Below are 144,179 nucleotides of genomic sequence, written 5' to 3' on the forward strand. Positions count from 1 at the left end.
GAGAGGACTGTGAAACTCAGGCCATAGCCCCAAGGATGGGATGGTTAGAGATCTCTGAAACATGTAGGTCTTTTAATGTGATGGAGCAAACTTGGAGCTTCAGGAGCATGAGGATTTGAGGCCTCGATAGCATTGCAACTTGCTTCCCTAAGTAGGGTAACCTTGAAACGCATGCCCAGGAAGGTGGGGAGTAGGGTACATCGGGTGACGTATTTTCTAAATGTGCACAGTATACCCGAGTGACAAAAAACTCAGTAACCAAAGCAGGCAATATATTTTTAAGTGTTGGGTTTTTCTGTTTTGTTTTGCTTTGTTTACTTTTTTAAAAAAGTTTATTTATTTCGAGAGGGAGAATGCAAGCAGAGAGAGAGGGAGACAGAGAATCCCAAGCAGGCTCCACACTGTTGGCACGGAGCCCCACGTGGAGCGGATCCCACGAACTGTGAGATCATAACCTGAGCCGAAGAGTCAGGCACTTAACCAACTGAGCCACACAGGTGCCCCAGCAGGTGACATTTTAATGCAATACTTAAGACATCAAACCTAATGCCAAAAAGCCACAGTGAACAAAATATCAAAGTTTTAAGTGAAGTCAGGATCTAATTATACATGCATGAGTCACCTTTCTTACCTCACCCCAATTTATCATGTAGATCCTGCTTCTATTCAATAATTTTGACATTTTGTTCATCATGGATTTTTTTATAATAATTTTGAGCTTTGAAAATATTAGATTGCCCAGGAAACACTGTACAGAATTTAAAGCTGGCAAAAAGAAGCTTCCACAGTCTCTTGTCTTTTACGAAGCTACAAAAAGTATGCTTGCCACGTCAGTACAGAATGCAGTTACGACCCATGAGCACAGATATCTGTTTTGCTGTCATTCCACTAGAATTGTTCGACATCTTATAGGGAAAACACACTAAACGTGTCTGCCCGAGTTTAACGCCAGGCTATTTATTTCTGAAAATTATAAAATGTTTGATTGTCAACGTCTCTTTCACGAAGAGCCGTGCTTATATCTGTCCATTGCCTTGAAATAATTCATGCTGAGGGAAAACCAATACTATACTTAGTGTAGTTGATTACAGACCTTGTCATAAGCTCCAACACCTTGTCTGTTAAGAGGCTGAGTACTCCTCGAAACACCCACTGAGGCTTGAATACAAGAGTTGATGTATATCACTTCCAGCAAAGCTTATTACCTCTTCAGCAAAAATAGAGCTTTTAAAATACCATAAGCCTAATTTTTCCTTAGAATCTTCAAATATACACTCAAAATTGGCACTTATACTCCATCCTCTCCTTGACAATAGAAATCTCATTTGCTTATCAGAATGTTCTATACAAGTGGTTGGTCGTCAGCTGAGAAATTCCTAAAGAATATTCATTCTGATCTTGCTTCTAAAGAGTCATCAAGAATAAATCATTAAGGTTGTGCACATCCAGGCTGCCCTCCCCCCTTTAACTTGCCATTGGCCAAGTATCTCTACCATTGCTGGACCCTTAGCCTGAACCAAAACAGTGGTCTGAAATAGCAAGGCAATCTTCTTCCCATATCAATTGTTGACAGCCAGAAACCTCTCTTTGATGTCCCTAGATGAAGAAGGAGAAAGAAGGCGTAATTAGTTGGTGTTTCAATGTGTGTGATATTTCCACTTTCTCTAATTCTTTTTGAGCTAAGTTCGAATTGTTGAGTCAAAGAACGCTTTGGCAGGAGAAGTGATTATATGTTTCAGAGGTCAGAGGCCTGACCCTTTGCTGTGAAAATGCCTGAAGGTGAAATTGAGCCACGTTCAAAGGGAAATCTAATTGACTGCTCTTGGTCTAGTTTCCTTGAGAACTGCTACCCTTGAATTACCAAGCTGCTGCCTTAGGGTATCCAGGGTGGTCCTCAAGAGATGGTCTTAAGAATGCCACAAGATGGTACCACTCTTTTGGCTCAGGATGGCTTCTAGAGGCCCTCTTGCGCCCAGCTCACTCACTCATCCAACAACAAATATTTACTTGGCACTTACTTACTGTGTGGCAGATACCGTTCTTCCATGGGAGTTGTGTTCAGATTCTTTATTTAGGGGATGAAAGCTACCTAACATTAAAAGAAGCTGTTTATTCCTTTCACCATGTCAATGCCATCCACAGAATTTGACTTTGCAGGAATAATGGCTGACCATTTATATAAGTCATTATTAGGACCCCACCAACTGACAGAGTCCTTCCTTTCTTTTACTCCCATTAGATTACTCCCATCCCTACAATTGCTAAAATTTCCCTCCTTTCTTTTCTCCTCTCCCTCTGCTTATGTTTTTGTGTTGAACCTTCTGTCCTGTTTCCTCCTTTTTGAGGGTTGGGCTCTTTCCACAGTGTCACAGAACAGATCTCAAGAGAGCATATGCAAGGTTCACTTGCTCTTCCCTTGGAAAACTCCTAAAAGCGGTCCAAGGAAAGCCACCAAGTGCTGAGACCCATGTTTTTCATTCTATTTCAACATTTTTCTCCCATCGAGTAGATGGTCCCAGACATGGACAAAACAAACTTGGTTAGGCTTAGCCTACTTGACTAATAAAGATGAAGTGTTATAACTACAAGATGGAAAGCCGTGCCGGTAGGATCCCGTTCCATGTCTCAGATACGCATGCATGCAAACTTCCCAAAGTGGGGGGAGGAGCTGGCTCACCACACTGGTTGTTACTATTGTTTTGCTTTCAAACGACTCCAAAAATTATTCTCCATAAGGCCTATGGAGCCTCTGGGTAGACACTGGCAAGGTCAATTGCAGTCAACTTACCCCTTGAGATAACTATATGGACTATTTGGCTACCAACGTACGGAACTGTCGCCATTGAACTCTACCTTTTCTTTGCTCCTGATCTCCATACCCAGGCTGTCCTTTCCATGATTGATGAGATTATCTTCCTGAAACACACACCAGGTAAGGGCTACCCTCCTCCCAACTTCAAAAGCCTTCAGCAGCTTTCCATGCCACACTGATGAGGTTCATAGTCATTAGCATAGCAGGCAAACCCTCCACTATGTGTCTGTACATGTGGGCATGTGGCACAAAGAGACGTGGGCTTTGGGACCACAAGACTGGGACTCAAATCTCAGTTCTGCCATTTACTGACTTTCCCTCTTTGAGACAAGCCTCAGTTTCTTTGAGTGAAACTTCCTTTTTCCTGCATGCTAACTTGAGTCCCCTGATATCTTGTGAATAGAAAGTGGCACTTAAAGCCTCTGTCCTATTTTTAATTATCTACTTCTGACTTACTCCACTAAGTTGCGGGTTCTCAGAGGGTAGGGATTCTACCTTTTGTATCTCCATGTTCTCCCAAGGCACTGATAAAGCAGCATCAGTCAGCTCTTATCAGGTCATGCCGGAGTAACAAATAGCCTGAGAGTCTCAGGAGCTACCACAACAAAGGTTGACTTTTGCTCACACGTGTTTAATTGCAGGTCAATACCAACACCCCTTTTGCCACCAGACTGGAATCCAGACTGAATGCGTGGTCCCTTTCTGACACTTGAACTTCTCAAGACACAGGGAGGAGAGTGACAACAGAACCATACAACCAGTCTCGGACCTCCACTAGGAAGTGGCATAAATCATTCTCACTGTTATTTTATTGGCCGAAGCATTATCGTGTGATGCAACTGGTTATCGATGGTATTGGGCAGCGTGCGTGCTCATGGGATGGGTGGGCATTGCACAGGAAAGGACAGTATATATTTAAGCACGTTGTTGGAGTTGACCACACTTGGACATCAAAGGTGTTCAGGGGATGCTATCTAAATGAGGGGCTCATATCATTTTTAAATAATCCTCTAAAACCTGTAATGTGATCGTGGTCAGGGTATTATTAAAGGCATTGTTCACTCAATTACAAGGTATACGTTTTATGAAGAACTATCAGTGTGGTTTCTCTTAGCAATAATTCCAAAAGTAAATATTCTTCCACTCCACCCTTTCCCATAGGGACACTGTCCCTTGTTCCACTGGCTACTAGGAAGCTCAAGAATAAATGACAGCCCTCGTCCTTCGTGAATTATTCAGAAATTTATGGCAACTTTTTCCAGAACTGACCGCATGCCTCGCATCGTTTTATTTTACTTTCGTCCTTATTTACTCAATTGAAATTTTATCATGCTGTAGTTTCCACAAGCTATTTTAAAAATATGGATTGCAAATAGATGAGCTTATCTCAGATATACCCTTTGAGACTGTTTGAAGATGGTCTGTCCACTAGACTTTATTGTATTCTTGCTTAATGTTTTAGCTCTGCCTTTAAGGAATAAGTGAAAACACATGTGCAAGACAAATCATTCCTTGTCCTTCCAAATATGCCATGAACTGCCTGATCAAAGGGAAATGAGAAAAGCCACTTTTCAGACAGGGCCCCAGGGGTCCCTGAACCAAACCAGTCTCTCTGGGGCTGGAAAAGACAGATCCCCCCAGTCTGCTCTGGTTCCCCAAAGCACCTGCCGGACCCGGCACCTTTACCCTCATCGAAGCATAGATACAATCTTTTCTGCCTGTTAGGACTGTGGGAAATAATATCACAGACAAACCCTGAACCCCCAGGAGGCACCTCCTTCCGGTAACAAGGAAGCAGATAAACTGGAAATACCTGGCAAGTGAATCTCTAAGACAAACCCGTTTGAATCTGTGGATGCATGGCTGGTCTGCCTTCCATATTAGGATCAGAGCAATTGGATTCCTCGTCTTTGGGTCCCAAAGCCATCGTACGATAATGCGAGGCTGACCATTTCATGTACCTTTATGAGCCCCACGTGTGGCTCCTTACTGTGTTTAGGTCTAAAGATGAATTGCTAAGCTTGGTCTATGAGTCTCCATGAGCTGGTTCGTGCCTGCTTCTCATTCTTTTTTTCTGCTCTTCCCCACCATGCCCACTGCCAACCGACATCGTCAAAGTACTTTGGGTTCCGAAATTTTGAATGCTCTTGTTGAAGCTCATGCATTTTCAGTTCACGTTTCCTTGGCTAGGCATGCGTTTCCTCTTCCTTTAAGAGGATGATGATGATGACGATGATGATGGTGGCGATGAAGATGGTAAGCCCTAGTTAAGTCCTATGCTTTCTTCATGCCCATCCCAACACATCACTGGGGAGCTTTCCCTTTTAGTCCTCAGGATGTCTTAGGTGCCCCCTGCCCCTGTGGTGATCTCCAATGACACCGCCACCTTTTACAATATTGTGTTTGTGAGTCTCTTTTCTCAATTAGCTTCTGGTTCCTTGAGGCCAAATGTCCTATCAAGCTTACCCTTTCATCCCCAGCCATTATTAGCTCAGTAGCTGGTATTTATGAGATGCAGAATAAGTGTTTGCCAAATAATGAGTGGGTAAGTTAATCAGGCCCCCAGCCAGTTCTAATGGTTAAGTGAGTCACAAAGAACAAAACAGCATGGACACAGTCAGAGGAATCTGGCGGAGGAAACTACTCTTTGAACTGATGAGTGTTTATCCCACCTCAGGTCCAAGGTGGTGGAGACTTATTTCACTTAGCACAATGCCTTCCAGATCCTTCTGTATTGTTGCACATGGAAGAATTTCCTTCTTTTTAAGGCTGAATGGCGTTCCATTGTATGTGTGCACCTTGTTTTCTTTATCCATTTATCTGTCGATGGACATGTAAGTTGCTTCCATTTCTTGGCTATTGTGAATAACGCTGCAATGAGTATAGGAGTTCAGGTATCCTTCTGAGATCCTGATTTTAATTTATTTGGCTATATAACCAGAAGTGGGATTGGTGTATCACAGGGAAGTTCTAGTTTTAGGTTATTTTGAGGAAATACTATACTGGTTTCCATAAAAAACAAATATGACATATACGATGAATCTAAAATTGTCAAACTCTTAGAATCAGACAGTGAAATGGTGGTTGCCAGGAGCTGCAGGAGGAAGAAACAGGAAGGCATTGGCCAAAGGGTACGGCGTTTCAGTTATGCAAGATGAATAAGTCCTAGAGATCTATTGTACTGCCTGGTGTTTATAGTTAACAGTACTCCATTGTATGCTTAAAAACCTGCTGGGGGCAGATCTTACGTTGGCTGTTCTCATCTTAAATGATAGTCATAATAGTAATAAATAAGAGGGCAGGAGGAAACCTGTGGTGGTGATGGATAGGTTTATGACATAGATTGCGGTCATGGTTTCATAGGGGAACACTTATCTCCAAGCTCATCCATTGTATGCGATAATTATGTACAACTTTTTAGATGTTTGAAAAATGGTGAAGGAGAAAGGCAGGGCATTTCCTTCCACAGAAGGATCGGAGGGGGTGCAGTGGGTCTGGCTTCAGCCTTTCCCCTGGCTGAGTTTGGCCTTGAGATGACCACTCACCCGGGAGAACGTTGAGTCTGCCCCCCGGAGTGGCAGGCAGTGGGGACGGCCTGACGGAGTGAGCAGAGACATGTTGGAACAAGAAGCTGCAGGGATGTATTTTGTAAGGAAGAGAGCAGCAGAGAATGTAGGGTTTCACCAATGGCCTCATAGTCATTATGCAGAATATTGGTACTATCACAACAGGATTCGGGGCAGGAGTAACCCTAGGCAGTGAGGACAATGGCAGAAGGAAAAGGAGGCATGAGACATTTTTCCTGATAATAAAGCAAAGAGAGAGAGAAGAAAAGATGAGCTACAGCAGTGCTATCTGATAAAAAACATACTGAGGGACCCACACGTAATTTAAAATTTTCTGATCACTGCCTATTAAAAGAACGTATAAAACCTACAAAAAGCGACAAGTGAATTGTCTAATGATGTATTTTTTTTTCACCCCGTGTAACCAAACTATTATTTCAATTCTCAAATCATATGGAATTATTAAAGAGAGATTTTCCCTTCTCTTGTCTGTGTGCTCGGTACCCAAACTTTCATACTTACAACACATTTCCATTCAGACTGGCCGCATCGCCGATGCCCCGCGGCCTCCTGTGGTTGGCGACCACAGGGCTGGACAGTACAGGATTCAGAGGCACTGTTTTGTGTGGTCCCGTGTCTGGTGTGTAATTGACTTTGAGGAAATTGGGAAAGGGACAGACACAGACCTTAGAGGGGAGGGGTTTCTGTTCTGGCGGCCCAGGGCCCAGCAAGCAGCTCCACGAGATCTCAGGTGAGCCCTTCCCCAACGGCCCTTGGTGCAGGGCTTGAATCAGCGTCTGCAAAGGTTTAGACCGATCCACGGTCTCCTAAAAGCACAACCCTGCATTACCTCCCGTAACCCCGACAACCAGCCTAGGTTGGACTCAGGGGTCTTCACGTATAGATGGAGGCCTTCAGGCTCAGGTATGTCATATACGACATCAAGGACCACACTGGTAGCAGGCCCCAGAGGCAAGGGGTGAGGCCAGGTCTGTGACCAAGCTCACTGGTTTGCGAGAGACGGTTAAGGGCCCTTCTCTTGTGACTCTATGGAAGGGTACCGGAAGGCTGAAGTGTTTCTATACAGAACAGATTTCATTGGCTGCATTGCCACAAACGACTCTATTACCAAGTAGATAACTTCTGTTCCGTGCTCCTTCCTGGCTTCTTGATGAAAACCCATACAGGCTGCCTTTCATCCTATTAGATTAGAACAAAAATGCATTTCAAACATGGCTCCTTCCCTCCGCCTCTCTCTTTCACTCAGGCTGATCTGGGCTCTCGGGCATTCACAGAGAAGGCTCCCTGTCATTTTCTCTACATTTTCTGAGTAGAGGAAAGGGGGGGAAATATGAAAACCCCAGCAGGTTGCTGCTGCAGCATCAGAAATCTCAACAGGAGCTTGGTTAAATCCTGTCTCTACCGGGAAGCAGGAGCTCACCTCTAATGCATCCAGAAGCGTCCCAGACTTTCAGCAGGTCCTCCGTGTCTCTGCTCCCCCTGCCCCCAGGCATCCCATAACCACCTCTCTTGCCACCCTTGGGCCGCCGATGTTGGGAGAGCCATTGCACCAGGGCCCTGTGCCAAAGAGGGACCTAGGAGAAGAGCCTAACAGAATGGATGTTCCTCTTACCGTGACCTGGGTTCGAGTCCCAGTTTCCCACCCACTTAGCATGTGACTTGGGAACCATCTTTTATTCCGTATCATCCCATCTTTCTCACGTAAGAGGCGCATTCGTCGTACTTCTCCCCGGGGGCTGTGGTGGGGACTAACTAGTGGGTACTTCCCACTGCAAGGGAAGTGCCCGGGAGGCACCACAGGTAAAGATGGCCGACAAAAGCTGAGCCACTATGGCCATCGAGGTGAGAGTAATGCAGATGTGATGGGTGTCCCAAGTTAGACCTTAAAGCCATGTGCAAAAGCTTGTCATCCTCCCCAGAAGGGCCAGCATACATTAAAAAGAAATGGCTCTTTCACTGAAAATGTTATGAGGAGACTTTTACAGAGATGCCCCTCTTTAAATGCCATGTGCCAAAATGCCATAAACCCCTGCTTTGGACCTTCTGTCCTCCCCCCAGGTCTCCTCCCCTGGTGCCAGCTTCTCTTTGCCACTCTCTTCCCTTTCACGGCCTCTGAGGGTGCCATGTGTACTCCATCAGCTTGCTCTCCATTCGGGGTGACAGAATGCCAGCCAGGGTCACTCCTCCTGAAAAGCTGCCGGGCACTACTCAGAAGACCACTCAGGGCTCCTCAAACATAGCACACGTCACTGCTTGTTATAATGATTAATACATGGTCCTTGACCTCAAGGAGTTGCGAATCTAAAGGGGAAGACAAATGTGTAAAGAGATCAGCGCCCAGGAGTCGGGAAAGGATTGTGTGAATCATGCAGAAAGCCCACATAAGGCACGGGCTTCGGAGCCTGAAGATGTCAAAGAGAGCTTGTTGGGGTAGGTTGATGTCCGAGCCACCAAATGATAGATGTGAAGGAATTTCCCCAACGGAGAAGAAGGAGAATTCTAAACCGAACAAGAAATCCCGGGGCATAGGCTCGTGGAAACGTGTGAAACGTTTGAGAAAACCCAAATCTCTTCATACTGTTTATGAGCAGCACGTCCTTGCTGAGAGAGGAGGAGCAGAGATGGCGGGGTGAGGGATCAAGCTTCAGGGAAGGCTTGGTGGGGCACCTTGATGAATTGGAGCTTGATCTGGGAGGTAACGGAAAGCTATGGAAGGATTTGAGGCCGGGCGTTGGCGTCATGATCTCTAGTTACACGAGCCGGATCCGGCTGCTATGTTCGGGAAGCGACAGTGAGATCAGAGGACGAGACACAAGTCATGAGCTATTTAGGTCATACAGGCAAGAGACTGATGAAATGCCACTCATCTCAGGAGCCCAGCAATTTCGGTAAGTGACCTTGAGCAACGGGAAGTCAATACCTACACTTCGCCTGTGAACAACGAGACCAAGTTCGGCCAAAGAGGTTTCCTTCCCGCTACCACAGCCGTGAGACAGCAAGTGCATTCCCAAACGCTGTGGCAAGATGTCACTCAACAGACAAGGGATTCTGCGATGGCTTCAATGTAGTCACCCATGGGAGACTGCCAAGCGACATCCCGGGCTTCCTTTTAGACAACGAAGTCGTCATTCTCTCCCACGTAACCCTGAGTCTCGGTTAAGGCTCAGCATTTCCAGTGCAGCTTCGCGACACCGGCTGTCACCCTTCCTCAGGTTGTTATTCCCTTTCTCCTGTTCCCTCTCGTCTCTCCAGCAAGGGGAGGGGAGATGCTTAACCTGACTTCTTTTGTGATTAGCAGCACCGGGTTCAAATTTATTAGTCCCAGGAGCAGAAGGCTAATGAGTTAAATGCCCTGATTTAATTAAGCCACCTAATGGTTTCGGCTTACATAAATTCTCACCTGATCAGGCCAGCATCTCGTCGACGTGCCATCCCTGGCACTCTGCAGGAAGACAGAGAACTCGATTCCTAAAGCCCAAGCAGATCCGGGTCCCCCAAGCACTAAGCTCTGAGAGAGGAGGGAAAAAAAAAATCTATCCAGTCTCAATACTGGAGTCTTTGATCGTTGCAGATGTGGCAGTCTGCCAAAGATAATCAATGTCCCGAGAAGCGAACTGCCTTCTGGGGTTGGCAGAGTTATACCTCGATGATCCATTACTCTGCTCTCAGCAAACCTGTCTTATTCCCAGAGAGAAAGTCCAGGGCGGTGAACTGATTCATGGTTTGGGTGTCAGAAACGTGGGATTGAGTCGCTGGCTAGTTACGTGATCTCAACAAGCCACTTAACCTCCTGAGTTCCGGTGCACTTATCTGCAAACCTCACCGCATTGTGGTGGAGGTTAAAGAAGGTAATGGACATGAACTACACAGCTTCAGTAACTCACTCCTAATGTGTTATTATCCAGCAGAAGATGAGCCTGGGCATCCAAGACAGCTGTTGCCAGACGCACAGGGGAGGCAAAACCCCGTATACCCCAGCAGCAGCGGCATTTCGGCCGCTGGGCTAGAGCATTGTAAGCAGCGGGGCTAATCTCTCCAATGAGCTAAAAGGTGGGTTTGGTTCATTTCCCCATTTAAAGGGAGGACAATGGGGGCCAGAGGGTTGTAGGGGCCTTTCCAGCCACGTAACCAACTGGTCTCCAACTGAAGAATTCCAACCCTGGTCCACGGATACCTTTTTGACAATACACAGGATTCTTCCCTTTTTGATTTTCTCACTCCCAAGCCCAGAAGGCGGGGAAGAAACACACACACACACAAAAGACAAATAGAAAAGATATTATGGGTAGACCAGCAGGTGGGAATGTTGATGGTCACAAGGCATGCCAGGAAGTGGAAAAGGCAAAAAAAAAAATTATGAAAAGCAGATTTAAAAAGGAGGCAGGTGGTCCTGTTCAGTAAACAGGCTAAACGCAGGTCCCAAGAGATTTTACCGTGTTCCTCAGGCTATTCCTGAATCACGAGTGAAAGTGGAATGGTGTTCAGGACACTCACTTTCAAAAGCAGAAGACAGGGAGGGATATGGTTCATTCTAGAAAGTTGTTGATCGCATCAAAAGTGATGATGTGACAGGCTTGTGGTTTCAGGGGAGAAAGCTCTGCGGCACAGCACGTGGCAAATGGTAGGCACACAAAAGAGAGAGAGTTGATTGGTTCGGTGAAAAATGGAAAATGAGTAATGTTATAGCCCAAACCCAAGAATTCTAGAGAAAGGGGTTCTGAGTAATTTTGACTCTGGAAGCCGTTTATTTGCCACTGACGTGTGGGCGACTATCAGACCAGGCCCCCCAGGCTTGTGCTGAGTTTGACATCGTTGGTTTTCTCAAAGCCGCAAGGTCCAAGGGCATGCTTGCTCTGCGTGACGGGTTAGGAGAGAGGGCACGGATGAGGAGGAATCCTCTGACTCACTGACTAGCTCACAAATGTTCTGGAGATGGTGCTGTGTCTGGAGACATTTAAACTATCTCTCAGGGATCTCCCGGGAAGACGTGGAAGACTTTTCCAGGAACGTGTCAGTGAGGAATGGAGACCCTCGGTGCAAGCCGACACTCTTGGCAATTCAGATGCCCATCAATGGGGTATTTCTGGAAGTCTGTGGACGGACTTCAAAGGCCGTTCAAGTTGTACTCAACAAGTATATACCAAGAATTTAACATGTTCTAGGCACAGAGCTGGCACTTAAGGAACCAGAGCCAGGACCACCGCCGTCAAGATGCCCCAAGGGCTGTTGAGAGTCAGAAAAATGAGCTGGCGATGGGCTGAGAAGCTCCAAGGCAGGCACCGTCCACCCTGCTGCTTTAATACTCAAATACCCTGAAGGTGTAGGTCATGATCCCAACTTTACAGAGGAGGAAACGGAGGCTGGGACAAGTCACATAACCTTGTCCTGTGTCCAAGCAGCTAGCGAGTGACTGACAATGATAGAAATGATAATAATGGGAAAAGCAAATCGATCTAGCTCTACATCCGTGTCTGTCTATCAGCAACGCCATTTGCAAAGAGACTTCGAGTCTTTATCTCCCTGAAAGAAAGGCCAAGGGCACGATGAGCATTTATACTCAGTTAGGATTTTCTCATCTCTGCTACTGAGCTCTATACTATAACTCCTTTCTGAAAATGAGATTCTGCTGAAGACAAAAAAATATACGCATGTCCCTTCAAATCTGAGTCCATTCTCCAAGCCAGACCATTTTTGAAGGCTGGGAAACCCCTCCCCCCACTTCCTAGAAGGTTAAAACACGTTCCCCTGTCCAGGTTCCCAGACACCCCACAGGCAAATTCCCTATCAAACTCTGACGCTTAAAGCCCTAGTAGATTTTTTTTTTTTCCTCCGGATACCATCTGTTCGTTAAAGTCAACATTACATCTCTCTGTCCCAGAGAGCCCCAGGCAATCCTCAAATTTTCCTGGACTGGAGAAAAAGCGGCCATAAATTTAAAGACCAAAGAGAGTTCATCTTCTAGAAAGGAATAAAAGGAGATAGGGTGGTAAAGAAAGGGGTGCAGGAAGGAAGGTGGAAAGGGAAGAAAGAAGGAAGGGAGGGAGGGAGGGAGGGAGGAAGGAAGGCAGGCAGGCAGGGAAGAAGGGGGAAGGAAGGAAGGAAGGAAGGAAGGGGGGAGGGAAGAAGGGAAGAGGGAAGGAAGGAAGAAAGGAAGGAAAGGAGGGAGGGAGCAATGGAGGGAAGAAGGGAAGAGGGAAGGAAGGAAGGAAGGAAGGAAGGAAGGAAGGAAGGAAGGAAGGAAGAAGGGAGGGAGGAAGGAAGGAAGGAAGGAAGGGGGGAGGGAAGAAGGGAAGAGGGAAGGAAGGAAGGGAGGGAGGGAGCAATGGAGGGAAGAAGGGAAGAGGAAAGGAAGGAAGGAAGGAAGGAAGGAAGGAAGGAAGGAAGGAAGGAAGGGGGAGGGAGGGAGGAAGGAAGGAAGGAAGGATAAAAATGCCAAAGCAGGAGGTCTCTCAGGTGCACATTACTAAACTTCAGATTCGGGATTGATTTTATAGAAGCTCTGCCCTGTGTTTGCTATCTTGCGTGTGTCCTTATTAGGGGTAGGTTACCCATTTCTGTACCCTGCTAGGACAGTCTCCATTATGGGGCTGTAGAAGAGGTTGTAATGATGTCTGGTATCACTCTTGTCTTTTCTTCTACTTTCTCTCAATTTTGGGAGTTAACATTCAGAAATAGAACATTGGCTTCTTTCAGCATCTCAACATATATTTTCCTAGAGTAGCTTTATTTAGTTGGGGAGAAGTGAGTAATGCATTTTTATCCTTTGTAGAGGAAAGTTAGGCTCGGGGAATCACAGATAAACACACATATTTAGTTACTGCTAAAATCTGTGGGCTTCATAACGTCTTCCCTCTTCCCTCCCTCCCTGCATTGATGTATACAAACTACCAACCTCCAAGAGAAACACCACTGGTCCCCTCACCGATTTCAGGGACTGTTTTCCTACTAGGGGAATTGACATGCCTAAGGGACCCAAGGTGGGGGAACCTCGCTCCATGGAGAATGAGGAGTGAGGATGCTTGGGGTATTAATCATTATTGAGTCAAGTTGTCATCTAAGTGACATGATTATTGTTTTTCACGTTCACCACATGCTTTCCTAGAAGGAGATAAGAACAAAACTTAAATAGCAAGGTAAGAAAATGGCAAGAGCAGATTTTTTTTTTTTTAATCTAGGTGACATTTCAATAATGACAGAGTGTACATACTCAGGATATTAAAGTCTTATTTCCCAGGCAAATCAGAGCACTGTGACTCATCCACAGAAATCCAAGCCTTGGGGTAAAGCTATGAATCCATTCCAGGTCAAAAGGAGGCTGCCATTAGATACCCAACTCCTTTCAAAGTGATGTTCCTGGGGCCTCGATGGCTCAGTCGGTTAAGCGTCCGACTCTTGGTTCCAGCTCAGGTCATGATCTCATGTTTTGTGAGTTCGAGCCCCACGTTGGGCTCTGCACTGACAGCATGGAGCCCGCTTGTGATTCTTTCTCTCCTTCTCACTCTCCCTCTCTCTCTGCCCCTCCCCTGCTCATGCTCTCTCTTTCTCTCAAAAATAAGTAAACATTTTTTTTTAAAAAGTGATGTTAAAAATCCATGCAATTCCGGGGTGTATGGCTCTTCTAATTTTTCAAGATATTTTCAACGTAGGCTCCTCTAAACGCCAAAAACAATATTTTGGAGGTCAACCAAAATGTTTTGTGTGAGCCCAGCAGGCACTCCTGGCCGGCCCTTCGGGGATCTCCGCTCAGATAATGAGAGCCATCATTATCAATGAATATGGAGAGTCAGCCACTTTTTAATAAGTTACTTTGTCTCTTACTCATCTCTGGAGGTGCCACAGTGGTGTTGAGACAAGAGTGTTGCAGGCACTGAGTTGAAGGCCTTTACAAACCAAGCAGTGACCTTTACTTAATCTCTCTGTACGTACATCTTCGCTATGGAAAATTGAGGACATCACCTATTTTATGAGGTTTCCTTAGGTGCTGGGGGCTACAGGTTATGACGTCTGCAAAATGGTAGACAGAGGATGGCCGACCATACGTACACTGCCTAGATGTTAGCCATTTTCCTGCTATGTTTTCATTGCGGTGGCTACTTGGATGCGAAGGAGGGATTACTCGATTTACCTTGTAGGAAACCGAGACTGAGACGTGGCTATCACCTTCATGGACTACTGTTATAATTGAAGCCAATAATAGGATCTAACTTCTCTCATAGTCATGATTGCAAAGCACTCACTCACACGCACACGCACACACGCACACACACACACACACACATCAGCGCTGTCACACTTTTTGGAAATTGTTTCTAATGCATTCGGAACTCAATTGAGTGTGGTTTTTATATTACCATGTGATTATTTCCACTGTCTTTTTAATTCAGATAAATCAAAATAATAATATTTTGGAATGAAAAATTCTCCCATAGTTACCACCTTGTTAGCACTTGCTATGAAATGGTCATGAATATCAGCATTTTTTTTTAATGGAAGGGATTTTGTATTGTTTCGCCCAGTCTCTTATTCTTACAAACAGGACAACTCAGATCAAGAAAGACCACCATTCCTAAAGGAAATAGTTACATTAAATTCCTTCTAATATTAGCGGATATTTTAATTCTAATTTCCCTATTCTTAAATACCATCTGAAGATTTTTCAATCACCTATAATAATGGAATTATTGAGATCGCCGGATTCCTGTCACGACATCCTAGCCTACTTGCTTTGTGTCTAAGAGGAAGTGCATTCATCTCTGTTTCTCATCCAGAAATTCAGAGTTGTAGTCGAAATCTTCCAGCTCTAAAACACCTTGGATTTCACCACCATCATCTGTATTTTTATAGTAATCTGTGGGCTACAAATCCTTTGACCACTATGCCCCAAATGATTTCTTCTATTGGCTTGCACTTCAAACCGTTGTCCAAGTTCATTGCCCAGATAAGGAGCACAGAGGTATTTTCACCTCATAAAGCCATCTTTTTTCTTTTTCTTTTCCTTTTCCTTTCTTTTTCTTTTCCACTTCTTTTTCCTTTTTTCCTTTTCCTTTTCCTTTTCCTTTTTTCTTTTCCTTTTCCTTTTCTTTTTTCTTTTCCTTTTCCTTTTTCGTTTCCTTTTCCTTTTTTTCTTTTTTTCTTTTCCTTTTTCTTTTCCTTTTTCTTTCTTTTTCTTTTTTACTTCCTTTTCCTTTTTTTCTTTTTCTTCTTTCTTTTTCTTTTTCACTTCCTTTTCCTTTTTTCCTTTTTCTTTTACCTTTTTTCTTTTCCTTTTCCTTTTTCTTCCAACCTTGCTCATCTTTGTAGCTCTTTTACCTGAATTATTTCCTATCTGTCAAAGAAGATGAAGGGCATCTAGAATGTTTGGAAAAGCTCCAGAAAGACACTGTGTAGTGTGATTTAAAAAAAGCTTAAAAACCAGGAATGGTGCTGTCTATGGAGAGAGCCAAATATCTGTCCAGTTTAGGTAATGAAGGACACAGTCACCCACGTATACCAATCGCCCATGCTTGCATTGACCAGCACACGCGTGGGTACACACACACCCTTCCCAATCTGCCGTCTCTCAAAGCCCAGCTCGGAGACAGATGCCCTCTCTTCCTGCTGATGCAACCAGAAGCCATTTCTCCTGCCCCTGCCCTGTGCCCCCCAGACTTCCTTAGGTATTTGCTTTTGTCTTCCCCATAGAGTAATCTCTAACTCGGTCTGTAATTCACCAAAAGGAAGCCTGGTATAACGGGATGACTATGGACGTCGCATCACACCAGTTTAAACCATGGTTTTGCCACTTAACCTGACACTGGACACTTAGGCGAATCTAAGTAAACTTGGTGTTCTCATCAGAGAAATGGTCATGATAGTATCTGTCTTTTAGAGGTCTCCTAAAGACTAAAAGTTGAAAGTGCCTCACACATCGTAGACTTCAAATAATTCTTTTACATCCATATTCTCCTTTTACATATGTTTTATCACCCCCACCAAAGTACAGGCTCTTCAGTGAAGTCAAGGTCAAATTCATGTCTAATCCCTACAATGCTGTGTTGGGGGTAACAAGAGGAATATTCCATTCCATAAATGTTTGTCAAATGAATGGATAGCTATATTGCTGTTCGTTTCTAATTTCATGTTCGCTACCGTTAGAATCAAATTGATTCTTTCGAGGTTCTTTCCACCACTCTCTGTGATGTGGATAGTAAAATAAATTGAATGTAAAAATATGGGAAAATTAGGCAGGAGTCCTTATGTTACTTGGGAACGAAATGAATCATATCAAATTTTCAAGACTCTATCCATGAATTATCTGTGATGTGGGCAGTAAAATAAATTGAACGTTAAATTATGGGAAAATTAGGAAAAGGATCTCATATAGCTTAGTAATGAAAATGGATCCTTTTTTTTTTCACATGAACATATAAACGATGGTTATACCTGAGTAATGTGTGTTGTTTGCTTTTTCAGTGGTGCTGTTCTTGACCTCTCTCCCAGCATTTTATTGGATTCTTGAAAGTCATTCTTTGCACATTTACACTATTTCAAAACATCTGCTGCTTTGGGGTTCAAGCTGTGCATTAGGGTTCCAATAATTTGCAGAGAAATTTCAAAGCAGATCTCCTGTCTGAATAACTCCGTAGGAAATGCAGTAGAAGCCTGCTCTTTTATGAGAGTGCTTATAGCCGTCTTGAAGTGTTTGAAACCCAATTCCTTTACAATTGCCTTATCTTGCTATTTCCTACCAAACTATACTCTTGCTATTTACATCTCTTTAAGGGACACTATGGTCCAGCTCCGCCAAAGGACCTAGATGTAGCCAGTTCATGTCTCTGAATTTTAAGCTCGGATGCGTTTACTTTTTCCTAGCTGTGGACCACCCGCTGTGGAGGCTGAATCCTCACCACCGCCATCCCCAGGCCATATCCCATCACACTTGGGGACAGGAATGGATGTAACCTCCTGACTCATGACCCTGAGCCCCTTCCTTGGCCCAGTCAAGTCCACACAGCACGGAGTGTGCCCATTCGGCTTTGGTCTTTGTGCACTTCCTGATTACAAGTATCTTGATAAACCTCAAGGCCACTTGAACTTCTCCCCTTGTCTCCAGTGCAAATCCACTGTCAATTTATAGCCTGCCTCCTTCTGACCTGGAAAGTCTCATTCTCTGCTCCCCGGGGCAACATTCTAGCTCCATCCAGAGCCTCTCAACCTTGCCCTCTTGACTCATTGTGAGTCCTGATGGCATGACAGAGAGAAATTAAGAGCTTCCCGTAAATAGTTTTACTACGGGTGTGTGTAAAATAACATAGCTTGGATGAGAATGAATCTCAGGGCTGATCTGGAACATTTTATGTGGCATTAGTCAGTGCTAAACCTTGGGGGAATCTCCTTCCTTCCATATAAAGTTATATCACTTAGTCAAACACAGACAGAGATGCAAGGCAACGTGGCTTTCTGGAAAAAAGCACAAACAAACAAACAAACAAATCACAGCGACCAAGTAAGGGCACGGTCTGTAATTCTAACAGCAGCCTTTTCACTAAGCAATTTCAGGCAATACCTAATATTGAGAAGTGTTCAGCCATGACAGGTGGTTAGTCCATTCTTATCCCTCTTCTCAACTAAATCCCCACTAAGGCACACGGATTTTTAATTTTTTTAATGTTTTTATTTATATTTGAGAGAGAGAGAGAGAGAGAGAGAGAGAGAGCCGGGGAGGGGCAGAGAGAGATGGAGACACAGAATCCGAAGCAGGCTCCAGGCTCTGAGCCGTCAGCACAGAGCCCGACATGGGGCTCGTACTCGTGAACCTCGAGATCATGACCTGAGTCGAAGTCAGACACTCTACGCACTGAGCCACCCGGGCGCCCCATGGTCATAGCGAATTTTAAGTGTGACCCTGTTTAATAACATTTGCATGTGAAAGCAAAACTCTGAGACCAAGGAGCCATCAAAGGCTCAAAAGAGAGGGGTGCTACTGGTGGAAACAGCCAGTGTTGGGTGGCAGAAAGCCATCAGATAACACGCAGCTGCTCTCTGCAACTGGGGCGTCAGGGGCACCTTCTACAGCAAGAATCCCTCCGTGCTGCAGTTTCTAATCTAGCTCCTCTCTAGCCCAACAATCCCAGTTGTCCAGTGAAGTTGGTGAATCACTGTTAATCACAACCAATGTACATTCTCTGCCCTCCTCCCTACATTCCGTCAAACAGATAATGAGCAAAAGACGGGAAGAGACACACGGAGTGTCCAGTTGTCACACGGAGTGTCCAGGCCGATCTCTGCTCCTCCCACTGCACACGAGCATCAGACCAAATGCGCCCCACATTCTCTCCCAGCTGTGAACGACTCAATCCTGTAGTCTTGCAATGCTGTGTGGAACCGATTCCCCAACCCAAACCGGGATCCTCACTGCCTAGCTGGCAGAAAGTTGTGCGAGTGCAATAAACATTAAGGGTTCCCCCCCCCCTTTCCTTTCCTTTTCTTTTTTTTCTTTCCAAGAAGTAGAGAAACTTTTGAAAGTCTTTTGCAGATACCTCTGGCAGGTGCTGCCTATGCCTCCGTGTTCGTCAAAACCAGGAGGAAAAGTCGCTCTATTGAAATGCTAATGGGGAACAAAGTGTATAATAAGATTGCAGGCCCCTTTGGGTCCACATATAATTTACACATAAAATAAAATTGCACATGGCCTTGTTTCATAGCATATTTGTTTAATTATCCACTTTTGAGAATGCTTTTTTCTTCAATTAATTTTCAATATTTAAAAGAGGAATAAAAATGTCAGTTTATCTGCACACCTGATAATTAAATATAGTGTGGGGAATAATTACATTATCCAATAGCGGAAATTTGTCCGGTTCTAATAACTAACATTTAGCAAGGATTCTGCTCACTTCCTATTCTGCTAGCGATGGTCTTTGAATTTCTCTCTTCCCTTTTCTCTCTAAGTAAAGAGGGTTAGGTTTGGAGAACGTCAAATGCCACCTCCACTTTCTTCCCCCCCACTTAGGGACCAAGTTTCACCATGAGAGAGTGCGACCGTCTCTGCTAGGTAAACAGCTCAGTTTCCAACTTCTGCTTGGATTCACATTTTTGTCTCTACCCTGAGTGGTTGGCTAAGGTAACAACGAAAATCACCTGCAAGTCATTGAGTTTTACCCTTGTCTTTTTTTTTAAGTTTATTTATTTTCGAGCAGGGGGCAGAGAGAGAGAGAGGTAGAGAATCTCAAGCATGCGCCTCACCGCCAGCCCAGAGACCAAGGGGCTTGATCTCACGAACCCTGGGATCGTGACCTGAGCAGAGATCAAGCGTCAGATGCGGAACTGATCAGGAACTGACTAGGCCCCCCCAGGCACCCCTTCGCCCCTGTATTTTGAAAGCTAGTCACTTGTTCCCGGTAAGCTATTAAACCATAATCAACATCTATGGAGTCTTCAGTTATTAATAATAGCGATCATAAGAACAAACAAGAACTGAGTCCTCATTCCACACAACACGCAAGGCGCTGAAACGCTGTCTTCTCGGGGTTTGTCATTTCTTTCGTGATTTCAAAGCCTTGAGCACAACACCACACTCTCAGGCAGAAAATATTGTTCGTCTCCTCCTGCCGTCTCACACGGGAGGCCTAGGTGAAGCCAGTGTGTTTAAGTGCTGGTTTCAGGTAGAAAGGAAAAAAACAACCTCCTTTATAACGAAAGTAACCAAGGAGAAGATTTAAAATCAGGATAAAAAAATATTTGCTAAATGCAATCCCTGTTTGTTATTTAGATACTAGAGTGTTTGGGTTTCTTTTTGTTTGGTTTGGTTTTGTTTCCTTTGTGTCTTTCTGTTTTTTATTGTCTTTTTGTTTTTGTTTTGTTTTGTTTTTGTTTTTTGTTTGTTTCTTTTAGATACTTTTGTGTTTTTAACTTCGATACACACACACACACACACACACACACTGATATCCTCTTCCTCTCATTTTTCTGGATGCAAATCAACTAAATCTGCACTGTTATGAGCCATTCTGTACTGTTGTTATATTCTGAAATATTAACAACTCCTTGTATGTAGACAGTGTTTTTACAGTTCCGTCATTTCAATTATACAGAAGTCACGGGATATAGACTTTTGGGCAAATATAATATACATTAAAAGATTTCTCTGGGAAGCCGGTAGGTTTTTTGTCAATACCATCCTACACTTTTGGCCCCTCTTGATAGAGCCATGGTTAAGCAGATGATGAAAGGCTCCCATCTTTTTTTAATTCTTTTTGTCACAGTAATTGTTATGAACATCGACATTTATAAATTAGGCTTATAAAGATTTTTTCCTCACGTACTCAATTGAGTTCTCAGAGAGATTCTATGATGTAGGTACCATTTTCCTTCCTTTAAAAATAATGGAGGCCCCTGGGTGGCTCAGTCGGTTGAGCATCCAACTCTTGGTTTCGGCTCAGGTCATGATCTCACAGTTCGTGAGTTCAACCCCGTATCCGGCTCTGCATTGACAGTGCGGATCCTGCCTGGGATTCTCTCTCTCCCTCTCTCTCTCTGCTTCTCCCTTGCCCACTCTCTCTCTCTCTCAAAATAGGTAAAGAAACATTTAATAAAAATAATCAAATTATTTTGGAAATTACTTCAGTTTGGAACTGAAGCTAATGTTAAATATAACCAAACAGGCGTTTTTTTCTTGCCCATTTCAAAGATGGTGAACGCAAGGCTCCGAGAAACCCACAGTGCCCTCCCTTAGCCCCCAGCCTCACTCTGCTTCTATCTCTTCACATTCCCTCCATCTCGGAGTTGCCAGTGGTGGTCCGTCTCGATTTCCCCATTTCACTTAGCAGTAAGTCAAACCAGAGAAGTCTTGTCCCCCTAAATATGACAGCTAAGAAACGCCAAGAGCTGAATTGAAATGTCAGCTGTATCAGTTCCCTTTGGGTGGGGGTGGGGGCAGGCAGAGGATATTTTCCAGTATCAAAGGAAAAAGCAATGGTGTCCATTTCTGGACTTGTCTTGCTCAGCACGGGCTGAACAAGCCAGTGGCCAGAAGGCTATAGTTTCCCTGGCAGGTACTGTGAGAACCTGCCTGTCACCACCAGCTTGGCTGTCCTTCCCTACCTTGCTTTACAACCCAGGAAGCCAGGGGCGCACTGGCCTGTCCACATTTCCACATCGCTTTTTAGACTCTGCACGCTACCTGACAGGGGAAGAAAGAGGGTCAAGGAAAAATTAGCATCAACGACAGAGAGAGCTCGAGCTAATAGAAGCTTATTCATCAGGGCTTTATTTTTCTCTTATAACAAGAATTTCTCGTCTAACAAGAAATCTGAATGTAGGCAGTTTCAGGGCTGATCTGAAAGGTCAGGACTTTCAGGGCTGTTTATCAAGGTCATCGAGTACACTGGCTTTTCTCACCTTTCTCCTCTGCCATTCACAGCACATAAGACAGATGTCTCCTGGGGCGCCTGGGTGGCTCAGTCGGTTGAGCGTCCAACTTCGGTTCAGGTCACGATCTCGCGGTCCGTGAGTTCAAGCCCCGCGTCGGGCTCTGGGCTGATGGCTCAGAGCCCGGAGCCTGCTTCCGATTCTGTGTCTCCCTCTCTCTCTGACCCTCCCTGTTCATGCTCTGTCTCTCTCTGTCTCAAAAATAAATAAATGTTAAAAAAAATTTTTTTAATAAAAAAATTAAAAAAATTTAAAAAGACAGATGTCTCCTTATGCTCTCAAAGTGGCTGCAGCAGCTCTAAGTATCACATCCTCTTATAAGATGCAGAAGTAGCAAGAAACAAGTTCGTTCTCTCTCTCTCTCTCTCTCTCTCTCTCTCTCTCCTTCCCCTACCCTCATGCATCTCCTTTTATGTGGGAAAAACATCTTCTCTAGGAAATTCTACTAGACATTCCATATTCATCATTGCCCAGAAAAGAGTCACATGGATGCCCGCAACCCCCAACTGCAGGATCTGGGAAGATAAGAGCCTAATATTTGTACCCTATTTCACGAGACACAGTCTTTGTCAGTCTTTGTCAGGAGGTCAGAATCAGAAGGGGGATGCATTTGGAATAGGCATCTACCATTATCTGTTATGATATTTTTTTTTAATTTAATGTTTTATTTATTTTTTGAGAGTGAGAGACAGTGTGAGTGGGGAAGGGGCAGAGAGAGCGGGAGACACAGAATTCGAAGCAGGGTCAAGGCTCCGAGCTGTCAGCGCAGAACCTGACGTGGGGCTCGAACCCACAAACTGTGAGATCATGACCTGAGCCGAAGTCTGACGCCCAGCCGACAATCCACCCAGGCGCCCCTCTGTTATCATGGTTTGATCAACCTATCTCGTCTCTGGGCCCAATGGACCTCAGCCAAGCCAATCAGTGCCCCGTCCTGGGTATTTCAAATAAAAAATAAAAAGGAAAAAAAAAAGAATATTGTGCTGATGAAGCTGTAAAGCTGGGAGCCAAAGCTGCCAACATCCCTGGTTCCAGCCTCCGGGAGAAAACCCGTCTAATAGAACAGAATCTGAAATACAGAGAGAAGTAGGTGTGCGTAATGGAAAAGACCCAGCTGCCTCTGACATCCAGGTTCTGTGGATCTCGTTCTTTCCTCTGTTTGGTTACACGAGCCAACAGATTTCCCTCTTCGCCGAGGCTTAATTTCACTTGGATTTCCATCATTTATAACAAAAGACAGGCATCATCATGGACGTGTGTTCAATTGGAGGAGAGAGGCTGTATGATTTGCCTCAGTTTGCACCACGGGTGAGTAGCGGGCATGTCAGTCAACCATGAACTTTCTACATGGAAAGCCCATGCTCTTCTTGTGATGTTGTCCAGGGGCGGAGAGAAAGGTAACGGTACATGGAAGGAAGGACCACAATGGTGGGTAAGAGATACAAAGTCAAGAGTGCATCCCAACACTCACTGGCTATAAAGTCCATGAAGATTGATTCCTAGCCTCCACTGTGTCCTCTCTTGAATGGTGATGTTAACATCTTACTTGCTTGGAAGTAGAGAAGTAGAGATAACAGGCATGGGTTGGACACTGGAGTGGAGACCTTTCTGCAGGTTCCTTCTGTTCCATCACAGATGATCTCATGAATCTCTTGACACAATCATTGTGATCGCTCACTGTTTCTGTTCTAACCATCTTAACCATCGCACAGTTTGTTTCTCATTTGGGCACCCAAACTTCACTATTTATTCACTCATTCATTTGCCTAGAGAGAGCTTTTTTATTTTCATGCTACCTGGTCAATTCCTATAAATATCAACTCAAACTCCAGCCCTTTATATTTGTGTCCATTACCCTGTTGGTGAATATGCGGAGCAATTAAACTATACATTTAGAATTTTGGTACCTGGTTGTTTTCCATGTTTGTTAATCGCTCAACCTTGTTAATCAACAAAAGCGTACCTTGTTAAAAAAGAAATCTCATCTTTGCTGAAGGAGACTAAAAAACTCTATCAAGACCTCAAGTGGGTAGAGAAATAGGAGATTCTTCTTAGACAATGCAAATCAATACCAAATCAACACTATAGAATCATAGAGCATTTTAGTGAATTTATAGAATTGTATTGCCTTCATGTATTCCTTATAACTCCCCGGAGATAGGTATTTTTTCCATTTTTGACAATGTGGCTCAGAAACTCAGAAAGTTAAGTGACCAATATCAAATCCCATAGTTGGTAAGTGAGATGCATTGAGGGATTAAGTTAGTAGTAGAATCCTGAGAGGAAAAGCTGTTAAAAATTAGAAAGAGGCACAGAGAAATTTTTCTCTCTTTTTCTTTTTCTTTCTTTCTTTCTTTCTTTCTTTCGTTCTTTCGTTCTTTCGTTCTTTCGTTCTTTCATTCTTTCATCCTTCCTTCCTTCCTTCCTTTTTTCTTTCTTTCTTTCTTTCTTTCTTTCTTTCTTTCTTTCTTTCCTTCTCTTTCTTTCAAATATGTTACAGACATTAATCTAGGCACGTTGTCCATCATTCCTTCTGTTCTGACCACCTGCCAGTCAAGGGTTTGTTCTTTCTTTGCAGATGAAAAACAGAATATCTGAATCTCAGATGCACAGCAGAGCTTGATTTTAAACCTTACAGCTGTCGATCATTCAGCTTGTTCTCTTCCACTATGCATTTTGTCTGCAGAAAAGATAAACGAATATCCCCGCCCATGCACCTATCTGTCTATCCTCTCAAGGACCCGCTTCTACTAGGCTCTGAATAAGACCATCGGGATCAGCAATGACTCAGCCACGTTTCCTTCTGCTTCCCTGAGCCTCACGTTCATCTGGGGAAGAAGCACATGGGAAGAGATCACCAATTTTGTGTGTGACGGGTACTATAAAATGTGTATTTCCACTGAATGCCAGGAAGCCAAAAGGGAGAGTGCTGGTTCTCTGAGATCCAAAACAGTGTCACTAAGGTGGTGATCCCTTCCCTGAGCAGGGTGGTTTATTGCTCTAGTATTGAACGGCACTACCCTTTGTTCAAATCCAATATTAAGCCTGGTTTTGAGCAAGCTTTGAATTTCCTCACGGGTGTCGAAAGCTAAGCTTCAAGTCATTACACCACTCTCTCATCACAAACTACAGAGAGGGCTTTGCCACTTTCAACCCACCTTACTTTCGGAGACATTGTTCTCTGAGTCATAAACTCTCTTTCCAAAGGCACACTTTAAAGGGAAAGGTGATGCTTTGAGTCAGAAGAATTAAATGTCCCCTTCTTACCTTTGAGGAGAGGAGGGCAGAATGTGCCATCCAAAACCTGTGGATGTTGCTTATCTAGGAACAAAGAGGCACCCAGGATTCCCTATCTGAAGTTGGATGGGGACTCAGTTTTCAGGGAGAGGCGTTTGGAGAAAGTCTTCCATGAAACCAGGTTCAGGTTCATGGCTGTTCCGTTGTGTGACACACAGGTGCGCCAATTTCATTCTCCGGGGGATAAGTACTTCTTCTAGACTGCCGCCTACAAATTAATATTAAAGAATGAATTCTTAAATGCCTACTTCCAGTTGGTTCGGTCTTAGCAACCCGTCAGGGAAAATTGCATTTTAATTTTGACTTTTCTTAACAATAAATAGGAATGTTTTTACCTCTTCAGACTCCCCCATTAAAAGTCCATCTAAATGCAATCAGCCTTATTAGCTAACATGAACATTAAATTTCTTCCAAAGGTGAGTTACCATTGTATAACTCCATGATCTAGCATTTGCTTTAGATTCAAGATGGCTAAAAGGTTCAGTTTAGCCATATTTTCTCGATAGTTCTAAGGCTGATTCTGAGCTCTATTTTTTTTTTCCTGAACAAATGTCTTCTAGCATAGAACTTCATTCATTATTATGTCAATTCCTTAATTCATTTACTGATTTATTTTTGGCATTCATCTATTAGGCTGACATCAGCTTAATCTGTGCCACCCATAGTAGAGCACACAGTTGAATAAAAATGTGCCCAGCCCACCTGTAGTTCACAGACTGTTTGCAACAGACTGGTCATTATCACAGAGTGGAACAAGTGATAGAGAAGAAAGCATTCCATCTTGGGCTCAGGGAATTCTTCCTTGAGGACATGAGCTATAATTTGAAATAACAGATCAGAGGAGTCGGTGACTAGGGCATTCTGGACAGACAGTCAGTATATGAAAAAGAAACACAATGTTAGTTTACGCTTCAAAATGTTCAATTAACCTTTAGAATTTTATAATCGAAGGGCCGTATATGTCCACCAAAAACCAAAAGGTAAGGAATGGTAGAGAATGAATAGAATGTGGAGGGAAATTATCTGGGATTGGTAGAAAGCTTCTATGACTTCAGGTAATTCAGATGAGATCTCTTTCAGGGCCACGTATTCTTGCCCTGAAACATTCAAGACTGACTTGGATCGGGCAATCTCTAAAGCATTTAGAAGCATCTATGCCTGTCGATGTAGTGTTGACCACATCTGTCACTGCCCTAGAGGCCAAAGCACAGATGGGAACTCGTCTGAGCTGGGGCCACCAAAACGGAATTCGTTATTTCAAATCCCAGCTCATTTTTGTTTTACGTGTTTGTGTATTTAAGCTTCTCTTCTCTTAACCCAACTATACCGTCGACCAGTAAATGATTTAAATTCCTCTACCCCTGACCCCAGGAGAGATGGAAAACAGGCTGGAGGAGAGGTCCAGTCCATGAGCAATGTCAGAATGCAGAAGGAGGGGCCGTATTCTTCATGCTTCCAAAGCACCCCGTGCTGCCTGTTGGCTTAGCCCTCCTGTTGTCCAGCGGTCCTTTGTCAGTGTGACCAGCTAAAGACAAAGGTCATGTGGGTTGTCTCTGAGCCTAGTGCCCGACTCACTCAGGGATTCATAGGTTTCATATGGGCATGAATTGAAACAATCAATTTAAAGATTGGTACCATTTCCATAAGAACTCAGTCAAGTGTTCTTTTTAGATTTCTCATGCCCATAAATGGGATGTGCATTTAAAAAAATTTTTTTAATGTTTATTTTTGACAGAGAGAGAGAGAGAGAGCATGAGCAGGGGAGGGACAGAGAGAGAGAGAGAGAGAGAGAGGGAGACACATAATCCCAAGCAGCCTCCAGGCTCCGAGCCGTCAGCACAGAGTCCAACGCGGGGCTCGAACCCACGAGCCGTGAGATTATGACCTGAGCGAAGTTGGACACTCAACAGCGGAGCCTCCCAGGCGCCCCGGGATGTACATTTTTTTTAAGTGGAAGAGCAATTGGAAGAGGTGAAGAAAGGAAAAGAAGAAGATCAAATAGCCATCACTGGAGAAGGAAGAAAGTGGACAGAGGATGCGAAGGAGAAGCGGGGGGTGGGAAGGGAGGAAAAGGGAGGAACTGCCAAAAGGCAGTGCTGCAGGGAGGGGGGCCCCCAGAGTTTTACATCATTTACATGGATTGGGATCACTGGGATTAAGAACGTGCCTAGCAGCGCTGTGAGGAGGGAAATGAGCGCACCAGGAAAGGGAAACTAGAAAGTGGCAAAACCTCAGAGAGACGGGCATTCAAGGCGGATCAGTCAAGGCGTTTGCTAACACATCCATCCCCGTGCCTTGCGATAAAGAAGAGAAACGGTATTAAAATAAGAAGAAGCTCTCTTCCAATATAAAAGCAACACTTGCATCTCAGAGGAGAGATCGAGATAGGATAGTCTTTATTTTTTTATTTTTTTATTTATTTTTGGGACAGAGAGAGACAGAGCATGAACGGGGGAGGGGCAGAGAGAGAGGGAGACACAGAATCGGAAACAGGCTCCTGGCTCCAAGCCATCAGCCCAGAGCCTGATGCGGGGCTCGAACTCACGGACCGCGAGATCGTGACCTGGCTGAAGTCGGACGCCCAACCGACTGCGCCACCCAGGCGCCCCAAGGATAGTCTTTAAAAAAGATTTCTCCACCGAAAATACTTCCTGCTTAAGTATTAGCTGTAGTCACCACTCGACGAGCGATCATCGTGTGCCGTGGAAAAAGAAAAGTCCTTAACATTGATTTTGTCTTTACCTAAAACTGTCTAAAGAAACTTCCCACTTTTTGTCAGCGTGGGCTATCACTTACTCTTTACGATCGCTCTCGGTTTTTCCACTCCGTTTGCTCTGTGTAAGATAAATAAGGCTTCGTTAATCATCACTAATCACTCATCATCAGGGCAATGCGAGTCGAAACTGTACTGAGATGTCACCCCCTCACCCTTGTCAGAATGACCAGTATCTAAGAGACAAGAAAGAACACAACACGTGTCAGCGAGGATGTGGAGAAAAGGGGCTGTTGCACGGTTGGTGGGAACGTAAACTGGTGCGGCCACCATGGAAAACAATATGGGGGCTCCTCAAAAAATTAAAAATAGAACTACCCTATGCTTCAGACATTCCACTTTTGGGTATATATTCAAAGAACAGAAACGCAAATTTGAAGAGACGTATGTACCCAGGGTTCACTGCAGCATTATTTCCAGTACCCAAGATATGGAAGCAATCCAAGCATCCACTGATTGACAAATGGATAAAGAAGATGTGGCGCGCGCGCGCACACACACACACACGTGCACACCATGGAATATTACTCAGTCACCAAAAAGAATAAACTCGTGTTATTCAAGACAACATGGATGGACCTATGGGGTATGATGCTGAATGAAATAAGTCAGACAGAAGGAGACAAATGCCCTATGATTTCACTCCTATATGGAATCCAGAAAACAAAACAAATGAACAAACAAAACCGAAACAGATGCGCGGATATAGGAAACAAACTGTAGGTTACCGGAGAGGGAAGGGCTTGGTGCAAGGGAGAGTTAGTGAAGGCATCGAGAGGTACAAAACTCCAGCTATAACATAAGTCATGTAATGCACAGCGTAGGAAACCTAGTCCATAATATTGTAATCCCTTTGCATGGTGACAGATGGTGACTGGACTTAACCATGGGGACCGTTCAGTGATGTATAAAGATATGGAATCACTGTGATATACACCTGAGACAGGTAGGTCGTTGTATGTCAATCACACTTTGAGGAAAGCACGGAAGTAAACAAGCAAACAAACAAAAAGGCTTAGACAGGTGCAATCCCCGAAAGTCTCTTTCAATTTGTTAAGGAGGGGAGCCATTGCCGGACTCCAGATCTGATGCTGACTCCCCAGCTCCTTCCATTTTATGGCAAGCGCTCCTGCTTCTCACCACGGCTCACGTTGGAATCACCTGGGAAGCTGTAAAAATATGTGTGTTGGTCACACTCTCAGATTTTGTTTTAATCGATCCAGACTGAGGCTGGGGAGATGCATATTTAGAAAACTCCCCTGTGGTCGGTATGCAATTTAAATTGTGAAAACTCATTTGCCATGTGTGTGACCACCTGCCTGATAGAAACCAATGCTTGCCGAGCTGTGACGCTCTGCTGTGCCACCCAGATGGTCCCCACGGAACCGAAGAACTCACTCACCCAGCGTCTGCAAAGGTGCTCAGTTGACGGTCCTTCCTGGGCAGCTCCGTCGGGGAATGGCCTCCTTCGGAGGGCAGCCCCAAGCAGGAACTCGTCAACGTGTGACATATAAATGGCCACTCCCATCCCCTCCCCCAGCCTGGGCATTTGGATGGGTCACTCCAGCTTCCAAATTCTCCACAAGTCACCCGAGCCCCCATTGTGAAGCCCTGGCCTCATACCTCCCTCTGTCCAGTTCTGCGCCCTGTCCTCCCTCTGCCAGTGTTGATCCTGGGAGACCCCTGGTGAACTTCCAGCACGTTCCTGCCTCAGGGACCACTCACTGGGACTTCTGGCATTTGTTCCTCGTGCTCGAGCTCCCCTCCACCAGCCACGGTGCCCCAAGTGTCACCGTGAGGAGTCCTTTCTCCTAACAGATTTTTCTCGAGGCCCCCGTGAGATTGCACATCTGCAGTAGAGCTGGTAGGGGGAGGCAAAGCCCTCCTGAGGTTGTTGGCACATGTCCGGGCACACCTGCAAATGTATGCCCTACTCACAGAGGGCCTGGTTCCATCGCTATCGCTTCTGAGTCCCAGAGATGTTCCAAAGACCGGTAGGTGGAATTCTCAACCAAGTTCAACTTTAAGTCCTCTTAGGGCATCTCAGACCACGCTTTCCTTGCACAGTTGGGGTGTTGATGCCCATGGCAGGACAGGGAGGGCTTACCTGAGGTCAGGGCCAGGGCCAGGTTCGGGACCAGGGTCGCTGACTCCCATCCCACCCGCCCGGGCATGTCCTCCTTCCCACCCGCCCAAATCCACCCAGGCTCCCCTCAGTCGGCACCTTTCCTCGCACAGTTTTGGTGAACCACTGTTTTGTTCCCTGCTTCCACTTTTTGGCTCATCCAGCTTTGAGGTGGCTACGAAGAGTTTCATCTAGTTTCATATGGATTCGGTAAGTAACGTCCGTTTAACCTTTTCCCTGCTCTTGAAATTCCAACAAGTCATTGTGTTACGTCGAAGAGAGGGAAGCCCAGCAGACCCAGGGGCCTGAGATTCTTCGCAAATAGGCGGGAGGGCCCCGCACACACGGCTGGTCCCAGCCTGGCTTGCTGCGGTTCAGCCTGCTTGCAGAAACAGACGAGCAAACAGAAGCTGAAAGTCACTTTGCAGCAGGAACCGGCTGTGGCTGCAGATCACCCAGACTCGCCTTTTATCCAGGAAGCTACCCTCTACGAGGGACTGAAAATTTATAGGTGGATGGGCAGCCTTGGCCCTCGGCCGCGTCTCGGTGATGCTAAATGTTCCGGGAGTGACTGGTGCTCTAACTCTGAGAGCAGCCTGTTCCCCCCGGATCCTCCTCTCCCTCTCCTGGAGTCCAGGAGGAGACTGGGAGAGTACCCTGGGCTGTGATCTCCTCATTTTTAACGGCAGGATTTCTGTCTGGGGCTCAGCATCGGGGCATTTCTCCAAAGCCTTATGTACTTACAAGTCTTTCTTCCCCTCTTAATTTGCCTGGAGCCAGGCTTTCATCTCGACTTTTAGCCAAGAGGCACCTGCTGAAATATTCATCAGCAGAAATTGTGTTATGGGTGCTTTTTCCTATTTGTCCAGTTGTATGTCATTAGAAGGAGGGTGAGGCAAGGGGAAATGGAGTCTGACACAAGGGACTGGAATTCACTCAGAACTCCAGGTAATAGGCAATTAACCCTTTTAAGCACAAGAAGCTAAGTACCAGGAACAGATCCTTGCAGACGTCATTTACTCCTCCGTGGACCAGTTATTCCTGGCATCTGTTCGTTGTTTCAGTACACTTTCTTGAGTGTCTACTGTGTGTGAACTCCAATGCTGAACCCCGGGCGTGTTCGGCCTTATATGATTTAGTCCCTGCTCACCAGATCTCACGAATGAATGGGGACAGCAGACGAGGATGCAGAGAAGTGCGAGACAGGGCACGTGCAGCTGTGAAGTTGTGGACAAAAGAGCTTAGAGCACACCTCAGATTTAGGAAGAGGAAGGAGTGAGGGACACAGTTGTCTAGAAGCTGGTCCTTGAAGGCTATTGAGAAAGTGGGTGGCACAGTGGAAGTTGGGGGGGGTGCTGAAAGGAGGAAAGGACCCTCCAGATGGAATCAACAGCAGAAGCAGAGACGCCAACAAGGGAGGGCATTGTGGGCGTGACCAGGACCAGTCCCAGGCTGATGGCGAGTAACATGTTATTAGAGGGAAGAGATCTAGCAGGAGAGGTGGCCAGGGTAAGGTCAGTGTGTGTTTGCATGTTCGGGAGCTTGAACGCTGTGCTTTATGGGGTGGGGGGGGCAGGGATGAGGAGTTGTGAACATAGAAGATGGTTAGGTTTATGCTTTGGAGACATTCAAGCTTCGGTGGGAGCATACATTGTTCAGATGATCCATCAAGAGGCCATTAACATAAACAGGAGATGACAAGATTCTGGACGATGGTGGAGGCGGCGGGCATAGACTGGAGGACAGAAATGCAAGAACACTTGGAACTTTCTCAGTTCAGTGCACCAGCCACTTACTGAGCACCTACTTTTAGCCAGATAGTCTAGGAAGAGTGGGGAGCACCAAATCACTGTCAGAGTCCATTTTCTTTCGCACCGTTTTACTTCCGAAGTGGACTCAGTGACCTTCCCTAGCTTTGCCGTAGGCTCAGGTGATCATCGCTGGGTTCAAAAATATTTCAGAGGAACAATATTGATGGCGATGGGGTTAGGGAGCGGAAGACAGACCTTCTGAGGTCACGGAGTGGGGCCCAGGTTTCCGAAAGTGGATTCATGTGCACCTGCACCCCACCCTCGCGTGACATTTCTGGTTTGGCTTCTGCTGGTCAGAATAGCCCAGGCTCTTCAAGTCTCCAGGGATAGGGACGGGGCTGAATCAACTCAGACCGCAGCAAAGCCTCCACGGATCTGAGGCAGAGCTGGTTGTCTGTTTCCTATTCATGGCCCCCATTGAAGAGTGCCAGCTGACATCCAGGCAGCATTTTAACAAAGCAAATCGCTAGTTGCTCTCAGCTCCACAATGTTGGTATTTATAGAGGAGTAATGATTTTTTTAACGTTTTGTCTCTAAAGTGGAATGATATAGGGCCTGATTGCCAGCGTGCCCCATAGGCAGCCTCCGTTTTTGTCCTTGTGCCCACGTAGATATAAAAGCACATCTGAATTTTACTTGGAGTTAAATCATGGTGACTGTTCCCGGCTGGATGCAGGAGGGTAGGAATATTGTACTGGGAAAAGCTGGCGTGGGGAGCAAGATTTTGGTAGTTACTGCTGCAGAGTCGAACTGCGTGTGTGTGTACGTGCATGTGTGCATATGTCTGTGTGCATACCATCCCCGGGTAGACACATGGGTCCCCAAGAAGGGAAAGCGAGGCACTTGCATTGTGATGCAAGTTTTGCTTCCATTGATGTTATTAATTCACAGCATTCACATCTCTATGACCCAGTTTCCTCATCTGTAAAATGAGGATAATTATGTTTATGAATAAAACACTAGGAGCTCTTTGTATGAAAGGGAATGCATGATTGGGAGGAAGTAATTTTATGACAAACCACAAAAACTGTGCAATCGTTAGGCACCCAGGCACACACTCTTTCTGGAGCCAGACTATGGCAATGGTAGCTGATGGACGAAAAATACTGACAGACGCTCCAAGGTACGACTGAAATGCAAGGTGAAGTTGCTGGTTGTGTAAAGGATAGGTTTTGTAGGTGCACTGACATGGCTGTTTCCTTGTGGCGTTCTTACCAGCCCAATCGCCGTCAGACATCCCAAGACAGAGCAATTGTTCTTGAACTGAGCCACTTGTGTAAAACCTTCCAGTTTCTGACGTCTGGTGGAGATTGGTAAGTGTCTGACGTAGTCTGATGTCCTACCCACCATTTCCTCCTCCAAAATGGAGCCTACAGAGCTTCTGTAAAAAGTTTTTGTTGGGGGGGGGGTCTGGGGGGAGGAGGGTCTGTTGTCCAGGCATCTGTACGGTCTCTTCTCTGTGTCTTCAGCGTCTATCCCCTTGCTGCATTCATCATCTATTGCTATGTAACAAATCGTCACAATCATAACGGCCTAACACAACGCAAACATATTATTTCACCCTTTCCACGGGTGAGGAGTCGGGATACGGCTTAGCTGGGCCCTCTGCTCGCTCAGTAAGTGGAAGTCAAGATGTTAACCCACAGTAGAATCTCTGTCTTCAGTCTTATCAGCATAACCTAATCGAGGGAGTGACTGTGCCACCATCTTCAAAGGAAGGGGATTATGGAGTCTCTACCCAGGAGAGAGGGATGTTGGGGGCCATATTGGAACTCCCCTATCTGTCATCCCTCACGTCTCCTCTGGGCACATCAAAAGATGATAGCTAGTCCCCATCTGCCAGGTCAGGGGTCTGGACACATTTTAGAATGACGACTTTAATCCGGGTTTTGAAGGGTGAGTAGTAGTTAGAGTTGAAAAAGAAAAGAGCATGTGGGGCACAGTGCAGTGAGAAGATACAATCCAAGTTAAATAGCAAAGGCTCCTGCTGTTCCATGATCTGGTCCAATTCCTCTTGCTGGGGGTTTATGAAGTGGTTATGACACTCTTCAGTTTTCATATATCATGGGTGTGGGACTCACTTCTCTAGAAAACCTGAATCGTACAATGTAGATAGAAAGGGGCAACCAAAAGAAAGATAACCTCTCCTCTGACACAATGAGAATAAACATGTGTTTAGAACTGCATTTCCTGTGCTTTAAGGTGTATGCAAATGACCCAATATTCTTGAAAACAACTCCAGAGTCTTGAGTCCTACCTTCAGAAATACCGATTTAGTAGAGCAGAGAGAGCCAGGAATCTGGATTTTTTAACAAGTCTCAGGGGGCAATTCCAGTGCAGGTGGCCCAAGGGCCAAGGTTTGAGAAACATTAGTTTGGTTTTACCAAACCTTTTCACCGACCTGTTAACTTTGCCCCTCAATGGTCTACTCAAGGCAACACGATGATCATTTTACAGATGGGGCAGCTGAGGCTTGGGACTTCATTTGCCCAAATCCCTAAACCAATAAATATATGATAAGAACTGAAGACAAATTCAGATGTTCTCATTCAAAGCTCAAGATTTTTTTTTTTTTTTTTTGCTTTGCTGTCTCTTAAGACATAATTTATAGATGTGGGTATTGATTCATTTGATCTACTTCCTCCTGGTGTTTGGGCCTCTTTTTTGTTACTCTGTCTCCTTAATATTTATGCAACCTGGACCAAAAGGTCTGCCTGTGCTTCGATTCCTATAAAAAGCCCTGCGGAATTCACATTAGCACTTCCATAAAAGTCATAAAGGCTCGGCAAACTACTCAGAGTTTAAATATGGAAGTCGAAACCCTAATCACAATTTAATATAACTAAATATGTACATACTTTATGGTCAATCATCCAGACCATTTACAGGGTCTCTTGGCTTTGAAATTACTAACTCTCAAATGGTGCCGTAGATGAGCCTTGCTTGACATGACATATATTGAAACAGACTGTCGAGCGATCACTTAGGGATGAAAACCTCGCTTCAGTCTTAGTGAACCAAAGCTAAGAGGCAAATTATTCAATTACAGTAAATTTACAGTAGCTTAATATTTGATAAAAGTGGTTCTTCCATCATCAGAGCATCTTATTGAAAACCCTCGAGCAGCAAAATAGCGCCGGAAACTCTTAAGATGTTTTAACCACTTATTAAGAAAATTCATCTAGCTTGATCTTTTATGAGCAGTCGGGTTTGGTAATTGTCAGGTACTTTGTGCACGCGCTGGTGGCCTCAAAATTAACCTGCTAATTGTTCTACCGCAAGCAGGGGCGGGGGGGTGGGTGGGGCATACAAGTGCCACCCACTGGAGCCAAGGCTGAGGGGGGCTGTTGACCGCCTTGCCTGGTGAGAGGGGTACCGTGTCCTTCGGACCCTGAGTGCTGGCCCTACCAAGATGCGAGATGTGCCTGTAAGGGGTCAGGCCACTCTAGCAAATGGTTAAGCTGTGTGTCATGCCACGAGTTCAAGGGGAAGCCCGTTGTCCGCTCAAGAAAGCTCCAATGCAGGATTTCTCCAATTTTAATGGAGACAATCACCTAGGGGTGTCGTTGAAACTCAGGTTCTGCCTGAGATCCTGCATTTCTAACAGGCTCCCGAGTGATAGATGCCCCTGTCCCTGGCCTGCACATCAGTCTGTGAGCCCCAGACAGATGGAGCACACGCCTGACCCCACCTGAATCCAGCACGTCGATAACAGCGAGTCTCCCCGATGGGTCACCGGAACTGCAGGCCATCAGGTTAGAGCGGACACGGCCCTGGTGGGGTTTGAACGCGACTCATCAATTTCTAGCTGTGTTGCTTGGGATTCGCTAACTCACTTGAGAAGATTCTTTGGCAGTGAATTTGAGGTGAACAGAGGGACAGGAGTCCCTCTGGGCTAGCTCTCTGGGGGGGGGGGGCTTCCTTCCGGTGCTCAGGTAGGGCTCCGGTGGGTGCATTTCAATACAAATGTCTGTGCCACAGCCTTGGAGTCAGCACCATACAAATAAATATTCCCTCTGCCCAAACCTCTTCCTTGTCAAGCGACACCCGCTGGGAATGTTGATTTTTGTAACTTCCAGAACCTGAGCTCACTTCTTAATCTGGGTTTAGTTAAACTTCCCCTACTGCTCAGGCTCTGTCCTCAAATATAAAAGAGGCAAGAGTTGGGATGGAAATGCTAATGAGGCCCTGTCACACTTCCAGCTACTGTTGTGGGAATTCACAGTATGCAAATCAGATTAAATCTACCCTAAGCTGCTGGGGCTGCAAGGGCACGGGGGCGGGCGGGGGGTTTGGATTGACAATCTCGGGGTGAAAAGGTGGAACGCCATCGCCAGCCTCCTTCCTGGCCCCCGTCTTCCCCTCCGCTCAGCAGCGCCCAAGCTGAGGGCTGCCCACGGGGCAAAGCACGGTCAGATGGCGTGTGTGTGTGTGTGTGTGTGTGTGTGTGTGTGTTTAAATAACACACTTTCTGCTCCCCAATGTTGCAGCTGCATTCAGAGTAAAAGTGAGCTAAATGGCTTTAAACACACGTGCACGCGCGCACACACACACACACACACACACAGCCACCATTCAGCTCGGTATAAATGTCACAGCGTCAAACACCAAATACAGAGAATTATTAACGTAAGTGGCCTCCTATAATAAAGCTCATTATTAATAGGCCTATTAGCTCAGCATTCATTTGAACTGACAGCAACTTCTTTCTACGGCAGCTGCTTGCTGCCTTTTTACATCCAAGACCCTTTCTGACATCTCAATGTATATTAAGAGGCAGAGAATGGGGTGAGAGGCTGCCAGGGAGACAGTGACGGAAGTAATGCAGAGTATTTTCAAAAGGGGAGGGGAGACCGGGAGTTATTATTTACCGAGCACACATTATAAATAACGGGGAATATTCCCGAGCAGGTCGCGGGCAAGGGTGTCCCGTGCATTCTTTTATCTCCTTTGCGAAAAATACAGGACACCAGTTAAATGTGAATTTCAGATAAAGGACATGTGTTTTTGGTGTATGTCCTGAATATTGCATGAGACATACTTGTATTAAAAACCATATGCTGTTGGGGCTCCCGGGCGGTTCAGTTGGTTGAGCATCCGACTCTCGATTTTCAGCTCAGGTCATTCCAGGGTCGTGGGATCCAGCCCCGCATCGGCCTCCGTGCTGTGGGTGGAGCCCGCTTAAGGTTCTCTCTCTCTTCCTCTGCCCCTGTCCTTTGCTCCATGAAACCAACAAATAGGAAAAATTAAAAATAAAATAAAACCGATTTGTTCTTTACATGAAATTCACATTTAACTGGGGGTCTGGGTCTTTGACATATGTAGAGCAAGTTCTGTTACTAATCACATTTTACCCCTTTAAAGGGGTAAAGTCCAAGGTGAAATCCCTAAAAGCTGACTTTCAAGGTGATCTATTCCAGAACTCACTCCCTCAGCAGTACTCACATGAGACTCTCTACCCATGTACTGGTCATGAGGCACACAGCTCGCCCACATGCCCTCTCATTCATTCTCCAGAGTTTCCTGTAGTCGCTTTAATCGTACCCATTTTGCAGAAGAACGTGAAGATCCAAGCAACTCGGCAACAACAGAGAGCCATTTCGGTCTTTTATTGAGCATTTACTCCACAGCAGTTACTCTATTGGACACTGGGGATATAAAATTCAGACACAAGCTCAGTCTCCAAACTCTATGGATATAGTAAATGGAATAAGGTAAGTACACAAGTCAGATAAGTGAAATGCACAATGGGACAAAAGATGTAGTTACTCCTCAGCTAAGTCAGGACATCAGTTTTCTTTTGGAAGAGGTTTCACCTAGTGAAGACCCTGTAGGGGACAGATATCACAGCCTGATTATTGAATACAATCTTAAAAGAAACCCTAGATTGCCATCTGAGAAAACAATGTCATATATTCGGCTTAAAAATATTACAAAAGTCCTGGGGGAATTAATCTTAAGTGAAAATATGAGAAATTTAATAAATGGGAATTTGCAGAGACCAGTTTAATATCACACAGAAAATGACACAAAAATACGGTCGTCCCTTCATTCGTCGGTCTCAGCATAGGATCCAATAACGGAGATCAGATTTATGACATTTGTTTCATCAATATTTATTAAATACCTAGTATGTGCCAAGCACTAGGAAAAAAAAGACATGTATCTGTTCTCAGGGAATTTACAGTGGATATACACTCTCAGGCCCTCATTTTTCTCATCTATAAAATGGGAATAGTAGTATATTTGCATCATGGGATGGTTGTAGATACAAAATGAGTGAATACACGTAAGTTGCTAAAATAGGAACTGGTACATAGTAGGCACTCAACTAACATTAGCTCTTTGGACTATTTGTTGAGGGTCAGGAGAATCACATGGGGACGTAATGACACTATAGTGTAATAAAGGAGTGTTTGGGCCAGGTGCATGGAAACGTGAGACCACTGAAGTCACCCTTCCAACGAGGCCCTAGAGTCACAAATGAGGCTTCACATTCAAGAAGATGGACCTTTTCCCAAAAGGCTGGAGGAAAGGGTGTTCCAGGCTGAAGATGAGTTAACAATTATTGAGGTAGGTACCACTTCCCCATATGGATGAAGAAACGGACGATATGTGGCAGATCTAGGATAAGAACCAGACACTGTGGTCTTTTCTCCTGATCAGTCTCTCTTGACTAGAATGGCAGGTGGTCTTGGGCAGCTGGTGGCCAAAGAGAGTGGGAGGGAGGGGGCATGTGGGGGAGGGACCAGACCAGGAATTGAATCAGAACCCACGGTAGATGCTGAGTGTGCCCTATGGACGTTGAAGGACCGCTGAAGAGTATATAGCACAAGCACAGGGAATGTCTTGATCGGAGTTGCGTTGTACAAAAATGGCTAAGCTGGAAATTACAGAAATGATTCGGAGAGAGTCGGATAGAGATAGATATTGAGAAAGAGAGATGAGGGAGGGAGACGGAGAGAATCGAGATGTAGTTTTCAAACTGAATCTTCTTTGCACAGCTTTGAACTCCAACATTTTGCCAGAGATCTCTAAATCCCACTAACCAAACACAGTGGGTTTATGGTTCCAATGCAGACAGAGTTTCAAACGGTTTCTCTGTCTTCCAAAAATGGTTGCAATTCTATCAACCATCTCTTTTTATTCAATTGTTGATGTTCTCTACTTTCTATCACTACATTAAATATGCAATAGCTTCTCCCTCGCCCCCCCCCCCCCGCCCCAACAAGATCCTTTGTGGAGATGAAGAGTCTTGGAGCAATAAGTCAAAAATCCTATGCTTACTCATTCATTAGTCATTTCTTTCTTATTCATCCATTAAATCAGCATTCCATCCATTGATCTTTCCATTGTCCTGTCTATGCAATCATTCACCACTCTGCCTCCCCTTTTTCCCATCCATCCATCCATCCATCCATCCAACCAACCATTTCATTTCATTTCATTTCATTTCATTTCATTTCATTTCCTCAATGTTCACTGAGCATCAGTTATGTGCAAGCATATATTAGGATCGACTAAGCACAGTCCATTTCCTACAGGGATTCCGCAGTTCACTAGCAGAAACAAACAAGTAGGCAGCGATGTTAGAGTATCTTAAGGGGATTCAGCCAAGAAGGCACTTCCAAAGTCCAGAGTCAGAACCAGCCAAAGAGGGTCAACTCTGGACCACAAAGGAGACTCTTGCCTTTTTTAGGAAGTGACCCCACTGCCTGACAAACTTCAGAACGCTATCAGCACATAAAAAAATGGCTGGAGGGATGTCTGTTTAACTTGGCACCCACGTCTGAGTTCAGATTTCAGATATTTCCAGAGGGCAATGCTTCAGTCCACAAAACTACTACAGAGTTACCAATACAGCAGGTTCTTATGAAAAACAGTCATTTCACCCACTCTTCCTGCTCTGTCACGTTTTTAAAGAAAACAATGTATTTTCCTTCAGATCTCTACTTCCGATTCCCCTCCCCGTTCAGCACGGAGGTGCTGAAGAAACAGTTGACGTACAATTTTTCCTCGGACATGGAGGAGGAGGAGGCCAGGGAAAGAAGATGGAGAGCAGGGGCTCTGCCTAACTGGCTCCGCACAGGTGATCTATTATCTGGGTCAGCGCGTACAAAACGGAATTAAGGGGGCATTTTATCCAGCTTGAGGGTGAAAAATTCAGATGATAACTGCAAACTCGGGGCTTGGGGCTGTAGCCAAAATGGCTCGAAATTACCGCAGCTGAGAACAGGAAAACCTTGTCAGTATCTAGAACGAACCCTCTTTTTCATTCAGCTACTTTTCTTCTAGTGCGTTTCATGAATTAACACAGCTTGGCAAATGGAGGGACCCGGGAAGTTTGGCTTTTGGAGGCAGCAAATGCACTGGATCCCTGGATGTTTCACATGCTTAAAAATGACACTGAGACTGCTCCTGCCCTCTAGTTTTTTGCTCCTATAGAATGGGGAGCATCTCGGGTTTTCTGGGCCAGGAGAGAAATGTGTGTGCCATCAGGCCATCTCCATAATGTATTTGTGTAGTGATTTGTGCATCGTATTCCATTCCAGTGATTAAAGAGCTAATTTTCTAAATAGACGGTGGCCATGGGTGCACTTGCTTATGAATGTGGATGCTGTGAATTTATTTGGGGACCTGCTGGATGTCAGCCTTCCTGTGCGGGGATATGCAGAGCAGTTCAAATCAAGTGTGGAGGTAAATACAGAGCGGAAAAGAAGGGGAGGGGAGGAGGAAAGGAGCAGGAAGTGAAACACTGGAATCTTCTCACACCTTCCCTAAGTGGCTGTCCCTCTGCCGTCATGGCCAGACTGTCCCCAGGCCACACTGCCTGGCCCCAGATGCGTATTCTCTGAGCCCCCGTCCACCCATGTTCTTAGAACCACGCGTTCTTTAAGGAAAACAATAATACTTTCACTATGTCTGGATTCCCAGCACTCAACAGCACCTGGGACAGAGTAGGCATTTCACACATGTTTGTTGTGTGAATAAAAGATAAATGGGAAGATGCCAAGTGACCTGATGATGTTGCAGAGATCAAAATTACAGAAACAGCACAGAGGAGAAAAGTGAAGGTGGATGTGTGTGATTCGGTGACGTTTGAGAATTAACCACGAAACGTAGCATCCAAACTACGTATCACCTTCTCAAAGTGGACTGGCGTCATCGGCATCTTGATCCTGAGAAATTTTTGGAAATGCAAATTCTCAGCGTCCACCCTGTGTCCGCTGAGTCAGAATTTATGGGCTCAGAAGCCTTCACTCTAACAACCTCCCTAAGGGGGTCCAATGTACTCTCAAGTTGGAAAAGGACTGGAGTGAACTACATTGTCTTTGTCAGTGAATTATTCAGTTAAGTGACTTAATCTAATATGTAAACACCAGAATGTAGGTCAAATGCCTTTTCTCCCAGTCTTGCAGAATTGGAGCTGTCCACAGCTTTCCTGATCGATGTTTGGCAGATTTCAAAAAGAAAACTAGGGAAAATGGAGAAGATTACAAGGGGGGGCGGGGAGGGTCCTTATGTGAATTTGCTAGTATACGGGATATCTGCTGTGATGCTCACTTGCCATATGTCAGGGTTGAAACTTACATGGAAGCTTCCCCAGCTCTGAATTCCACAGACGGGAGCTTTTATGAACCAGAGGATCTGGACGATTTTATCTTTGATTGTGGCATAGATCTAGGATATTAACCAGAGTAACTAATGCTACTGCCACAACAGACCAGAGCCGACATCTCAGTGGCTTACCACAGCAAGAGTTTTTATTCTTACTCATGTTAAAAGTTCAACAGCAGTTGTGGGAGGTCAGAGGTAGAGAGGATTGTTCCAGACAGCTGCTCACGTATCCAGGTTGATCAGTTCATCATGGCATCATTGACCCATCTGAACCTGTGACTAGGTAGTCAGCTTGGTTAGGGGAGAGAGGATGTGGTCAACAGGCTTTAGCCAGACAGTGCCCGTGTCACCTTCTCTCACAGTGAATTGGTTCTCTCGTGGTGAGTTGGACAGAACTTGGCACAATGATTCCCCATATTGGTGCCCTCCCCATATTGGCACCCTGGTATTCATCTCTGTCCCCAGTGCTGCTTGGCATGGCAACCTCTGGTTTGCCATGGGAGCAGATCTCTGAGAGCAGCTCACAGCCGGTGATAGAGGCGAGGTAATGCGTAAGTACCCCAGCTTTCTCATTTCTCTTTCAGCGGGATCCTGAGGCTCCTTCTACACCGATGGCCAAAGTTTTTCGGTAACGTTAAGCTCCGTTGACCACAACCTATATTGCCTTCATTTCTGCCCCCTTATCTTCTCAAGATACTACCAGCCTATTAAAAGCCTTGTCTTGGGATCTGTTTCTAGAGGAACCACATCCAACTACAAACGAGGTGGGAACTAGAGAGGAGCACATGGAGTATTTGGGACCCGCTGTCTCTACCACAACAAGCCCGTCCTACGAATCCTAAACACAGGGAGAGATGCCTGCTTACTGGCAATCTATTTCTAAGTTTCCAGTGTTGAAAAGTCTGTGGTTTCAAAGAATTGGTTCTTAGCGTTTCACATCTGAATCATCCACATAATGAGGTTTTTCAATCCCACCCACCCTCTTCGCACTAATGCTAGGCTTTGATTAATGAAGCGATACCCATTGTATGGATAGGAAAAATGATTCAGGGCTAGTCACTTCCACTCAATTGAACGCAGTTAGTGTGATACTTGATATATACGTTCCAACAATTACCTATTCAGAGTCCAGTCCTTTTTTTTTCTCTCCTTGTCTCTTCATATTACAACTAAGTCCAAAGTTATCCATCCCGGTATTAGACCCTTAATTCCTGTCTACGCATAAAAGAACAGGGAGAGCCACACTGCTCAAGGATTTAAGCTGTTACTTAACCTTGAATCTTCTTGGCTCTTGATTTAAAGCCTTTCAAACCCTTTTTAAGAGAGAAGACATTTCTCATTCTAAGATTAATATCCTCACTCGCCATTCCCACCTGAAGGAAGTAATGTGAGGCTTAGAGCATGTGTATAAGCCAGAATCACCAAGAAAGAACTCAGATTCATCCATCTACCCATTTATTTATTTATCACACATTTGTTGCGCTTCGGCCATGTGCTAGACGCTGTGATGCTAGTGATAATTCTCTTACCCTTGGGGATTATGCAGCCTAGTAGAGGTGATATCAAATGTACCCATATAGCTCATACTAAAGAAAGAGTAAATTACTGAAAAAGAGAACAGTTATAACAGTTCAGAGGAAAGAAAGATCCCAGCTCAGTTGGGGGTGCAAGTGTGTATGGAATCCAACAAGTGTTCATTCATGCATTCATTCATCCATGTAAAACAATGTTGGTCATTCACCACGGGCAGGGAAGGGATGGAATGAATGGATAAAAACAACCCAGTCCCTGCCCCACTGTGATGCCTACAGTTTTGTGAAAAGGAAGGGTGGGTCATATTTGGATATGTTGAAACAGATAAGATGACTGAGGTGTGGGGAGGTGAGAGTTTTCCAGGCGAGAGGAACGATGTGTTTTCCATGCAGAGATAACAAGTCACGGAGTAGAGTAAAGAAGACAGTCAGTTTGGTGGGAGAGAACGCTCTGGGATCAAGAGGACGTCAGGCTAAAATCAAGCCTTTTGGGCAGATCTTGGACAGAGTTCACCATATATATATACATATCGAAAGAAAACAAAGCAAAAACACCTTCCCACAGGTGAGCCAGGTTCCCATTTGCCAGCATATAAGGACAATGTCAAGAACTAAGGTGTGAGCAGAATCACAGGGCAGAAGGAGACGGGGTCCCGCACACTTGCCGAGAGAGGGGTCCACAGACTTTCAGACTACCACCCCAGTGAATGGGCATGGCTGTATTCCAAGAAAACTTTATTTATGGAAACAAGTGACAGCCTGGCTGAGTCCGTGGGTTGTGGGTTGTAGTTCGCCAAAGTCTGGCCCAGAGCGAAGTGCTCCCCCCACCCACCCCCGCAATGACCTCATGGACAATGATAAAGAGAGACGAGATGCTCGTTTTTATCTGTTGAACTTTGGAGGACTGGGGGTCATTTGTTAGCATAGTCAGCTTCTGGCTTGTGCAGGAAAGAGAGGGGAAAAAAGGCCACAAAACCTTCCCGTATCCCTCTGAAAATGTAAGAACGTGTAGGAGACCAGATGTGAAATGCCACCTCGGGTTTTTAACAATCCATTAAAAATGGGTGTGACTGGAAATGTGGGGGGGGGGGCGGGGAAAGACCCTCAAAGTCCTGGGACATTTCGGGGAGATTCAGGCTGTGGATAGTGCGAGGATCTGGCATTTCATTGCTTGAAGGTGGAGTGACCTGGTGGCTATGGCCCCTTCGTGTGACACAGCGTGATAATTGGGGTTTAGACACATTCGTTTACTGCTGGAAAAGTCTGCTGTCTGCATTCCAGAATTCAAAAGTAAGGAGGGAGAAAGCAGCCTTGGATTTACGCCAAGTGGAGGAGAACAGACGAAGTCTGTCAGCAAGCCCTCAGGTAACAATATCATCATTTAATTTTTTTTCTAACAATGGAGGAGTAATTAATGATCCAGCTTTCTCTTTCCCTGTTTCCATTTCAGCCCAGCAGAATTCACAGCGTATCTGGTGTGGTGTGTCTGGGTGTGTGTGTGTGTGTGTGTGTGTGTGTGCACTCAGAGTCATGAAAGACGGGAACAGGAGTTTGTCCCCATGGGTTTGACAAAGTGGATCTATCTATTTAAGAGCCCCAATAAATAGGGTCCCCATTTTTGCCTCTGTAGAAACTTACAGGTTCCTCAAAGTGTTTTATTCTATTTACTTTCTTTATTTTATTTATTTAATATAATTTTTTGTCAGGTTAGCTAACATACAGTGTATACGGCGTGCTCTTGGTTTCGGGGGTAGTAGATTCCCGTGATTCATCGCTTACATACGACACCCAGTGCTCATCCCAGCAAGTGCCCTCCTCAAGGTGTTTTAATCAGCCCGGGAGCTGTGAGACAGACTGACAGACCACTCAAACCATTCACTGAGGCATTCTGGTGGGGCAAATGTGAAGCTCTTCCTGATATATTTGCATTTGAAGGCAAAGAAGACAAAGGTACCATTCTTGGGTGCTAGGCCCTTGCCTTCTCTGAGAGAATCTCCCCCTCTTGTGCCTAAGTGACAAAGGGATTTCAAGTCTCCCTGAATGCCCAGTGGTGAACATTTCAGGACAGGTTGCCTGAAATGGCTTACTTTCTTTCTGAGACACCCTGAGTTTCTATCTGAGGCATCCGAAGATCTGTAAATTCATGCACCGAGTGAATTTATACTAATGTATTTTTGATCCAAAATATTTAGATCTAAATGTATTTTTGAGGAGCGTGTGGGTGACTCAGTTGGTTAAACATCCGACTCTTGATGACAAGTCAGGTCATGATCTCAGGGTCCAGAGATCGAGCTTCCTGTCGGGCTCCGTGCTGGGCGTGGGGTCTGCTTGAGATTCTCTCTCCCTCTCTCTCCTCCCTTCTCCACCCTCAAAAAATAATAAAATAAAAAAAATAATAATAAAATAAAATAAAATTATTTTGCAAGGGACCAATTTTCAGATTGCTTGGGCCAACGTCCAGAGCCACAGCTAAACTTGTCAGTATCACTTGTGACAAGTGACATCTCTTCTCTGGTCTGGGGTTTCCTCCTGCAGATGTAGATATTGGGGGTTGATTCCCATGTTTTCCAAAATGTGCTTGCTCCAAAGGACGTTAATAGTAAGTTATGCCAAAAAAGATTTCAGTGACTAATTTAATCTGAATGTATGTTTCAGTACTAATAAAAGAGGCCAGAAAGGACAGTAGCTTAAACAAGATGGAAATTTATTTTTCGTTTGAGCAAATGTCATCCAGAGGTGAGCAGCCCTGGGGTGATATGAGAAGGAGCCCAGATCCTTCCATCTTTCTTCCCAGCATCCTTTGCAATGGCTTCCATTTTCAAAATCATTTAGTAGTTCAATATGGTTGCTAGCGCTCCAGCCATTACATCTGCATTCCAAGTAACAGGAATGAGGGAATAGGAAGCATGGTGGATTTGCATGGTGCTTCTCCCAGATACATCACTCCTTTTAAATAGCTTTCCTGAAATCTTTCATGACACTCCTGTTTTTATCTCATGGACCAGAATGTAGTCACGCAACCGTACCCAGCTGTAAGAGATGCTGGGGAATGTAATGTTTCAGTCAAGGGTATTGCCGATGTGGATAACATCAGAGGGCTACGACCAAGGAAGCTGGAGAGAATGTGTAATCCACGACAACTCATCGCCCCCTGCCATAATTCCTGAGGAAGCGTGCAAATTACCAGATTACAGTTGAGAGTTCTTTTCTGTACATTTCAGAGATTCCATATGCAAATGTACATTGTGACACTTCCTCTATGAGCTGTGTCCCATAATTATTTGATTATAGATTCCTTTTGTTTCCGAACATCGTGTGCAATGACTAGTGTGAGAAATAACTTGCGGGAACCCTGCATGCAATGATCTTGTGTCCGAGGTTGTTGACAGAGTGTGGATTACCCAGATCAGAGGTTCCTCTCTTCCTCACCAGGTGCCTTGAGGGTAACCCCTATTCCCATTAACTTTTTCCTCCTGCCAACCGTCTGGGCACCCCTGCCAATCACAAGCACGCTTCTGGAGCGCCCCACGGGCACTGCCCTGCCTGTACTGAAGGGGACACGTGAGGATCAGTCCTCCTTCATTGTCATACTTAGTCACGATTTGGTGGGTTTTTACTGAGATGAGATCATGGGGGTGTTAGGCAGCAAAGTCTTGATTTGATTCACATCAAGTGAGGATGTAATTGGAAGCAATCAGAATGAAGTGTCCCATTTTAGGAAAAGCCCTTTATGCAGCAAAACTTAGCGATGGCACCGTGGCGACTTAAAGGGCCAGTCGCGGATTTAAAAAACAAACAGAAGGAAAGTACAGAAAATAAGAAAATGACTCTGCCACGTGTCCCCCTCGCGCGAGGCTCTGCATGTGTTCCAGTAACAACACAGTGATGCGTGATGATGTCAACATACAATTCTGAGCCTCAAAGTTTGCAAGGCCACGGCTACCCCATTCATAAAACGTTACTTGAGTCCTCACTATGGCTGAAGGTGTTGTCTTTCTCCTTCAAAAGCTCATAGTCGAGGCAGAAGAGAGGAATGTGAAACAATAAGGTCAGAAAAGAGTCCTGAAGACCTTCCTAAGTGGTAGGTGGAGACAGAGAGAGATGTCTGGTGGTGAGGGAGGGGGGCTCAGGAATAAGACGTGCGTGTCACTGAGCCTTCCCAATACCGGTGTTTGGACTTTGTAAAGCTTACTTCCCTGTGCCTCAGTTTCCTAGCCTGCCAGATGAAATAAAGGAGAATTTCCATCCCTAGGAGACTTTTCCCTATTAAATGAAAACATGCAATTAGTCTTTCACCTTCCTGGCATGTGAGCGTCCGGCAATGGGTTTCCTGCTGTTATCGCTGTGGTTAGGATTGATATTATTTACTCCCCTTTTTACTTGCATGGCAATATAGCCATGGGAATCCCCAAAGGAGAAAAGGATAGTTCTATCTTGGGGAGAGAGGATTTCTATTGCAGTAGCGCTGGACTGCCTTGCAGAAGAAAGAAAGAATGTTCTAGGAGGTGGGAGATCCATCAGGGGTCATTTGATGACCCACCTGTCAAACGAAACATCGCGCCTCATTTATGGTTTGGTCCATGCGGTGGTTTCCAAATTCCCTGCATGTACAGCCAAGTCCAGCCAGTTTCAACCAGCACACGTGTTGCTTTGGCCAGAACGGTGGACATATTTAAATCTGAATGATTCTTTTCCAGTCCCCAGAGGATCTTTACCTGGCATGCTTATGTGCTCAATGCCTGGCCCTCTTCTAGGGAAAGACACTGCTTATAAGAGAGACCGTGGCCAGACCTTACAGAAGGAAGGAGCCCTAGACCAAAACACCCACCAGGAGGTCAGAAGCTGGGAAGGTGAAGAATAGGATAGACGGTGGGGGAGGTGGGCAGACTAGGGTGTATGGGACTAGTGTTTGGCTGCAGAGTGTTGGCTCCACAGATCCATTTGAAACTGACCACAACTTTCCCGAACCACTGGTGACCTTGGGGGCGGGTGGCACCCTCACCCCAGCAGCCTCTGATTTCCACATTTTCAAAATGATGTGGGATAATGACGTCACTCTCATCACATCCAGAGTTCTGATCCCAATTACACAGTTCTCTAGAGGCAGCAGAGGAGGACTTTGTTAGAAGCATGAGTATTCCTTTACCCATAGAACCACATATGCTATCCAGAAGCTTCTGGGGTTCTTGGATTCTCTTGTGAGAAGTCCCACTACCCAAAGAATAATTTCCCAACACCACAGTTTCCTTTAATAAACAGTGATATCATCTTTTGAGACACTACCACCCACAGCCTCAACACAGATGGGGTTTTGTGTGTGTGTGTGTGAAACTGAAGGCTTTGGATGTCAAGGTCACTCAGAGTGATAGGGCATATTCACATTAGGACAGGGCCTCCTCCTGGGAGCCCAGGAGCAGGGTAAGACGTGCTTTCAGCTGTGACAAGAGATGCCTCCAAACTCCTCGGTTTCTTCTCTGTGTTCCCTGAAATAGGGCCCAGCAATGTTCACAAAATGTGTAAGAGCCACAATTAAAGTAGAGCTTTCCTGATGAACATTAGCATGTGTTTTCGTTTTTATTCTTGTTTTTAATTTTTGAGGCTTCACGAGGATCTTACACTGGTTTTTCCTAAGTCCCGTGCCTTGTTTTTCCCATGTGTGGATGGGAGTAGGAATCAGGAGCATTTTGCCCTGAGTGGTCATTAGGGAAAAGAACGAGGGGGCATCCAGACTGTGTGGCAGCAACAAAGTTACACACTCACCGGAGGCACAGAAGGTACAAAGTCATACGGTGGGAGGCATCTTCTTCAAGGTGGCCTGTTCAAAGGCTCGTAAGCAAATGTCACCTGTGTCATTGCCTTTTCATGCAGGAGCCACCACACTGGCTGGGAAGGGTTTTGTGGCATTGGCCAGCCTCCTAGAGCCACAGTCGTGGCCATATAACAGAGCCAGTCTGGATTAAATTCAAAATCTGTAATTTGAGGATTATCATGTTTTTTATGGGATTGCTACGTGGATTAAATAGAACAGTAGTTTCCTGTCACATAGTAAGAACCAAAAAAAAAAAAAAAAAAAAAGAAAGGAAAAAGAAAAACCTGTTGATGTCTTTATTCCTTCACTCATATTCACAGAATGGGTTCATTCATTCAGGTCTTTCCCAAGATGTAGTTAGTTTATTTGCTTGGGACCTGGAAAACCTAATGCGAGTAGATGAACTGAATTTTTTAATTAACAAATCTGTATCAAACATCTATTAAGTTTATGAAACTGTGCTATGTACCATGGGAAATATGGAGCTGGTCCCTTATTCTAAAGGAGCTTAATTGGAACGGCAAAGCACAAACACATGCATAATCGACTATAAATGTCTGAAATGGGATCTTAGGAAGGGTGCTTTATGATTGGGATTCATGGATCAATAGTAGAATGACTGGCATGACCGTGAGCTCCTCAAGGCAGGCACCTTTACTTCTTTATCTCTGTGCCTCCATGTCCATGCCTATGGCACACAATGGGGTATCAATGAATGTGTCTTATGTGGATGCATGGATGGATGGATGGATGCATGGATGGATGGATGGTTGGATGGATGCATGGATGGATGAATGGTTGGATGGATGTATGGTTGGATGGTTGGATGGATGGATGGATGGATGGATGGTTGGATGTATGGATGGGTGGATGGATGCATGGATGGATGGATGGATGGATGGATGATGGATGGATGGGTGGATGGTTGGATGGTTGGATGGATAGATGGATGGATGGTTGGATGGATGGATGGATGCTTGGATGGATGGATGGATGCATGGATGGATGGATGATGGATGGATGGTGGATGGATGGGTGGATGGGTGGATGGATGGAAGGATGGATGGTGGACGGATGGATGGGTGGATGGGTGGATGGATGGATGGGTGGATGGGTGGATGGATGGATGGATGGTTGGATGGATGGGTGGATGGATGGATGGATGGATGCTTGGATGGATGCATGGATGCATGGATGGATGGATGGTTGGATGGCTGGATGGTTGGATGGTTGGATGGATGGATGGATGCTTGGATGGATGGATGGATGCATGGATGGATGGATGATGGATGGATGGTGGATGGATGGGTGGATGGGTGGATGGATGGAAGGATGGATGGTGGACGGATGGATGGGTGGATGGGTGGATGGATGGATGGGTGGATGGGTAGATGGATGGATGGATGGTTGGATGGATGCATGGATGCATGGATGGATGTATGGTTGGATGGCTGGATGGCTGGATGGTTGGATGGGTGGATGGATGGATGGATGGATGCTTGGATGGATGCATGGATGCATGGATGGATGGATGGTTGGATGGCTGGATGGTTGGATGGTTGGATGGATGGATGGATGCTTGGATGGATGGATGGATGGATGCATGGATGGATGGATGATGGATGGATGGTGGATGGATGGGTGGATGGGTGGATGGATGGAAGGATGGATGGTGGATGGATGGATGGGTGGATGGGTGGATGGATGGAAGGATGAATGGTGGATGGATGGATGGGTGGATGGGTGGATGGATGGATAGGTGGATGGGTGGATAGGTGGATGGGTGGATGGATGCTTGGATGGATGCATGGATGCATGGATGGATGGATGGTTGGATGGCTGGATGGTTGGATGTTTGGATGGATGGATGGATGGGTGGATGGATGGATGGGTGGATGGGTGGATGGGTGGATGGATGGTTGGATGGATGGATGGATGGATGGATGGATGGTAGATGGATGGATGGGTGGATGGGTGGATGGATGGATGGTTGGATGGATGCATGGATGCATGGATGGATGTATGGTTGGATAGATGGATGGATGGATGGATGACTGGATGGATGCATGGATGCATGGATGGATGGTTGGATGGATGGTTGGATGGATAAGTATGTAGATGGATGAAGTGTGTTCTATTTTTTATTGCTGTGACCAGTATTAGGCTCACAGATTCTGTGGGTCAGCCATACAAATAAGGGAAAGTGGGGATAGTGGTGTCCATTCCAAGATGTCTGAGGCCTCTTCAGCTGGAAAATTTGAGTCAAGAGTGAGTGGTTCAATGGCTAGAACCATCTGAAAGCCCATTCATGCACACGTGTGGTGCTCGATATTGGCGATAGGCTGTTAATAATGAGGACACCTACATGCCACCTTTTCATGTGGCCTGGGCTTCCTCCCAACATGGAGGTTCTAAGGGTGTTATCTTAAGAAAGAGAGCCAGGCAAGGACTATGTCCCCTTTATTCACCTAGTGCAGATTTATGCAGTATCACCTCCGATTCCTGTTAGCCAGGGCAACAGTCACAAATGCGACCCACTTTCCAGGAGAGGGGACAAAGATCACCTCTTGGTGGGGAGGGACAAGGTTTTGAAAGAGCATATGGGACTACAAGTAGTGTGACCATTTTTGGAAAGTCCTCCACAAATAGAACAAACACAATGGATGGAGGAATGAATGCATCTGAGCTCAGACTCCCTCAAGTTTGTGCAGAGGTGAGGTGAGTGGCAGAATTTTTATGCAGAGTTAGGGTAAGGAGGCCAGGGGCATACGATCTGATCAGGATGTTGGAGAATGAGAGTGGTAAAGTTTGGAAAATGAAGGGTAAAGGGTTTCTCGGGGACTTATGATTGAAAGAAATGATTCAGGAGAGCACAAGGCCAAACAAGTTAAACTGGAGACCTGGAACCACAAGAAAAAAATGGAGAGAGACCAGCCTGGAGGAAGCCTCACAGCCGGTGGCCCTGGCCTTGGAGGTCCATCCAAAGCTCACCTGGTCACTTCCCATCTACGTGCCTGGAAGACAGTGGATGGGTGGACACGTGGGCTTTGTTTCAGTGAATCAGCAAAATACACTTGAGCAAGGAAGAGAGAAAAGGAACAGTCACAGGGGCTGAGTCTTATGACTCAGGGGGACAAGGGAGAATGTACAAAAAAGACAATTACTCAACTGCTTTCATTTAAACCGACACTTAAACCTTTTCTTTTCCGAAGGAAACAGAAAAGGGCAAGAATTAATATATCCACTTTCTTTTACATTGAAGGCCAACACAGAGATAGAAAGTGCTCTCTGAGGGAAGCAATGTAAGGTCACTGTGTTTACCCAGCTCTGTCCCCGGAGCTGGGGAAGCAGGCTGGCATGTGAGGGACTTCTATTTTTCCCCACGATGCTAATTGAATGTGCAGATAGAGAGGTACCCAAGTGACCACGTTAAAATGAAATATGTCCCCTGAGTACCTGCTTCCATCGCTCTCTTGCCCACTGCCCTTCACCCCAGCAGAACGAGAACTTTTTCTGGCCAACAAAGCCCATCTACAGTTATTATTTGTATTTGTCTTTTTTCCTATCTCCTAATGGAAACATTCCAGTAGCTGCTGGCTAGAAAATTAGCCATCTGAACTCTGATTCTCTCTCTCTTTCTCTTGTTTTCTTTTTTTCCATGTCTCTCTCTTCTCATCAGATTAGTGAGAAAATTCAGCATTGAATCTCTTTCAAGCTCTCCGCTCTGCACAGCCTGGTTAACACATGGAAGGGGCTAAGATTAAACCTTAATTTAACTCTGTCTCTCACCCAAACGTCACCAGACTCCTGGCCGAGTTTAACTTTCAATCACTCTCTAAAAAGTCTGGAGGAGTGCGGCTCCACACTGCCCGAGTCTCCAACGTGACCTTCTTTGCCTGGTCAAACGCCTTGTGGTGAAATCCAAGATGGCATTAGGAAGGAGGAGAGTGAGAAGAAATGAATATTTATTGAATGTCTGGCATATGCCAGGCACTTTAAATGCATTATTCCTTTTGATAGAACAGCCCTACAAAATAGATATGTGCTTCTCTGTCTTTGTTTTTTTCAGAGAGAAACTGAGGCTTATTGGGGGGGTCACTATCCTGTCTAAGCTCACCTCAATAGTGAGCAATGGTGTCATGAGTTTCTAGCAATGACTTCTGTACCAGTCGTCTCAGAGGCTGGATAAGTGCCAGTGACCAGCACAAGCCCCAGGATCAGAAGTCCCCATATCTACTGTAGGTGCTGGTTTTGGGCAGGAAACTGAAGGTCATAGAAGTTCAAGACTTCCTCCTCCTCCACACATTTAGGAGGTGGGAGAATTGACCCTGGAATTCAGCTCTGCTGTAGCTCAAATCTAGTAACTGGGCATATCTGCACCGTGGCCAAGCCCCCGAGAACGGACTTGGTTCATGTTTTCCCCATTCTACTTTAGGCTTCTTAGAGTAGCTGACATTTCCATTCGAAACCGAAGTAAAGAAAACGGGAGGACCAAAGTGTCTTGCAAAGTCATCCTGATAAAACAGAAAGAGTCTGTTGTGGGTTTTTGTTTGTTTCTGCTTGTGAAAAACAGAGGATAGTCATATTAACTCTGATAATATCTGGCAAGCAGAAATGGAACAGGAGCCTTCTTTGGGAGGAAGAACATGGTACCCAAAGAGATTAGGAGCCAGGTCACAAGCCAAGCAAGAAGCAGTTACCCAGCAGTGATGAATTTCAGAAAACCAGAAGGGCAGAATCCAGAGCTAGAGCATATGACATTCAGAAACCTAAGGGAGAGACGCGAACTCAACATTAGGCAAGTCCATTGGTGAGTCCTAGTTTTATGCGTGAAGTGTTCACTTATGGTGCTGTTATTTATTATTAGCCATCTATATCTATATCATCTATATCATCTATATCATCTATATCATCTATATCATCTATATCTATATCTATATCTATATCTATCTATACCCACGCACATGGAGAATATATGTATATAAAGAATCTCCCATGCAAGAATCATTGAATACATACGTATACCGTCTGACAAAGGACTATTATGCAGCCACTGTAAGTTGTTGAAATAAAATGTATGACAAAGGAAAAGGCTCTTTAGCTCATTACCCTGCTCCCCTATAAACGATAAATGAGAGGATACACAACTGTTCTCTCTCTGAATAAATTCATCCGTGTAAAAACACGTAGAATGAACCTGGAGGAAATTGTGTCAAAACGTTCCATAGCACAAGACTTCAGACATAGAATTTGAAGGGCATTTTCTTGCTTTTTATTTACACTTTTTTTTCCATTTTGTCCATAATAAATATCTATTTTCAAAAAAGGGTATATTCCCAGATGAGAGACCTGGGCAGGAACTTGGAGCAGGGCAAGCTACAGGTGGGGGTTGGGGGACTAGGCCACTTGCACTTGGTGGGTTTGGACACAGGGAGGCTGGCCAGGTAGGAAGGACAATCAAGAGGCAAGAGGAGGAACCAACAGGCATTAATGGGTCCTCCGTTCAACACCTACAACACCTGTCATCTCACTCCATCTTGTCAGTGGCCTTGCTGAGTACATATGATTATTCCCATTTCACAGATGTGGACTTGGAAGTTCATAAAGGCCAAAGAGCACATCCGGATTCAATCAGCTCAAACCATAACAATAGGTAATAATGATTTCACACCCTTGTGCACCAACAGACGCTGAGATCTTTTCACTCAGGTAATCGAGGTTGGCCCTTGCCACAAACCTATGCAACAGGTGCTGTGACTTCCTCTGCCCTACAGGTGGAGAGCGTGGAGCACATATGAACTTGGGTCCCGCAGGTAATGGAGGTGAAGTGGGTGTTGGGCTGTCCAGTCCAGAGTGTGCCTGAAGCTACTTCAGGACACAACCCGTGACACGTAGAGCTGAGCACACATGGGTAGGCTGAAGAGTAGGGCGTCTGACTCAAAAGACTGTGCTCTTTCCAATATAGGTCAGCAGCTCCAACCAAGTGCACACAGAAAATGAAACAAGCAGCCAGCCAACAGACAAGCCTATTTCATTTCAGCTCCATTGCTGATGTATCGTGGTACCCGTTAGTCCTGGCTGGGATTCCACTTAATTTCCTGCACGGTACAGGTGGGCATCGTTGAAAACCTTGAAGTTTCTTCCAAGTGCAACCTCTTAGGCAACCCATCTCTGGACCGCACTCTGCACTGACACTTGACCACCCTCATGTCTTAGCGTCGTTTTTTACAGTTGCGTGATTTTTTTTTCAGTATTTTCAACATTTTTACTTTGAAATAGTCTTAGGATCACAAGTAGTTGCAAAAATGGGGCAGAGAGTCCCTGTGTGCCTGTAACACTGCCTCCCCCATTGATCACCCGGAAATTAACCCTGACGCTATTAACGAACTTGTTCTGACTTCACCCGTTCGCATGCACTCATCTTTTGGGCATCCTTTGAAGTCCTTCACGATGTGGAAACCCCCAAGCTGCCCATCTTTCCTTCCATCAACAGCACCCACCTCACATTTTACTCTTTAGCAAACTGGGTCTTCTTATGGGTCCCCAGCACACCACACTCTGCCCTGGATCCCAGATAGTCACCCTCGACATTACTGTCCACCATTGCCTCGGATCAAAGGCTGCCTTCATGGTGCATCCTTCCCAAGCCCCACTGCCATTTCTCATCCCTTCTTCGTAACTGTTTATTCTGGGACCACCTCCCTTTGGGAATATGTCCTATGTGGGCAGAGACTCATTTTTACTTCCTGGTAATTTCTGTGCTTAACATGGTGCCTGAGACTTACTAGGGGGTAACACGTGCTTGTGGACAGAACAAACGAATGCAACCAGGGATCTTAAGATCTCTGCTCTTCACATCTTGAAATCTCTCTTTTTTTTTATTATTTTTTTAACGTTTATTTATTTTTGAGACAGAGAGAGACACAGCATGAACGGGGGAGGGGCAGAGAGAGAGGGAGACACAGAATTGGAAGCAGGCTCCAGGCTCTGAGCCATCAGCCCAGAGCCGGACGGGGGGCTCGAACTCGCGGACCGCGAGATCGTGACCTGAGCTGAAGTCGGACGCTTAACCGACTGAGCCACCCAGGCGCCCCTTGAAATATCTCTTGAAAGAGAACCTTCTTGGGGCAACTGGGTGGCTCAATCGGGTAAGCATACTACTTGGGTTCAGGGCATGATCTGCTGGTTTATGAGTTTGAGCCCTGCACCAGGCTCTGGGCTGGTAGCTCAGAGCCTGGAGCCTGCTTTGGATTCTGTGTCTCCCTCTCTCTCTCTGCACCTACCCCACTCACAGCCTCTCTCTCTCTCTCTCTCTCAAAAATAAACATTAAAACAATAAACATTAAAAAAAAAATAGAACCTCCTTCACCTTAAAAAATATTCCACTAGGGGCGCCTGGGTGTCTCAGTGGGTTAAGCCTCTAACCTTGGCTCAGGTCTGATCTCACTGTTTGTGAGTTCGAGCCCTGCATTGGGCTCTGTGCTGATAGCTCAGAGCCTGAATCCAGCTTCAGGTTCTGTGTATGTGTGTGTGTGTGTGTGTGTGTGTGTGTGTCTGACCCTCTCCCTCTCACACTCTATCTCTGTGTCTCTCTCTCAAAAATAAACATTAAAAAAATTCAAAACAAATTCCACTAAGGATAATTAATTTGTAAATAAAAGTATATGAAGGATGCAGTGCAAAAAAAAAAAAAAAGGAGAAGGAAGGTACGTATACTCAATCACCACATTCAAGCCTTTATAGAACCGTTTTGCTACTTAAGAGAAAGACAAAACTACTGTGCATATAATTGAATTTCAATGGTGAAAATAATATTACTTCTCACTGTGCATTAGAGACACTATTTTAAAATTATTTCTAATATAAACACTTTCTCTCCAGCCTTCGTTTTGTCCCCCCTCTTTGCTCCTGCTCTCAGCACAAATTACTCTGAAGTTGGGCTGAATTATAAATGAAACAGTCAGTGTCATTAATGACAAAGTGTAATATTGAGATGATGAGGCCTCTTGTTTGCAAAGCTTTTTTTCTTTGCTTTCTCCACAACCCCCCCCCCAAACATTCCTCCGCGAGGATCACTGGCAAAGTGATTTATATTCAACTGAGTATCTAATTGAAAGACTATGAACCCGTGGAAATGCAGACTAGCAGGTGTGATATCCTAAGGAAAAAATAAATAAATAAATAAGGAAAACAACTTTCTCTTCGGATAATCGCACTTACTGGTGTATGGCAGTTTCTTATTTGGAAAAAAAAAAAAAAGAGCTTCCATTTTATGGCTTATTCAGGTCTCACAAAGATAAGCTCTCAGCTTATTAGCATCCGGTGCTGCATTCGGGAAGGGTTTACTTGAGCAGGGGCTAATTTTGCCCTCTTACAATTGCTGAAGTGCAGCGTGTCCTGACATCAATTTGCTGTCAGACACATGTTCGTTGAGATGTGAGGTTCATGTGTATGAACATCGTCCTGGAAAGGACCATCCGTTTTCCCAGGTTGAGATGGTCTGCGAGCAGTAAGCAGGGCGGGATGGATCCAGGGTCTGAAGATCGGGCTGTCACTGAGGTCTGGAAGGCTGCAGAGTCCCTGTGCTCGACTCCCACCTGTAGTATTTCCTAGCTTTACTCCACTTCCCGCCAAGGCAGATACCATCACCTCCCTCGGTGCTGAACTTTGATAGACGATAAATGTGAAACTCGCAATGGCTGTATAATCTCTAAAGTAGTTCCTAGAACAGCGCACTCAGAAGTTAAAGCTTAGCGGCGCCTGGGTGGCTCAGTCGGTTTAACGTCCCACCCTGGATTTGGGTTCAGGTCATGATCTCATAGTTGGTGAGTTCAAGCCCCACGTCGGGCTCTGCACTGACAGCACAGAGCCTGCTTTGGATCTTCTGTCCCTTCCCTACTCTCTCTCGGCCCCTCCTCCATTTGTGTGCCCCCCCCCCCGTTTTGCTCTCTCCCAAAATAAATAAATAAACTTTATTAAAAAAAAGAAGGTATGTATAGATGGAACTAAAACTTGTGTGTTCATTCTAGACTTTGGGCAACTTCTGCCATGACTTTGCAAGACCAAAGACCACAGGAAGGACGTTTAAATATCTGCCTGAAGAATGATGGTCAAAATTCAAATTGACTACGTAATGGGTCTGGGTCTTCTCTATCACGCACTGTGTTAAGCTCTTCAGATGCACTGGCTTCATTAAAAACATCACAGCCACTCAGTAAAGAAGATATGCCTCTTCCCAATCTGGGGGTTGCCAGAATGGAGCCTCAGAGAGGCCACCTTCTTCGGAGGGATATCTAGGAACTGGCAGATCAGGGACTTGAACTCAGGCCGGTCTGACTCGCATCCATTGTACTGGGCACGTCCATCATTTTTGCCTTTTCTGAGTCGCAACACAATCAAATATCTCCAAGAAATATTTCTTGGACGTGTAAATGTGCGTCCCCTCCTGTCCCAGGACATAGCAGTTGTCGTGGGAATAATAAATGAATATATCTCATCATCTTTCTCTTTTTACCTTTGCTACTGCAAATCTCCAGCCTCCATCTGCTTGACCACGATAATTTCATCGGCCCTCAACAGAAATGTGCTCTCCTATTCTTCTAAGTGGATTTTTAAATTTCTGGTTCTCTTTCCCACTGTCTTGAAGCCTGTTTCATTTTAAGTCCTGCTGGATCACTTCCGAGGCGTTCCGTGCAGCTAGAAAGCACTTTTAGATCAATGCACCTTCTCTTCCTGCCGGGTGAGACCATTTCATGGATCAGGAGTCAAAGGAAGTTAAGGGACTTGCCCCAAATAAAGGGGCTGGCAAATTCTGGAACCGACATTTGCTAACGATCCCTATTCTGTGTCCAGTGATAATTCCATTATATCACGCTGCCTTGTGCATGTGGGGAACAGGTATTATTTAAAACATTAAATTTCCAGGCAGATGGTTCTAAAAAAAAAAAAAAAAAGCAGTCATTTATCCAGTGTGCTATATGCCGTGCTCTGCCCTAAAAGTTTTATTTATTTATTTTTATTTAAAAATTTTTTTTCGGGGTGCCTGGGTGGTGCAGTCGGTTAAGCGTCCAACTTCAGCCAGGTCACGATCTCGCGGTCCGTGAGTTCGAGCCCCGCGTCAGGCTCTGGGCAGATGGCTCAGAGCCTGGAGCCTGTTTCCGATTCTGTGTCTCCCTCTCTCTCTGCTCCTCCCCCGTTCATGCTCTGTCTCTCTCTGTCCCAAAAATAAATTAAAAAATGTTGAAAAAAAAATTAAAAATTTTTTCAAGGTTTATTTATTTTTGAGAAACAGAGAGAGACAGAGCATGAGTGGTGAAGGGGCAGAGAGAGAGGGAGACACAGAATCCAAAGCAGCTCCAGGCTCCAAGCTGTCAGCACAGAGCCCGACGCGGGGCTCGAACCCGTGTACAGCGAGATCATGACCTGAGCTGAAGTCAGATGCGTAACCGACTGAACCACCCAGGCGCCCCCGCCCTAAAAAGTTTTATTTATACCACTTTAATGTTGTCCTTCCAGCATCAATGAATTTGTAGTCGTTTTCTGTCACTGTGTGCTGTGGTGGGAATCATGCTCCTGCGTCAGCCTGGCTGGACCCCGGTGCCCTATTATTTAATCACACGCGGATCTAAGTGTTGCTGCAAGTGACTTTGTGAACACCTATAATCAGCTAATTTTAAGTAACAGAGATTACCCTTGATCACGGGGGTGGGCCTCGTCCAAGCAGTTGAAAGGGCTTAATCACTAAAACTAAGGTTTCCTGGAGAAGAAGAAACCTAGCTTCGAGACTCCCGAGTTTGCATTCTGGCCAGTCTGTGCATTTGGACTGGCCAGCCCATAGTCCCACGAGCAAATCTCTTAAGCAAATCTGTACATATTTCTTATATATAATTAACCAGTTATCATTTTTCTGTTTCTCTGGAGAACGCTGACTCGTGTACCGTGGAACAAATCACCACACACACCGAGGAGCTTAAACGACACACGTTCGTTACCTCCCGCTTCCTGTGGGCCAGGAGTCCAGCATAGTTTGGCTACAGGTCTCTGGCTCAGGGTCTCATGGGGCCAATTCAAGTTGTCACCTGCTACGTGCTCCTTTGGAGGTTCAGCTAGGGAGGGATCTGTTCCCATGTGCCCTCAGGTTGTTGACAAGAGTCTGCCTCCTTGTCGCTGGAGGAACTCAGCCCTCGTCATCTTGCTAACTGCTGGCTGACTCTCAGCTCCTAGAGGCTCCCTCCGGTCCTCATCCCATGACCCCCTCCGGAGGCCCTCTCACACTTTGAACCTCTTCCTTCAAGAAGGCCTCACTCTCATTGACAGGCTCACCTGATGAGGTCAGGCCCACCCAGGATCATCTGCTTTTCGCTTCACTCAAAGTCAAGTGATGAGGGATTTGATTACACTTCCATAATCCCTGCTGCCATATAATCATCATGGGAGTGATGGCCCATCATCACAAATCCTGTTCAAGCTGAAGGGGAGGGGACTGTGTGTCCCCCAAGGGGCAGTACATGTGTGGGTCCCCTTAAAATTCCGCATACATCACAGGCACCCAGGTGGCTCAGTCAGTTAACCATCTGGCTCTTGATTTTGGCTCATCATGGTCTCATGGGTTGTGAGATCAAGCCCTGGGTCAGGGTCTGTGCTTGTGGTGTGGAGCCTGCTTGGGATTCTCTGTCCCCCCTCTCTCTTCCTCTCTCTCTCTCTCTCTCTCTCTCTCTCTCTCTCAAAATAAATAAATAAGCATTAAAAATTCTGCATACATCAATATTGCCTAGGAATTTTTGTATTAATCCATGCCACCTACATGTGATGAGCTCCTTCTAGGTGCCAAAGATAGTTCTGACAGTTGGAGATGCGGAAAACACTTTCTCTGACCCTATCGAGAAAGATAGTCACACACAAACTTCACATAACCGCTTATAATTAAAATGTTATTCGTAAAGGAATTCAGGAGTTGTCAAAAGGCAAAGCCTTGAGCTCCTAGACGACCAAGGGAATGATTCCTCCAGCTGGATGCTGGGAGGCTTTATAAAGACAGAACGCTGGGGGGCGCCTGGGTGGCTCAGTAGGTTAAGCGTCCGACTTCAGCCAGGTCACGATCTCGCGGTCCGGGAGTTCGAGCCCCGCGTCAGGCTCTGGGCTGATGGCTCGGAGCCTGGAGCCTGTTTCCGATTCTGTGTCTCCCTCTCTCTCTGCCCCTCCCCCGTTCATGCTCTGTCTCTCTCTGTCCCCCAAAAAATAAATAAACGTTGAAAAAAAAATTAAAAAAAAAAAAAAAAAGAACGCTGGAACCAGACTTCTCATGTTGAGGAATTTTCCAGAAGCAGCTAAGGAAAAGCACTGAAGAGGCAGTCACTGAGGAGAAGGGTTAAAAGATCCTTCCCACTAAGAAAAGAGGGAAGCATTTGCTAGTACTATTCCAAGAACTTGCTGCTATGGGAGGCTGGTCATAGAGGACAGTTCTAGGAATTTGGGAAATGTCCTAACACCGTATTTCCCACCACAGGGGTGATACGGTGGGAGGGTAGATAGAGGCTTCATCAGTTCAGAAGGATTTGAGAAAATCACATTCTAATTACTTTGACACATTATCCTTTCTTATTTCTAGAAAGCATAAATTAAAACAAAAAAAAGTCTATTTTATTTTTCATAGAAGAAAATAACACGTAGATTTTCTGTTTGGAAAATCCAGGCCATACTAAAAAATATAAACACAAAAAGAGTAAGAACTACATCTGGGCTGGACCCTTACAGAAACTCCGTAAAGTTCTGCTGTAAATGCTTTTGTATAAGTAATGTACAGATTCATATGAAGATAAATGCTTATGGAGAGAGAATTCAACAATAAGGTTCATAATCTTTTTCTAAGTCTAACTAGAATGTTTTCCTGTATCCCTGAATATTCATTTATGGCATTATGTTTAAGTCTTCTGTAGTATCGGTGTATAACAATTTATTTAGCCAGTGCCTTCTTATTAGCCATGAAATCTGCCCTTTATTCAACATTATCCATCTAATCGGCGTAGCCACGCTTCGAAAGTTTGGAAAGTGAATCCAAAAACGGGGTCACAGGCCATCAATATCCAAACTGTGAAACCTGTCAGGCTCGCCCTACGGGTAGAGGATCCAGGTACCCCTCAAAGTGCCTGTGATGTTTGGCTTTTTCAGAGTCTCCAGGCGTCCGTGCTGGGTGCCCACAGGAGAAGGCGGTATCTGTGTATTTGTGTAATGCGGCCTCCTCAAGAAGCCACCCTCCCGGGCTTCCAGCCTGAGTCCCTCGATGATTAGTGACCCCGGGACAGGTGTCATCCACGGCTGTGCTGGCTTGGCAATTCGGCCCGTCCCCAAACCTGCTCTCGTGCATTCCTCCTCCCGCTGTCCGCGTCCAGACCCTTCCAAGCGCGTTTCTCCTCTGCCTCCAGCTCCCCAGCAGATTCTGCTGTGAAAGGATGCTGCAGGGTCTGCAGGGAGATGAGGGACAGAGAACCTGCTCCTGCCCCTTCTCTTTGCTGTTGCTGTAGCGGTCATGTGCCGCCCCAGCAATGGCTCCACGCCCCGGCCGCAGAAATGGGTTCCTACAGCCCAGACTCTGTTCCCCCCGATGCTTCCAGACCTGCTGCTTCCTCCGTGATGCCAGCACCAGCCAGGAAGCTCTCTTGCCCAGAGCCCGGGCCCCTGGGTCCTCTTCTGAGTCCAGAAGCACCATGAGCAGACTGATGTTCCTCTTCCCAGATAGCTGGGTCCCGGTTCCACAGGGCCCCTCCCCCAGCGCTGAGGCTCAAAAATCCAATTTCTTCCTGTTCTTTTCTTGGATCTGGGAATAGTAGGTGCTTCCTGTAGTGACTATGCCTGTGTTACCTTCGTATCCCCTCTTTTCTCCAGTGCATCAATTTCGGTTTCACTAATTACTTATAACATACACTCTCAAAATAAGGGGGCTTGGATTGATAGGCCTAAATATTCACATTCAAGTGTGCAATCGTCCCACTTCCTCATTTTATAGAGAGTGGAAAATCTTCCAACTTTGACAAAACTTTATAGAGATTCAGTGAGGAGAGGAAAAGACATATAGAAGAAAGTCTAACTTGTACCCAGTCTTAAAACAGAGGGGGTGTTAAGACTCCCTCTATCCCAGGATGTGCTATGAGCGCCTTCACACCCCTTCACTCAGATAAATCTCCCCACATTGGCCTCATTTCCTCTGTTTTTTTTTTTAATTTTTTAAATGATGATTTATTTTGAGAGGGAGAGCACGAGTGGGGAAGGGGGGAAAAAAAGAGAGAGAGAGAGAGAGGGGGAATCCCAAGCAGTCTCCATGATGCCAGTGCAAAGCAGGATATGAGGTTTGAACTCACAAACTGTGAGATCATGACTTGAGCCAAAATCAAGAGTCTGAAGCTTAACTGACTGAGCCACCCAGGCACCCCACATGACTACATTTCATATCCTATGATCAGTCTCTTTATAAGATGGTTGCCTATAGACTTCATAGGAAAGTTTCATACTTCAGGGGAAAGTCCACTCCACCCCCAAAGTGTGTGCACATGTGTGTGCCTCTGTGTGTGTGTGTGTGTGTTTATTTGTGTGTCTGGGTCGGGGGTGCTAGTATCACTGTTAGAACTTAATTGTAGATTTATACTCAAATGGCAACAGCACAGCGATCATTACGAACGTCAACTGGTACCAGACCAGCCGATCCCACCACAGAAACCATAAAACTGGGCACTGATTTGATTACAGACATTGAACAACAGGCAGCATGGGGTTGTGATTTCTGGATGAAAGGAAATAAGAAACGAGACCCAATACTTCCCCAAATTTCTCCTTGATGTCATATTTGGACAACACGGTGGTGGCGGAGGGGGGGAATACCATGAAACAAAACAGGGCACAGTGATTTTGTGAGTTAAGGAAACTGACATCAGTGTTCATGGCTAGACTTTGAGATGCAAAATAACTGAGGGGAAGCAGCTTGGCAGAGAATAAGAGAATTATTATTAATTATATTGAATAAATATGCAGGGGGCATCCCGGAGTCCGGGGACAAACACTGGACAGTACACGCACAAACAAGCTGGTGTGCAATTGGAGGAAGAGTGGAGGGTTATAGGGAGAACAGGTGTTCTAGAATTCACACGGAACCGAGAGATGTGGAGGCCTGGTGTGCCACAGTGGAAGGCGCTCACTCCATGCCTGAGTATTCAGCTGGGATTCCAGAAAGACCACACCTTAGGAGTGCATATACCCTAGGCATTTGATGATCTCTGAAGACATCTTTGACAGTCATAACCAGGTGTTACCCTCTAGTGGGCAGAGGCCAAGAATGATACTATACACACTAAAGTGCAAAAGATTGCCCCTCTACAAGGAAGAATTGGAGCATATTTTTTTTTTGAAAAATATAGTTGACATTTTTTTCAAATCTGAAAAATATATCAACACATAGGCCCAAGAATCTTAACAAAACCCAAGTAAGATAATCATAAAGAAATCTACACATAGGCCCACCATAATAACATCAGAAAAGCAAAACCTGAAGTAAAAATTTCAAAACAGGCAAAAACATCCAGAGAAAAAGGAATATTGTACATAAGGAAAAATTCTAAAAATTACTGCTGACTTCTCACCCAAAAGAATTGCAGTCAGGAGACAATTGCCTCATGTCTGTAAAGTAGTGAAAAAATGTTTTAATCCCTATCGACCTAGAAATGTACATCCAACTAAAAGATGTCTCAGATATGAAGGTAAAATGAAACCATTTCAGACAGTCAGCAAGAGTATAGAAGATTTGAATGATCTTATAAACCAAATTGACCCACAGGACATTTAGAGTACACAACCGAATCTTCACCACCCCAGACTATAATCTAGTTACACACGAAGCCTCAATAATTTTGAAAACAGAAATTAGAAAGCAATAACCAAAGAGATACCTGGAGAATTTCCAAGTTGACCCACATATTTTAAATAGCTTATGCATCAAGGAAAAAAAAATCAGAAAAGACATTAAAAGGAAAAGATGAAATGTTGTTAATGACACATTTCAAGATGTGGATAAATCACCATGCAGAGGGAAATTTGCCACTCGACGTGATTAAAATTTAAAATGGAGAAATATTTTAAGGTCATTGGTCTATGTTTACACATTAAGAAACTAGGAAAAGTAGAGGAAATTTGATTCAAAGTTGGCAGAAAAACAGAAGTAACGTGAAAAGTGAAAAACAGTGATATAGAAGATGAAAGAAAGAGGGGCGCCTGGGTGGCTCAGTCAGTTAAGCATCCGGCTTTGGCTCAGGTCATGGTCTCATGGTTTGTGAGTTCGAGCCCTATGTTGGGCTCTGTGTTGACAGCTCAGAGCCTGGAGACTGTTTCAGATTCTGTGTCTCCCTTTCTCTCTGCTCCTCCCCCGTTCGTGCTCTGTCTCTCTCTCTCTCTCCAAAAATAAATAAACATTAAAATTTTTTTTTTAAAGAAAGGAAGGAAGGAAGGAAGGAAGGAAGGAAGGAAGGAAGAAATTCTGCCAAACCAAAAGTTGATTCTTTGAAAGGATAAATGTAACATTAAAGCTCTTATTAAATTGACCAACAAAGGAAGATAGAAACCATAAATCACTCATATCAGGAAAAAAAGTGGGGGGGGACACTACAAATGAACATTGTGGATTAAAGAGGCATCTCTTGGGAAGATTGAAAGGTTCATGAAAGAATATAAGAACAACAAAAAAATTATCATGTCAATGAACCTGAAAATTTAAATGGACAAGCTCTTTGAAGGACACATATTATCAAAAGTGACATATATCACAGATTGGAATTATGTATAGACCTACATTTATCAAGAAAATTTAGTTTTTACTCAAAAGCTTTTCTTCAAAAAAAGCTCTATGTCTGATGGCATTACTGGTGAAATCTATCAAATGTTTAAAAAAATAATAGTAACCGTCTTATTCAAACCCTTTCCGAAAGTATGGGAGAAGGCAGCACTCTCTAATTCCATTTTGGGAGGTTGGAATTCTTATAAAACCAAAACAGGAAAAGGTAATACAAGAAAAGCAAAAATGACAGTTAATATCTCTCATCGCCATATATGGAAATACTATTAACAGAAACTTGGCAAATCAAATCCAGCCATGCATAAGAATGTTAACTTATCATAACCAAGAATGTTTATCCCAGGAATGCTAGGATACACTAACATCTAGTTAGCTTGACATTTTAAAAACCAATATATTTCACCACCTTAACAGAACAACAAAAAATTAAAATCCTACGATTAGCTCAATACATGAAGAAAACGCACTCACCAAAATTTAATACTTAGTCATCCTACACGTCTCAGCAAAGCCAGGACAGAATATAACTTTATCAATCACAGAATGGCTTCATGAGAAGCCACAGCTGATGTTACGTTTTACGCTGAAATACTAGCTTGCCTTTGTGTTTGGGATCAAGGCAAGGATGCTTACTTGTAACGCTATTTAACATCATTTCAGAGGCTGCAACTAGACCAATACGACACAGAAAATAAAAAGACAATGACTGGAAAGGAAGAAACAAAATAGTCTCACTTGCAGATGGCAGTTATGCACATAAAAACTTCCCCTTATGTGGTTGTCACACTTTTTTTTTTTAAGACACCATTTCCATTAGAGCGTTATCAAGCGGGCACTCTTTTTCTTCCACATCATGATGTCTATCTTGAAATCTGTACGCTGGAGAAGTGTGTTCTTTGCTTCTCAAAGCCGCTTCCAAACCATCTTATTTTCTTCTTTTCACAATAAAAATCTTTGAAGTCCATACCATCAGATTTTCTATAATCATCCTTGGTGCCACCATTTGTCAATAAACTATTGCCCCCAGGAATCATGAACTAGTTTAGCCACTGGCTCCAGTCATCATTCCTTTTTTTTTGATGTTTGTTTGTTTATTGATTGATTGATTGATTTTAGAGGGGAGGAGGGGCAGAGAAAGACGGAGACACAGAATCCGAAGCAGGCTCCAGGCTCTGAGCCTGAAGTGGCTCTCGAACTCACGGACTGTGACATCATGACCCGAGCCAAAGTCGGATGCTTAACTGACTGAGCCCCCCAAGCGCCTCTCCACTCATCATTCTTAAAAACTTCACTATCCATGGTAGTGACCTATCTAACACCAAGGCCTCTTGTTCCTCACGTATCCATAGCTCTAAGGTGAAGGTCATGGGAAGTTCCTGGGAACCTGTCAGGAATGCAAATCATCAGGCTCTACCTTAGGCCTGAACCAGAAATTCTTCGGAGGTGGTTCCCACAATCTGTATACGAACAAGCCCTTCATGAAGTCCTGATGCTCTCCAAGGTCTGAGAAAGACTACTGCATGGGTCTTACTCTATACCCTTCCTCGGGTGTCCACCAGTTTGAAGGTGTCCTCCCTTCAAACTGTCATCTCTGATGGCCTCCCCATCTCTGAGACTGAGCTTCAGCCACTCACCACACTCTGACTAGCCTCCAGGCTTCCAGATCACTCTACTCCTCTGAGTCTAGAATTTCTGCAGCTTCCCTGGGACCTCCAGCCCATCGATCCTACCACTTTGTCAGTATCTGCTGTCCTTGCTCGTCATTAAAACTCCTTCAAGTTTCTGATATTCTTCTTTCCCAACCATGCCAGAACAGCTCCTTCGCCACCTCCTGAAATTGGGTGAGGCCTTGTGATTTGCTTTGGCAAATTAAATCTGCGCAGAAGTGACGTGTGGATTTTAGTCACAAGTGCGAGTCCTTGAGAGACTCCTTCCTGTCGCTGTCATTCTGGGAGCCAGTGCCAAGAGGGAACCTTCATCAGCCCAGTCCCTCGAAGGGTCACAACAAACAGAGGCCATGTCTATCCTGCATGAGAAATACATTTTTGCTGTGATATAGGCCATTGAGATTTTGGGCTTGTTTCTGATTTCCAGGGTAACTTAGCCCCTTCTGATTGGATACAGTCTCCCGCCAGGTACAACTTCCCTGACCACAACCATGACCGTCCCCTAGAAAACAGATTTCATTCCATTGAGCATTCTCCATTCATCCATCTTTCCTAGTAACCCCACCCATCTCCCTAAACCTGGTGTCTTAGACAGGATTTTCCAGAGAAACAGAACAAACAGGATGTGTACATAGAATTATTTTAAAAAACTTGGCTTTTGTGACTCTGGAGTCAGTCAAGTTCAAAATCTCCATGGTTAGAACCCTCCAGGGTAGAAATCGCCAGGCTGGATGCTCAGAGAAGAGTGGCATTTTGAGTCCAAAGGTGGTCTCTTGGCAACATTTCTTTTTCTTCCAAGGAGGTCAGTCTTCAGTTCTTTCACTAATTTCATGAGGCCCACTAACATTATGGAGGACTATCTGCTTTATTGAAGGTCTACTGATTTAAATTTGATCTCATCCAAAAAATACTTTCGCTGGGGCACCTGGGTGGCTCAGTCAGTTAAGCGTCTAACTCTTGGTTTCAGCTCAGGTCATACATAATCTCATGGTCCTGAGAGCCAGCCCCGTCTCCGTCTCCGTGTTGGGCATGAAGCCTGCTTGGGATTCTCATCTCTCTCTCTACCTCTCCCCCGCTCTCTGTCTCTTTCTGCCTCTGTCTCTCTCTCTCTAACAATTAACAATAAAAATAAATAAAAATCACCTTCGCCGAAACATCTAGAATGACGTTTGATCAAATATCTGGGTATTGTGGCCTAGCCAGGATGACCTAAAATTAATCATCACACCTGATTATACCCACTGCCCACTTATTCTGCATTTGCTCTCAAGATGCCGATTGTGGCTGTGGACTATTACAAAACAGGGCTGAGGGGACGCGTGTCAAGGAGTGACCGCACATCTGAAACAGGCATGAATCTGACTAGACAATCCTTCTGCCTTTTCCAAGTTAATTTACCTTTCCAGCCCCACAGATGATGGTTTAACAACTTCTCTCTCCTCAAATACCCACCCCCCCCAGCATACTTTCTACTGGTGGGTGACCTCACCTTACATTTCTTGCTTGTTTGTTTTAAATTTTTTAAGTTTATTTATTTATTTTGAAAGAGACAGAGACAGCGTGAGCAGGGGAGGCACAGAGAGAGAGAGAGAGAGAGAGAGAGAGAGAGAGAATCTTAACCAGGCTCTGCGTGGCCAACGCAGAGTCAGACTCGGAGTTCGAACTCATGAAATGGCGAGTTCATGAGCTGAGCTGAGACCGAGAGTCAGACTGAGCCACCCAGGTGCCCCCTCCCCGTGCATTTCAAAGATGGATCAAACTCTCCATCTTCGTGTGCCCAGTGTCGCGGGCTGCCTGTGTCAGCACCCACCGTCACGGGTTGGCTCCCTCACTGGATGGAATGAGCACCCATCTCGTCCCTAAGACAGACTCTTCTTCTTGTCCTCCCTGCCCTCTGAGCTCCCGCCTTCTCAAGGACTGTTTATTCTAGTCTCCCGCATTCTATTCTGTACCATCGGGCTCTTCTTCTCTCCTCCATCATCTTCATAAGCCGGTAAATCTGCCTTCAGCTACACATGCAAGATAAAACCTCCCAGGCACCCACCCGTCCCCCAGCTACACGCCCTCTGTCCGTAGATGCTCACAGCGACACCTGCTCTGAGGTTCCCGTGGTCTAGCTACAACTGTCCCTCCTCCCTCATTCACCTGTTCCCGCCTCAGCTGGGCCCCCGGGACCCAGGCTGTCCTAGCGGAGTGTCTTAGTCCCCACACTGCCTATTGTTTACTGTACGTTTCCTCTTCGGGGAACTTATAATGTAAACACGGTTCTATTTACTCTCTTCCTCTTGGGTCTGCTTATCATCTCTCAGCCCTCTAGAACATAAACGAATTGAGGGCAGGTCCTCCGGCCATATTCCTGGCCTCCGCCTGCCTCTCACCCTCTGAACATCACACAGTTTAGTGGCCACTCTTTCGAAGCCAACTGCAACCTGCTGGAATCGCTACCTAGAAGGGAAATGGGGTTCTTTATATACATACACATATAAAGCAGCAAAGGGAGCCTGCAGAAATGCAGTTCTGGCTCAAAAGGGCACGTAACGATTTACATAACAAAGCAGGGCACCTAACTTCTGAGTCTAACACACCTGCATTCTCAGATTTGCCTGGGAATACCGGGGAGGGTATTTGCTCAATATTCCTCCCCACCTAGGGGATTGCTTCCAAGCCCGAGGACCCCCTCCACCGGAAGCCACCTCCTCCAGTCTCCAGCTGCCTGTGGCTTTGAAAAGAGATCCCTTTTTTGCTCTGTCTTTGTCCCCCTGCGGTTGGTTTGGGTTTTGTTTTTGGCTGCCCCTACCGCATCCAGTTTGCAGAAAATAAATAAACAGATAAAAGCAGAGAGGAAACACAAAAATCCATCCTGAGTCTAGGCATGGTAACCTAAAGCTAAATATTCCACACGTTTATGCTGTTTCCTTGGGATAATATTCCAGATGCAGGGCTGCAGCGTCCAAGGGCATGCACACTTTTAGAGGTTTTGGTTAGGAGCGCCAAATTGCCCTCCAGAAAGGCAGGGACCCAGATGCCTAGCACCCCATGGCCTGGCCGGCGGGGCCCATTACTCTTCTAGCGCTTTCCCGGTTTGCTCACCAGGGCACTCTGCCCGCCGCAGGGGAGGGGCAGAGCTGGCTCCTGCGGGCTCCCCCATTTCCACAGGTGTTAAAACCCTTCCTCACACCCTGATCTCGCCACTGGCGTGCCTTGGGAGGAAGGCGGCCCGAATCGTCTGTTGCCCTGCCCCGCCCGGGCTCTGGGTGCCTCGCGACGCCAACCCGAGCGCCCTTCTTGGAACGGAAGAGGTTGGAAGGCGAGCTCTGCGCCCGGAGGGGTCCCCGATCCGCCACCCTCCCCGCTCTTCACACCGTGTCCCCCCAGCCGCCCCCGCAATAATGGACACGTTCTCAGCGTTCTCGGGTCGGGCAACGTACCAAAGAGAACTCGAGGGTCTCATGCCGAGCTGCAAGTGAATCTTGGCCGCTTACCGCAAAGTGCATCATGCAGGGACTTGTGTTCCATTTTCATGGATTATGGCCTCTGTCAGACCCTGGGAAACGAAGCTGCTATCCAGTGCATATGCCGGGCTCTGCCGAGCTGTGGATACTTTCCGTGGCAAACGTTTTCTTTATTTCCCTCCCAATTTTATGTCTATTTTGAAGAAGTCGATGGAATGCACGGTGCGTCGGGGCCAGCATTTCCCGGGCTAAGTAATGTAGCCCCATTAGCTGTCGGGGGAAGAGAAGGTTGAGCCATGATGTTGATGTGGATGGGACTGACCGCGTTGCCATCAGGGGGTTAGGGGGCACTGGCTCCGTGCCCAGGCGTGCACCTGTGGGGCACAGGGCACACCAGACCCTCGGCTGGGGCTGCTCCAGGCATCGGTGGGTAGAACCCTCAGCGGCATCGTTAAACACACATCGGCACCCACACTGCAGATGGAGACACGGAGACCCAAAAGACAAGACCCAGGAGGGTCTAAATCCATGCCCTTCATGGTGGAATCCAAGGGTCACCAGCTGGGGAGTTTGTGGGGACCGCAGAGCCCCGGACCGAGAATCAGAATCCAGCTTGGAGGCGGGATCCCAGGGGGGGGGTTCATGAGCACAGTGAGAGTTTGCAGAACAATATTCAGCCACACAGCTACGCAGGCAGGCACCTGGAATTCGGACCCCGGTCGTAGGAACGCGCAGAGCCCGGCTTTCTTTCTATTACAGAGGGCTGTGTTTCCTGTCGTCGGGAAACAGAGAAAGATTCTCTAGCTTCTAGCAGGGAGCTGTTATTGTGTGACTGTGTGACCGCTATCTCGCTGGCGTGTGTGCATGTGTGTGAATTGTTTATTCCCTGTCTCTCGGTGTACGAATTCAGCTACCGACGTAGCGAGATCTCTGCTGTAATGGGGTACAAAAATAAAGGTGTTTTCACGAACAGAGAATGCCCGTCACATGCTCATCTGTGACACTAAAGGATTATTTACCTATCATCAAGATAGGAACGGTTTTTCTGGTACTGTTTTGCGTGTAGCAGCAGTTGTATGAAACGTGCAAATTATTGCGCCGGCCATCCACCGAGTTGCGTTCCAATCGTATGTAATAGAAGACAAAGGATGGAAAAACCACATCCAAGGCGATTTGTCACGCAACCTCCTAACCTCACTCCCCTGTGCTTTACTCAGTTTTGGTGGAAGTTGCTGAATCCAGAAAGCCGTGTACCGCTTGGGTCTCGTTCAGGGCCTGTGGCCAGCTCATGTGGTTATTGTAGCACAAGGTTAGGGGGACTGTTCGGAAAACCTTTATTGTTTATAAAAAAACAACCTTCTCTGTAATGGCATGCTCACCCGTGTTTTCTGCAAGGCATCCTGGACACTGAGTCATTTCGCCTCTCCCTGGATAATCGCGTCCTTCACCTTCCAAACATCTCCCAGCCCCCGTCTTTCTTCTTCTGCATGGCCACGCTCCCGTTTTGCAAGGTTTAACAGAGATATTTCCACTATGAATTCTGCCCTGTCTTTTTGTCTGCCTGTTTTATTTATTTTCGACTTTTAATGCATTAGTGTTCACTTACAGAAACACCAGAAAGCAATCTCTCTTCTTTAATAATGAATACACTCAGCAAGACAATGGGGGAACCTTATTCTCCATATAGTCTACTAACTAAAAAAGAAGGCAGGGGATAAATTCCCTTTTATTGAACACTTACTAGGTACCTTAGTAGTATATACACACACACACACACACACACACCTCACACACATACACATGAACATGCACATATGCACACATATACACACATTATAGACATACACACACACATATAGACAAACGTCTCACACACACGCTCATATAGTGTTACCGTGCCCAGAAACAACACTGTGATGCGGGTATTAAGAGACTCATGCTGGGGGCGCCTGGGTGGTTCAGTCAGGTAAGCATCTGACTCTTGGTTTCAGCTCAAGTCATGATCTGGCAGTTTCATGAGTTCGAGCCCCACATCGGGCTCTGCACTGACAGCACGGGAGCCTGCTTGGGATTCTCTCTCTCCCTCTCTCTCTATCCCTCCCCAACTTGTGCTATGTCTGTCTCCCTCCAAATAAGTAAACCTAAAAGAAAAGAGACGTGTTGTAGTTAAGAAACTGATGCTTACATTTTACTAGTAAACCACAAGTTAAAATCTTCTGGTATGATTTCTTTTATGTTTCCATCAATAGCCCTCAGGAAATTTGTATTCCTCTCCCAGTACCGAGAGGGAATGAATGTTCCCTACCGAAGCCAATCCTTATGTGTATTTATTTATTTGTTTGTTTGTTTTGGCCAGCCTCACTCCTGTGGCGGTTGAATTTTTTTTTTCATGAGGATTTCTACCCTTTACGAATACAAATGGTCTCTTCGAGACTTTTCAGGTGCTCATATTAAAAAAACAAAAAAAAAAAAACAAACAAAAAAAAACAAAACATAGAAGAAGGTGGGGGTGTGCGATTACATCCAGAGCATACCATTTTGAATTTGACTTATTGTTAACGGTCCTCTCGCCAGTACAATTTCTTATTGATTATGAAATTCTTGAGTGCTTTCGGCTACTAGAGAGTTTTAAGCAAGCAGGAATGATGAGAAGCACTTGAACAGACAAACTCTCCCTGCGAGCAGGTGGAGACAAGTGTGTACATGATGAACTCTTGGGATATGAAGAACAGGGTTCTCATCCTACACCAGGAGGAAAATCGATGGGCGATTAACAGCAGGAGGCAGGCTATGTGCAGCTACCTACTTGAAGGAAGGAAATGTCACTCGTGGACCAGAATTTCTAAGAATCCTAGCTGGTGCAACATTGGGAACAGCGGCGTGGTAGGAAACGTTTGGCGACTCAGGCTCTCAAGGAAAGAAACAGTCTTGATTTGTAGAGTATGCTCATCCCTGTAGTGTAAACGCTTCCGCCGTGGCCAATGTCACGCCATTGGTGGGATGCCACCGATGCAGTTTTGGGACGAGGCGTGCCCAAGGGACCCCCACGAGTGGCTGTCTGGCCCTCACCACTGGTTTGGGGCGTCTTTCCTGCACTTTGCTGGGTAGCACCTTGTGTTAGTTTGAGAGTCTTCCGGGAAGCAGACCCCGACACTGAGTCTGAAGTGGAAGAGACTGAACAGGGCACATGGCTGTGAATGACAAAGACGGGGAGGAGCAGGACCGGGAGAGCGGGTCCTTCAGACTGAGAGGTGGGTCGGGCACCCAGGGAAGGAAGGAGGGTGGGTTTGGAAAAGCCTCAGACTGTAGACAGTCTTTTTTAAGCACACGGCAACAACCCGTTTGGTAGTCAGATCTTGTCTTATAAACCTGGAAGGAGAAGTTACTTTGTTAAATGTTTACTGATTTATTTTGAGAGAGAGAGAGAGAGAGAGAGAGAGAGAGAGAGAGAGCACACACAGGGGAGGAGCAGAGAGAGAGGGGGAGAGAGACCCCCAAACAGGCTCCACACCGTCAGCGCAGAGCCCGATGCTGGGCTCAAACTCTCGAAACTGCAAGTTCATGACCTGAGCCGGAACCGAGAGTCAGACGCTTCACCGACTGAGCCACCCAGGTGCCCCAGGGGAAGTTACTCTACGTCCCTGATTTCCATTTCTTCACGGACAAAGTGGATGTAATAGTGAAGAGATGACTGGGATTTGGGTTTTGATTCTAACGACTCTGATTCTTCTGACAATAACTAGATGACGGGGGTAGTTGTGTGCTAGTCGATCACGGTCTGCGCCCACAAAATCATGCCATATAATCTTCTGTTCTCTGGAGGCACTCGGTTCGTCCGGATTAAGCAACGGATCCCTAAAACCCACCTGTTGTTCCTGGACCTTCTTGGCTTGAGACCTCACAATCGCACCAAGAATAAAACAGACGTAAAGTTCAGAAGGATTGGCCGCGAAGTTAATACAGACATAGTGGAAAGGTCAGGCTCCTTGAAGCCAGACTCAGCCAGCTACTGAAACTTCCTGAGGCTTAGTGCTCCTCTCTGTCAAATTGCCACACTGCCTCTGAACGGGTTCCTTGGGAGGAATGAGAAGCAATCACGGTGTAGGAAGACAGGGGTGTCTTTTGCATGTGCTAATCCCACTGCACAGGTTCTCTGCCGAGGACACAATGCAGACAGAACGCAGGCATGCTTTAAAAGCAAGATGTTCTTTGCAGGATTATGTGTCATTGGTGGGGGGGAAAAAGCACCTGGGGAGACGTAAGCTGTTTAATAATAAAAGAAGCGTAATTAATTTATCAATGGTTTCTCAATAGTGGTCGCCTGTCAGAGTCCTGTAGGAACTTAAAAATTACCAAGGACCTCGGGTCGCCTGGGTGGCTCAGTCGGTTCAGCGCCAGACTTCGGCTCAGCTCAGGATCTCACGGTTCGTGAGTTCGAGCCCCGCGTCGGGCTCTGTGCTGACAGCTGGGAGCCTGGAGCCTGCTTCGGATTCTGTGTCTCCCTCCCTGTCTGCCCCTCCCCCACTGGCACTCTATTTCTCTCTCTCAAAAATAAATAAAACATGGGGCAGCTGGGTGGCTCAGTCCGCTAAGCGCTGTACTTCGGCTCAGGTCATGATCTCGCAGTTCATGAGTTCAAGGCCTGCGTCGGGCTCTGTGCTGACAGCTCGGAGCCTGGAACCTGCTTCGGATTCTGTGTCTCCCTCTCTCTCTGCCCCTCCCCTGCTCTCTCTCTCTCTCTCTCTCAAAATATAAATAAACATTAAAAAGTTAAAAAATAAAATAAAATCATAAAAAGAAGGTTGCTGAGCATTTAAAATAACATAACATATGAAACACTTATATGTAGTAAAGACAGTTAAGGAACACCAATAATGCGAAAATGTATGCATAGGTAAAAAGATAGGTATTTTGTTGTTTCTGAGTGGCAAGGTTGTTTTTTTCTTTTTTCTCTTTCCACGAGAAAAGTTAGTTTTATTTAAATTGTTTTATTTGAATATGGTTGACACATTCTTTTTCCACACGTTTTCTTGAGTCAACTCTCCCCTCAACATGGGGCTCGAACTCACGACCCTGAGATCAAGGGTCTCATGCTCTACTAACTCAGCCCGCCGGGTGCCCCTCATTGACACGTGCTTGATGTTTTCTTTTTCTACTTATTTTTTCAGAACTTTGAAAACTTCCTCCCACGGGCATGCATGACCCTAACAATGATTGTAAAGGGAAAAGTGTGTCCAGAGTATACGGACGACCCCACTCCATACTAAAATGATCCGGCCACTAGCCACTTGCCCGCATCTGACAGGGACTCCAGAATAGAGAGCCTGCCTTTTCTTTTCTTTTCTCTCCTTTTTTCTTTTCCTTTCTTTTCTTTTCTCTTCTTTTTTCTTTCTTTCTTTCTTTCTTTCTTTCTTTCTTTCTTTCTTTCTTTCTTTCTTGTCATTAAATCTCCCACTCCTAGTACAGACTGTGGCACCTTAAAACTGTTTGCTACATGAATAAAACAATCCTTGCCTGGCACTTAGATGGTATTTAAGCTGGCGTGCCATCATTTCATAACTGAGAGATAGCAAAAACACTCCAGACCTTATTTTGCGGGGCTGAGGGCTCGTAGCAGCGGGATTGTGATACGCGGTGCCTGCTTCCTCATTCTATTGGTTCGAGCGTGATTTTCAATGTGTCCATAAAGAGAGGGTTTCAAGTTCAATTGCAGCATCATCTCCTTCACACACACCCTTATGTCTGACCGCACTCGCCTCCTGGTGGCACAGCCGGGTTTTTATGACCCTTCCACACATAATAAAGCATCCAAACAACTTTTTCACATCATCTTCAATGAATTCAGAGAATGCAACAGTTTGCACCGTCTTCTGTGCACAGTTTATGGCTTCTGCGCTCACTCTACAAGGCTGGAGCGAGTCAGGCGATAAATATGTGTCTTGTGATGCTGAGTGTGATAAACTGGCTCCTTCCAAGACCCACTCGCCCCTCATAACTTACTCGGCCCGGAGAGAGAGCACTCCAGAACGTCTCGGTTTTATCTTTCTCCTTAATTCTACCAAACTCCCCAACGCCGAGATCTCCTCCTGTCACCCCACCGCGTCCACGCCTTGTGTGGTTAAAACTTCCAGTAAGAGCCCACACACCTCTTGTCGTAGAACGCTTGTCGAAAATGGCTGCATTCCCTGATTAATCCCCGCTTGAAGGAAGGCGATCGGATTAAAACAGGTGGAACAGAATATAGACTTAACCCAAATGGAGAGGCGTCCTTAAAGAAGATGCGGGATCCGGTTCCTAAAGCTAAGAGTGCCGCTCAAAAGGTTGTGCCTCCAAGTCTCAGAACTTTCCCGTATTTGATAGTTCCATCTCGTCTCCTGTCCCCAGGGGGAAGCGTCTAGATAGATGTTTTCACCTTCAGCTTTAAGTCACTCTTCAAGCCACGAATGGCACAGGGCCAGCCACTTTATTCACTCGCTATTTAGCCAGAGTGCATCAGGTGCACCCCAGGCAGTGGACACTGGAGTAGCATCACCCCAAGACCCAGACCCCCGGGGGCTCAGCGTCAGGCCTTGTGCTTGAGGGGGTCCTCCTGAGCCTCCCTTCGGCCTCAACCATCCCTTCACGATGAGGGCTGCCTCAGGTCCAAGAGAGGAGTCCATCCAGAGCTCACTTGCCTCCTCCCCAGCCAAGGTCCCAGGACTTCTTGCTTAAAGCCCCAGGCCTACTTCAGGCCCAAGCAGGCCTCTTCCGTGACTGCAGCCTCCTGGGAAGATGGCGCCTCCCCTGGGCAAGGATCAACCTTCTACTGTGTGCTCTCCAGTCATGCAACAGGCTCACGGGCAAGGGAGAGTCAGGGCGAGCTTTGTTTCCCGTTCCACTCTGCTTCTTCCCCCCTGTACATCAGCGTGGCCCCGACTGAGGGGGCAGTGTTCTTGAGACAAAGTCCCCCCCCCCCCCCCCCGCTCTAATGAGCTACACGTTCCCACAGGAAAGGGACAGCGCTATTGACTATATAGATTAAAACACACCACACGAGGCTGGCTAATGACAAGGGTAAAAGAGTTGATTTAGGTCACATAAAGGAGTTGGAATGACTGTACTGTCACTAAATTTTCCTTTATACACACACACACTCACACACACACACACACGTGCACATGCTTCATTATTAAGGCGTTTTTCCTGAGTTAAAGAAAAGCATGTCCCTCAGGGCCAATCCCAAAGAGCTGGGAAGACAAAAATTGAAGAGACATCATCCCATCACACTCAGATGTATCCACTCTTGGCATACGTACTTTGATGATGCTGACTTTTTTAAAGCTTATTTATTTATTTTGAGAAAGATGGAGACAGCGGGAGCAGGGGAAGGCCTTGGCAGACAGACAGGAAGAGACAGAAAATCCGAGGCGGGCTCTACACTATCAGTGCAGAGCCCACCCCGGGGCTCAAACTCACCAAAACCGTGAGATCATGACCTGAGCCGAAACCAAGAGTCAGACACTCAACTGATTGAGCCACCCAGGCGCCCCGGTTACGATGCCATTTTTTTATTTTACCATATTTACCAACTCTCAGTGCACGTGACCACACGGGGCGCAACGCGGTGTATTTCCACATTCTCAGGCAGGACTCTTAGCCCCATTCTGCAGATGAGCTGGCTGAGGCTCAGGGAGGGCACTTAGGCTGCCTGAGCTCACTCACCTGCTCGGTGGCAGAACTGGGACCTAAACCCACATCTTTGGAATCCAGCTATGGGTTTACCCGCCGCACGGATTTTCAGGACTGACCTCACCTCCGCATAAAATAGCTGTTTACGGGCATACGTGTCGATATAGATACGGATGTGGGTACGATACAGACGGAACTGGCTTCTCACGACACCGAGTAAATAGAGGAAACTATTACCGAGCAGATTCCGCGGAATTTCTCCAAATCCAGATTTACCCGGAACAGGTGGTGCTATGGCTGTATCCAGATAAAGGTACCTTCAAATAAATCCGTAACATACGGGCATGGACAGGTAAAAACAGCTTCGTGTCCCTTTCCTTTTCTCTCCTGGGGGGTGGGCTTCCTGCAGGCGGGGAAGGGTCTGTGATTCACATTCCGGAGTCTCAGGACACGGTGGGCTAGAGACGCGCTGGCTGGGCAGGGGCCTCGACTTCACGACAGCACCCCAAGCTGGTGAGGCTGGATGGGACCCCGGCCCCTCCGTGGGCTCCTTCCTGGGGCAGCCAGACGTCGCCTAACGGGGGACCGCATCGCCACCGTCTGCTTCTCCCCTTTTGTATGCAACGCTTCGAAGGAAAGGAGGAAAGTTCAGTAAAACTCGCAAATGGGAAGACCATCCAGCGTCAACAACACAGGGCGGCAGAGCTCGAGAGGGCGGAGTTGTGTGCTGTGTGCCGTGTTGTGGTGGCTGCAGAAACGGAACCTGATGTCTCTGCTGTGCCGGAGAAGTGGGAAAGCAGGTGCCAAGGTCTCAGCCAGGGTCTTGACTTCCCGGTTCTGGCCGCCTCGTTGGAAGTGCCGGGCGGCGTCAACCTTTTGCGTCACTGAGGTGCCACATGGGCCCTCGTACACAATCTGGTGTTCATCCCACAGATCGCCTCCCTGAACGAGGGTGGCACCTTTCCACACGCCTTCCGTGTTCGCGGAAGGAAATTAAAGTCACTAAGCACCAGTTGCCAACCGGCATTTACAATTCCCAACGCTCTCAGTTGCCACCCACCCGGAAGGCGGTTCAAAGGTGGTTCAAAGACAATTGAATAAAATATTGATCGACGTGTATTTATATCTCTACTTATGTAACACTTTCACGGATCAGAAACCAACTGGAGTGTTTCAAAAAGCACTCAAATTAAGGTCTTATTTTGCATATCATGTGCAAGACAGGGAGAAACGGCTCTTAACAACCCTTCTTTCCTTTTGGGGGGGTGGGCTCCCTGCAGACAGGGAGGGGTCCTTCATTCCAACCCTAGAGTTCAAGAACAAGGCAGGCACTGCTTCTAAACATGGGTATCTGTATGGAAGAAGGAAATGGCGTCCTGTTTCCAGAAGCTATGTCTCTCCTCCGGTCTACATCCACTCGTGCATGGAGTCCGTCACCACTGAGGTCTGAAGCTCTCTCCCCTAAGCGAGCTTATCGTCTACACTAGCATGATTCACGCTTCTGTTGCCTTGATTAACACGACTTCACTGTGCCAGAAAGTCTTCTGCAGGCAAATGGCTTGATGTCTGACTGTTCGCTGCAGAGGTCCCTGAAATAACCATCGACTTTTCTGCAAGGTCAAACGGCCACAGACAGTTTGTGTCCTAACGTTATTCTAATTTCTTGGTTCAGAAATTCTCATTTCGCTTTTTCCATCCCTTCGGGACCGTTGTCTTGTGATGCGTACCCTAACCCCCACCAAACCCCCTCCACACTGGAACACCTGTTTAACCCGAATTGCCCGTCCTGAATAAATTGCAACTTTGCCTCTTCCCCCCTATCCCACCCCCCCACCCGGAGACACTGTTAAAGTTCTTCCCAGGTTCCCCAGTGCTTTAGTAAGCAATACTCTTAGCGTGTTCTTCTAACAGGTCGTATTGGTGATATTTGGGGACCAGCAATCAATAGGATAAAGGTCTCAAATTACAGAGTTGATGTGTATGTGGCAGTGGATGTGCAAGACATTTCAGGCTTTTGGGGCACATAGGTGACTCCATCGGTTAAGTGTCTGACTTTGGCTCAGGTCATGATCTCGCAGTTTGTGAGTTCGAGCCCCGTGTCGGGCTCTGTGCTGACAGCTCAGTGCCTGGAACCTGCTTCGGAACCTGTGTCTCCCTCTGTCTCTGCCCCTCCCCAACTTGCGCTGTCTCTCTCTTTCTCAAGCTCACTCAAAAATAAATAAACATTAAAAAAAAAAGATCTTTCAAGCTTTCAACACAGAGAAACAGTGTCGTTGTTCTCTGGAGCATGGTCTCAGAGGAGTGGGATGGTGGTAGAAAGGGAGGTGGTCCTTTATTTGTAGCTTCTTTATTTAAATATTGATCTAAAATCCATGCATTTCATGTCGGAAATTAATATGGATCTAAGTTGCAAGCAAGTTACACGAACGGTTCTCATCTCTTCTATTTTGGTTAATTTACTTTGTTGTAGAATCAAAACGAATGTGCCTCCCTTCCCCAGAGACGTTTCCATTTAGAAAGTTGCTTCTCTTAGCCCTAGGTCCTTGAACCATTGTACGTAATAAACTCTTAATTTTACAATTTAGTTTTACAAATTACAGAAGCTACAGAGATTTATGTTTTATAGTTTAACATGAATTTTTAGACAAAAAAAAAAGAAGTCATGGAGTAAGCCACAGGAGAATTGAGCTCTTTAGTGGAAACGATCATTTATGTATGAAAAATCATCGAATCATAGCTTTAGGAAATGATGATTTATTTACTCATGTTCATTCACGTAATTTTTCTAAACATCTATCTTGTGCCAAGGCCTTTCCTCAGAGCCTGGGAAACACAAAAAACAGAGACACCTGGGTGGCTCCGTGAGTTGAGCGTCTGACTTTGGCTCAGGTCATGATCGCACGGTTCGTGGGTTCGAGCCCCGTGTGGGGCTCTGTGCTGAGAGCTCAGAGTCTGGAGCCTGCTGTGGATTTGGTGTCTCCCTGTCTCTCTACCCCTCCCCTGTTCGTGCTCTGTCTCTCTCTCTCTTAAAAATGAATAAACATTAAAAAGATTAGAAAATTGGGAGAAAAAAAAAAAAGAATCAGGGAGAATAAAGTATAGGAAAACGGCCATGGACAGGGCAATAGGAGAGGAGTTTCCTGAGAGTTTTAGGTTTAAAACCAAGGACATTCAAAGCTGAAGGAGGTCATTCCTAACTCCCTTTTGTGGGAAGAAGGTGAAGGAACAAGAGGGAGGCATTCTATTCAACAAGACTTCCTGGAGAAGGTGGCATTTCTCTTCCTTGAAGTATGGGCCCAACGGAATCAGGCAAACTTGGACGTAGAAGGACGTCGCGGGGGCTTGAGGCCCTGCGTGAACAGAGGCAAGGAAGAGGGAGGCGAGACCTGGCTGGATGTGTGTGGGCAGAGCAGGAGGTGTCAGCAGGGCAAGAGCTGGAAAGAGACGGGTGCCGTCCCCCACGTAGACCTTGAAGTCAGGTCAGTGGGGTGTCGAGGCACCACGTTCCACGCATTCATTTTCCCAACGTATCTTGGTGCTCCCTGTGGGTCAGTCCTGTTCAAAGTGTGGGGGTTCGGGGCGCCTGGGTGGCTCAGCCGGTTGAGTGTTCCATTCTCGCTTTTGGCTCAGGTCATGATCTCTCAGTTTGCGAGTTCGAGCCCCAAGTCAGGCTCTGCGCTGACAGCATTCAGCCTGCTTGGGATTCTCACTCTCTCCTTCTCTCTCTGCCCCTCCCCTGCTCTCTCTCTCTCTTTCTCTCTTTCTCTCAAAATAAACAAACTTAAACAAAAATTTAAAAAAGCAGAGAGTGGATGTTCAAGTGGCATAAGAGATAAACATAATCCTTACTCTTGGGAAGCTCCCAGTCTAATAGGGGAAACCTCCTCTAAACAAATAAGTGTGCAAGTAATTGGTTAGGGTTTTTAAAGTGAAGAGCACAGTGAGAGGGCATAAGAGAGGTTCAAGGGAGACAGAGTATCTTGAGCGAGCGGTGTGGTCCAATGGAACATTCCGCGAAGATAGAAATCTTCTGTCTGCGGGGTGTGATACAATAACCACCAGCTATATGGCTATTGGGCTCTTGAAATGTAGCCAGTAAGACTGAGCATCTGTATTTTTAATTTTATTTCATTTTAACTAATTTGAATTTAAGTAGCCACGTGTAGCTCCTGGCTATCGTATTTTCCACTAATTCCATGTGCGTGGAATAAATGCCAAACCCACTGACAGCCGAAATTCTTTGCAGTCCTTAGCCAGGCCTCCACTACACACCAATCATGCAGACGTGAGTGCCTTACACAAATATTCTTGTAAGGTTTGGGGTGACAAGTGTCCTGGGCGGGGCTGAAAGCAGACTGCGGGTGAGTTACAGCCAGTGGGGAGACCACGAGTGCACAGTCAATGTTCCCGGAGTGAATGAACAGAGGGGAGAGTGCACTAGGTTCCCGACAGGATAGAGGGTCACACTGGGTGGAGGAAGCAGGGTGGGCATCGAGGTGGGAGAACGGGGTGGGCAGGGATGAGGCGGTTGCTGAGGATGCTGAGGTAGGGGAGGTGGAGGCGGCCTCCAGGGAGCCGTCCACAGGCCTCTCCGCCATCCACACTGGAGCTTCTCAGAGTCTTGCGTTAGAGGGAACTTCAGCAGACCCCCACCCAACCTTTCCAGATCCGCGCCGGTGGCCTGGGCAATCCAGATAATGGAGAACAAGGTGGGTCTCCATTCTCGAGTCTCAAAGCAAAGCTGAGTCGTCATTTCCCTGCCACCCCCAGGGTAACTTCCCCAACTCTAGAAGGAGAGCAGGGTCACTCATAAACAAATCGCTGTTTACAGGTCACGGTTGAGAGTCAAGTGCTTTGTTAACTCTGTCACAATAGGCCTCCCGACAGCACTGGGAAGCAAATATCCTCTTTGAACAGATCGGGAAAGTCTCCAGCCGTTCATGAGACTGGCCTAAGGGTCCCCGACTGGTGAACTGGAACCTGGTGCTCGCTTTCAGCAGTGTCTGACCCCAGACCTCACGCCTGCCCTACGACACGCTGCCGTCCGTCCAGCCTGCTACGTCTCGGGTGGATGCCGGCCGATGGAGAGCAGCTGAGGTTGCTTATCAGCTGTCCAAACGACCACAGCTTATGGGTGGGGAAACTGAGGCTGAAGAAGGGGCGACAAAGCTGAGATTCCAGGTTGGTTTTGGCCAGCCACAGAGCCTACGGCGCCTTCGACCTTCGGGCTCTGCCTCCTACAGCAGCAGGGGCCTCGGAAGCCCGTCTTCTTTGAAGCCTTCTATTTTACCAAACCTGGTGTGGCTTGAGACTGGTGCTCGCATATTCTAGACTTGGAGAAAAATGGGAGGGGATTCCAGCTCTAGGGCAAACTCAGTACATGGCAATCATAGTAATAATAACGTAATATAATATAATATAATATAATATAATATAATAAGTATCGGATTTGCCATTGAATATTGTATCATATTATTTTTATATATAATTATGTAATACTATATAATATTACATTATTATATGCATGATTATATATATCATATGTACAATATATGTGTCCACATTTATTAGTATGTATGATGTAATATAATATAGTTATGGTATATTAGTATATGATAGAGCATAACATAACATAGCAAAATAATATAGTTACATCATATGAATCAAGATACAGCATAGGATGATGTAGTTCTACTGTATTAAATTATGTAATGCCATTATAATGACACATAATACACACGTAAGGACATATGACATAATATGTTGTATTGTGTTAGCGTTATACTATATTTGTATATTAATGTATGATATACTATAATCTGATGATAATGATGAACACTGGTAAATGAGCTCCCGGAAGCCCAGGCACATTGCCTAGCATCAGTTCTTGAGGAGGGTCAGGGTCGGTATCAGAACCATTCTCAGCGCTCAGTCCCAGCACCCCCAGCTGGCCCCGGTGCTGTGAGCCCTGCCCCTCCCCAGCCACGGCCCCCCATGTAATCACATGGGGAGTTCAGTCGAGATCACACTGGCCACTTGTGCCCCCCACGTTGCTGGTGCTCACCAGTGTTCCCAAGTGGCGGTCATCCCTGAGTGCTGTGGTTGTTGAGGGGGGGCGCCCTCAGACTCCTGTTCTGTATGAGGACAAGGGACATTTCCCTGCCAGGAGACCTCCCGTCCCCTTCCAGGGCTGGGCAGGCCTGGAAGTCTCCGGTGAGACGGATGGGATTTCAGAAAACAAAAATAGAACTAAGGCTCAAAAAAGCGACCTGAGGGTTTGGATCCAGTTTCTGCACAAATGGTGATTAACTACATGCTTTCAATGGAATGTGGGCTTGGCAAGAGGTGAAAGACACATGAATGAATTTGTCTGCATACTTGGGAAGTGCTTTTAACTCTCATTTTTGCTTAATTTTTTTTTCTAGCCACTTCCGCGTATTTGCTCCCCTCTCTCTATTCATCCTGGTTGACAGGGAGATCGGGTGAGAGGGACAGGGTCAGACTGTCACTTGGTGCTCTTAGGTAAGCTACTTTAACTCCCTGAAGCTTGGTTTCTAATCCAGTAGGTCTGGGCGGGGCACAAGACCTTGGGTGTCCCCCAAATTCCAGGGTGAGGCCCATGCTCCGGCTCTGTGATCACACTGTGAGTGCATCTGGACAGGGAGAGAGAAATGATTTCCTTGAGGCCCCGCAGCAAGCTAAGATGGGGCAGAGATGAAACCCAAGAGAGGTAAATAAAATTATTATTTGAAGTTCTTCATGATCTTCTGGTACTTGAATGATGCTTTCATGTCTTTGGCTGGCTGTGTGACGTTTCAAAACCAGCTAGCAAGTGATATTTCCCTGCCCCACCGAAATTTAGCTTGCCCCTGTGATTTGCTGGGGCCAGTGGAGTATGGTGGAAGGAGAGTGAGCTGGTTTTGAGCCAGGACTGCCAGAGACATCACCTGCTTTTGTTGGCATTCCTGAATTCCTGCCATTACTGATGAGCACAGTATGCCCAACGTGGCGCCAGCCCAAAAAGAAGGAAGAAACACATGCTGTATGTAAGTGGACTCTGGGTCTCAGTCCAGCTGACCAGTGTCCAGAATTAGAGCCTTGCAGCCAAGACCAGCCTAGTTCAGCCAAACTGCAGATGACCTGTGGCCCCATCAGTCAGATGTTTGTTGTCAGCCACCGAACTCAGGGGTCTTTTGTTACACAGAATTGATGCAGCACTTGCTGACTAATGCACGTGTATGTGTTAGCATTATGTTGGGATCATCCTTCAGTCCGGAAAGGTAAAGAAATGTATCATGCAGTAAGCGTCTACCACGGACCAGGACTGTGTTTGTAACCTCGTGTCTAGGAATGGCTTTGCTTCCGCTATTTTACTATGTGTCTCTCTAAACTCAGCACCCTTTAAAAAACCGGTTCCAGTAATTGGAGCTTTTGTTCCTATAGGCGCCACTCTTTACGGACTTCCACTGATCTTCTCCTTGACGTGTCTTGGAAAGCTCCCTGGGGTCTGTCTGGCATGTGTCTCTGCTGTTAAGTTTAATTATTCTGGCTCAGGGGTCACCAAACGCTCTGCATACAGTCTCTCTAACTACTTGCTATCCATCATGGCATTGCTTCAGCCCCACACATACTTGAAGAAAAAAAACAGAGAGAAAAAAGAAAACATAAAATCTGAACTTTAGGATGTGGGAGATAGGCAACTTGTTTTGTTGTGTCTCATTTTAGGCAGGAGGCAAGGGGGTGTCTTTTCTTCTTATGAATAGGCTGGATTGACATAAAAAAGTACTTTGAGAGCTGAACTCTCCCACTGAACACAAATGCAGAGAAATTCTGTATATCTTTAAATGTTTTATATGTCCCAGTCATATATAATTTATTATGTTGTGAAGCTGAGTCCTTCTTTGAATGAAAATTTTACTGTCAGAGCCTGGGGTACTTTAGTTTGATGATTTAAAACTCCCAATGCACTCGTAGCAAATAGCACGTTTTTATGACAGTGTGTTTGTCCAAGAGGTCAGCTTTCAGCACAGTGGGAAATTTCCCCCAGTAAAATTATTTCAAAGAGAAATATGTCTCCCAGCCTAATTCTTCTTGCAGAAAATGCAGGTGCAATCCAGATAGCACTGGATGTCCATCTTTCAAGAAGGCACCGGGCAGTGGGGCTGTTCATCCATCTTATGATTTGGGACCGGGGCTGCAGAGATGTTTGAATCTTGTCTTTGCCCTTGGTTGGCTGAACTTCACGGTTTGCAGCCATAATATGAGGTTAATGATATCAACTTTCAGAGGTTTATTTTTGAGGATGAAATGAGATGGTAGTTCGTCACAATGGCCAGTCCACAATTATTGTTATACTACATTATTCTGCAGACCCCGTTTTGAAGCGAGAGCAGCCCCGCAGTGAGATGTGACAACACACGCTACAAAGAATGGGTCCAGCCAGCTATCAGGCAAAGAGTTACGAAAACCCAGCCAGTACTGTAAGGATTCGACAGCCTGTGGCATGGACAGCAAGGGGACAAATAAGGAGATTTTAGTTATGAAGACTTGGTGAGGGGAGAGGTATGCATTGAGAAAGTACACTCTTGTGCCTTAACCCCAACCCTTTCCCTATCTTCTGCACTGCTGAAAGCTCCAGACAAGGAAAAGTCATAGGTTTTCATCTATCCATTCATCCAGCCAGCCAGCTATCCACTTAACGAGCCACCCATCAGTCCATCCATCCATCTGTCCGTCCATCCATCCATTTGCCCATCCAGGCGGTTATCTATCTACTTAATCTTTCCATTAGTCAATTTACAATCACGGGAAGAAATTCAAGACAGATACTAAGCTAAGTTCTGCATACACCAAGCTGTAAGTCTGAATTGTGCCCTGCCGGTATTTAGAGATTAGCAGAGAGGAAAATAAGGTAAAACCGTATTTTCTAGGCGGTGAACTTCACGTTGCAAGAGAGGAGACATGAGATGCTAAGTAAGCCGTGAGCAGGGACACCCTTCCAAGCGAGGCAAGTCCAGGAGGGCGTCCCAGGCAGCTGAGCTGAGGATCGTTTGATCACCAAGTGGGTGACATGAGGAAGACATTCCTAAGAGAGCACAAGAGACACGAAGGCTCAGAGCACAAGGATCCTTCAGCGAATAGCACCTTAGTTTGGCCTGCTGGTGACAGAGTGCCACAGGCTGGGGCATTTAAACAAAATACACTGACTCCCTCACAGTTCTGGAGGGTGGAAGCCCAAGGTGCCAGCAGTGCTGGTTCCTGGTGACAGTTCTCTTCCTGGATCGGAGACAGTCCCCTTCTCTCTGTGTCCTCAGGTGGTGTTTTCTCCGTGACCTTGCAGAGAGAGGGTTCTGGTATGTCTTTCTCTACTTAGAAGGACACCTGTTCTCTTACGGATTTTGGAGGGGCACAATTCAGCCCGGAACAAACGGTGACTGGGGGAAGTGTGTGGGCAGGCTGGAGAGAGAAGCAAGGACGCGCTGTGCTCAGATGGGGCCGGGGTCCCCAGTGCACACAGGTGCAGGTGGGTGCCCACCTCTGGCCAAAGAAAATCAGTGAGACGACTGCAACCTCTCTGGCATCGGTCTTCCGTTCAGACCCCACCCCCCGCCCCGAGGGAGCGCAACTGGGGGTCTGGAAGCCCCTCCTAGGAAGGTTTCAAAGTTTTGCCTCCCACGGCTTTCTCCCTGAACTGGAGCCTCGCGACTTCAGAAGCCTGTGGATTTGACTGGGGAGGGACTGTCTCAAAATCCAGATGTACCCGGATGGGTGTTGATTTCGGATTCCATTCCCTTGGAGATGACCCTTTGGAAGATCTGCAGAAACGGATGAAAACCGTGTGCCTGGTCCCTGCGAAATTTGCAAGAAGGGGCACCGAGGCCCCCAGTTACACATCTGTGTGATCAGCGTCCCCTGCCTCCCAAGGATGTAGAGCGGGTGCCCTTTTGCCACCGGAACCGCCCCCGCCACCAGCGGCTCTTAACTCTCTGCTGAACTTATTAAGTGGGTACCAAGTCAACGTGTCCCTTCTTGATAGTACACAATTTCCCCGAGTGCTGCAGAATTCCGCGTCTGTCCTCTTACCTGTCACTTCAGCCGCCTTTTAGTGATGTTAAAAGAAATCTTTACTGTCACTCATATCAGCCTTTCACTTTGTTCCCCGGCAGTGACACTCTTGTTGTGTTCCTCCCGCGGCCACCACCGACTCCTGTGAATTAGCATTCGCCAAATTTATATGTGCTCATTAGTCTGAATAAATTTAAAAGCTGCTGCTCCTGAGTCTTAAAAATGTAACCGGGCTTTTCCTTGGATATAATTGAGGCATCTTTAGAAAAGTAAATTACTGTCTGACTCCCAAGTAGACGTTTTATGAGTTGAGAGTCAAGCGGTCTCTTTGGGGCATTATTTGAGCTATAAATATCTGGGGGGCTGGGAGGGATAAACTAATAACACCCCCTGCCCAACCAATTCCGCCTCCCCTTCTCTCTCACACGTGGAAAATATCACAGTGGGTGACCCGCATCGAGTGCAGACCCGGGTTGTACTCTCTCCAGCTCTTTCCATAGAGGAGCAGCAGGGAGGAGTCTGGGTTTCTTCAACGCGCATCCATGAGCCAAACGCACTAGAACCATTGCGGGGTGCTTGTGTGAAAATATGCTTCCTTGTGCCTCCCCTCAGCCCTCCAGCATCAGAAGCTTATGGCTGGGGAGTCTCCATGCATGGCAAGCATCACATCGGATTCTGATGGTTAATAAATTTGAGGGACCCCTGAGCGTCCGGCTCTTGATTTCGGGTCAGGTCAGGATCTCAGGGTCTTGGGATCAAGCCCCGTGTCGGGGTCTGTGCTGAGCCTGGAGCCTGCTGGGGATTCTCTCTCTCTCCCTCTCTCTGCCCTCCTCCTCCCTTCAAACTAAATGAATAGACATGGCAAAGTAAATCTGAAGCTTCCTTCGAAATGCGCGCAACACAGGCTTTGGGGCCGTTTTAGCCGAGGAGATGATCCAAACTCCACTATGCTCCCCCATGACGATGCAAGGCAAGCTGTGGGCCCCCTCAGAAGGGGACAATACTTATCACGGAGTGCTTTTGATGTGAAGAGATAGTTAAGTATATGTATTTTTAGGTATCGCCATGCTAGGAAGCATGGCCGCTATACTAATAACTGAGTCAGGTCAGTGTTCTGTTCGCCGGAGTCCATTGGGTCATTAGTTATTGAAATCTCCTGCATGTGTGGGTTCCTTGCCAAGAACACTTGCCAGCCGGTGGTCTTCCTGCAAGGGCTCCTGTTTTACTGCCTCCTAGGTGAAAGCCAGAGTTGGAGATGCCGGGAATGTGGTACCGGAGGCCCTCTGATACGTACATCAGATAATAAACTAAGTCATCTAACAAAAATACACGACGAAATGACAATACTTTGCCTTTTGGATGGTGATAATCCTTGGGAGAACAATAGAACGAGGCAGAGAGTGCCAGGTGGGGGACTGGGGTTTCTCAGGGGGGCTTCGTTGAGAGGGGGCACTGTGCAAAGACCCGAAGGAGGAGAGGGCACCAGTCAGAACTATCTAGAAGGAGCACATGGCCCTCCCAATGGCAGGGGAGGGCCGGAAGGCACGAGCGGTGGGTCAGAAAGCTGCTTCTCCAGCAGGAAGACCCAAGGGGGCAGAGTCCCAGAAACATGTGCCGAGTTCCCTGTGCCCCCAAATAAGCTCACTGGGCAACCAGAATGTGGGATCTGTGTCTGGAACTGCAGCACAAAGTGGGATGTGGACCAGGCTTCATAGAAGTGGTCCCTTCATCAGGATAAGGATGGGCCAGAATCAAGGAGCATTTATTTTTTTAAATTTTTTTTATGTTTTATTTATTTTTGAGAGAGAGAGAGAGAGAGAGAGAGCCAGCTGGGGAGGGGCAGAGAGAGAGAGAGACACAGAATCTGAAGAAGGCTCTAGGCTCTGAGCTGTCAGCACAGAGCCCGATGCGAGGCTCAGACTCACGAACTGCAAGATCATGACCTGAGCTGAAGTCGGATGCTTAACCAACCGAGCCACCCAGGCACCCCTCAAGGAGCATTTAATACTTTAAAGCCCTAGGAATGTTTGAAGCCTCCACGAAGAAAGTCCATTGGAGACGAAGAATGAGGGGCATAGTTACATCCCCATCAGGGAGACATCTGCATGATAATAATAATAACAGCCAGTATTTATCAAACACCTACTGTGCTGCGTGGAACATACGAGGCATATATCACACGTGCTAATCCTTGCGAAATAGGTACCTTACATTACGAAGGCGAAAGCAAGGGCAGAGGTGCAGAGAGAAGCATATGTTCGCAAGCCAGGAAGGGTAGGGGCGGTTTCCAGGCTCCATCGGTTGACTCCAGAAACCACCCCTCCAGCCCCTAGCATGCCCCCCTGTGCCCCCAACTCAGACAGTTTTGCAAAACAAAGGCTACCGAACGCCACAGGATACCATGCTATTAAAAATAAAAAGCTCACAACCATCCAGAGTGAATTTTCCTTCTGGGACGGAGACAAGTTTAACGCAGATGCATCTATGCGTCCAAGGCCCCCCAAAGGCCCAGGCACCTTCGTTTGGACATCCCCGCGGCCACGAAGGCATCGTTGGACAGTAGGGTCCAGTGGGGGAAGAGCCCTGGAGCTTCAGACTGGATGCCTGGCACTGAATCCGGCTGGGCCACGGGGAGATCAGGAGCGAGGTGTTCATCTCTCTGTGCCTCAGTTTTCTCATCTGTAAAAAGGGGACAGTAATGGTCACAACTTGCTAAGAATGTCCCCGGGGGATTTTCCATGCATCATGTTCAGCACGAGGCCTGGCGCTTGACACACACACACACACTCACTCCTGTTCTGATGCCCACGGGGACAGGCTGGCCCATGTTCCTTCTCCGTTCCATGCCCCACCCCGCCTTGCACTATGGCAAGGACAACTCTTACTTGCTGTCTGGTGCAGAGGGCATATGGCAGGCTTCCTTCCAGGTGGGCTTCCTTCAACATCTGGCTCAGTGAAGTGTCCCTTCGCCCTTTGCGCTTAACTCCTGCCCCTCCACCAGGTCTCCCCGCGGCACTTTCTGAACTCCGGCACAACTCCACCTTTCTCCCGCGTCTTCACTCCGAGACTCAGAATTCCTTGAGATGTTATTTTATTAAAATTCGCTCCGCAAAGCTTAGGACACCACCACGAATATCGCTGGCCCTTGGCAAATGCTCCTTGGATGAAGTCATTGATTTGAAAGTCGGACTTGACTCAGGAGAGGCTTGTCCCAAGTGAACCCCAGACCTCCTAAAATCCCATCATCCTAAGGAGGAGGATTTTAAAACTGGAAAGTCCCATAGGGTGCCTGGGTGACTTGGTCGGTTAAGCGTCCGACTTCAGCTCAGGTCACGATCTCACAGTCCGTGAGTTCGAGCCCCGCGTCAGGCTCTGGGCTGATGGCTCGGAGCCTGGAGCCTGCTTCCGATTCTGTGTCTCTCTCTGCCCCTCCCCAGTTCATGCTCTGTCTCTCTCTGTCCCCAAAATAAAATAAACGTTAAAAAAAAAAACAAAACTGGAAAGTCCCTGGAGTAGTAGTCGTTGTGAATCGCATCGAGACCACCCCTTTTCACCCTGCTACTGCCCCCTTCATCACCTTCATCCTTGTCACAGCATCACCACCTCCGATGTCTTTGTGCCACGGATGCCATCCTTCCTCAAGTTCCTAGGGGCTTCTGGACTTTGTACACAGCCAACGAGCACATCACAGTTTCTTTTTGACCAGGCCTTCCAAAGTGGTTTAGGTTTTACTGATTCGGGGGGATCCTTACTTTTATCCGGTCCACTGGGATGCAGAACTTCTGTCCTGTGGGTGAATTGAATCATCTCTCTTCTATTTATTAATTGTAGCATAAAAGGAGCTGGAGGTTGTCTTTGAGTTTTGTGTGTTTCGGCCTTTGTCCTGGGCAGGAAGGACTTCAGAGACCTCTCACCCCTATGTCTGCACCTGCCTGATTTCCCCCCCAGAATCTATCCCCTGTCCTGAGACTCTTGCCACATTAATTTTTATGGTGGTTTAAATTCTGGGCAGACAGAGTCAGGTCAGTGCTCCCCACGTGGAGCTTAAGCCCCTCTGTGCATTTCAGTTTTGGGGTCATGAGTAGCCATAGCTTGTGCTTTGGGTCCTCTGGGGACTGTTTCTCCATATAAAGACCATCAAAGTCCCTGGGAAATAATGCTGTGCTCTCAATAACCAGCAAAATCCCCTCAGTAGAAAGCAACTCTGAGCCCAAATTGTAAGATACCCGCCTGAGAGATGGGGAAGTCAGCCTTGGGGATGACTTTGACAGAACTCCTTTATTCTGCTAACACATCAGAAAGATCTGGTCACTGCGATCCACTTCAATGAAAAGCATAGACCTTCTAGATCCGTAGTCATATATGCATTTTCTATACAGATTTTTTAAGTGTGTGAAAATACATTTTTAGTGCTTAGGAAACATGCCTCCTTGCAAGCATCTTCGTTAAAATGTACCATTTTAAACTGAAAAACCTGAGACCTTGACTAAAGTATCAGTTTCGCTAAAACCAAAGGGATCTTGGGGCCTATTAGTTTCCTGTCACTGCTGTAACAAATTACCACCAACTGGGGGCTTATGCCAACTGGAATTTATTTTCTCAGGATTCCAGAGGCCAGACGTCTGAAGTCAGCGTGTCAGCAGGACCGCGCTCTCTCCAGAGGCACCAGGGCAAGATCCGTGCCTGGCCTCAACCAGCTTCTGTGGCTCCAGACTTTCCTTGGCTTGTGGCCACATCCCTCTGATCTCTGCCCCCTTGGTCACATGGTCTCCCCATCTTCTGTCCCCAACCCCCCCTGCCTCTCTTGTATAAGGATATATGTGATGGCATTTAGGGCCCACCTGGGTAATCCAGGAAAATCTCCTTCTTTCAAGAGCCTACCTTTGCCAGATAAGGTAATATTCATGGGTTCTGGGTATTAGGTCATAGTCATACCTTTATGGGGGTCACCATTCAGCCCACAGCATCGGGTAAATAGGTACTTGGTGCCAAGATACAAGAGGATTCAAATCAGCTCACACCTGTCAGAATGGCTAAAATCAACGACAAGTGTCGTAAGGATGTGGAGAGACGGGAACCCTCGTGCACGGTGGGCGGTAATGCAGACTGGTGCGGCCACTGTGGAAAACAGGATGGAGGTCCTCAAAAAACAACGAACATATGATCCAGTAATTCCAGTAAGGGGTATTTACCCAAAAGGTACAAAAACACTAACATTGAAGGGGTATGTATGCACCCCGATGTTTATCGCAGCATAATTTACAACAGCCAAATTATGGAAGCCGCCCAAGTGTCCATCGACGGATGCATGGATAAAAAACATGTGGTGTAGATATATACAATGGAATGTTGCTCAGCCATAAAAAAGGGTGAAACTTGCCATTTGCAACGACATGGATAGATGTAGACCGTAGGATGCTAAGAGAAATAAGTCAGAGAAAGGCAGATACAGTATGATTTCTCTCATGTGTGGAATTTAAGAATCAAAACAAATGAACAGAGGGGGATAGAGAGAGAGAGAGAGAGAAAGAGAGAGAAACCAAACCAAACCCAAACAAACAAACAAACAAACAAACAGACTCTTAACTATAGAGAACAAACAGATGGTTTCCAGAGGGGAGGTGGGGTGGGGGGAAACGGGAAAAGCATTACAGGGATGACGAGGACACTCCCTGTGATGAGCACTGAGTAAGTAATACAGGGAATCACTGAATCACTGTATTGTGCACCTGAAATTCATATAACACTGTATGTCAGCTATTCTGGCACTAAAGCAAACTTTACAGAAGAATAGTTCTTACTAGCTATATGGTCAAAGGCATGTTAAGTTTTATGTTCTGTTAAGTGGGGTTAGTAACTTTATTGCATAAGTTGTTTTTTTTTTTTTTTTCTCCAGGACGATTCAGTGTTTGAAACCTACTTTCAAGTGTAAATTTAGAGCTCAGTGTAAGGGGAGATTTTAATGTGGGTTAGTGTTGATAGTGAATTCCCATTCAGAGCATTTTTCCTCCCTCTCTTCCTACATGTCAATTTCAGATTCTTTTCCAGCTGTGCGTGGTGCACATGCTGTGACCTCCTCGCCACAACCATCCATCCATACGTTGGTTACTTATCTGCTCCTGGGTGGTCAGGGGCAGAGAATCTGTTCGCTCTGGGCTACAGGGGCACATCCACACATACAAACCGATTTCCCCAGGGCTGCTCTGTGCTGCTAAGTTGGATTACACTGAAATTGAAAGCCTGTGAAGAAAGCAGAGCAGACAGGAGAGTGAAAGTCTCAAGAATACTCCCTTTCAGAAGATAACTGCACGCAGTCATGGCCTGTGGAAAGGCTGGCTCTGAATCCGGGGTTTACCCAGTACTTTTCAGGGGGTGGGGTTCTTCATAGCTCTGGAGTAGATGCCCTGAGTTCTAATCCCAGCTCTGTGCTTGCTTACGACCTTGGTCATATCACATGATCTCAAAGTCTTCATTTCTCCTCTGTATTAGTGCTTACCTGCAGAGATGTGAGGATGACACAGATAAGGTATATGAAATGCTTAGCATTTTGTTTAATACAGAGTATACAGCCATCCATCGATCTGCCCATCTATCCAGCCAGCCAGTTAGCTCTCCATCCGTCCTTCCGTCCATCCATCCATCCATCCATCCATCTATCCAGCCAGCCAGCACACATTTGTCGAACTAGGCAATGTTTGAAAAAAAAATGCAGGCAATTTAGAAAGCAAACAAATAAAAACCAGATCATTTCACAAAATGACAAGTGCTAAGATAAAACACAAATAAACACAGACACAGGATAATGTGCAATTGAGCCTTGAGGCCCTGAAAAAAAAAAGAGATCGGGAGAAATTTATTCAGGAGCCATAGGTGACCTTTGCTTATGAATAAGGAGTAGGGGCATTTGCTGCTTTATCGTGTTTGTGTTAAATATGAAGAAAGTCACCCCAAACTCATTCTCTGTACCCTTGGAGGAGACACTTTGCCTTGCTGGTCCCGCTGCTCTCAATTGCAGAATAAAAGTGCTGTTCTCGAATGCCTACCCAGTGTGCTAACAGTCCCCCCCCCCCCAACCCAGTCACCTCCCTCTGCAGTGGGTTCCAGGCCAGCCCTGTCTGGAGATTCGGCTCCACACGGATGTCTGGCATCATGTGATCCTTACAGTGCATGGTCAGTTGAAAAAGGACCCCTGAAATATCTAGGTGTTAATACCCGAGACCCGTGGATATGTTACCTTACGTGGCATAAGGGACTAAAGAGCTTGAGACGGGGGGCGTATCCTGCTTTATCCAGATGAGTCCAATTAATCACAAGGCTCCTTATAGGAGGAAGGCAAAGAGGGTCAGGATCAGAGTAGGAGGCGTGAAAGACAAACCAGGAAGAGAGATTTTAAGTCGTTAAATGTCTGGCTTTAAAGATGGAGGAAGAGGCCCCGAGCCAAGGATATGGGCACCTCTGGAAGCTGGAGGGGGTGAGGGAACAGACTGTCCCCTCGAGCCTCCAGAAGGAAGCCAACATCCCAGTTGGCTCAGTAAGACACCTACAGACACATACTGGATTTTTGAAGTCCACGGTTCTAGGATAATAATTTTGTGCTGTTTTATGACACTAAGTTTGCAGTGATTTGTTACCGAAGCCACAAGAAATTAATGCAGAGGTTTCAGAAGAATTCATACATGTTCTTAGAATCGGAACCCACTGCCCTCAAGGTCCATGTTGTTGCAAGTGACAGGATTTTCTTCTTTCTTGTGACTAATATTCCATTGCATATAAACACCACATCTTCTTTATCCGTTCAACCACGGACAGACAGCTAGTTTGTTCCCATATCTTGGCTATTGCGGATAATGGTGTAATGAACATTTCATTTAGGAAATATGCCCAGAGTTGGGATTGCTGGTCATCTGACAGTTAGATTTTTAGTTCTTAATTTTTTTTCGATGTTGATTTACTTTTGAGAGAGACAGAGACAGAGAGACAGACACAGAGTGCAAGTGGGGGAGGGGCAGAGAGAGAGGGACACACACAGAATCTGAAGCAGGCTCCGGGCTCTGAGTTGTCAGCACAGAGCCCGACACGACTCAAACTCAGGAACCGCGAGATCATGACCTGAGCCGAAGTTGGACGCTCGACTGACTGAGCCACCCGGGGGGCCCTATATTTTCACTTTTTTAAGGAAACACCATGCTGCTTTCCATAGTTGCTACATCAATTTACATCCTCACCAACAGTGTACCAGGGATCCCTTTTTCTCCACATCCTTGCCAACACATCTCTTAACCTTTGTGATGATGGCCATTCCAGAAGGTGTGAGGTGATACCCATTAGGTTTTGATTTGCATTTCCTTGATGATTAATGATGCTGGGCACCTTTTCATGGGCCCATTGAGTATGTCTTCTTTGCAAAAATGTCTACGTAGTTCTCTGCCCATTTTTAATCAGATTAGGTTTTTGCTATTGGGTGGTCTGAGTTCTTTATATATTTTAAATATTAGCCCCTTATCAGATACATAATTTGCAAGTATTTTCTCCCATTCCATAAGTTGCCTTTTAATTTTGCTGGTTGTTTCTTTTGCGGTACAAAGATTTTTAGCTGGGCTAAGTGAAGCAAGCCATAGAGAGGAAGATAAATAGTATAAAATATCACTTATACATGAAATCTAAAAATGTCAAACTCCTAGAGACAGAGTAAAATGGCGGTTACCCGGGGACAGAAGGGTGGACAGGAAAAGGTTGGTCAAAGGGTACAAACTTCTCGTTAGTTACAAGACTAATCAGTTCTGAAGATCCAACGTGTCACATGGTGATTATAGTTAATAACACTGTATTTTACACTTGAACATTTCTAAGAGAGTAGATCTTAAATGTTCTCACCCCAAAAAAAAGAAAAATGATTATGTGATGTGATGGAGGTGTTCTCTCGTGATATTGTAGGAATCGTTTTGCAATATATAGATGTATCAAGTCAACCCGTTGTACACCTAAATTTACACGGTGTTGTGAGCCAGTTATGTCTCAGGAAGGCTGGGCAAAAATAAAATCTTAAAAATAACCTGTTGTACGGCAAGTGCTATGCTGGGCAGTTTCGCGTATTGTGCGTGTGCATTTGTTATTATTTAAAACACTTCCCTGAGATAACTGCTGTTGTCCTCATTTTAGGGATGAAACATCTGACGCTCAGAGAGGTTAAGTGCTCAGCAAAGGTCACACAGCAAGTGCGTGGAGGGGAGATATCGGGCTTCTGGAGTGATGTACTCTTAACTCAAAGATCTCCTCCCACCCCACACTGCCTGTCTGCCCAGTTCAGGGTCGTGACTGCCCAGCTGTCGGTCCTCACCTGTCCTTGCCACCCTGTCTCCTTCCCAGGACTTGAAAGCCCACATCCCTGCTTTGTTTACCAGTATTTCGAGACCTGACCCACCGCTCAGGTGACAGAATTATGAGCCTGGCTGCCAGTCCGCCTTATTACCGAGACTCTAGGTTCTCCATTCCCCACAACATTCCACAGAGTCTCTGACTCCCAGTGGTGTCTATTATGGAGTCTTGGGCTCAGCATTGATCGTCCCCTAGTAGGGCCTCACTCCTCCCTTCCTGCTGGTCTGGACTTCCTCCCTGCAGAGACAGCCTCTACTGGCGTTGTTGACTTTTGGGGTGGCAGGTCCTCAGTGGCCCCAGGGTGGTCGCCAGTGTGGCTCGTAGTGCATGAGAGGCATAACCAACATGGCTAGGAGCTGGGGCTTGCAAGATGGAGAAACCAAGGTGTAACGCGTCATCATACCTGCGACAGCCTGGCCCTTCTGAGCAGAATACACAATCTTTGTATGTGTTAGTTTCTCCATTTGTAAAATAATAGCTGTACCCACCTCACCAAGTTCTTACGAAAATTAAAGAGATAACGCCCTGAAAGGCATGCAGCCTGGTTTCTAGCAGCTAAGGAAGATTCCATGATTTTTGAGATACAACTTTCTCTTCTGCCATAAAGTTTCTGAGTGCCTGAAAATGCTATGATCTTTGGATGTGGAAGTCATGTTTGGAGTATCTGGGTATATCATTAAAATAGTCAATGGAGAATAGAATTATGAAGACATTATAACTGCCCTTCTAGGATTCGCAAGCTACTGTGACTGTGTCAGCTTGCTAATTGGAAATTTTAAGCACAAAATAAGTAATTCTTGAATACGCCTGTCAAAATGACCCGTGTGCTCTTGAATAAGTGACTTGATGTCGGTTTCTCAGCGCCCTCAAATGCACAACCAAAGTGTCGAACAAGCCAATTATGTAGGTATCCCTCTAGCTCGGGATTCCAGCTTCCAAGGAAGAGTGGACCTCCGTTAGCCCGAATTATCCAATGCCCCCTCTGAATTTGGAGAGTTGCGGCATTTATATCCATGCAAGACAAGAAATCCTAAAAGGCAAATCGCTCTTAATAAAATGGTATTTTTACAGAACTTTAGCTGACATGTCGGAATGGAAATATTATGCCTGGGAAAGTATCTTGCAGAGAAGAGACGCTAAGTTACTTGGCTGGGACATATGCTGTAGGGAAACAAGAGAGCCTTTCCAGAGGAGGGGCGCGTTTTCATGGAGGCTAGGCGGACTGCTGGGGAGGCAAATTAAGAGATATTTGACATCAGACATGAGGGGAACCCTGGCGGATTCCGGGGCCCCTTGGGTCAGTACCTCGACCCTCTCAGAGGCACTTGGAGCCCTAGGAACAAATAGAAGGACCTTTAGGAAATGCTGAATTCTAAAGAGAATGGGCTATAGGTTTTCTCTAAGTGGAAGAATAAAGGTGGAGAAAAGGAGATGAAAAAGAGCTTTTTATTATTTTGTGGTTATGATTATTTTTCCCCTGGAAACTTGGGGAAGAGCACGAGACCAGTACTTGTCTCAACAATATAGGAAGCACCAGGGGGGGAAAGAAATGTTCTGGACCGATGAGGTCGTCCTTCCTGCCTCTCCCCCTTGCTGGCTACGATGGTTAATTTTATGTGCCAGCCCGACTGGAACATGGGGTGCCCAGTTTAAACATCATTTCTGGGCGTGCCTGTGATTGTGTTTCCAGAAGAGATTAGCATTTGAATCGGCGGGCTGAGTAAAGCAGATTATTCTCCCCAAGGAGGGTGGGCACCATCCAATACACTGAGGGCCTAGGAGAACAAAAGGCAGAGGAATGGGCATTTGCTCTCAGCCTGACAGCTTGAGCTGGGACATCAGTCTCCTGTCCTCAACTGGGACTTACGTCACTGGCCTGCTGGTTCTCAGAACAAAACCTTTGGCTTCCATCATCACATGTTAGCCAATTCATATCATATATATCATATGATATATATCATATATATATGATACAATAGCATATATATATGATACAATAAATCATATATATTATATATATAATATATGTATTATATATGTGACATATATTCTCATATATATAATATATATGTCACATATATAATATATATTATATATGATTTATTATATATATCATATGTCACATATATAATATATGATTTATTATATGGAATTATTTATTTTTAAATAATATTTATTATTTATTTATTATAATTTGTTATTTAAATAAATAATATTTATTATTATTATATGGATTTATTATATGGAATTATATATTATTATATGAAATTATATATGTCATGCATAATATATATACATTATATAATATATATTATATACACACATATATACATTATATATAATATATATAATATATACATAATATATATACACACACACACACACACACACACACATAATGTATATATATATGTCATATTGGTTGTTTCTCTGGAGAACCCTCACTATGACAGGTCCCATGCCATTGACAAGCCACAGAGCCTCAGGACTTCTGTTTTCTCAACTCTAAGTGTATAGAACCAAGGAGACCCAGAAATGATTGTTTTAAGAAAAGGACAAATGGAAGGAAATCCTTTCGCAAGGTCTCTGATGTGAATCAGATGGCATTTGCTGCCCTTACTCTTTTGTTGTCACCTGGTATACCAGAAGAGGATCCAGCCTCTGTAAGTAAGGCTAACATAGTACATGACGTGGACATTTGAGCTGCTAGAATCTTTTATGTGCTCTGAAAACAAAAACTGAGCAAGTTAAGCTTTTTGCATAAAGCAGTCATGAATCTGCCCTACTCAGCTTTCATTTCTTTAATTATCTATTCACTTTTGAAATGGTTGCAATAAGACGTCATATGGCAAATACATATAAAATACACATACAACTAGAATGTAATGATTAGAGAAGGGAATGCAAAGAAGGATGTCTACCTAAATGGACGAGGTCGAATTTCCAGCTTGTTCCAGAGCCCTCCAGGGTCCCAGGTAAAGTGGAAGCCTGACCATTCATGCAGGGTTCACTGTTGGAAAGAGGGGCCAGGCCTGTGTCTTGAGGCAAATTAATATACTTTGTAGCTGTGAATTCTAAAAGCAGTTTTCCGTGAAAATTATACAATTGTATATTTTTCAAACTGATACATACCATGGTGTAGTGTTAAGTGTGCAGAATAGTATACCAATTCCTTTCAACCCCAGTCCACTACCAACTAGGGTTTTAATAAGTAAACACCATTCACATTTACTCTCCGGAACACGGGTTTTTCACCATGGTGAGAAGACGTTATTTATAAATGGTTAGCATGGTCTCTGGTTCCATGAAAATTTCCTAGTATACAGTTCTTGTTATTATAGCTATTTTTTTATTATCACTATTTGGAAGTCCAAGGATACCGAATGATCAATTAGACAATATCCCCCAAACATAATTCCAGAAATCAGTTTCTGGTTGTACGGCAGGCAAAGTCTTCAGAACAAAATCTTGGCTGAAATATGACCAGATCTTGGGTTGATGAGAAATTCACAACACAAACATAAATGAAAATAGTTTTAATTTTTCTATGGTTTGATAGAATATAAAGGAAATCTCTAAGAACTAAAAATAAGCAGACAAAAAAAACGACCGAGCTGAAACCAGAAGGCATGAGCAATCAGCAGGTGTATGTTAAAGAGGTTGAGTTTAGGGGAGCCCAGGTGGCTCTGTTGGTTACGTGTCAGACTTGATTTGGGCTCTCGTCATTATCGGATGGTTTGTAAGATCGAGCCCTGCATCAGGCTCATGTTGGCACTGCAGAGCTTGCTTGAGGTTTTCTCTCTCTCTCCCCCACCCACCCCCTCTCTCAAAATAATTATAAACAAACTTAAAAAAAAAAGAAGCTAAGTTTAGACCCTGGAACAATAGAGGTCTTCACCCTGAGACCTGGACTTTAGACTCTGAAACGGGGATCTAAAAATAATGCCATATGTGTGGGTCATTTGGCCCTCAAAAAAAGGAAAAGAAAATTCTCCCAAAGATCATATGCAAAATGTAGGTCCTACACACACACACGCACACACACACACACACACAGTTATACATACAATGCAGAATACAAAATAAGTGTATTTGAAATATTTCAAGAAATAGAACAAAATTAGAAGAGAACAAAAATCAATCGTGTTTGTGCAGATTTGAAATAAAAGAACTAGATAGTCCTTTTAGAAATAAAATTATTAAATTTCAAAATGCAATGAATGGGTTAAGCGCTAATTAAGATTAAAATGAACTAAAAATTGGGGATCATGAAGAAATACCTAATTAGAAGAAATACTCAGAGGGGCGCCTGGATGGCTCAATCGGTGAAGCATCTGACTCTTGGTTTCAGCTCAGGTCATGATCTCACAGCTTTGTGGGTTCGAGCCCCATATCGGGCTCAGCGCTGGCAGCACAGAGCCTGCTTGGGATTCTCTCTCTCCCTCTCTAGCTGCCTTTCCCCCACTTGTGCTGTCTCTGTCTCTCTCAAAATAAGTAAATAAACTTAAAAAAATTTAGAAGAAATACTCAGAATGTTTGAAAGAGAAACAAGGAAGTAGAAAATCGTTACAGAACACTAAAATATAGAACGTAGAAAATAGAGTACAGTGTATATGAAGCCAAATTAAACCAAACAAAACAAGGAATTTCACACTTAGACACATTGTTGTAAAACTGCAGAACTTCGAAGAAGATTCCAAAAGTAGCCAGAGAGAAAAAGATCAACAAGCTAACAGATTTTCAGCTGAAATAGCAGAACAAGAAGACAGAGTAACATCTTCCACATTTTGAGAGGCTGTAACTTTCAAGGAAGAAATATATAACCTGTAAAACTATCGTTAAAAGTAAAAATAACTAAAGATCTTTACTGATAGCTCAAAACTGAGAAAACTGTAATCAATAGACAACGCTAAAGGAATTTTTAAAAAGGTATTCTTCAGATAGATAAAAATTATTTTAGAAGGAGGAAAAATTCCAGGGCACCTGGCTGGTTCAGTTAGAAGAGCACGGCACAGGGCGCCTGGGTGGCTCAGTCGGCTGAGCATCCGACTTCCGCTCAGGTCATGATCTCGTGGTCCATGAGTTTGAGCCCCACATCGGGCTCTGTGCTGATGGCTCAGAGCCTGGAGCCTGCTTCCGATTCTGTATCTCCCTCTCTCTCTGCCCCTCCCCTGCTCCCACTCTGTTCTTCTCTCTGTCTCTCAAAAGTGAATAAACTTAAAAAAAAAAGTTTTTTAAAAAGAAGAGCATGTGACTATTAATCTCAGGGCTGTGAGTTCAAGCCCCACATTGAGTGTAGAGATTACTTAAATAAATAAAAATTTTAGAAGGAAAAACATATCTGAGATTCTCCTATTTCTTTTATGGGGAGAAGTTTTAAAAAATTATTAGCCTTAAACTCTATTAAATATACAAGATAAAAATTTCAAGTGTGACCATTGAAAATAAGGAAGTGATATGTATACATATGAAAACAATAGAGGAAAAAAACCATGGCATTAACACCAAAATTCCACAATCAACTCCCCTCCATGCTCCATTTCCCTCCAAAATTAAAATTCCAGACAAGTGAATAGTCATAGAAACAACATTGTTATTAAAGGCGTTAAGTAAGAGACACAGAGTAACATGCTAGGAGGAAACTCAACGGTATGAATAATAAATCATAACCACAATAAATATAAATGGACTAAGTATAGTTGTTAGTCAGAAGTCATTAAATGTAAGACTGAGTTCAAAAATGTCAGGCATATGGTGTTTACAAGGTTGTATTTAGCACATGACAAAATGCAAAGGTGGAAACAAGGGGTAGACAAAGATACAGCAAATTCTAACCATGCTGAAATTAGACAAGTAGAATTTAAGACAAAAAAATATTATGTATAGAGACTGCCCATATAATGACGATAATTGCCAATTCATGTAGAAGATACATCTATTCTCAATGTGGTGTCAACATTGAGCATATTTTCAAAATACTACAGCAAAAATGGTAGAAATACAAGGAAGAACTGATAAGTTCATCTTTGTGGTGAGATATTTCAAAATTATCTTGGCAAAGTAAGAGACACACACAATGATTTGGCAAATATTTCTCAAACACCCACGTCCTAAACGTGTATGATCATTTTTGTTAGCATGAAGACTAACGCCGATGGGTGGCGCCCGGGTGGCTTAGTCGGTTGAGAGTCTGACTCTTGATTTCAGCCCAGGTCGTGATCTCAGGGTTTGGGTTTGTGAGTTCGAGCTCTGCTCTGACAGAGTGCAGCCTGCTTGGGATTTTCTCTTTTCTTCTGTCTCTCTGCCCCTCCCCTGCGCTCTCACTCTCTCTCTCTCTCTCTGTCTCAAAATAAAATACACATTAAAAAAAAGACTAGCGCTGATGACATGAAATAAAAACCATGTCAAATGTAGGGAGCACTGGGACATGTGGGTCACCTTGCAGGCTTTCAAGGCTACCTGGGCTTTAAGGAGTGTGTCAGAGATAGCAGAGTTAGGGACACAGTACACGTTCCTTCAAAGAGTTTTCATAAATCTTGGACAGGCTTTTGATGGGAACGGAGACGCAAGGCAGTCTGATGGTGCTTTCACTGAATTCCCAGAGAGGGTCCTAGATTCTGAATTAGAGAAAGAACATTCAGGTTTGAAAATCCACTGAGCAGCGAGATGTGGCCTTTCGTTGAGGAGCTCGAGGGTCCGGAGTGGAACTCTGCTGTGGACAGAAGGTCCTTACACCCTTCAGAGAGCAGGTGTGGTCCCAGCATTCCCAAGCCATCTTTAAAGGTACAGACCCTGGCTGGTCAGAGATCAAGCCATGCTTTTCAGACGAGGAATAAAGTGTCCGTGCGTGGCATGGCTTCTAAAAGAGAATTTGATTTTGAGACCGATGGCCTGAGTTCTAGTTCTGACTCCACACTTCAGAAACTTTTGAGCGTGTCTTGCCTTAAGCAAGGAGATACGTCATAAGTTATGATCCCTACCTATGTCCCCAGTTTGCTTACCTATGTCCCAAACATCAAATGGGATAATGAATGCACAATCACATGGTAAATTCCAAAAGCCGGATACACATGGAAAGAGTCGTCATCCTCCTAAGTAAGGAAGATACGCACGCAGATGATCCTGACTCATCTGTGAAATAAGTCCTAAGGAAACAGCGAAAAGCAAGGTTGATAGATAAAGCTCTCAGTGGAGGAAGGACTTCTCTGAATGCAACGGCATAGTTTAGTTTTGATTTGCGAGGAAGAATGAAGCCTTTTGCTGGAGGGATTCGCCAACGAGCACGATGCCAGAATGTCCTTGGCATCAGGAACACACGGAACTGGGTTTTCAATAATTTGTCAACTCAGGACAGACTATCCTTCTGAGATAGGCTCTTTCAAACTGAGGTGTCCTGTTGAAGTTCCCCAAAGAGAGTACTGTAATGCGAAGTGTTCAGGTGATAGAAGCCAAGCCAGTCAGAATTCTTCCCTGGAATTCTATTCTGATCTGAAAGAACAACAAAGTGGCAACGTGAGTCCCAAGTGCTCAAGGACCAGGACACCTGCTCTCTCTGGTCCCCTCATCGCCTTGCTGTGGTTTCTGTTATGCAAGCATGGGCTTGACAGGACCTTCTCCTCAGCGCTGCGTCTTTTATGAGACTCTGACCCCAAGTCCTGCACAGGAACCCTCCGCCCTGCATTGTGCCAGCTGTTTCTCCCACATCATCCGGTTCATTCTTCACAACAGACGCGCGAGGCAGACACCATTGCTGCAACTTAAAGGTGAGAGTTGGCGAATAGACCAAGGTGATCCAGGACCTTAAACACCATGAATGGGGGGAACACACACGCGCGCACGCACGCACACACACACACACACACACACAGTTTGGGGGTCCTGAAGCCATCCTCTCATTCTTACAATTACAGGTGCTTTGCAATCCTCGGTTTTTCTTTGGCACTTAGTTATTGAGGGAAAAGGCTCTCCAGATTCCGTGGAATGTGTGCTGACCAAGAGACGGACTTCATCTGCAAGGCAAGGCACTGGACTGCAGACAGACAGAAAACAAAGGACTAAATAATGAACCAGAATACAGAAAGTGCCTTTTAAAGCCTGTTTCTCAATGCGGCTTTCGGGCCAGCCTTGTTCCTCCAGCCGCTGCTATCAAATACACTTCTGCCCCTGATCTGTCACTCTCGCAGTTGAAGATCCAAATGTGATCGGATGCGGACATTTCTCTGTAGCAGCCTTTTGAAGGCCCTCGGAATTTTCAGTTTGATTAACACATTGATAAGACATACGTTTTACTTAAAACGAGGATGCTTGTGGGATTTGGGGGGAAAAATTCCAAAAATGAGGCCACCCTGGAAATATTAAATACAGATACAGTAGTAAAACATTCAGCTAAAATAGCAATAAAATGGACCTTCGATGGGCCTCTTGAGGAATTAAAACAGCAGCTTCATTCCGTGGGTGTGTTCAGACAGAAATAAATCAACGCCTCACCGCCAGGAAGAAATAGGGCCCCGGCATATCTTTATTTAAGATATGTAGGGTGCCAAGTCAGAGAGTGTGGAGGAGAAATACATATTGTTTTTGAAACTGAAACACGAATATGGTTGTAATTTTAACGCCTCTTGCTGGAAAAAGGTCATCTTCGGCGAGGTCGGGGTTTTCTTAAGGTCATTTCACATAGAGATATCTGCCTTCCTCTGACATTTCATCTGGCGGAGACCCAGCTCCTTTGACACACGAGATGGGTTCTTAGCACACCCCATGGCTATTTCTATCAACATCGGTGATTCTTACACGGAGCGGAATGTGTATAGATTGGAGACCAAGATCCACGGTGTCTCTGAGGCTGGAGGTTGAGTTGTGAGGACAGAGTGAAAGTTTTTATTATTATTTAAAGGGATCGTAATCCTATATCTAAAATAAAAATACAGCTCCAAGTACCTGCGTGGGGGGAACAGAATCAGATATGCCGGGGGGGGGGGAGTATTGTTTGCTGCTGCCCTTCTCCAAAGCAGCTCTCCTGGGAAAGAAGATACATTTAATTCATTTCAGAATACTCTCATGCCACCCTTTCTTTCAAGGCAGCCCAAGTTTGGAAGTTCATAGAAATGTTTGGGGTTTTTTTATTGCTTATTTATTGTGAGAGAGAAAGAGAGAGAGCCCGAGCCAGAAACAGACAGAGAGAAGGAGACAGAGGATCCGAAGCAGGATCCGCACTGTCAGTGAGGAGAGCCCAATGTGGGGCTCGAACTCACGAACCGTGAGATCATGATCACAGCTGAAGTCAGACCCCTAACCGACTGAGCCACCCAGGTGTCCCCAAATGTTAATTTTGGTTAAATCTACTGGGGTTATTTTCCAGTAAAATAGATGATGAGCATAGGACCACGGTGGCTTTTCTTCCCACGTCGGAGCTGGGATGGTCCCCTGAGGACACACAGCGGTGACATCTCATCTTGTACCGAGCCTGTGAAGGGTCAGTAAGATGGCCTGAAGCAGAAGGAATCATCGTTACCATTACCTTTCATAAAGACGATTATGATGTTGATTTTTAATAGCTGCGTATGACGTATCTAGCTTTCCTGAATCAGTTGGCCCATGTGGAGCTTCATCTAAAGAAAAAAAGGCAAGGAAAGAAAGTTACCTTAAGAGGTGAATACAATCATCAGTTGATGGACATTTAGGCTCTTTCCATAATTTGGCTATTGTTGAAAGTGCTGCTATAAACACTGGGGGACAAGTGCCCCTCTGCATCAGCACTCCTGCCTGGATCCCTTGGGTAAATTCCTAGCAGTGCTATTGCTGGGTCATGGGGTAGATCTATTTTTAATTTTTTGAGGAACCTCCACACTGTTTTCCAGAGCAGCTGCCCCAGTTTGCATTCCCACCCAACAGTGGAAGAGGGTTCCCGTTTCTCCACATTCTCTCCAGCATCTATCGTCTCCTGATTTGTTCATTTTAGGCACTCTGGCTGGCGTGAGGTGATATCTGTGTGGTTTTGATTTGTACTTCCCTGATGAGGAGTGACATTGAGCATTTTTTCATGTGCCTGTTGGCCATCTGGATGTCTTCTTTGGAAAAGTGTCTATTCATGTCTTCTGCCCATTTCTTCACTGGATTATTTGTTTTTCCGGTGTGGGGTCTGATGAGTTCTTTATAGATTTTAGATACTAGCCCTTTGTCCGATATGTCATTTGCAAATATCTTTTGCCATTCCATTGGATAAGGAAATTGTGGTTTGTATACACAATGGAATACTACGTAGCAATGAGAAAGAATGAAATCTGGCCTTTTGTAGCAACTGGAGAGCATTATGCTAAGTGAATTAAGTCATACAGAGAAAGACAGATACCATATGTTTTCACTCTTATGTGGATCCTCAGAAACTTAACAGAAGACTATGGGGGAGGGTAAGGAAAAAAAAAAGTTAGAGAGGGAGGGAGCCAAACCATAAGAGACTCTTAAAAACTGAGAACAAACTGAGGATTGATGGGGGGTGGGAGGGAGGGGAGGGTGGGTGATGGGCATTGAGGGAGACACCTGTTGGGATGAGCACTGGGTGTTGTATGGAAACCAATTTGACAATAAATTTCATATTAAAAAAAAGGGGGACTACAAATCATGACTGGGTTGGTAGGGAGTCGGTTCACAAATACACGCATTCGTATGTGGGAGCACATACACCGTACTCACACGTATCTGTATGCCCGTGTGGACATGTAAGTAAGTACCCAAAGTAAAGCCGAGTCCTTTTCCTACTATCTTTCAATATGATGCTTTCGGACTTGGTAAGTGATCGACTCAGAGTAGAAAAAGGTCGCTGTTATTTTTTCGGTATTTGCTGTGTGAACATTTCCCGACACAAACCATCCAGCCCCCTCCTGCTGGAACTTGGAAGCCTGGGTCACTCCGTGTGATGAACAGCAGCCTCAGGAAGGAAAATCGTCTTCGCAAGCAGCATGGGGAGATTGTGACGCACGGGGTGGGGACGGTGGCCCACCTCACCGGAAGCCCACCCCCATCCGCCCTCACCGGCCCCCACCTCGGACGTGGGCTTCGTGCGCTCGCGGTGCTGGCCGCTCTTCCCAGCATTTCAGCAGGCAGCCAAGGTCCGTGGCAGCCATCCAGGCCGTGGGGCACCCAGGTGTTCCCCTTCTGGAAAGCATCCAGGTGCCCCCGGGGCTCAAAGGAGGTGAATAGCCAGGTGTAGCTGCAAGCTTCTGTTCCTTGTTGCTCCCGGCCTGTGCCCTCCTGCCTACACCTGAAAGGTCCCCAGCAAGCACTGCAAACATACATTCGTGTGCCGCCATGTGCGGGGGCCAGAGGCTGCCAGCGGAGGCTGTAAAGTGTTTTGTTCCTTCATTTAGGATGATTAAGGAAACAGGGCAAGAGAGTTCTTCTCACACATCTCTCCTGGAGGACCTCCAGCACAGCTCTCCGAAGACAGGCCTTGCCTTATCTGCCAGAATGTTCTTCCTTTCACAGAGAGGGAGCGAACTGTGGTCAAAGAGCCCTGTGCATAGAGTGGGAGAGGCCATGCACCAGTTCTCTCTCCTTCCCGTGTCATTTCCTCACTCAGTCTAGGGTCTTTGTCTTTGGGGAGTTCATGATGTCATAGCAGGGAGCCAGTCATCAATCAGCAACCTGAGGGTAAAATGGCATCGGCATTGAGTGACACAAAGAAACAGATGAGGGAAGCAGGGATGGAGAGGGAGTGGGGTCAAGCTTGTGGTCTTAGGGAGAGCTCCCTGGGGAATCCCAGAAGGATCTGGCATCTGCAGGATGGGTGGGACTAACCAGGGGAAGGAAAGGGTGGAGGGTGGTCCAGGCCCAGACTGGGGGGTCAGGGGCACTCTCAAGGAATGGCAGAAAAAGAGGACAGCACTTTTCAAACATGGTCCCCAAATTATTTGACACTCCCTTCATCAAAGGGCCGGGTCTATGTCCTGTGCAATGGGGAGAAATTTGTGAGTGCCTGGGTGAACAGAGTGTGACAGAAAGGATGCTCTGTGACTTCAGAGGCTAGTCGGTGCAAGGCCATGGCTCCTGGCTGGTCATCTGGGGATGCTAGCTCTGGAGGACTGTGTGTGCTCTCTTTCAGATACCAGCCATGGATCCCCAGCAGATGCCATGGGCTGGTGTTGGGGTCGACAATGCCAGCTGAGGCTGTACTCAACCATCCTGGCTCACCCCGAGACTGGGGAGGAAGGTGCCATCTTGGAACTGGAGCCTGCAGTCCCAGCTTATCTTGGCCCCAGTCCCTGGTCTCAGCATCTCTCACTGGACTCTTTCTGCATTCCCCATCCTTAGGATTCCTTATCCATAAAAATGGTGGCTCTTAGCTCTTCTAGCTGTGGAGTCACTTCTTTCACAGCAAAAGACAACAGAGATAGGTAGTGTGGGCAGAGGGCAGTCGATGGGGCCAGGCATGCCATGAAAGGAGGTGTCTAGACCGTGTCTGGTCCTGGAAGCATATTAAGGACTGTGATCACTATCCCTACAGCAATGAGGACGTACTGGGAAGTTTTAATCTGGGAGAAACAAAACCAGCTTTGCGCATTGAAAGAGCACCAGATCTTCAGGGCTGGTTTGAAAGGAGCCTGGCCTGGGTTTGGAATCAGAGGTCACTGCCATGTCCGGGTGAGAGATGATGGCCTCCTGGGCTAACACATTGGTGACAGTCATTGCTAGAAGCGAACAGAGCAGACAGATCTTGAGAGGGTAAACTTATCTTATGTTGGCCATGGCTTTGTTATGAGGATGAAGCTGTGATAGAACTCCCATTGGCCCCAAAGGGACCAGGTTGTACTAATAACATTAATGCTATCTATTAAGACAGGGGAGGGGTGAAGATCCAGAACCTGGTCCTGCACATTTTGTGTTTAATGCAATTTTCAGCATTCAAAGTAGAGGTGATGAGGACATACGATTCAGAGCCAGAAGCTTTGTTCTATCCATCAGTTTGGGAGTCTTGAGCCTGCAAATGACTAGTGAAGCCACAAATTTTGTTGATCTGGTCTTGGGAAGAAGCTTGGAAGAAGAGTAAGGGATTGAGGATGAGTGACCTCCAATAATTAAAGGTAGTAGTGGTTAAGAAGAAGGAACCCAGAGATGGAGAAAGAAAACCCTGGAAATCCTTTGCCCTGGGAATGTAGGAACGACCATGTGTAGGACTGAGTACCCCATGATCTAAGCAGGGAAGAACTCATCTAGAGATTATCAGAGGACAGAGAGAGGCAAGGGAAGAGGTGAGTGTCTGGCATCGTAGGAGGAAAGAGGCTCTTTTTATAAGGTGTCTCAAAAAGGAGAAATAAGATAAGGTGTTAATCAGAGGAACACTGAGAGCAACAAAGTGTTGTTTTTTTTTCTCTAAAAATGGGAAGATCATGATTAAGTGAACAAGTATCGATGTGAAGGATCTAGAGAAATGTACTGGAGACAGACAAGGGATGATGAGATTTTAAGATTCTCAAGAACAGGGAAGGCTATCTCAGAACAAAGGATGGAAAGGAGCTCAAATGGAAGGGGGTGTCTCCTCAAAGTTACCAGAATAGAAGGATAGGACACAGTAAGTGGAAGGTTCAGCATTCAGAGAAAGTTGAGGGAGTTCTTATCCCACTACTCCCATTGTATCTGAGAACTTGGAGGTTTTGTTCTCTTCTGTGGGTTGTGAGGGTAGTTACAACAGAGATTTGAGAGAGGTAGTAAGGGTTTGAAATACTTGCTGTGACAACAGGATCTTAATGGGCCAAGGAAATACAAGAGGACTTCCTGGTGGGGGTGATCCCACTTTTGAAGATGAACATCCATGCATTCCGCCTTCCTGGGCGATCTCCAGCAGCACATGCTTCTTGAGTGAAGACAAGTGAACCACTGAGTTCAGCTGGGGCTTGGGTTTTACTCAGATGGATGTGAAAAGCAGAGAGTAAGGGATTTGGGGGTGTTGACAAAAGTATTCCTAAAATAATTTAGGCTGAGCAAGGAGGAAGGTGAAGACATGAGAAGGTTGATGCATTGGGAGGAATCCCAGGTGATTATTTCACCAGAGATTTCTAACACTTACTTCCACGGAATCCCGGGAATGTTGCTCAAAGATACCAGCATTCACCAAGAATCTAGAATCTAGAACCTATGCAGCCTTGTATAAGTTTCCAAAGAGTGAGGCGGTGCTGTGTAGGGACTATGGCTTCAAGCTCACGCATTGAGCTGCCTACCTGCAAGATGGAGCATACGGTCATCATTGAACCTTGCTGTATAAGCTTGGTACGTCACAAGCTTGCTGTATGTCAGTCAATATGCACAAAACCCTTTGGTAATTCAGGCGCAGGTGAACACTATGTATTAGATAGCATCGCCCCAGATGTTCAACAAATAGCTTGAAGCAACTATTGTCACCTCCAATTCGTATTTGAGGAAATGGATGCTCTGACAAGCTAAGCAGTTTGCCTAAGATATCAGATAATTAGGGGTAAGACCAGCGTAACCATAATAATTCTTAAGGCTTACATATCATTAAGGCTGTTTAACATTCATTGCCTTAACTTGTGACTAAAACATTTGAAATATAAACAAAGACCTGGTTTGACTCCCAAGTCAGGGCACCTGTCGTTATTCCAAGAAGTCTTCTGGAAAGTTCCTCAGACTGTTTCTTCACCTGGACTGTCTAAGTTACTATACTTGCTATATCTACCTCATATATGGATTATAAATATGAAATGGGATGTGAGAAAGGATGTCTCAACTGTTGAGCAGTTTCTCTTCTCTGACTTTCTCCTCACCCTGCTTTTTGACTCTCATCTCTCCCCATCTCCAAGGGTACACTTGACCAGAGAGTGTTTCATTAGCCCATGAGTTCATCTGGGAAATTCCAGCAAAATGGATTCCATCTGTTGACAAAATGCTAGGTCCCTTAAAACAAGTCCTCAAACACAGATAGTGGATCATCTACCTCACTGTCATCAAGCCAAAGCCGACTAAGGATACGGAAGCACAAAATAATAGGTGAATGTCTTCATCATGACCATCTGGATTGAATCCGGTCTTTGCCACATAGCCATAGCAGCATCCTTTCTCTTATGGATTTAGAAGCCAGTGTCAATTGCTTTACAAAGAAGGTAGAGAAAAGAACAACGCGGGGTGGGCACAGAAAAGCTTAAGCTTCCTTCAAAGATGGATTTACCATTTCTTCCTTCCTCAGGTCAGTGCCATACTTGCTGTCACATGGCAGAATTACTTATCCATCATGTCACATCTCCTCTCCATGGTGCCTTCCCTCCATCCATCAGCAGTTTTGAGGCCTCACCAGTTGGGGGGGGGTGCTTGCCCAGTGTCTTTTCATTCCTTGTGACCCCATGCCTGGCGCAGAGCTGACTTGTCTGGGGAATGCATCTTTCCCCAGGTTTGTGATTCAACCTGTTTCCAGAGATTCCCAGTTGCTTGCAGAAAGGTGTCCAACCCTTTAGCATGACATTTTCCATGGAATTAAGGCAATAAATAACACCTGAAAAGAGAAAACAAGAAAGCACAGCAAGGAGGTATCTTTTAAAAATATAATAAAGAACTAAATATGTATATGAGATGTAAGTTGTGGGTCTGAAGAGGGCGATTTGGAGATGGATGTGACTGGGACCAGGGACTATACACTATTTGATTCATTAAACTGTAACCATAGATTGCTTCGATCAACATTAAAAATTTTTTTTAAAAAAGTCACATTTATGACTCTTTCACTCTGTCTGTGGGGGTAGGAGGGAAGATAATCATGACTTCTGATACCTATTATTCTTTAAGAAAAGCTGAAACGCAGTTTTTCATCAATGCTTCAGTGTAGTCTGTGTGAATCGGTTATTACTTATCTTTTTTTAAATTTCACCAGAAATATAATTGAAAAGATAATAAGTGGGAGAGAGATGACAATCTAACATATAGAGGAAAAAGTTATTTATAAAACCATTAGATAGCTATGGTCCCAGAACAGCCTAACTATAATGGCCACTTAAAGTTTGCATGTTACTCAGAGTTGTTTAACATTTATTATTTTCAGTTTGTAGGGGATCAGAAGTGACGCTTCTTCATTTGAGCTATAAGGATGGTGAGGCTGCAGAAGCTGGCTTATCTCTATGAATCCGTAGTCACAAAGAGGTGGAGTCCGATTCAGAAAACGGTCCTTTCTCTTTTCTTCACTCCTTTGGAGGTGCTCTGTCCAGGTACTGAAGCCAAGTTATGCTGCAATAACAAATAGCCCTTGTCACTCAATGAACTGAGGAGCAAATAAGCCAGCCACCCTGTGTGCCTGGGACTCCTCCATGTTGGAATGGTTCTCCCTACCAGTTTAGAGGGACTCAGTGGCCACCACGTGGAGTGCTGCCAGGCCCCATCACAGAGAGAGAGGAGCACTCGGAAGACATCTCTCTGGATGATCACACCCACCCACCTGGAAATAGTGCCCGAAACCTCTGCCCAAACTCACTGGTGGAGAGAAATTATGGGACTACGATTTATATTGTCTCTCCATCAGCGTATTTTTAGATTACAGTTATTTTTAGTGCCAAACAGGGAAGGAATGGAATATTTGGAGGAAAGTTCTGGTATCTATCTTGCTTCCATGCTCACGGGCGACCCAAAAGACTCCCCCTTAATAGCGAGGCTATTTTCATCACGGTTAGCTGTGACAAATTTTATTTTAATGCTCTTCTCACAGCGTGTGTTTCCTCTATCTCCACTAGCAACAAACACTGGGGCAGCAGTGGGACAGGGGCTGGGAAGGGTGAGGAGAAATCATGCGAGTACAGGGCGTCCAAGGACACCATTGGCCCAGGGGGTCTTCTAATCACTTGGTGCTTGCTGCACCAAGGTGTGAAAAAGAGTTTTCTTCCAGCGATCTGAGACCCAACTCCATACTCTCAAGAACACAGATCATCACGGTAAATAATGACCATAATGATGATAAACTTGACGGGAGGCTTTATCTGCTTTCCTTCAAAGAGAATAGCTGGGGAGATGGAGAAACTTCTTTCATGTAAACAAAAATGAGGGAAGATGAGATGAGGATGGTTAGGGCAGGGAAGCAAGAGAGCGAAGAAAGACACTCAAGCCGTAGTCATCTCTCCTTTGATGGAAGACGAGTCTCCTGGGGGAAGAAGGAGGGTTATCCTGCTTCCTCATGGCAGGGATGAAAGAGGGATAAAAATATATATCCATTACTAGGAGCGGCAACTAGAATGCTGTAATGAAGGAAAGGTGATTGCCTGAGAAGAATAATGCTCTCCTTATGCATTTATTTATTTTCTACTAAAATAGTGTGGGTTTTGATCATCTCGGAAGGCACAGAGTAGGCAGAACCATATGTAAAATCAGCGTGCTCTTGGGAACTTGATGAATGGAGCCATAAGTCTTGGGAAACGAAACCACAAAATCTTGAGGTGTTGAGAAGAGACGTTCCAAGTCAGGGCACATAGTGGTGTCTCTCTCTCCCTTCCTTTGCATCTCTGATTAGTGGATGCTTTTGGAGCACAAAGAAGGCAGTGCATGAGAGATACTTCACACATTTTCTGGCCACCCAAAGTCAAAACACATCACTGAAGACTCCTTCTTTGGTCTCCTAAAGGAATGAGGTATGAATCCCACGTTTAAGGAAAAATCCTACCCCATGCTGACTTTGTTCAAGACAAGCCCTTATCAGCAAATTGAAACTCCAGTGAGATGGAGAATATACGTCCTGAGTTCCCAGGGGAATAGGTTATTTCTCCTGCATACATGTTTTAGTTTCCCAGGTCTGCCCTCACAAATGACCACAAACTGGATGGTTTAAAGCAACAGAAATTCATTTTCTGAAGGTTTTGGAGACCGTATGTCCAAAATTGAGGTAAGCGGTGACACACTCACTCTGAGGGCTCTAGGGCAGAATGCTTCCTTGTCTCTTCCACATTCTGATGTCTTACGCAGTCCTTGGCTTGGGGCAACATCACTCCAATCTATGGTTTCTCTCTGTGTGTCTGTCTCAAACGCCCCCCTCTGTCTTTCTCTTATAAAGGACACCCACTGTTTGATTTAGGACCCACCCTAAGTCCAGGATGACCACCTATGTGGAACTGAAGAAAGAAAACAAACAAGGAAAAAGAAAGAGACAGACAAAAAACCAGACTCAACTTTAGGGAACAAACTGATGCTTGTCAGAGGTGAGATGGGCAGGGGAATGGGTGAAATAGGTAAAAGTGATTAATGAATGCACTTGTGATGAGGATTGAGCAAGGCATAGAATTGTTGAATAATTATATTGCACATGTGAGTCTTAAAAAAAATTCTTGGGGCTCCTGAGAGCCTCAGTTGGTTAGGTGTCTGACTCTTGATTTTGGCTCAGGTCATGATCTCACTATTTGTGAGATCCAGCCCTGCTTCATTCTCTGCAATGACAACACAGAACCTACTTGGAATTCTCTGTCTCTCCCTCTCTGTCTCTGCCCCTCCCCTGCACATTCTCCCTCTCTGTCTCTCAAAATAAATAAACATTAAAAAATTAAAAAAAATCTTAATCACAATTCCAGAGAACCTGTTTTCAAATAAGGTCACATTCCAGGTGGATATATCTTTGGTGGGGTGGGGGTACTATTCAACCCACTAGGTAGTCCCCACCACAGTACCCAATTAGGAATTGTCAGACTGTGTAAATGACCCATCCAGGAGGCATATAAGACATTTGGCAAAGGGAGACTCCTGTGAGGTCTTCCCCTGGTACCCAATTAGGGTGGCTCATATCTGTGAGACCTTCTCAATCCATTTCTAAGAGAGAACTCTGTGGCTTGTGGACCCTGACAGGAAATCACTCTTCCTCATCAGTCAGATCCTCAACTCCCATTTGTTCTATTTATTCACTAAAAAAGTCTTTCCTGATCATCTACAATGTTCCAGGCCCTGGGCTGGGCACTGGGTTGCTTAGGGTTGCTTAGGATGGTTCCCCTAGAGTGATGTGTGGGATCAGGTGTGGGTCACCTTCTCCCTTACTATAAGACCTCTTTGGAGACAGGCCTTTTGCAGCTTTCTAGGCAAGAGTGAGTCTAAGCAGCACATGATTTTATCTACCTGATCTCAGCTGCTTGGGTCAGGAATGGACACCAGCCCCAAGAAGTGCCAAACAGATGCTGTCTTCTGGAGACACTGAGGCCGGGCCACAATGACTTGGGACACGAAGCCACTGTTTGCGTGTTGAGCAGTCTTTTTCATCGTGTGCCCGGAGAAAAGTTGCAGAGAGAACAAGGTAGCTGCACAAAGGGATGAGACGTTGTGTACCTTCAAGGACAGACGAGTCTTTCACTTCCTGGGACACTACATGGTATTTCTGGGAACAGAATTCCCCGAGACTGCTCATATTTTTGCCCTCTGCCGTCAGCTGATTTCTGGGTATCGTATCAGTGAGGGGAGGAGGACAGATGCCAACACAGCCTCATTATGTTGCACACGGCTCAATGAACGGATGAACGGGAGGGAGTAGGGTGGTGGGCTGGCTCTGTAAGCAAAGAAAGTGTCACCAAATGAGTGCAATCCATTTGGAAGGATAAGTAAGAGTTTTTCTGGCTGAATTTTATTAATTAACATGTGAATGGAGTAGTTGCTCAGCCCTAGATGCACATTAGAATCAGTTGGGCAATGCCCGGGCCCACTTCAGACCGTCCATTTGGAAGTTCTGTGTGTGTGTATTTTAAACAATTCCCAAAGGCGATCCTGATGCACCAAGGAGGCCAGATTCATTGACTTCATGAGTTACATGATAAAACAGCATCTTTCCAGAATAGCACATCCTCAATTTTCTTTGGTCTAATAGCCACAGAGTTTTTACCTTGAAGCTGGCCCTTGTGCTACTCAATGCATTCATAGGCCCTGTGCAGCAGGTGCTAAGGAAATATGTTTAGCTTCTACAAATCACACAGTGGCATAGGCTCTTGATATCCATTGGACCACATCATTTCTTTTTGGCAACATCTTCACTGATGACATCACGGACTTCTAAAAAATTTCGTCCTCTAATTTATGTTTGCATCCTCATTTCTTCTGCCTCCACCCTGGTGTGGGCCTGCCGTATGAAATTTTTCTTATAAGTCTCTTCACATCCAGTAAATCACTTTATAATCCTCATGACTCTTCACGTACCCACACCCCACACGCATACCCACAGACACGCATACAGTCCACTTTCTTACCCCCCATCTACCCATCCACTCATCTATCAGTCTATCCACCCATCCATATATCCAACCATATACCCATCTATGTAAGTATCCATCTTTCCATCCATCCATCCATATATATATATATTCATGTTAGTCCAACCATCCATCCATCCATCCACCCATCCATCCATCCATCCATCCAACCATATATACATATATACATCCATCCATCCATCCATCCATACATACATACATACATATGTACATACATTCATCCATCTATCAGTCTATCCATCCACCCATCCATGTAAGTATCCAATCATCCATCCTTCCATCCATCCTTCCATCCATCCATCCATCCATCGGTCCATCCACCTACCCATCTATCAATCCATACAACCATCCACTTCCCCATCTATACATACCTACATACATGCATACATTAATCTATTAGTTCATCTATCCATCCATCCATCCATCATCCATCCATATATACATACATACATATGTACATACATTCATCTATCTATCTATCTATCTATCTATCTATCTATCTATCTATTTATCCATCCACCCATCCACCCGTCCACCCATCCAACCATATATACATACATATGTACATATATTCATCCATCAGTCTATCTATCTATCCATCCATCCATCCACCCATCCATGTAAGTATCCAATCACCCATCCATTCATCCATCCATCCACCCATCCATGTGAGTATCCATCCATCCATACATATATGTTCACTCATTTGTCACTCACCTTTCACTTGTTAAGGTGATGGTTAGATTTAGGGTTAGGGGTGAGTAAGGTAAGGTAAGATTTATGGTTAGAGTTTGGAAAGGTGAGGCCTAAGGGTGGGGAGGGTGAGACCAGGTTTAGTTTTATGGGTAGCTTGGATAAAGTTGAGTGTATGGTTAAAGAAGAAGTAAGGTTAGGTTGAGGATTGGGGATGAGTAGATGGATGGTTCAGGTCATGGTTCGGATGGGGATGGCTAGGCATAAGGATGTCTCAGGAGTCCTCTGTGAGAGCTGATATGTGAGCTGACTCAGAAATGGTCAGCGCAGATGTGTCCACCTACAGAAGGATTCAGAACGACTCCAGGCATTGGAAATATACTGGAGGAGGTGTAGCAGAGTGATACATACAAGGAACTTGCCAGAGGAGCCCTGCAGGCCAAGGGTGTTAGGAAGCGAGGAGAGACATGGTACTGACGGTCAGGAAGGAAGTCCTGGAAACCTTCAGAAAATGTCCAATTCATCCTGGAGATTATGGAGAAAGCAGGTGGATTTTAAGCAGGGGTACCGTCAAATACATACTTCCAACCATTAAAAATTCACGTTCTTGGGGCGCCTGGGTGGCGCAGTCGGTTAAGCGTCCGACTTCAGCCAGGTCATGATCTCGTGGTCTGGGAGTTCGAGCCCCGCGTCAGGCTCTGGGCTGATGGCTCGGAGCCTGGAGCCTGTTTCCGATTCTGTGTCTCCCTCTCTCTCTGCCCCTCCCCCGTTCAAGCTCTGTCTCTGTCCCAAAAATAAATAAACGTTGAAAAAAAAATTAAAAAAAAATTCACGTTCTTTCTTTTCATTTTCTGTGGGTTGTTCTTCAGCTGCCTCTGAATAGACCTGCAAAGCACCAAATTAGGGAATATTAGAAAATGCCCTCCCAGGAAATAAAAGACTCTGAAGGCATGAGTGTAGTCATTGCAGAAAGACTCCGTCCACGATCATGCCTCCTGCCAAACAACTGGCTTCCGGTGTTTCCCGCTAAATTCAGAAGGACTTTAGCAAGACTTCCCGATACACAGTAAACACTTGGGCGTTCTTCCTTCACTCCTTTCTCCTCCCCTTTCTCTCATCTTTCAAGGAAGGACCTAATATTCTTCCTGGTTGCTGATTAGACAGGGACACTGATGAAACTAGCAGCTTATCTATCATCTTTCACTAGGAGCAGGCAGCATGCGCAAAGGCCCAGAGGCATGAGGGAGTCTGGCCCTTTGAGATTTCAAATGTAGCTTCTAGATAGCTAGTGGCAGACTAAGCAGGAGAAAATGAGGTAGGAGAGGCCATGAGAGGCCCAAGTGCACACTGGAGTTTCATGTTTATTCTGAAGAGGAAGAAGACAGAAGGCAAGGACAATCAATTACTTTAAACTTAGAAGGGAGATCGTTAATGTCCGTGTTTAAGTCTGTGGTCATAACTATAAAAAATTACTAGCGATAGGAAAGGTGTGTGGCTATAGGTGCATATATGAGTGTATAAAAGATAGATAGATGATAGACTGATAAAATCTTGGATTGGATCAAGTTTTCCAAAAAAAGATATGAGAAGCAGAAGCCAGAAAAAAAAAGATTGGCATATTTGAATATATAAAATTATGAACCTTTCATTTGTCAGAAGATGCTATATGAAAAGTTAAGAGGCAACAGATTGAAAGAATGTATTTGTCTTATACACACTAAGTATTAATTGCCTAGCAATTCAATAGGAAAATTAGCAAATTAACAGAAAGATGAAGTATCGGGTCACAAGAGGAGAAATCTCAATGGCCACCAGTGCTCCAGAAAATGCAAATCAGAGAGGTAAGACAGCATTATTCAACCATCATGTTTTCCTTAAAAAAAAATGACAATAATCCCAACCTGAGAAGACCCTGTAGCTACTGAGACTGTTTAAAAAATTGTTTCCACTTTTTGGGGGTACAGTTTGGCAGTTACCTTTCAAAACATGTAAAGTGGTCCAATGATATGTATGCTGCGGGATGTGTTTTTTGCATCGTTACACGGAAGAGCAACAAATAGCAAAATTAATCCTGAAGTCCATCCACACACGAGCAAAAGGATTCTAAGTTCCCAAACTCTGGAATCCCGCAGAGCCATTGAGGGTAAGTTAGGGCAGCTACATGAACTGACCCAGAATTCTCTCACTGCCGGGGGGAAAAACATAAGCCAGGGAAATCGAGGGGAAAATAATAAGCCAGGGAAATCGATGAATCCTCGTATTCATGAAAACACACAAACAAAAAATGATGGGCATATAAGTATCTCTCCATGCCTAGAAGATGGTGCAAGACATTGGCAAGAGCAGAGCCATTTAAGGGTGTTCTATTTGTTTGGGGGTGAAGGGGCGCTCATAAAATCTGCTCTGTGTTATTTATTTTAGACATTTTACAACAAGCCAACAAGCATTGACCTATGATTTGTGTGTGTTTAAAGAAAAACAAACGTAGCCTCAAGAAAAAAAAAATTCTGGCAGCAATGGCCAAGATGGACACAAGAGACACAGGAGAGAAGGCAGGAGGGACACTGCAGGGACACGGGAGAGAAGGCAGGCAGCCTGGTGAGAAGTCAGCAGAAGCCCACCAGGAGGACAGGTGTGCAGGGAACTGCACACGCAGGTGGCTGAGTTTGGAAAACAGGAGCTAATGCCAGGAGACACTGTCAAGACAGAATCCAGATGACTGGGTCATCGCACAGGGCGGGGGCTTGTCCACAAAGACGCTCAGAGCTTCTCTTGTAAGTGGCAGAGTGGTGGCGATGCCGTTCATGACGGTCATAGAGGAGGTGGGAAAGCGATTGAATTCTGAGCCAATGTGTTCGGCGTTATTTTAGACAGGTGTGGGCCACCGAGGTCAAGGCGGTAGGAGATGTGTGAACAAGGGGACTCGTGTCGTGTGGATCCTAACTCAGGTGCCAAGCCGCCGCCCCCAACGGCCACGCGTCAGAGCTGAAACAGAACAAAATTTGGTTCAGCCTCTGACCTGCGGACCTCGAACTTCTTTCTACAGCTGCCCAAAGATGCAATTCTTGACAGATTCCCGGTGCTCCCCAAAGCCAAAAAGAACCCTCATATTTACCTCGGATGAAGCTGCGCTCCTCACCTACAGAGTCCTTCACTTTGCTTTTGCCTAGAATTATTCCCTTGTTACTGCTTACCTTATCTTCTTAGTTAGTAAGATGGGATGACCAAGAAACAGACAAGCATTCGTGGAAAACAACGGTCTACAAAGAACGTGCTTCCTCCTGGACCCCCGCAGGGTTGGGTAACAGCCGACACCTCAGCGCTAGACTTCAGCTTTGCTCTGACCCAGGCTGGCCGGGCAACCTTTTTTGGGGGCCTTGGTTTCCTCCTTTGTAAAATGGGTTCTTTTAAGTTCATTTCTGCTTCCACATTATAATGTATGATCAGCTTCCATCTTGCCCTGACCTTGCGCCCTGACCCCGCCTTTCAGCAGATAATCCACCCCCCCCCCCACGCCGGAAGGCTTATTCACTGATGATGGAAAGAAGGACATTGGAAAAAAATAATAAATCGAGTTTATGCAAGTCAGGGGGGGAATCACCTCATTAACAGAATAATTGAGCTGTTGGTTAATTTTACTTGTTATCCACAGAAAAGGGCAAAAAACTTCTAAGAGATGATTCCTCTCCTTCCAAATGATTAAAAGAACAACAAAAAGGTTTGTATCTTGGATGTATCTAGCAATTACGTGCCTGACACTTTTTTTTTTCTTTTTAAATATCATACGAGGCAGATGTATTTTTAAAATCCTGGCAATTTACACAACACTATGAAAGTGTCAGTTCTTCCTAATCAGAAATTTTCTGCACTCCCCCCCAACCTTATTAGCAGTAATTCCTGCTAATTGATAATTATTACCTCTTTCTTAGTCAACTCTAGTTGTTGGTGTCACAACACTTCCTGCTTTGCTAAGATCAATATATTTAACTATCACTGTAAATAATGCATAAAATTAATAATAATACCAGGCTTGCTCAATAGAATGCAAACTTCCTCTATTTTCATATCAGCTCCTTAATTCACAATCGTTTTGTTTGTTTGTTTGTTTATTTATTTTTGGCCAGAGACTGGAAATAATAAGCAGTTCTGGAACCCAAATCGTGAAATCCTTAACATGTAAACGCGGTCAGGACGGGCGAAAGCCCCTTCACACAACTGGGCCAGCCCTGCTCCCAGAGAGCCCCCAGGGGAGAATAAATCTCACCCCTTGTTCAAATCAACGGCAATAAATCTTAATTGATTTGTGTGAGAGAATTGTTCTTCACCTACGTGAACTGGACTGGACTCCTCAGCCCTGGAAAATCACTTGTGGGCTTGTGCAGACTCATTTCCTGGAAATGGATGATGCCTTTACGGCAGCAAAGGGCACGGCCAGCAGGCATCTGGGTCTGAGCCCGAAATGACTCCTAATAAAGGAGCCCTGGCAAATGGCCTTGGAAAAGCTTCAGAGAAGGTAACGTAACCGTCATATTATTCTGGCGTCTGTCCCCCACCCCTAACCTACCTCCTCCTCCACATTCTTAATTAAATCAGAAACATTTGGCTATCCAAAAGACAAAGACGGTGACTTTTACAAAATATGATCCAGGAATCTAAAAATACGGAGGGAGCGGGTCAACGGAAAAGATGCTCTGACAGGGCCAGGACTTTTCTCCCGATCTCGAAGCTGGGATATTCCCCGAGAAACACTTCCCATGGAGAGGAAAGGGAACTCTAGCTCTGTGTCCCCTCCCCACGAGCGATGACAATCGCTGGGGCCGTCCTGGACTGAGCAGGGGGACGAACCTTTGTGCATTAGCCTTTTGACTAAGCGAGACCTGCTCTGGCGGGCCTCAGTTTCCTCATCCGTAAAATGGAGAAATTCACAGCGTAACAGTTCTCTAAGTCTCTTTCTACTCTTGTATGCCGCGTGAAGTCAGTGCCCTTTGAGCCCAGTCGTGTTTTTAATGGTGAAGACAAGTACAGCCAAGAGACTAACTGTGCACAATTCAAGAGGGAAACGAAGTCACGAAAGAAAATGCGTGGAGCATGACGGCAAACCCACATGTGACGTCTGTCCACCAACGTCGGTTCTCTCGCTTATTAAGCGGGAGTAAAACATCAAGACAAAGAAAAGGCCATCCTCTGAAAGGGAAGGAACACCCGTATCAGAGGATCCTGAAGAGTGACAGGTTCCCCTCACAGGACTGGAAGGAAGAAGATATAAAACCCAATAAAAGGAGGGGCATCTAGGTGACTCAATCCGATAAGTATCTGCCTCTTGATTTCGGCTCAGGTCACGACCTCAGGGCTGTGAGCTCGAGCCCCATGTTGGGCTCTGCGCTGACAGTGTGGAACCTGCTTGGGATTCTCTCTCTCTTTCTCGCTGTCTGCCCCTCCTCCACTTGGTCTTGCCCTCTAAATTAATTAATTAATGCTTTTTATAAAAAGTAAATAAAAGGAAAGCCACACCTAAGAGGAGTACCGAGGTAAGGTGGACAGGGGGAGGGGAGAGGGCCCCCAGGAAGTGACTCGAAGCATGAGGACAGAGACCAGGCTTACAGTAAAGCTACAAAAGCACTGTGGAAATGGAAAGGCAGGTTTGATAGTATGGAAAAGTGAACCGGTGCCGAGGAACAGAAACTCTAGGTGGCATCTCAGAATGAGAGTGAAGGAAATGGCATGAGAGGCCATAGTCACAAGGTAAAGATATGCTATAATCTATCATCCATTCAGTGGTTGACTATTCAATTACTATATCCCAAGGGTTCTTCTGGTGCCAAATGGACAATACGGGTGAAAATCTGTGAATTCTTAGACCTTATAGTCTGAGCGACATGGGCAAACTTTACCAGGGAGAAGTAATCAAGAAGACCCATATTTTTATCTACCAAGCTTCTATTCTTTATATGGAAGCATCAGCCTCCATGTTGTGAAGTCATGTTTACGTACACACGCTACAGGGAGCCTCATGCCCAATAAAGCACACTAACTCTCCATAAGTGACCCACAGCGAAAAGAGAAGAGGTCATCAACCCTGACTCGTCACCCTTCAGCCCATCCACTGTTTATGAGTTCACTGTCTCGTCTTCGACTGGACTTTAAGCTCTGCAGGGGCCAGAATCTTGTGTCAGCCATCACTATGCAGGAAATTTCCCTGAACAATGTAAGGGGGGCCAATAATTACTTGTGGTTGTCAGTGAATGAAATCGGAGGTTATCCCACCACACAGTTCACAATTGAAGAAGAAGTCCTCAAGTTTATAGAAGACCAGAATATAGAGATGAAAGGTCAGTCCAGGATCAGGGAAACCCGCTGAGGGTAAATTCAAACCTACCGATGTCCTGGCAACACCACGAAAAGGACACAAATAAAGGCAGTATATATCTGGCTAATTCTCTCTCTCTTTGTATCCAAACACCAAGTTAGACTCAGCAAAATAATGGTCTCATTTTATTGCCAGAGAATTTGCAGAATAACTTTCTGCTTCTCTACATTTTACACTGAATCACTGAACGACTTGAGTTAGTTTGAATGACTCATCAACTATCTCGTGACAGATATTACTGCTTTAATAAAATCTAATTCATTATCAATCATAAGAAGTATCATTGTGTTATATACCACTAAGAAAAAAAGGATGCCAATTAAACTATGATCTGCCATTAATTATAAGATGCATCCCATTCAGAGATGTTACAGTGTGAAAAATATGTCTTCGAATCAATGAAATATGGTATCTGTTATTATATTCCTTTATATCCAATCATGTTTCAGATAAGCCTTATGAATCTTCTCGTACTAATAATAGCTTAAAATCAGCTTATATACAGTATGATATCAACAATGTAAAAATCGAAAGGTAATTTAGCATTAAAACACTCTAGAATATTCACAGTGATTTGCCTCTGGAAATTAACTACCTGAATTTCAGTTTCTTTGTTATACTTTTCTATACTTGTCTATTTTTACAAAACTAGTGTTAATTGCACAGTCGTAAATATTGTTTGTATCTTAAAATAGTTACGCATGATGTTGTATATGTCATATGATCTTTAAAAAACCAAAAAAATGTATGGGGCGCCTGGGTGGCGCAGTCGGTTAAGCGTCCGACTTCAGCCAGGTCACGATCTCGCGGTCCCTGAGTTCGAGCCCCGCGTCAGGCTCTGGGCTGATGGCTCGGAGCCTGGAGCCTGTTTCCGATTCTGTGTCTCCCTTTCTCTCTGCCCCTCCCCCGTTCATGCTCTGTCTCTCTCTGTCCCAAAAATAAATAAACGTTGAAAAAAAAATTAAAAAAAAAAAAACAAAAAAATGTAATAGCAAAGACATCAAACATTAATGGTGTTTACATTAGGTCATGGATTATGGCTGCTATTTTATTTTCTTCTCTCTACTTGTTTTCCCTTTTCTGAAAGTTTTAGAAATAAGAAACTTTTTTTTTTCTTAGAAAAGCAGGTTACATCCTTCAAAAAGGATTTGCATGCACTATTGTAAGTAAAAAGTCAATGAATATTTGCCTATCAGAGACCCATTCTCTCCTTGTTTCTCAAAATAATCCCATATTCATTTAGGGGGTAAAGGGTTGAGCTGAAGATGATTTTCCTGTCAATCTCAATCTCCCTCTCCCAAGTGTGACCATGTGAATAACTTCCCACAAATGAGATGTAAGTGAAAGTGTTCACTGGGACATCCATTAAAGCTTCTCAAAGTATTACACAGTCACACACACACACACACACACACACACACACACACACACACAGATATCTATCTATCTATCTATCTATCTATCTATCTATCTATCATTTTCTGCCTTACTTTTCTCCATGGAATACTGTCATAATGGCTAGAACTTCAACAGCCATTTTGGGCCTTGGGATGGCTTCATGATGGGAGCCATTGCAAGGGATACTGGAACAGAATGACAGAAGAGCAAGGGTATTTGGTGATATTGAAACTACCAGACCATTTCCAGACTGTTTACCTTTAGACCTCTTATACACAGAAGAGAAATAAACATCTAGCCAGCTTATTTAAGTCTATGTTATTCACAGCTGGTGGAAATCCCTTATTCATGCAGATAATGTAAATGCAGGCATAATTCAGAAGCCCTCTTGTGCCTTTGAATTCTGTATGTGATCATGAATGTGGACAAAAAAGAAAGTGCAGTGTATTCCCCGATGATCTGAAATAAACAGTTCTGAGTTGTCAGAGGTTAGCTTCAACTCAGCCATGTTCCACATCAGTGTCTAGGACAGGAGGAAATTCTGAGATCTCCTTGCTATCAAAGGGACTTAGCTACATGGATGGCATAGTTTCCATTACAAATAAGCCTCATTTTTTTCTTTTATCCATTTCTTCTATTCCCCACATGAGTCAGGGTCTCTGACCTCTGGTTTATTTCTTCCCAAGTTGCCCTTTCCCTGGGGCACTTGGCTAATTTTGTGCTCCAGTGCCCAAGATGGGCATTTGTCACTTTCTTCAGAAAGGAATGAAAGCAGGTGAACTTGACATCTCTAGCCACATTTAACTGGATTTTGGCTGAGCAACAGCCCACCGAGAGCACTTTGCTTGGGTATGTATGCGTCTAGAACTTGGAGATTTTCCACAAAATGCATGTGTCTGCTTCCTGCCATACTTTAATGGCAATAATCTAAGAGTCCAGTGAATCCGCCCAAAAGAAAAGAAAAAGAAAGATGGTCTTAAAGCACTTTAAGAATGCTTCCAAGAAAGAATCCCTATCTGAGAGATTTGTCTTATTTGGAAATTCTATAGACAAATTTTTGTAAGATCAGATAAATAGTTCATTTAATCAGTATGCCCACATAATGAATTTGCATGAGCAGATTTCTTTTTTTTTTTTACTGGTATTTTATTTTATTTTATTTATTTTTTATATGAAATTTATTGACAAATTGGTTTCCATACAACACCCAGTGCTCATCCCAAAAGGTGCCCTCCTCAATACCCATCACCCACCCTCTCCTCCCTCCCACCCCCCATCAACCCTCAGTTTGTTCTCAGTTTTTAACAGTCGCATGAGCAGATTTCTAATACAAACAGATCAACCTAAAATTTCCTTGTTGAATTGTGTAAAAAGAATCCTCTAATCTCTCATTCACCTTGAAAATCACGTGGGTTTCATGACTAATTGAAGCATGTGATTTAGTCATCCAAAGACCACAGCTATGGTCCTTGGAAACCATGGGCCTCTATTGATGTCGCTAGCTGAAATTCATGCCCAAGGGCAGCTCTCTGTTGTCTTCCGGATGCTAGGTGAGGCCATACATGGTCAGGGCTGAGATCATCCCCACCCGCCCCCACTCTCTGCCTCATAAAATTCATACTTATTAAGCTGGTATTTAACTAAATGGGTGCCCCCTGCCTTAGATATCACATTCCCAGTAGTCCTGATATCTTTGTATATATTCCTCTTTGTCTGGAGTGTTATCTGTCTCTACCTGTTCTGTTCTCTTAGGAAGCTCTGATCCAGTCTTCAAGTTCCAGCCTCTTTATCCCAGTTTATGAGGAAGAAAATGGAGGGCCAGAGAAACAGAATTATTTGCCTAAGACCATGTAAGTTCTGCTAGGGCCAGGATTTGAAGGTATGGGTCCACATTGTGTGTTGGTATCTGTAAGGATGGAAAAAAGTATACTGTATACCTCATTCAGATTGAGATATTATTCGTATATGATGTATGCTTATTTTAAATTGGGTTTAATTTTGTTTTTCCCACTTTTAAGGTGGAAGCTGCATTCACTGATTTGAGACATTTCTCTTTTTTTATTAATAAAGACATCTTAGTACCATAAATTTTCCTCTAAGTACTGCTTTAGCTGCAAACTACAAGTTTTGATACATTGTATTCTAATTTCCATTCAGTTCTAATACCTTCTAATTTCTAATTCTGTTTTTGATTCCTTCTAATTTATCTTTTTGATTCCTTTTTCTTGGAATTCATTGAGATTCTTGGATCTGTAGAATTTTTAAAGATTTACTTGTTATTTTTCCAACTATTTTTTCTGTTCTCTTTTTCTAGGACCCCGATTGTATGTATTTTAGGCAATTTATTGTTCCATGGGTCACTGATACTCTAATTAATTTTTTTTCAGTCTGTTTTCTTTCTGTGTTTGATTTTAGAAAGTTCCTATTATTATATCTTCACGTTCACCAGTCTTTTCTTCTGAAGTGTCTAATCTGCTGTTAATCTCACGCAACATACTTTTCATCCCAGGCATTATAGTTTTCATCTCCAGAAGTTTTATTTTGCTCCTTTTCTTTTTCATAAAAGAAAATATAATATCTCAACATGCTCCTCCGTTGTTCTCTACCACTAAACATATGGAGTCAGTGAAAAAGAGTTATAATAACCGTTTTAATGTCCTGTCTACTAATTCTATCAGCTATGTCATTTCTAAGTCTGTTTCAATCAATTGATTTTTCTCCTCATTAAGACTCACATTTTCCTTCTCCTTTGAAGGCTAGTAATTTTTATTAGATGCCAGAGACTATGAATTGTACCTTGTTGAGTGATGGATATTTTATATTCCCATAAATATTAAGCGTTATTGGGAGATGTAGCTAAGTTACATCTTGGAAACAAGTCTGATTCTTTTGGATCTTGCTTTTAAGCCTTATTGAGGCAAGACCAGAGCAACATTTAGCCTACATCTGATTTTTGTCCTATTGCTAAGGGAAAACTTCTGATGACTCTACCTGATGTCCTATGAGTTATGAGGTTCTCCAGCCAATGGAAACAGACCTTCTTCTTAGCCCTGTGAGTTCTAGGGATTATTTCCTCTGATCCTTTCTGGTGGTTCTTTCCCTCTGTTGTGTAGATTCTTCACAGGAATGTGCTCAACAGTCCTCAGTTGAAGATGTGAGGGGACCCCGTATGGGTTTCTGAAATCTTTCTCTGTACGGCTCTCTGCTCTGTTACGCTGCCCTGTGAAGTCTCTGCACCTTGGCCTCCCACCAATATTCCTTCAAGTCAGGGAGACTGCCAAGATCTGGCATGTTCCTTCTCCCTCTGCAGTGGCCTGGAAACACTCAGCAATAAACTGGGATAAATTTGGGCTACATCTCACTTACTCTGCATATCTCAGTGTTCCCTGTCAGTCATGATCTCACATCCAGTGCTTGAGCATTGTTGCTGTTATATATTTTATTTTACTTTTTTTCATTTTATTTGTGATGTTACATCTGGTATCTGTTACTTCCACTTGTCAGGAATCAAAGTTGGGTTTCATTTTGTATTGTAAAAATGACTCACGTTTAGGATCTTTGAGGAGAGCCTGGAAAGATGCTTTGTGCTTATAAATAACCTTGATATTCTTCTAAAACTGTGGTCAATTATTTTCTTAGCTTAGGAGGCATGTCTTCTCCCCTTCCTCAGGCCAATAGAGTAGTTTCACACCTCAGATTGCTTCTTGTAAGCTACCTGATCTCAGACTAATTACCTGAACTTCTTTACCTAAATAGTTTTAATTATTTAAAGTTTATTTATTTATTTTGAGAGAGAGAAAGAGAGAGAGCATGTGCATAAGTGGGGGACAAATAGAGAGAAAGGGAAAGAGAGAGAATCCCAAGCAGGCCACACTGTCAGTGCAGAGCCTGATGTGGGTCTCAAACTCACAAACTGTGAGATCATGAACTGAGCCAAAATCAAGAGCCAGACGCTTAATTGACTGAGCCACCCAAGCGCCCCCTTCAATATTTTTTAAATATATAAAATGAGAATACTATTCTCTACCTAATGGAATTATAATTGTTAAATACAATACAAAAATGTATTTCCAATAGGAAATGTCTGGAAAACAGTTGTCAGATTAAAGGCAAAAGAAGTCGTATACTCTAAAACGTTAGAGTCCAACCGTTGTCTCAAAGTTAATTTATCAGTATATATATTCATCTATTTTAATTTACATCAAGAAGTATCTGTGAAATGTCCTCCTTTGCCAAGGGAACTCAAACTTAAACTTTTTCATTTTATTTCTCTAATAAAAACGATGCCTTAAAATATGAAGAAAGGAAATATTTATTTGAAATTTGTTATTTGTAACATTATGTTTCACACATAAATGGGATTGAAGTTCCTTTTATAGGAAAGAGAAAAGTTCTCAATTAATTCAGCCAAGTATGAGGACATTTTCATATTGGAACCTGCTGAAAATGGGCAGAAGGCTCATCATTGGCAATGCCAGCAATCCCCATACCATTGTCAGCGTTCCACTGGGCTGTGGGTACAGACCTACCCAAGCACCACAGTCAGAGGACCCTTGTCATCTATTTTGCCGGAGAGAAAGCATTAAAGATGCATCCAGGTGCAATATTCTCAGATTCTGTCACAGCAGACTTTGTGTGAAGGACACTTTCCCTGTTGGTGACATTGGTGTTTAAACTTCTAGAAGTTTCCAGTAGCTTCCAGATGATGTTTTTAGTATGCTCACCCAGACAGTCCATTTCCTTCCACAGTCCTACGTGTCCATTCTGTAATGACTTGCAACAGAAACCAGGATTGTTTCTTCATGTATCTGGAATTCTGAACAAAAGGGCAGGGAGAGAAAATTCCATTTTTTTCCCATCTGTTTTGTTTAAAATAAAAATAAACTCCTTCTGAAACTCCCACTGTAGTAGGCATACTTTGTGGTGTCTGTTCAATTCGCAGTGTCCCCTTAACAGCCTTCTTCATGAACAGAGCGTGTACCTCAGCATCCATATTTATAAATGGCCCTAGTGGATTGGGCCAGGTGTAGACAGCTGACACAAGCTGGGCCAATCCAATTTCGAACTGATATTCATCGGTATATCTCACACAAGACGAATCCCCAACAACAACAAAGATAGTTTTAAGTATCCAGAGCTGTGATTTGGATATCTTCCACCAGGTGGAAGTAGGAAAGTATATCTGCAGATATAAAAGAAGAAGCTGGATTTCATAAAGAGAAGAGGAGATACGACACAAAAGGACCATTTGCTAGGCTTTGCAGATGCTGTTCTGTGCCTTATTCCAGGACTGGATCTCCAAGGCTATATTCCTACCATGAGGTTCAGGGAGACATGACTCTACCCTTACACTAAATACCCCAATCTCATTTCAGCATATGTTGGTCTCTTCTGCTTGCAGACCAAATGTCCCAACTAATAGAGAATGATGGAGTGATACTGAGCAAAGAACAGTTGATCTACACCTAAGGAGAGAGGAAGGACTCCTAGAGATCACGTAGGACTCAATATGGGCCAACAACTTTGCTGTAGACACATTCATCAAGTCCTAAAAGCAACCTGTACGAGGTAGGTTTTGTGGGTCCATTTTACAGAAGAATAAATGGAGGCTCATTAAATTCGACCAGCTTGTCCAAGAGTGTAAAGTTAGTAGTCGAAGTCAGAACTAAAGTCTGAAAACAAGTAAGCTGATTAAGAAAGTTCTGGCTGGGGCGCCTGGGTGGCTCAATGGGTTAAGTGTCTGACTTCAGCTCAGGTCATGATCTTGCAGTTCATGAGTTCAAGCCCTGCATCAGGCTCTGTGTTGACAGCTCGGACCCTGGAGCCTGCTTCATATTCCAGATCTCCATCACTCTCTCTGCCCCTCCCCACTTGTTCTCTCTCTCTCTCTCTCTCTCTCTCCCTCTCTCTCTCTCTCTCTCTCTCTCTCCCTCAAAAATAAAACAAGTAAACTTTAAAAAAATGAAAAAGTAGAGTCCTGGCTGGCCCGTGAGGATGCTACACCATGCCTTCAAGAATGACAATGGTGATAAGTGACAGATGCTTTTTGAAGTCCTTGACCACATGTTGGGTTTGGCCTATAGACAGATCATGGTTGCTTCCTTACAAATTAACTTAAACCGGGCTTCAAGTGTCACTCAAAAGGAGTCAGATAGGGATAGGGACCAGCAGAGAAAACCTGTTTCCTCCATGTATAATAAGCAATTAGGTGAATTTCTTGTGAATTCAATCAGAGAAGCAGAGATAATATTGCAACTCTTTGGATTAAGGTCTGAAATCAAAATTTTTTTTTTACAAGGTTGACCTTTGTCAGTTTCATGTAAGAGGAACTGATGATGAGCCACTGAACTAGCAAATTAGCTTTGCAGAGCTGTTGACAGGGTCAGTAAGAAATGAAACCCATTTTAACAAAGATGAGCTGGTTTCTAAGGTGTATGACTCAGTTTTGGAGGCTTCCACCATAAAGGTGTTCAGAGGCACTTTGAAAGCAGACTCTAAAAAAGTGCAATTTTTTTTTTTTTTTACCTGGAGACATTTAACTCTTTCTTTATCCTTCTAGAACCAGTGGAAACAACTATGACGTTTGTTTGCCAAACCTTCAGGAACTCAGAGCTCATTTTCAATTTCTTAAAACCAGAAGGACACGTTGGGCACCTAGTGTGCAGCAGGGAGTTGCGCCATCTTGTATTAGCTCTTTTTATCAGAGGTAGGAGACTTGTTTCCAGCTGACAAGACAAGAACCTAAGATACAGAAAGACCGTGTACCTTGCTGTAGTCTCTTCCTCCCTTAGCTACGTTAAAATTCAATCTCACTGTGGAGGATGCGGGAATAAGGCAAAGACTAGTTCAACAGATCAACGATCCCGTTCTTTGCACCTTCTGGGCACAAAGTTAGTTATATCTCCCAGACTTGCCTGAGGTAGGTATTCTCATGTGACTGCATGCTAGCCAATGGGTTGTAAGCACAAGGGACACGTAGGGGTTCCTTCCTGGTGCATAAAATAACCCCACAACGACTTGCCTTACTCTTCCTGCTTCTGATAGCTTGATGCAGACAACCAGAGCAGTTTTGGAAGCTGTATGTTAAAGGTGGGAAGACCACAAGATGGGAGGTGTCTGGGTCCCTGAATCACCACTTGGAAGAGAGCCACGAACCAACGGGGAACATTTATTTTGGACTTCACCCGGCTAAAAATAAGTTGTAGCATGCTCGAATCACCAAGACATGTGGGAATTTGTCATCACAACTAGTGGCAGCTAATATGAGATGCGAAGGACACTGAGGGTGATGTGAGCTTTAGTGGAAGGACTTTTACACTGAGACGTAGTCCTTAGACGCTATGGTGAATTTCGCGTGTCAGCTCGGCTAGACTGTGGTGCCCAGTGGTTTGGTCAAATGCTAGCTAATCTGGATGTTGGTATAAAGACTGTTTTTAGATATGCTGAACATTTACAATTGGTTGGTTTTAAGTAAAGCAGATTACTCTCCAAAATATGGGTGGGCCTCATCCAATCAGTTGAAAACCTTAACAGCAAAGACCAAGGTTTCCCCAAGAAGGAGGAATTCTGCCTCCAGGCTGCAACAAAGAAACTCTGCCTGATTTTCCAGCCCTTGGACTGAAGACTGGAACATCAATTTACTCGATCTCCAGCTTGCTGGCTTCTCTAGTTATTTCAGATTTGTCATCCACCATAATCACATGAGCTAACTTCCCAAAATAAATTCCTCTCTGTCTCTGTGTATATTCATCCATCTATAGATATAGATATTACCTATTATTGTATTTATTACACACACACAGACACACACACACACAGACACACACACACACACACATATATAATATGTTACATATTACATTTATATATTTAAAACCTATGGGTTCCGGGGCGCCTGGGCGACTCACTTGGTTGAGCGTCCAACTTCAGCTCAGGCCATGATCTCACGGTTCACAAGTTTGAGCCCCGCATCAGGCTCTGTGCTGACAGTTCGAAGCCTGAAACCTGCTTCAGATTCTGAGTCTCCCTCTCTCTCTTCCCCTACCCCGTTCACACTCTGTATCTATCTCCCAAATATAAGTAAACATTTACAAAAAGGGGTCAACATGGGATTTTCTCTCTGCTGCCCGGCTGGCATACATAGAACTACATCGTTGTCCTGGGTCCCAGAAACAAAGCTCCTGCAGTAGAGTCATGGCCCACCCTCTCTGGGCATATAACAGCACAAGCATAAATTCTTATCTATTAAATAACTGCTCTGTATTAATAGTCACTCAAAATCATGAGTGATTTATTACTGCAGGATATGCTTATCTCTCCTGACATCTTTATCTGTAAATACAGACAGCTTCAACCAGTTCAGATTTGAACCACTTTGAATCCTGGTTCCCACCATGTCCTAGTTACATGTTTTAGGAAAACCCCTCTGTTGCTCAATTGTCTCCACGTAACATGTGGGGGGGGGACACTTTATCGAGAAGAGCTGCGAGAATTTAGTTGGTTAACACACGCAAACCTCATTTCTCATAGGTACGCATAAGGCAATTAATGAATGTTACTTATGATTATATCACGTTTTGAAACCCTTCTCACAGTGACCAGGAAGCCTTACCATTAGGACGGGCAATGCCAGACTCGTAAGTGGTTCATAAACATTACTCTAGAAAGCATCATCCAATCCAAGGGGGAATGTGGGAAACTTGCATTAGGTCCAGATAATACATGACATAGGTTTTAGAGTATTCAGTTGGTCTCTGTTCCATAGTCTTCTGTCTCCCTCCAACTCTGTCTCTACCTCTTTATCTTTATAGACCTTTAAAGACATGAAAACAATTCATAACTGGAGGAACCCTCAAAGACGGAATGGGCCAGATTTGGCTGTTGGGCATATTTAGTCAACTGCTGATCTAGTCGGCCATACGGCGTCTCTTTCTTTTGATTTTTCTTGCATGAGAATTTGATTTAGTCTCTATTTTGGAAAGAGCTTGAGGTCACCCTTTACACGGGTAAGCATTCATTCCCGTGAGCACTTTATGAATGCATTCATATATTCAGGACAGTTTCCTGACTGCTGACCGTGAGTCATTGGCTCCGCCCGTCGCTGGTTTCATTTTAATAACACGGAAAATGATATAACTACTCCACTCACTCCTCAGCAGTGAGGTGGCCTTGTTCGTTACCAGACACTTTAAGTCCAGCTGATGGAACTGGTTCTTGAAGGGAGAATAAAATTCTTTGCTTATATGAACAAATATTGATGGACCACACTGCGAAATAACAGAGGACTTCTGGCGTGGGTGTTTGCCTTGGCCTGTTTGATAGGAATATCTCATTGTTGGCATGGGCTCTGATCTGTCCCTGTGATGGTCATCAGTGGTGCACAGAGGTCATGAATGCCCCCGATAAGGGCTGGCCTGAGCATTTGGATGAAACAGAGATTTAAGATCCCTTGTGGAAAATCCCCCTGCAGGTTAATCTTCGAAGCTGGTCCCTCTTTCCAATACTTACAGCAGGAATCCTTCTGAGTTCTGTTACAAGACAATAAATATAATAAGCAGGCACATACATTTTTATGAGAGACTTTGCATGACTCCCGAGTCACTTCTCTGTAGGTATGGTCCTACGGTGGTGCACACTGGCTGAATCTGACTATTTTCTAATAATGTTGTCTAACTCAGCCACCACCACTTCTAGTCCTTGGCTTTTGTTTTGTAATCCTGTTTGTCCATCTGTTCTCTGTCCTTCTGGCATTGTTGCCTGCCTATTTTTATATTTGTCTGGCTTTTTGTTTTTCATTTTTCTTCTGGTAATTTTGCAACACCAGTCTCCTGCTTGATTTTCTATCTTGCTCCCCATCTGAAGCATGCTGTGAGGAATTCTAGAAGCAGAGGGAAACGCTGGGTCTTACCTCTCCCAGAGCTTGTGTCTCAGACTGAAAACACCCAAGGTATACAGCTCCAGGCTTATGAAGGCACAACGTCAATCTTGTGTGTTTTCCCAGATCAAGTTTACGTGACAAGGAGGTGAAACTCTTCTACTTTAATATATATGGATCTATTGGAGAAAAGTTTAACATTTTTGTGATTTTTTAAGTAAATATAAGAACGAATTGCTGAATACCTCTTTGGGTTCTGTCTCAAATTCTGTCTTCCCTGATGCTAGAGGACATTGGTGGAAAAGATCTGAGAAATACGGAATCAACAATAGAGTGTTGGGGGAGGGAAGAGGGGCACTCCCTTCCTGGTCTCTTGTACCCGATGCTTCCCTGGATCCTTCTGGTTCATCATCTCACCCAATCCTCTTAATACATGAGGCCACAGGGATATTTACTCCTTTAACCAAATCAAGGTTGAAAGAGCCCAACTCAGGTTAAGAGTGACAATTTTATTACCATTATATTAAGGAATTTTGTTAAAGCCACACTTTAGAAAAGGACAAAATGCTGAGTGCTCTTGCCTCCCTTGGAAGGTGACATTTTTGCATAATGTTAGGGCTGAGTTGTGTCTTCCCCAGAATTCATAGCTGGGCGGGATGACTCCAAGTCCCTCAGAATGTGCCTGTATTCAAAGACAGGTCTTAAAAGAGGTGATTAAGTTAAAATGAAGTCATGAGGGGGATCCGATATGACCGGTGTCCTTATAAGAAGAAAAAACACACAGAAGAAGACTGCTAAAGAAAGAGGGGGAGGATCTGCACACCAAGGGGAGACGCCTACACAGAACCAAACTTGCTGATGCCCTAATCTGAGGCTTTCAGCTCCAGAACTGTGAGAAAATAAATTTCTGTTCTTTAAGCCACCAAGGCTGTAGAAATCTGTTACAGAAACCCTAGAAATACAAATCTTTCTATGTAAGTATGTGTTTGTCTATCATGTATCTATCTATCTATCTATCTATCTATCTATCTATCTATCTGTCTATCCATCATCTACCTATCTACCCATCATCCATCATCTATCTATTAATCTATCTATCTATCTATCCACCCATCATCTATCTACCTATCTATCCACCCAACATCCATCTATCATCTATCTATCCATCCATCCATCCACCTATCTATATATCTATCCATCCATCTATCATCCATCTATCAATTATCTATCATCTATCTATCTATCTATCTATCCACCCAACATCCATCTATCATCTATCTATCCATCCATCCATCCACCTGTCTATATATCTATCCATCCATCCACCACCCATCTATCAATTATCTATTTATCTATCATCCATTTACTTACCTACCTATCTATATAGTCAATATAGACGGACATCTAATCCAAATAGAAAAGTCTGAAGAAGATATTTTTATTCGTCCCTATTTCCACTATCCTCACACAGCATCTATGTTAATGATAACACAGTTTCTCAACTTCATCCGTCTATGTTTGTAATGTTTCTATATGGTTGTAACAATAGCATACATACACAAGAATGTTCTAAGATTTCCCCTGATCTTTAGCTCTTAAATATTTATGAAAACATTACAAAATGTAATTGATCCTGCTAAATTACGTTATATTTCATTGGAGCTGTGTATTGAAATGTTATACATTTAATTATTATTTTTATATATTCATGGCATAAATACAGAATTCCTTTAGAAAATGTACACAGATTAGGAATATAATCTACAAGAAGAATTTGAAAGGCACTCATAATTTCATCATCCATGAGGATGTTTTTGCTCTTTGTGTTTTTCTTCTACATTTGCATGACTATGCACATGGACGCACAGACACTTACAAATATTGAATATACTTTTCTGTGCTCTTTACATAGGAAAGATACCAAATCTTTAGCTCTGAGGCAAATATTTTCAGAGATTTGGGTTTCTGTTTTCGCCTAAAGAAGTTTTACTTTTGCACGTTCCAATCTATTGCATTAGAATTTTTCTCCATCATTTTGGTGCTCCAAAACTACATTTCTGTCCTAAAATCGTGGAAGTGCTTACTTAAATGATACATGGCTTCGTTTTTTCCCATCCAAGTATTTAGTCTATCTGGAATTTCTTTCGCTACTGAGTATGTTACGGAAGTCCACACTTGGATTTCCCAAGTCGCTGATAAACTCTCCTGATAATATTTGCTGAATTGCCTGCCCTTCCCCACCGCAGTAGCTCCTGATTTTTGGGTTATAAGTTTCCCAAATGCAGCGACTTCAGACAGCACCCGGTCATTAGCTCAAAGTTCTGTAGGTCAGAAGTCCAGGCACAGTGCGTCTTTGTGCCCTGCTGAGAGGACACGGCTGCAATCAAGGCAGCAACGGCTGAGTTCTCATCCCCGGGCTTTCAGGGGAACTCGTGCTTCCAGCTCCTTCAGACTGTTGGCAAAACCCATTTCCCTAACGTAAGACTGAGATCGCTCTTTTCTTGCTCACTGTTGGCTGGCTGGGGACTCTCAGCTACTACAGACTGCCCTCACATCCTTGCCACATGATCCCCTCTATAAACCCTTTCACACTTTGACCCTTCAGGTAAGACTTAGTCACTTCGAACGTCACCTCTGATTAGGTCAGGCCCACCTGGAAAAATCCCCCTCCTTATTAACTCAGTCAAATGATTAGGGATTTTTTTTTAATAGTTATTGTTATATTTTAGGGATGTGATCTGAATGTGTCATCATTCACTGTACAGAAAGCACAATTATTTCCCTTGTGGAAACATTTTTCTAAATACTTAGAGCAAATACAAAGAACAGACCTTTTTTTTTAAAGTTAGATATCTACAAGGAAACTAACCTTGTAATATACTCTTATGCCACTCCATAAATGCCCAACCAATACAAATATACCACTCTTTTTTTTAATATGAAATTTATTGTCAAATTGGTTTCCTTTTTTTTTTTGATTTCCAATACTTTTTTCTAATTTTAAAAATTTTTTTTGATTAGGGATTTCAACTGTATTTGTAAAATTCCTTCATGTTTGTCCTATAAGGGAACCTAACCAGGGGGGTGAAATTCATCATATTCACCAATCTGGCCCACTCTCAAGGGGAGGGAAACATGGAAGGCATGTATATCAGGGTTATGAGTCCGCAGAGCCATTCGAGAATTCTGCCTACCACACCAAGGTGTGACACCATCTTTACGATATGTTACTCTTCTTCACGGTTGTTCTCCAGTTCATGACCTGCTAATGAGCTCCACTGGTTCAGTGCTTACCTGTCCTCAAGCCCGTGTTGTATTTCCCTCACTAATACAGCATGACGTAGTTTCGTAATAGAGCCAGCCTACATACCTGTCCCCAACTCATATTTTTTTCCCTTTATTTTAGTGATTCATCTCTTACATATAACACCCAGCGCGCATCCCAACATGCATCGCCCTTAATGGCCATCACCCATTTAGCCCATCCCCACCCAACCCCCCACCGGCAACCCTCAGTTTGTTCTCTATAAGAGTCTTTTATGGTTTGCCTCCCTCTCTCTTTTTTATCTTATTTGTCCTTCTCTTCCCCTATATTCATCTCTTTTGTTTCTTAATTTCCATTCACTGACTTATTTCATTTAGCACAATATACTCTAGTTCCATCCATGTCATTGTAAATGGCAGGATTTCATTCTTCTTCATCACTGAGTAATATTCCACTGTATATGTGTGTGTGTTTACATATACACATATGTGTGTGTATACATATATATATGTATATATGTATATGTATACACACACACACACACACACACACACACACACACCCTACATCTTCTTTATCCATTTGTCAGTCGATGGAAATTTGTGCTCTTTCCATAATTTGGCCATTGTTGATAGTGCTGCTGTAAACATTGGGGTGCATGTGCCCCTTTGAGTCAGCACTTTGTATCCTTTGGATAAATACCTAGTAATGCGTTGCTGGGTCATAGGGTAATCTGCTGAAAATAGTTGTTTGCATTCCCTTATATTGTTTGTTTATTCTTTCAACTGACCTCTAGCATCATTGACTGTGTCTCCAGCCCCCCATCTAGAGACTGACCTATTCAAAATTTCATTTTGATCAATGAAAAGTACTCACTGATTGGGAGAGAATTTACCCCCTTTCCAAAATTTATTCTTTCTAAATAATCCACAGTATATATTTCAAATATAATTAAACACATATATGTTGGGTGTCTACCCTGCGTCAGGCAGAGGTGAACAGAAAGAATCACGTTCCACGGAGCTGGCATTGAGGCGTGGGAGGCGGACGATAACTCAAGTGGGTGTGACGACGTGAGGTGATGCTAAGTGCCGTGAAGAACAGGGCAAAGTCACAGCAAATGACTGGCAGTGAGAACAGACAGCTTTGGATGAGGAAGAGAAACCTCTTTGAGATTATAGGCAATCTGAGACACGAAGAAACTGTCAGTCATGAAAAAGCTTCAGAGGGAAGAGCATTTTTGGCAAAGAAACAGTATGTGCAAATGCCTCTAGAATGGGATGGGATGTAATCCAACAGGTGGGTGGGAACCAGATATCTCAATCAAGGTTTTGTAATATATATATATTAACATTTTTTAGAGTGACAGAGACAGAGCATGAGTGGGAGGGGCAGAAAGAGAGGGAGACACAGAATCCGAAGCAGGCTCCAGGCTCTGAGCTGTCAGCACAGAGCCCAATGCGGGGCTTGAACTCACAGATCGCTAGATCATGACCTGAGCTGAAGTCAGACGTTTAACCGACTGAGCCACCCAGGTGCCCCAGTGTGTATTTATTTTTGAGAGAGAGAGCAAGCGTGAGCAGGGGAGGGGCAGAAAGAGAGGGAGACACAGAATCCGAAGCAGGCTCCAGGCTCTGAGCTGTCAGTACAGAGCCCGACGTGGGGCTTGAACTCACACATTGTGAGATCATGCCCTGAGCTGAAGTCAGACACTTAACTGACTGAGACACCCAGGTGCCCCTTTAATATATATATTTTGATAAATAAATTTGTACACTGTTCTCCATCTAGGCACTATATACATTAAGGACGGATTACATATACTTTTTGGCTGTGAGTTCATTCTTCAAGTTCATACGTAGGAAATCTATTGATTTTGAGTGTATTTCTTTTGAAATGGTCGCATTACTTCATTGTGATTAATGCTGCAAGTTCTTCAGTTCGTGTAAAAGTGGATTTTCTCTTCTCTCGCATTTCTGAGGTAGGCACTCGTAACAAATCTAGTAATAATCATTTTGCAATAATGGGAATGTTGCATCTTGGTTGTAAAAGGTCATCGCGCCTTTGATTTCTCTTTCATGTTTTAACACTTGTTTTATTTTTGCAAATCTCCGTGAGAAATATTCTTTTTTTTTTTGAAGTTTATTTACTGATTTTGAGAGAAAGGGAGAGCACAAGCAGCAGAGGGGCCGAGAGAGAGGGAGAGAGAGAATCCCAAGCAGGTTCCGCACCTTCAGCACACAGCCCAATGCGGGGCTTGAACTCATGAACCATGAGATCACGACCTGAGCCGAAGACAAGAGTCAGAAGCTCAACTGTCTGAGCCACCCAGGTGCCCCTCTTTTGCCTTGTAATAAGTTGCGTTTTGTTTTAAAATGGACGGCACAATTCTTTTTTGATGCTCTTGTGTTGGATATAGGAGCCCTTCCCAATTTGGATCTGTTCTAAATAAAGCCACTCTAGAGTGTTTCTTTCTTTCGGAGTTTTTGTTTTGTTTTGTTTTTCCTCTACATCATTTTCTTTAAATGTATGAAGGAGTGTAAGATTCATCGTGAGTTAAAAGGAATCGTTGGGGCCTCTGGGCTCTGGGCGAGGTACTCCAGCTGTTGACTTGCAATGACCTGTCTGAGGGTTTGCTTTATAAACAAAGAATGTGATTATCTTGGAGGAAAGGTGACACTCTGTGGCAAAGGTGGGAAAGAGGGAGGGAAGGGAGAGGCTGACTGACTGACCCAGGCAGCATCTTGAGAACACGGCTAGGAGTCTGATAGGTGGCTTTTTTGTTAGGTGGCTCCTGACCATGGGGAAATGGCTCTCCCTGTGCAGGCAGAAGCTGGCATTCATAGTGACCTGAATCTGGATTCTGCGGTTGACTGGCTGAGCAACTCTAGTCCAGGAAGTTAACTCCTCTGAGCCTCATTTTCTTCATGGAGGCTCTACCCTGTAGCTTGCAGAGGCTGCTATGAAGATTAAGTAAGATCCCACAAAGTGCCAAGCATTGGGGCACCTGGCTGGCTCAGTTGGTTAAGTGTCTGACCCTTGATTTCGGCTCAGGTCATGACCTCACACTTCATGAGTTCGAGCCCCGCCTCAGCACCGTCAGCCTGGAGCCTGCTTGGGGTTCTCTCTCTTCCTCTCTCCCTGCCCTCCACCCTCAAAATAAATACGCTTTACGAAATAATAAAAGTGCTAAGCATCTAACCACGCACGGAACAAGTCCTCAGAAAAGCGATTTCCTTTCCGTCGCTTCCAAGCCCGAAGGAAACTTCTAGCTGCGATATGGTCTGCAGACGTTTCTGTTTCGTGTCCCACGCAGGAAACCAGCTCCGGGTAACTGGGAAGCATCATAACTGTGGGGTTTTGGGTTGTCGCTGTTTCTGTCGTCATAAAATCCCCCTCATCATCCTGCCCGTGGCGTGGGTCACCTGGAGAACGGGACCTTTTCATCTTCGGTCCAATTACGTGTCCTGATATGGTAAAGCATGTAGACAGTTACGTGCAGAAGAGACACGAAGTCCCTTGCACGCTAGGAGTGAGTGTACTCATGAGTGAAAAACCACCCTGCCTGTGCCTTCTCCCTGTGCGGACGCTTCCCTGCTGGCTGCGTGCACCCCTCTGCCCACCAGCCTGCTCCCACAGACCCGACACTTGTCATGATAAGCCTGCCTTACCCTTCCTGAGACCAGACTGCTGGCCTCTGCTCCTTTGCCCAGACAAAACACCAAATTTCTCACGTCAGTTGTGTGGGTCGGGGTCCAAATTCTGCCACAGTTTTTAACCACCTATTTGGAGACCGTTTCTCTAGAATTTATTCTTTCTTCTTCCACGCCGTTTCGCAAAGAAGGGGCTATTTAGGAAGTGAAACGTAAAATCGAAGGAATTATCAGGGAAATGTAAAGCACAAATGCTATTAAAATTCATGGTCCTGCCCCTGGATAGTTTTGTTGAAATGACGCGGGCAGGTCAAACCTTCCCGAGGTACAGTCACTGCGCTGTCTTTGAGGACTTCGTTAATGCCAGCCTGGACACGATCCAGCTGTCACAGGGCACAATTCGTGGGGGGCCAATTTTTGCCCACATACATATTAAGTGTCTGCGGTGCAAAAACAAAACAAAACAAAACAAAACAAAACAAACAAAAAACTGCTGAGGCTCTTTGACATGGAGTCAAATAATCACACCGTATTTAGGATCTGACAGACCCCACTATAAAGCTCATCCCTTATACATAAATAACTCTCCCTGAACTCAATTTTGCATCTGGGAAAATGGAATGGGAACATTTGTCAAATGCATTGTTTTTTAGGGTGTCAGTGGAATAATGCGTATTTTAGGCAGATAGGAATTTTGTAAGTTTAGGAAATCGGTTTAACTGCTATTTCTTGGGTCTCCGAAACAGCATCATTGCCATCAGTTGAATGTTTATGGCTTCTGCTTTGAGCTGCGGCTTCAAGGACAAAGCCCTCATCACCGCGTGCAAAGTTCACTTCCTTCTTTAAGAGTTAAAAACAATGATCCTTCCAGTGAGGTTTTCTAGGT

The sequence above is a fragment of the Felis catus genome, chromosome B3 (genome assembly GCF_018350175.1).
Source record: "Felis catus isolate Fca126 chromosome B3, F.catus_Fca126_mat1.0, whole genome shotgun sequence".
In the NCBI taxonomy this organism is placed as follows: Eukaryota; Metazoa; Chordata; class Mammalia; order Carnivora; family Felidae; genus Felis; species Felis catus.